The sequence below is a fragment of the Geotrypetes seraphini genome, chromosome 3, assembly GCF_902459505.1.
Source record: "Geotrypetes seraphini chromosome 3, aGeoSer1.1, whole genome shotgun sequence".
In the NCBI taxonomy this organism is placed as follows: Eukaryota; Metazoa; Chordata; class Amphibia; order Gymnophiona; family Dermophiidae; genus Geotrypetes; species Geotrypetes seraphini.
In genome coordinates this window covers 217217662-217361840 of record NC_047086.1, presented here as the reverse complement: position 1 = coordinate 217361840, position 144179 = coordinate 217217662, and the positions used below count along the sequence as shown (strand labels likewise).

At 44.3% G+C, this 144179-nt stretch overlaps 3 protein-coding genes across 15 annotated transcripts in view; 2 read left to right on the top strand and 1 right to left on the bottom strand.

Annotated features, from left to right (window-relative positions):
• Positions 1-6893, top strand: part of CNPY2 (canopy FGF signaling regulator 2) — a 23091-nt gene extending 16198 nt beyond the window's left edge. For all 6 annotated transcript variants that reach the window (XM_033938721.1, XM_033938719.1, XM_033938717.1 and 3 more), the window contains exon 6: positions 6321-6893. In XM_033938721.1, coding sequence (XP_033794612.1) covers positions 6321-6364 — 44 coding nt within the window. In that variant the 3' untranslated portion in view covers positions 6365-6893. The remainder of the gene's footprint in view (positions 1-6320) is intronic.
• Positions 6894-17982: 11089 nt separating this feature from the next.
• On the top strand, positions 17983-45645 carry RNF146 (ring finger protein 146). Its single transcript, XM_033939638.1, has 2 exons — positions 17983-18330; positions 43933-45645. Exon 2 carries the CDS (start codon positions 43934-43936, stop codon positions 44999-45001), a length of 1068 nt encoding a protein of 355 aa, XP_033795529.1. The 5' UTR covers positions 17983-18330; position 43933; the 3' UTR covers positions 45002-45645.
• A 22099-nt stretch (positions 45646-67744) lies between these two features.
• ECHDC1 (ethylmalonyl-CoA decarboxylase 1) lies at positions 67745-142985 on the bottom strand. Of its 8 annotated transcripts, none has more exons than XM_033937420.1 (7): positions 136005-136222; positions 135633-135750; positions 112559-112783; positions 110050-110192; positions 94334-94386; positions 89568-89648; positions 67745-69847 (listed from the first exon to the last, which is right to left on the bottom strand). In XM_033937420.1, exons 3-7 carry the CDS (start codon positions 112779-112781, stop codon positions 69445-69447), a joined length of 903 nt encoding a protein of 300 aa, XP_033793311.1. In that variant the 5' UTR covers positions 112782-112783; positions 135633-135750; positions 136005-136222; the 3' UTR covers positions 67745-69444. The 8 variants fall into 8 exon arrangements, with proteins under 8 accessions (XP_033793311.1, XP_033793312.1, XP_033793316.1 ...); XM_033937421.1 differs by lacking the exon at positions 136005-136222 and adding an exon at positions 135908-135926; XM_033937425.1 differs by lacking the exons at positions 135633-135750; positions 136005-136222 and adding an exon at positions 142841-142985.
• Between the last annotated feature and the right edge of the window lie 1194 nt (positions 142986-144179).

Here is a 144179-nt window from a genome sequence, read left to right as displayed (position 1 = left end):
GCTTTGAGGAAGGTGTTGTGGCGAATCGCCCAATCCCAAACTTTCAGAGCTTCCTGACAGAGGGAGGCTGATCCCGTGCCTCCCTGTTTGTTGACATAATACATGGCGCTTTGGTTGTCCGTGCGAATGAGGACTACACGGTCATGAAGCAGATGTTGAAAAGCATTGAGAGCATTGAAGATCGCCCTGAGTTCCAGGAGATTGATGTGACACGGTCGATCCGTACTGGTCCAATAGCCTTGAGTACGGAGACCATCCAGATGAGCCCCCCCAAGCGTAAGTCGAAGAGTCTGTCGTGAGCACCTTCTGATGGGGAGGCGTGTGAAAAAGTAAGCCTCTGGATAGATTGGAAGAGAGCATCCACCAGCGAAGAGACTGTGTCAGAGCAGGAGTGACCTGAATGTGTCGAGTCAGAGGGTCTGAAACCTGCGTCCATTGAGAGGCCAGGGTCCACTGAGGAATTCTGAGGTGAAGTCTGGCAAAAGGAGTCACGTGTACTGTAAAAGCCATGTGGCCCAGAAGAACCATCATGTGTCTCGCCGAGATGGATGGACGAGACGACACCGAATGACAAAGATGGAGAAGAGCTTTCAGACGCTGCTGAGGGAGGAACACTGAGTTGTACAGTATCCAGAACTGCTCCGATGAAGGGAAGAGTCTGGGAGGGTTGTAGATGGGATTTTGGAAAGTTGATCTCGAACCCCAGACTCTGCAGGAACCAGACAGTGCGCTGAGTCGCTAGGACGACTCCCTGAGACGTGGAATCCTTTATGAGCCATTCGTCCAGGTAGGGGAACACCTGAAGACCATGGTTCCTGAGCGCTGCGGCCACCACAACCAGACACTTGGTGAAGACTCTGGGTGACGATGCCAGGCCGAAAGGGAGCACTCGGTATTGAAGATGAAGATGTCCTACTTGAAATCTGAGGTATTGACGGGAGGCCGGATGAATGGGAATGTGAGTGTAGGCCTCCTTGAGATCCAGAGAGCATAACCAGTCGTTCTGCTCGAGGAGGGGATACAGAGATGCCAAGGTCAGCATGCAAAATTTTTCTTTGACCAGAAATTTGTTGAGCACTCTGAGATCCAAAATAGGGCGCAGATCGCCTGTCTTCTTCGGAACAAGGAAGTACCGGGAGTAGAAACCCTTGTTCTGTTGAGCCAAAGGAACCGGCTCGACAGCCCAGAGCTGCAGTAAAGCTTGAGCTTCCTGAAGAAGAAGGGCGGTCTGGGCCGAGGAGGAAGGATACTCTCTTGGAGGATGTTCCGGAGGAACTTGATGGAAAGGACCCAGAGGTCGGAGGTGAAAGTCGTCCAGCGGTGGTAAAAATGCTGGATACGACCTCCGATAGGGGGAAAAACGGGGAAAGGCAGAACGACTGACGTTATGCTTTGAGAGAAACAGTCAAAAAGGCTGAGGAGCCTTGGGGACAGCAGACGGCTGAGGCTTCTGTTGATGCCCTTAACAGGCTGACCGATGGCAGGAGCCTGTTTAGGTGGGAAACGCCGCTGGTAAATCAAGGGTGGGCGTGAAAGATGAGGAGGAGCTGGCTTGGGCTTCGGACGGAGGATAGATTGGAAAGACTTCTCATGGTCCGAAAGCTTCTTGGTTGCCGCCTCAATGGACTCATCGAAGAGGTCAGTACCAGCGCACGGGACATTAGCCAGCCTGTCCTGCAGATAGGGGTCCATGTCGATGGTCCGAAGCCACGCCAGGCGTCACATGGCCACTGAGCAAGCCGTAGCCCGAGCAGACAACTCAAAGGCATCGTATGACGACTGCATCAGTTGCAACCGGAGTTGGGACAAAGAAGCCAGGACCTCCTGGTATTCGAAATGTGCTCTAGAATCCAAGTAGGGCATGAATTTCGGAAGGACAGACAGGAAAAACTCAAAATATGTAATAAAATGAAAATTATAATTGAGAACTCTGGATGTCATCATAGAGTTATGATAAATGCGCCTGCCAAACCTGTCCATCGTCTTGCCCTCCCTGCCAGGTGGAACAGTGGCATATACCTGGGAGGGGTGAGACCGCTTCAGTGAAGATTCCACCAGCAGGGATTGATGGGATCGCTGGGCACCATCAAACTCCTTATGATGAACCGTGCAGTACCTGGCATCCAACTTTCCCGGAACAGCGGGGGATGGAATATGAGGTCTCCAGACAGTAGTCAAAGGTCTGATCCAGAAGCTTATGAAGAGGAAGCTTGAGGGATTCAGCAGGAGGTTGAGGCTAGATGCATGGTCTCGAGATATTCTTTTGAAAATTTGGACCCAGTGTCTAGCTGGATGTCCAAATCAGCTGCCATCTGACGGAGAAAGGAAGAGAACGACAGCTGGTCAGCCAAAGCAGGGCCTCGAGAGGGGCTCGAGGACGTCGAGGCTTCTTGATCCAATGAGGACGGGGATCTAGACAGAGACCCCATCGTGTCCTCGAGATCCGGCAGTGGAGGAGGCGAAGTAGCCGGTGGGGAATACTGCAGAAATGGCTGCTCCCGATGAGGCGAGGCATACCTGGATGAGTGCTTCGAAGAATGCCTCGATCGATGATGCGAGCTGTGCCTCGAAGCAGGCCTTGACAAACGAGGTGAATGTGTCTTCGTTGAAGCCCCCAGAGAGTGGATAGGGCTGGAAGCAGTGGATCGAAGCAGAGGTGGTTGACTGGAAGAACCACGAGGCACTCGCAAAGACTCAAGCCCTTGCACCGAGTGAATAGGTTCCAATGGAGGCACTCGCAAAGAATCTACTCCTTGCATCGAGTGAATCGGTTCCACTGGAGGCATGGGCAAAGACTGCTCCTTGCGATGCATGCATCGATGCCAGACCAGACACTCGCAGAGACTCTGCTCCCTGTAGAGAGTGTGCGTACTGCTGAGGCACCGGAGGCGGCTCGACCTCGCGGGAGACCTCCGCATGCCCAGGCTGGATTTGAGAGAGAAGCTTCGGCCCAAATTGTAGTAAAGAGCTGAATGAACTGCTTCTCAAGTAAGGTCTGGAATGAAGCCGGCAAGGATGGATCCGCGTCTCCAACGGGACCACCTGCACGGGCTTCGTGCTCCCTCGAGGCAGTGTGAGAGTGCTTGGACTTAGAAGGCTTGGGCACTTTGAGCTCCACCGGGGGAATGGGCTGCTGCGCTATCTGACCTGAAGAGACAGAGGAAGGCACCACAGCCTGCGTCGAAGACGGAGCCGGCACAAACGAGGCAGGTGTGATGAGGCTAGGAGCAGAAGATGTGGAAGCCTGGAGAGCCTCGGGAGAGGCTGATGGTGAAGCACCCTTCGATGCCGAAAGCTCAATCGAAGACTCCATGCAGTATAGCTGCTCCCACAAGATGCAACAACGCTTGAAAGCACGGGCTGTAAGTGTTGAACAAGGCCGGCACGATTTTGGGAGGTGTTGAGGCCCGAGACACCGAAGAAAGCGTCGATGAGGGTCTGTCAGTGAAATCGTGCGCTGGCACTTGGAACACTTTTCAAAACCGGTAGCAGGCCGGGACATAGGCCGGAAAAGCTCCGCCGCAAGATCGAAGCCGCGGGGCTGCGGCCATGTGGCCTGCCCGGTCGAACGGATGGAAGAAATTTTTTTTTTTTTTGAAAAACAATAAAACACGACAAAAATCAGTGATTATGAGACTATAAACCCCAAACCACGGACTTAGAAGGCACAAGTGAAGGAACTTCGCGCAGAGAGTCGAATACAGACTTCTCGGCTCCGCAGAAAAGTAAGAACTGAGGAGACGCGCCCTGCGCTGGGCGGGAAGGCACTAGCGCATGCACGGTACGGGCGACTCGAAACTTCAAGTTTTCCTTCAAGCAAGTCTGCTTATGAGGCGTCCGCATCGGGGCTCCGTTGGATCACGTCACCCACTAGTGAGAATACCTGCCTGCTTGTCCTGGGATAAAAATTGTATTACAGATGGCATTATACTCCATGTAAATTGAAAAAAAACGTACTGCCTTGTGTTGGAGACACTTGGACAGGATGGGAACTTTTATAATTTCTGGTGGTATTGTCCCCTTCTACAAGCTTTTTCAGCAAGAGATGGGGATGTCTTTTGGTGCGACTTAACACGCAAGTACTGTCCTCTGTCTATGGGCTGTTGCTTAATGTGCCGATCCCTGGCTATGAGTCTGATGAACAAAAATTTGCAGCTTGTTTATTTACTTCAGCTCAGCTGGCACTTGTTAAGTGTTTGTGCTCTGATATTGTTCCTGATCTACACTGAATATTGAGCAGATTGGATTTTCTTCAATTGAAAGCATTGCGACAATACAATGCAGTCATATAAAATCTGAGACTGTTATGTAACTTGGAGAGAATCTCTGTTAAATTTATTTATTTATATCAACTTTTTTCTGTCTTGATCTCCCTGTAGGTTGTTGATCTATAGGGGATGGGGAGAAGGTTTGAGACGTGTTTCGTATATTATTACACTTCTGCATTCAGCTGGCTGCCTAAGTCTTGGTTTTTGGTTGGATGCTTCCTTTTTTCCTGTATCTGGCTTGCAGGATATTTGTATGTTGGTTGTTTCTATTCTTTAATAAAAATAGAATATGGAAAAGATCATCACATACTTTCACACCCAAATTCTGCTCCTCTTTCATGCACAAAAGTTCTTCACCCCCTAAACTGTACCGTTTCCCTTGGGTTTTTGCAGCCCAAATGTATGATCTTAAATTTCTTAGCTGCCAAATTTCAGACCATTCTTCAAGCTTCGCTAGGTCCTTCCTCATGTTATTCACACCATTGGAGTGTCTGCTCTATTGCAGATTTTGACATCATCCGCAAAGCGGCAAATGGTACCCGACAGACCCGTTTTTCCTTACCTTTTCAGCTACTACTTTTGAGAACCAAAGCGGCCTTCTTTTCCTCTTACTGTTACTCACTTTCCTTACAAAATAGTTTGTTGCTCTATGGAGTACAGCATTCCAGATCTATCACTGCGTTCAGGCCACAAAGCTGTGTAATAATCTAAATGGCTACCAAAAATGCTTTGGCAGTCTGGATGGGTGGTTGGTCGGTCTTTTCTGCTGTCTTCTACAATATTATTAATCCGTTTACAACGTGTTGATTGACTTACTCTTATGCACATGGTTTATACCAGGAAAGGATTCTAATAATTTAGTAGGGCCTGATCTCTTTGTAAACCCATACTGGCTCGTCCACATTGTCATGTTATACATAGCCCTTGGAGTGGAGGGCTCAGCTTCATGCCTTGGCTCTTTGGGAGGTGCGGGAGGTGGAGGGATTTAATAAAGGTAACACAGTTTTTTGCTTCTCTGGGGTTTTTATTTGGACTCACTACCTCCGATTGGGCGTAGTCTTCTTTTGAATATCCTGGTCTGATGACGGGGGGGGGGGGGGGGTCGGCCTTACGTCTTCTTAGATTAGGATATTGGCATCTGTGCTCTGTAGTAGAATGGGGGGATCTTATTCTTGGAGGGACAGCTAGGGATGTTTAGGTGCCCCAGGGTCATAAAACACAAGGCCCTTGGATTTCTACCCCCTGTTGGGATTTGCTTGGCTGTTCCTGTATTATTGTGGTCTGTTGGTTGGGTAGGGATGAGGGGAGATCCTATTACTGTATTACTCTCTGTTAGTTTATCTCTTGTAGTATGGCAGAGCTTGATGTACTTCTCGCTGAGCTGTTCTTTTTGGTGTTTGTTGTTGCTCTGTGTTTTATATTTTCAATAAAAACTGTTTGAACATACATAGCCCTTGGAACTCTGTTCTCCACAATGGTTTTCATCGTTTTGTCTGGCTTAGACATCGTGTTCAGCATTGCCCTGAATCTCTTTTTAAAAACTGTTACACTATCTTTCATCCAAGGGCTGGCAGGTAGAAGATTTATCAGTTCATAGAAGTGAGTGCCTTTGTGAATCACTTGTATGGCGTCGGATGTGGTGGTTTTAGGTCATTGCTTTCTAAACTGTGAGGGCTCAGTTGAATTGCCGCAGTTAGTAGCTGCCTTCATTCCTACAGAACGGTTGCCCCTACCATCAGACCAACTTGCCTTCAGAAGGTAGGAGGTAGTGGTTTAAGGCTGTAAATCTGCTGCTGTGTCCGTATCACATGATGAATTTTAATAATAGGCTACAGTACACATTTTGTGCAGAAATCTGAGGTGACATGCCATCAGGTCTTGGTTATTTGCTACTGTTTACATTACCATTTCCAGGTTCACACCAAACAATGGTCTGCTTTGGGTGAAGTTGCCATTTATCTCTCTCACACACTCTCTCGCTCTCTCTCTCTTACTTTCTCTCAAAGCTTGCCTTGGCTCTGCATCCTCATTGGTTTTATTTCATCTTTGCAGACCTATGTGATTATGCTCTTCATATACCTCACGACGAGCTGTGATGGAAGATGATGTGCATCCATTAACGGACTGTTCTTCATCCTTCCCTGGAACTTCGAGAAGGATTCCACAACCAGGACCAGCTACTTAACATTTGGTTTCAGGAGCAGAAATATTTTTGGCTTTTTTTATATATATATGCCTCTTTTCAACAAAAAAAAAGACAGTTGCTTTTTATCCCAGAATTTTATTTATTGGATTTGTATGTGTGCTGCCTTTTCTGGAGCTGTACCCTGAGAAGGCTGTGGTGACTAAATGCAAGCTCCCTCCCCCTCTTTTCATCTCATAAACTGTTACTTTGGCATTAGACCCTTTCTGTAAAGGAACAAGGTTTTTACAGTGATGGCTCTCCTACTGAGAATCCATGAAGACCTCCTTATAGGGTGCAGTAAGCTCTATTCAGGAGCTGGAGTTTTTAAAATATTTTTAGTAAGTAGGTAGATAATATTCTTTCTCTCATGCTGTGCTTCCCACTTCTTTTTTTGTATAATTTTGAAAGTACCATATGTAATAAAAATTATCAAAGTTCCACCCTATGGAAGTAATTTTAGAAAAGCTTTCCCCTTGTAAAACTCAACTTTTTCCATCAAAAAGCTTTTTTCCAGGTAATATATTAGAAAGAAGTGTAAAAGTACACAGTGGTAGCCATCCTACACATGTGTGAGGCAGCTTTAGAAAGAAAAGTATTTGTATAATTTTCCTTTTGAAAATTGCCACTATTTATATGGAGGTTGGCTGCTGCCATTGCTGTAGTAGTTTTTAAAATGAAATCTATATGGTTATACTTCTATAACAAGGTGCCTGTGTGAGGAGTGTCAAAAGGCACTTATGTAAGCCTCGCTGACCTCGTAACATAGTCTTCTGCCATCATCTTAAGTAGCAAGTAGATGTCAATGCACAGATCTTGACACCTGTTCAGAAATTGATAGGCCTTGCCTATAGGCATGTTTTATAACATACAAGTGTCTTGAAACTGGGCCTGCGGTGCACAGATCATGTAAAAGTAGGTCTTACAGTAGGCCTGGTAGATGCCTGCAAGGCAGTGGGAGGGAGGGAGAGGGCACAGGGCAGGGAGGAGGTCCATGATGCAGAGGTTGGTAGAGGAGGGAGGGCACTTGATTATTAATTCCCCCCCCCCCCGGGTTTATATTCGAGCCAACTTTTTTTTGGAGGGGGTTACCTCAGTTTATATGCGGGTCAGCGTATATTAAGGTATATAAGGTAACTGTCCAAGTTTCACACATGGAAAAAGTTTATAAAATTACACCTATCCATCTGACTCTAGGAGTCATCTGTTTGTACCTACACCACCAACGTAAGGCCATAAATCTGATGTCATGATTTTGGGTTTATTACAATTTTCTATACTACTACGCTTTAACCAGATGCACAGAAACAGCAGCAGTTAGCTTCAGTCGCTCTGAATGCAAAAGAATTGTTAAAAAAAGAAACAGAAATAATCCTTTTTTACATGTACCTCTTAAATAATATACATACCCTCTCTGAGGGTGATTTTGAAACTCTGCAGGTATGACTGCACCAAAGGGGAAGTACCTTGTACACTTTTGCTTTTGAAAATTTAGGCCTGTACATAGCCAGAATACAAAGCACACCTTTGAAAGTATGTCTTTGGACCAAATTCTATAAATGGCGTTCCGATTCTAGGTGGCAGTAGGTGTCCTACCACTGTCTAACCAGCCAATCAGGATACATGTTTTCTAAAAAAAAAACAAAACCACCCGAGGTAGGCCTTCTATGCTGCATGTATCTGTCGCGGGTGCAGGGAGGTGCCTATAGACGCTTAAGTTTGCCCAAGGCTGGGAGTGGGTATGGTTTCGCTCGGAAGTGGCCTTAAGCAATCTTAAGCAACCCTAGAGGTCTCCCTAGGGCTGCGATAGGCGCCTGAAATGTAGGCCAGCAAAATGCTGACCTACATTTCAAATAGACGTGGCTGCTAAACTGATTGCAGCAAGGAGATCTCCCCGCTGTGATCAGCTTAGTGGCCGTGGCAAGGAACTCCCGAACCCCACTGCAAGACTTCCAGCAGGAGGGATGCCCACTCCCTCCTGCTGCCACCATCCCTGAATCCCCCACGTACACTGTGGCAGGAGGGATGCCCAATCCCTCCTGCTGGCACCCCCCTCCGAACACATGGCACCCCTCCAAAGCCCACCCGGACACCCCTTTCCTTGTACCTTATCTGCAAGGCCAGCTGGAGGGATGCCTACTCCCTCTGGCTGGCAGGCCTGCCTCTTCAGAATGGTGGACCTTCCCCTCCGGGGCCTAAAGTTCTGATTGGCCCAGGTGCCTAAGGCTCCTCTAATAGGCACCTGGGCCAACCGGAGTCGTAGACCTCCTTCCCAGACATGCAAAATTGTCATTTCCTTAATAAAACATTAACTAATTTTTCTGAGGCCCTCCAAGTACCTACAATGAGACCACTGGTTTAAACCTTCTTAAGCACTGCACTGCTTTACCACATAAACATTCATCCCTTTGCCTTTCACACTCACTGGGGAAATCTTTATAACCACTACCTGGTTTGGCTATAAAGCAATGTTACTTACCGTAACAGTTGTTATCCAGAGACAGCAGGCAGCTATTCTCACTAGTGGGTGATGTCATCCGACGGAGCCCCGATGCGGACGCCTCACAAGTATACTTGCTTGTAGAAACTTTAGAAGTTTCAAGTCACCCACACTGCGCATGCGCGAGTGCCTTCCCGCCCGATGCACTGGGCGTGTCTCCTCAGTTCAGATAGCTAGCAGAGAAGCCAACCCAGGGGACGTGAGAATAGCTGCCTGCTATCCCTGGATAACAACTGTTACGGTAAGTAACTGTGCTTTATCCCAGGACAAGCAGGCAGGTATTCTCACTAGTGGGTGACCTCCAAGCTAACCCAAGTGGAATGGTGGGAGAGTTGGCAACTTAGGAGAATAAATTTTGCAATACTGTTTGGCCAAACTGTCCATTTCGTCTGGAGAAAGTATCCAGACAATAATGAGAAGTGAAGGTATGAACCGAGGACCAAGTAGCAGCCTTAAAAATCTCCTCAATCGGTGTAGATCTGAGGAAGGCTACAGAGGCTGCCATTGCTCTGACCTTATGGGCTGTGACTTTCCTGCGAAGGGGTAATCCAGCCTGGGCATAGCAGAAAGAGATACAAGCCGCCATCCAGTTGGAGATGGTGCGCTTACAGATAGCACGTCCCAACTTGTTCGGGTCAAAGGAGATGAAAAGTTGAGGAGCAGTTCTGTGTGGCTTGGTGCGTTCTAGGTAGAAAGCCAAAGCACGTTTACAGTCCAGAGTATGAAGAGCTGATTCTCCAGGGTGAGAATGAGGCTTTGGAAAAAACACTGGAAGAACAATGGATTGATTCAGATGAAAATCCGGGACCACTTTGGGGAGGAATTTGGGATGAGTGCGAAGAACCACCTTGTCATGATGAAACACTGTAAAAAGGGGATCCGCAACTAAAGCCTGAAGCTCACTGACTCGCCGAGCAGAAGTGAGGCCAATGAGAAACACCACTTTCCAAGTGAGATACTTCAGAGGAGCCTTGTTAAGAGGTTCAAATGGAGGCTTCATAAGCTGAGAAAGGACAACATTGAGGTCCCAAACCACTGGAGGCGGTTTGAGAGGAGGATTGACATGGAAAAGTCCTTTCATGAATCTGGCAACCACAGGATGAGCAGAGAGGTTTTCCTTGAAGAGGCTGATGGAAAGCAGCAATCGCACTTAAATGGACTCGGATCGAAGTAGACTTGAGGCCAGAATGAGATAAGTGTAAAAGATAGTCCAAAACAGAGGCTAAAGAGGCGTGTTGAGGCTCCTTATGATGAGAAAAACACCATACAGAAAATCTAGTCCATTTTTGGGAATAGCATTGTCTGGTAGCAGGCTTCCGTGAAGCTTCTAAAACACCCCTCACAGCTTGGGAAAACTGAAGGGAGGTTACGTTGAAAGGAACCAAGCTGTCAGGTGTAGCGACTGGGATTGGGATGAAGTAGAGATCCCTGATGCTGCATAAGCAGAGATGGAAACACTGGTAGAAGGAAGGGCTTCCTGCTGCTCAGCTGAAGTAGAAGGTAGTACCAGGGTTGTCTGGGCCACCGAGGAGCAATCAGAATCATGGTGGCCCGGTCGGACTTGAGCTTGACCAGAGTCTTTTGAATGAGAGGAAACGGAGGAAACGCATACAGAAAGAGATTCCTCCAGTCCAGAAGAAAAGCATCTGCCTCGAGGCGGTGAGGAGTGTAGATCCTGGAGCAGAACTGAGGCAGTTTGAAGTTGTGGGGGGCTGCAAATAGATCTATCTGAGGCGTTCCCCACAGAGAGAAGATGTGATGAAGGGGCGTGGAATGGAGAGTCCATTCGTGAGGCTGGAGAAGACAACTCAAGTTGTCCGCCAAGGCATTGTCCGCCCCCTGAATGTAGACAGCTTTGAGGAAGGTATTGTGGCAAATTGCCCAATCCCAGCCTTTCAGAGCTTCCTGACAGGGAGGCCGATCCCGTTCCTCCCTGTTTGTTGACATAATACATGGCGATTTGGTTGTCCGTGCGAATGAGAACCACCATGTCGTGAAGGAGATGCTGAAAAGCATTGAGAGCATTGAAAATTGCTCTGAGTTCCAGTAGATTGATGTGACACAGGCGGTCCACACTGGTCCAATAGCCTTGAGTGCGCAGACCATCCAGATGGGCCCCCCAAGCATATGTCGAGGAGTCGGTCGTGAGAACCTTTTGATGGGGAGGCATGTGAAACAGCAAACCTCTGGAGAGATTGGAAGAGAGCATCCACCAGCGAAGAGACTATGTCAGAGCAGGAGTGATCTGAATGGCAAGTCAGAGGGTTGGAGACCTGTGTCCATTGAGATGCCAGTGTCCACTGAGGAATCCATAGGTGAAGTCTGGCAAAAGGAGTCACGTGTACTGTAGAGGCCTTGTGGCCCTGAAGAACCATCATGTGTCTCGCCGAGATGGATGGGCGAGAGGACACTGAATGACAAAGACGAAGAAGGGCATCCAGGCGTTGCGGAGGCAGGAAAGCCCTGAGTTGAATGGTATTCAGAACAGCTCCAATGAAGGGAAGAGTCTGGGAAGGTTGCAGATGGGATTTTGGAAAGTTGATCTCGAACCCCAGACTCTGCAGGAACCAGATCGTCCTTTGGGTCGCCTGGACCATCCCTGAGACGTGGAATCCTTGATGAGCCAGTCGTCGAGGTAGGGAAACACCTGAAGACCGTGGTTCCTGAGTGCTGCGGCCACCACAACCAGGCACTTGGTGAAGACTCTGGGAGACGAAGCCAGGCCGAAAGGAAGCACTCGGTATTGAAGATGAAGATGTCCCACCCGAAATCTGAGGTATTGTCTGGAGGCCGGATGGATGGGAATGTGAGTGTAGTCCTTCTTGAGATCCAGAGAGCATAACCAGTCGTTCTGCTCAAGGAGGGGATAGAGAGAAGCCAAACTTAACATGCGAAACCTCTCTTTCACCAGAAACTTGTTGAGTACCCTGAGGTCCAAAATAGGACGCAGATCGCCCGTCTTTTTTGGAACAAGAAAGTACCGGGAGTAAAACCCTTGTTCCGTTGGTCCAAAGGGACCGGCTCGACAGCCCGAAGCCGGAGCAAAGCCTGAGCTTCTTGAAGAAGAAGGTCGGTCTGGGTTAAGTTGGAAGGATACTCTCTTGGAGGATGTTCCGGAGGAACTTGATAGAACTGAAAAGAGTATCCCTCCCTTACAATGGAAAGGACCCAGAGGTCGGTGGTGATAGTCGTCCATCGATGGTAAAAATGATGGAGACGACCTCCGATGGGAAAAACAGGGGAGGGCAGAACGATGGTAGTTATGCTCTCTACGAGACAGTCAAAAAGGCTGAGGAGTCTTGGGTACAGCAGACGTGGAAGGTTTTTGCTGCTGCTTCGGCGTGTGCTGTCTCTTAACAGGCTGACGGATGGTAGGTGCCTGTTTCGGTGGGTAACGCCGCTGATAGATCAAAGGCGGGCGTGATGGACGAGGAGGAGCAGGCTTGGGCTTCGGACGGAGAATGGACTGGAAAGACTTCTCATGGTCCAACAGCTTCTTGGGCGCCGCCTCGATGGACTCATTGAAGAGGTCGGCTCCAGCACACGGGACGTTAGCCAGTCTGTCCTGAAGATTCAGGTCCATTTCGATGGTTCGAAGCCACGCCAGGCGTCGCATGGCCACCGAACAAGCAGCAGCCCTTGCCAAGAGCTCAAAAGCATCGTAAGAAGACTGCATCATCTGGAGCCTCAGTTGGGATAACAAAGCCAGAACCTCCGAGTACTCGAAGCGAGCTTGGGAGTCCAAATATGGCAGAAACTTCTGCAGAACTGAGAGAAAAAACTCGAAGTAGGTGGCAAAATGAAAACTGTAATTCAGGACTCGAGAGGCCATCATCGAGTTCTGGTAGATGCGCCTGCCAAATCTGTCCATGGTCTTGCCCTCCCGGCCAGGTGGAACGGTGACATAGACCTGGGAAGGGTGAGATCGCTTCAGGGAAGATTCCACCAGCAGAGACTGATGAGAGAGCTGAGCCCCATCGAATCCCTTGTGGTGAACCGTGCGGTACCTGGCATCCAATTTACCCGGAACAGCTGGCATGGAGTAAGGAGTCTCGAAGCAGCGCATGAAGGTCTGGTCCAGCAGCTTATGCAAAGGAAGCCGGAGGGACTCCGCAGGTGGTTGAGGGAGATGCATCGTCTCCAAATATTTCTTCGAAAATTTGGACCCCGTGTCCAAGGTAATGTCCAAATCTACAGCCATCTGTCGCAGGAAAGAGGAAAACGACAGCTGGTCAGCCAGCGTCGGGCCTCGAGAAGAACTCGAGGACGATGAGGCCTCCAGGTCCAACGAGGCTGGAGATCGGCAGGGAGAAAAAGATCCCAAAGTGTCTTTGAGTTCTGGCATAGGAGGAGGTGAAGACTCTTGAGGCAAATATTTGATGAAAGGCTGCTTCTGTCGAGGCGAGTCACGGCTCGATGAATGCCTCGAGCGACGACTCGAACTGTGCCTGGAAGTTGGCCTCGACCATCGAGGCGAGCGAGGCACCGACGAGGCTTCCAGTGAATGAATGGGACTGGAGGCGGTGGATCGAAGCAGAGGTGGCTGAGTAGATGCACCTCGAGGCACTCGCCAAGCCTCGAGGCTCGGCATCGAGGGCATCGGGTCCGGGAGAGGCCCTCGCAGAGACTCGGCTCCCAGCATCAAGGGAATCTGTTCCAACGGAGGCATCTGCAAAGACTCTTCTCATTGCATCAAGGGAATCGGTTCCAAGGGAGGCATGGGCAAAGACTCTGCTCCTTGCGATGCATGCATCGATGCCAGACCAGACACTCGCAGAGACTCGGCTCCCTGCAGCGAGAATGTACGACAAGGAGGCACCGGAGGCGGCTCGACCTCGCGGGAGGCCCCCACGTGCCCAGGCTGGATTTGGGAAAGAAGCTTTGGCCCCATGGTAGTAAAGAGCTCGATGAACTGCTTCTCCAGCAAGGTCTGGAACGACGCCGGCAAGGAGGGATCCGCATCCGAGATAGGACCTCCTGCACGGACATCGGGATCCCAGGTGCTTGGACTTAGAAGCCTTGGGCATCTTGAGCACCACAGGGGGAATGGGCTGCTTAGCTACCTGACCTGAGGAGGCAGAGGAAGGCCCCGTAGCCGGCGGCGAAGTCGAAGCCGGCACAAACGAAGCAGGCTTGAGGAGACTTGGGGCCGCGGAGGTGGAAGATGGGAGAGTCGAGGCAGAAGTCGAAGACTTGGCGCTCTTCGATGAGGTCAGCTCCGACGAAGCTTCCATGCTGAACAGCGATTCCCACAAGAAACAGCGACGCTTAAACGCAAGTGCTGTAAGTGTGGAGCAAGGCTGGCACGATTTCGGAAGGTGTTGAGGCCCGAGAGACTGCAGACAGCGTCGATGAGGGTCCGTCAGCGAAATCGCGCGCTGGCACTTGACACACTTCTTAAAACCGGTGATAGGCCGGGACATAGGCCGAAAAAGCTCTGCCGCTAGGTCTAAGCCGCGGGGCTGCGGCCACGTGGCCTGCCCGGTCGAAGAGAAGGAAAAAAAAATTTTTTTTTTGGAAAAACAATAAAATACGACGAAAATCAACAATTCTGAGGAAAAGAACCCAAAACCGCGGACTTAGAAGGCACAAGGGAAGTTACTTCGCGCAGAGAGTCGAAGACGGACTTCTCGGCTCCGCGGAAAAGTAAGAATTGAGACATGCCCGGTGCATTGGGCGAGAAGGCATTCGCGCATGCGCGGTGTGGGCGACTCGAAACGTCTAAAGTTTCTACAAGCAAGTATGCTTGTGAGGCGTCCGCATCGGGGCTCCATCGGATGACGTCACCCACTAGTGAGAATACCTGCCTGCTTGTCCTGGGATAATGGCTCCTATGAGCCCTGTTCTGATTCCCACAGCATATCAGCTTCAGAGCTACAATCCTCAAAGTCAAGGCCGGATTAATGGATAGGCCCAGTAGGCACGTGCCTAGGGCCCGAAACTGAGGGGGTCCTGCTGAAGGAGGACGAATCACCTTACCATTTTTTTAAACAGCAAGAGGCCCCCCTCCCCCAATCGATGGCAATGCAGCCGGTTCTGTTACAGGAAGGTCCCACGATGACTGCGTTTGCCAGTCCATCCCCCTCCAATGTCATTTACTTGCTCCGGAAGAAGTGACGTTGGATGGGGGATGGACTGGCAGACACAGTCATCGCAGAACCTTCCTGTAACGGAGCTGGCTGCATTGCCATTGATGCCGGAGGTGCCGTTACCGTTGATGCTGCTAGAGCTTGCAGCTGCAATGTTTGGAGGGGAGAGAGAAAGGAGCATGGAAGTGTAGTGAGGGAGAAAAAGGGGGCAGGGTGGTTTGGAATGGTGGTGGAGGGAGAGAAAGGGGGCAGGGTGGTATAGAAGGGTGGTGGAGGGAGAGAAAGGGGGCAGGGTGGTGGAGGGAGAGAAAGGGGGCAGGGTGGTAGAGGAGGGTGGTGGAGGGAGAAAAGGGGCGTGGTGGAGGGAGAGAAGGGACAGGGTGGTATGGAAGGGTAGTGGAGGGAGAGAAAGGGGGCAGGGTGGTATGGAAGGGTGGTGGAGGGAGAGAAAGGGGGCAGATGCTGATGGAATTGGTGTGCAAGGAAAGGGAAGAGAGACATAAGGGGAAGGATACTGGATGCAATTGGGTTGAAGGGAAAGAAAGGGCACATGCTGATGGAAGTGGGATGCGAGATGAGAGAGTGAAATGCCAGCCCAAGGGGGTGTGGGAGAGGGAAGGGAATGAGAGGAGATAGATGCCAGATCATTGGAGAAGGGAAGACTATGGATGCCACACCAATGGGGGGGAGGGAGAGATGGAAGGGAGAGGCAGACAATTTCTGGAAGAGGCATAGAAAGAGAGCAGATGCCATATGGAAGAGGCAGAGAGAGGGTAGACAGTGGATGGAAGGAAGAGAAAGATGAGAAGATGAGGAAAGCAGAAACTAGACAACAAAGGTAGAAAAAAATTTCTATTTATTTAGTTTTGCTGTAGGATAAGGTATTATTGTAGCTGTGTTGATAATCGTTTATTAATAGAAAATGGAAATAAGAACATAAGAATGGCCGCTGCTGAGTCAGACCAGTGGTCCAATGTGCCCAGCAGTCCGCTCACACGGCAGCCCTTAGGTCAAAGACCAATGCCCTAACTGAGACTAGCCTTACCTGTGTACGTTCTGGTTCAGCAGAAACTTTTCTAACTTTGTCCTGAATCCCTGGAGGGTGTTTTCCCCTGTAACAGCCTCAGTAAGAGTGTTCCAGCTTTCCACCATTCTCTGGGTGAAGAAGAACTTCCTTACGTTTGTATGGAATCTATCCCCTTTAAACTTTAGAGAGTGTCCTCTCGTTTTCTCTACCTTGGAGAGGGTGAACCAACCTGTCTTTATCTACTGTCTATTCCCTTTATTATCTTGAATGTTTCAATCATGTCCTCTCTCAGTCTCCTCTTTTCAATGGAGAAGAGGTCCAGTTTTTCTAATCTCTCATTGTATGGCAACTCCTCCAGCCCCTTAACCATTTTAGTTGCTCTTCTCTGGACCCTTTCTAGTAGTACCATGTCCTTCATGTACGGCGACCAGTGCTGGCTGGCTCTGGGGAAGGTAGTCAGGCAGACTGGCTGACTTTGGGGGAGGCAGGCAGGCAGGCTCTGGAGGAGGTAGGCAGGCAGGGTGGCTGGCTCTGGGGGAGGTAGGCCGGCAGGCTTTGTGGGAGGGGGTGGGACAAAGGCTAGAAGGCAGTGAGGGGACATAGGAAGGAGGGATGAAGGAAGGAGAGAAAACGGCAGAGAAGGGGGGGGGTCGTAAGTAGAAGAAAGACTAGAGAGATAAAGGCCTGGACTAAAGGGGAAAGACAGGAGGCAGGACTTTGGGAGGTACAGACAGGGGGAGAGCCCCTGAGGAAGAGCAGAGAGAGGCAAGATCATAACAGAGGAGGGAGACCTGGAATAAAGGTACAAAGGAGAACTGACACTGGTTCTGGGGGCACTAAGGACATAGGAAGGAGGCACTGGGGACACTAAGGACATAGGAAGGCGGCACTGGGGACACTAAGGACATAGGAAGGCACTGGGGGCACTAAGGACATAGGAAGGAAGGAGGGAGGGAGGGAATAGAAAGGGACAATTGTTGGGCCTGAGTGCAGAAAGAAATGAAAGATATGATGCACAGTCAGAAGGAAAAGCAACCAGAGACTCATGAAATCACCAGACAGCAAAGGTAGAAAAAAATGATTTTATGTGTCAGTTCTGAGAATTTATATCTGCTGTCTATGTTTTGCACTATATTTGTCTATTTTCTATAGTTACTGAGGTGATATCGTTGAAAACCCCCCAAATATAAATGATAATTAACATTTTCTCTGCATATAGGGTGCTTTGTGTTTATTTAAATTTTATGGTTACCATTATAAAATAAGGTATTGTGTGTACATGAAAAATGAATGGAAGAAATTGGGGGCAGGACTGAATATTAATAGATGTCCCCTTTTGATGAAAAAATAAATGGTCACGTTATTCATAGTGAGAAATACAGACTGTACAGCATTTACAGTATAAACAAGGTGGTTTAGGTTACAGAACTTACAGTAAAGACAATGGAAAATTACAACAAAAAATGATCTTTCCCAGTTAAAGAAATGTCCAGCTCTCATAAAGAGAATAGTATGGAGTGAAAGCACAAAAGTTTTCTGAGTAACGATTGTAAACCAAAGCAGCACACGGGAGTGAAGGCAGTTGGCTACAAATGCACAGATCTAAAGGAAAACTGCAGAAATGCCCTTTTTGAGCCAGAGAATAAGCTTTCACCAGATCCCATACCAGAGGAAAGGGAGCTCGGGTTTGAGAAATTAGAACTGGTGCAGCGCCTACTAGCAGCTGTCAAGCCTAGACTTTTTCTCACTGAAAGCAAGAGAAACAAACTTAACGACCCTAAGAGAATGGTGGGGGTGGGGTCACGGGTCCTCTTTTTTTTTTTTGACTTCACAAATATGGCAACCCCACCGCCTTGTTCCTTATTGGTGTTTAGGTCATGCGCTTCAAATGGGTACTGCTTTGACAAGAGTAACTTCCTGTCTCTGCTTTCGACATCCTACTTAGGAGCGCTTCAAGACTCTTAAACCCAGCTGCCTCAGGACGGTTTCAATTACGCGCTCCAACGTCCACGCGCAGTCAACTCCCCCCCCCCCCTAGCGCTAGCCGACAGTGAGGGCGCGTGCGTGTTCTGGCTGCGACGCGCTTCTCAACCCGTGCGGAGTGACGTAGCGACGGTTGTGTCGTCGTCGTCGGCCGATCCCCGAGTAGCAGCAGCAACAGCTGCCTTCGTTGTGGTTGAGAAGAGAGCGAGGCGTAACAGAACGGCGGAGATTAAAGGACGTCAGCCGCCGTCGGGAAAAGGAGGCTCAAGACGTCCAGTCTGGTGAGTGGGCAGCGCGCGGCCCTTGGTGTCTGAGGCAAGGGGGGGGGGGAGGGGAGAGAGCGCTGTGTGTGTTTGTCTGTCTGGGTATCTTCTGTGGGGGAGGGGTTGAGGCCTTGGGCAGAGGTGACCCCACCCTTTTTCTCTCCTTCCGCCTAGTGGAGAGGATAGAGAGTAGAGATGTCATAAGAGAGGTAGAAAGAAAAGGGGTGGTGGTCTCTCTGCCACAGGTGGGGAGCGAAAGCTGGTTGTTTAGAAGGAGGACTCGTGAGGTGGTGGACGTAGTACATGGATTTGCATGAAATCTCTTCACATACTGAAGAGTATATATAAAAATATACCTGGTAGCAACGTTCTGTTTAGGGAAGAAGGGGTGTCTGGCCCCCGACATTGTTTGCAGTGGCGCACATAGGAGAAGCAAATAATAGGCCTGCGCTCCTTCCCGAAACGACTGTTCCCTGGATGAGCACTCGGCCTACATACCGTGTTTCCCCGAAAATAAGACACTGTCTTATATTATTTTGGGCCCCCAAAAAAGGCACTAGGTCTTTATATTCGGGGATGTCTTATTTTTTTTATGTACAATGATCATCTCTCCCTTCCTCTCCTCCACCCCAATTTTTCCTATTTCTTTCTCTCCCCTCCTCTCCTCCACCCCAATTTTTCCTATTTCTTTCTCTCCCCCACATATGCAGCATCTTTCCTCCCCTCTCATCCATCCTCTTGTGCAGTATTTTCCTATCACTCCCCCCTCCCGTAGCATCTTTCTATCCCCTTCCTGCTGCCGCACACCCCCTCCCCTCCGCCGACCCATCTCTCCCTCTCCTCTGAACCGCGAGACAGAAATAAATGTACCTTAAAACAAACCGAAAATAAGCCGGCGGCAGCAGCAGCACCGACACAACTCTCCCTCCCATCCGAACCGTAAGACAGAAACAATGTACCTTAAAACAAACCGGCAGCGTCGGCAACAATCTAGACATACTGCTTCGTGGCCTGGGCCATTCCTCTGCCGCATCACTGATGATGTCATCAGCAAGGCGGCAGAGGAACGGCCCAGGCCGCGAATCAGCCTCTCCAGATTGCTGCCGACGCTGCCGGTTTATTTTAAGGTACATTGTTTCTGTCTTACGGTTCGGTGCTGCTGCCGCCGGCAACTAGGGCTTATTTTCGGTGGTAGGGTTTATATTAAGACCTACCCTGAAAATCATGCTAGGGCTTATTTTTGGGGTAGGTCTTATTTTCAGGGAAACACAGTATATATGTTTGTTAAGAATTTCATATACCGCTCCCGTATTTTATTGACCTAAGCAATTTACAGTGTAACAATTGAATACTGAAAGGAACTCCACTGATCATATTCAGATAGGAAAGGTAGAGATAGAGAAAGATACAAGATATCCTAACAAGTATTCATTACAGGTGAAAACAAAAAAATTACTTTAAAAATAAAGTACATTTTACTGTGCACCCATGGGGTGCCCTGGCATTGTTTTTGTTGTTTGCATCAATAAAAATTGTTTGCACCTAAAATAAAGTAAATTTAAGAAAATTTGAGATTTAAAAAATAGAAATTAAACTGAAGTGAAATAAAGATCCAATTGGGCTCAGTCCAGTGCAAGGCAACAGCAGGACACAATGGCTGAGATAATTCTTTGATGTCAATCCATCATTGGCCAAAGATTATCTCAGGATCCCCACCGCAGGAGCCGGTCCAACAGCCGAAGATTGTAGGTAGAAAAGAAGGAGCAGTCAGTTCTTTCTAGACTGGGTCTGATTTCTAGGGGGGAGGGGGGGCTGGCTTTGGGAGGGTGGGGGGGGTTGTATTTTTGTAGTTCTGTATAAAAACACAAACTTTGAACTTTTCATGAGTTCTTTGCATGCTTGTTTGATTTTTGCCTAGCGGCACTGTTCATCTGTATTGCTGGTTCTTAAGTGCTGTATTCAGCTTGGCTGCTGTTTGTTTCTCTTGTGATTTGTTCACCCAATAAACATACCATTAAAAAAAAAAAGAAAAGAAGGAGCAGTAGAAAATCGGAGCAAATATCGGTTCTATCAAAGTCAAGGTAGAAGAGGAAGCAGGTCCCAATGGCCGAAGGCATCATGCTGAGGAGAGCTGGAAGATCAGACAGGCCACAGGTCTTCCGCTGTCAGACCACACAGGCTTCATCAACCCAGCTCCCAGTGATTCCCTGTAAGCAGATCCCCAGGAGCAGCAGATCGCAGAAGCAAAAGACAGGCAAGAAAGAAGAAGATCCCGGAGGCAGGCAGCAGGATGAGGAGAAGGTGAGGAGGGGAACCCAGCGATCAGCTGTAACTCCCGTCTTCAGTTCATCAGCCACAGTTGACGGCCGATCGTCCTCCCTGATCTCCGCAGCAAAACAGGATGACTGCGCCCCCGCATCACGTAGGACGCGCCCACAGGCATCGCTTTTGTCATGGGCAAACTCCAATCTCCCCATCATCTCGGTAAACTCCCCACACCACTGCAAAGTGAGAAGAATGTTTACAGCTGTCATATACTAACACTTGCTGTGGGTGCCTCCCCTCCCTAATGTTCCATTGCTAAAGAGGCATACAAATATCTCGAGGTTGATTATATGCTGTGAAGTTTGCCTGAAAGACCAGCTGGATCATTAATAGCTTGGTAATTTTTGGAAACAGTACTGAATCCCACCTGTGTGAATTTGTAATATATTTGACCATGCTCGTCCTAGGTTTACCTATTTTTATTTTTATGCCATTTTTAAATTTTTATTTCAATTCTAAAACGGTAATACAAATGATGTAGCTTACCTAAAAAAAAAACACAAAAAGTGGTATAGTCTCTAAGGGAAAATAACTGAAGCAGGTAAAATTAAAAAATGCTTTTTTCATTATAAACTCGCACTTTTTCTTGTGAGAATTGGAATACTCTTTTGCTAGCATAAATGGGTTGGGGGGTTTTCCTAGTGCGACAGACACTCCATTCCTGAACCTGTGGGTAGTCATCCCCTTCCCCCAAGAATTCTTGTAGGGAGCTTCATTAGCATTCTTGCGAGGCTGTCCGCTATGGGGCTACGTGGATGACGTCACCCACATGTAGAGAATATCTGCCTGCTGTCTCTGGATAACACTTGTTACAGTAAGTAACTGTGTTTTCTCTGCTCTCTCAACTTAAGGGAAGGCAAGATGGAACAACCAGGTTTCAACTGTCTTTTTCAACGTAGGGAAGTTTTCTTGCTAAATGGGCAGAAGGAGAGAGTTCAAAGTAGTAAAAGAAGGCTGTATCCCATGAGAAATTGAGATGGCTGGGGGTGAGGGAAGGAGGAAAGAGTGCAGAGAAAGCGGGGGGGGGGGGTTGGGGGGTGATTAGGGCTAGATTTATTAAACTTACTTTTCCCATCTGAGCTGTGAGCGATCTGTGGCTGGCAACCGATTCTCTACCAGTTTTCATGCAAATTAACCCAATCGTTGGCATGCCCCACACCAACCCCATGGATCGCTGCAGAGCGATCCTGACGCATGTGCAGACCATTTTCTTGCCTGTATATGCTTGCTCTCTACACAAGAGAACTCTTCCCCCCCTGCAATCCGCTAAGAAGATCGACTGTCGGCTCCGGGCGGCTTTCCCGCAGAGGAGAGAATCCTGCATTCACCGTGGACCTCATCTGGGGCAGCCTCCTTGGAGCGGCTGGGGCACGGGCAGTGTGTCTGGGAGGGAATGCATGGATGGGAGAACATCGCAGGGGAGGAGACATAGGCATCCTGGGACTGTCGGCCAGAAGAAGCCCTTTCTGGATACGTCAATCGCTCCTCCTAAACTTACTTGCTCCACTTCATCACTGACGCTGACCCATTCTGCTTCTATTCCTTTCTCTCCTCTCTTCTACCTTCCAAAGTATTTAGATCAATGCTGTCTTTTTAAAATGTTTATTTTATTTTTATTTTTCCTCTAACTCTACTTTTCACTTCACTATTACCCTCCAGGTACTTTAGTTAGATTGTGAGCCTTCGGGACAGTAAAGGAATTTTCCAAGTACCTTTCTTATTTCTAATCTTAATGTATATTTTCTGTAAACCGCTTAGAACCTAACGGATGTAGCGGTATATAAGAAATAAATTACATTACATTACAAGGGAGGGCTTTAATGAAACGGAACACGCTGCAATGGGGGGCTTGGCCAGAGGTAAAGTGAGCAATGAATCCTATGCCTGGTTGCAAGGATTTCGGGGCAGCAATGTTAGTGGAGCCCTGCTTTTAACCTATGGGTTAAAAACACAGCCTCGCAGAGAGGCAGGACAGCAGAGAGCAGGGCACTTTTTTGATGGTTTCAGAGCTGCAAGGCTGGGATTTCAGGGTGAGGACAGTCGGCAAGGATGTGAGCGATTAGTCCTAAGCAGTCGCTTTTTTTTTGATCAGCCAGCCCAGTCAGTGTTCCTGAATTTGTTTTGTTAATAGCTACCTTCCTACTTTTGGATGCCCTTCCCCCTCATTTGCATGTGCGGATCGGGTTCGGATTGGGAGGAAGGTTAGTGAATCTGGTCAGGATCGCAAACTGGTCGGGACACAATCGGTGGGCTTAGTGAATCTAGTCCTTAGTTAAAGACTACAACTGGGTACAAGATTATAACAGCAAGATAGGAAGGCAAAGAGCACAATGAACCAGGAGAATGATTTTCAATTTAACATTGGCAGAAACAGGAATTCAGTGCAAAGAAGGTTTTTTTTTTTTGCTGTTTTATTAATCAGTGCTGACTTTGTACACTCGTCATGATGCCAGGTAAATGGCAGTATTACTACACTTCCCCCCTCTGTATTCGGGGGGGTTAGGGGCAGAGCAGGCCTGTGAATATTGAATATTCGCAAATAACTTTGGGCCGGCTCTGACCCACCCCTCCTCCCTCCCACCATCACAGACCTTACCAGGTGGTCTAGTGGGCTTTCGGGGCAGGAGCGATCATCCTACACTCCTGCCCCATGCAGATCACTCATAGCAAATGGCTGCTGTGAGTTCCCGTTGTCTCTCGAGACTATGACGGGAACTCCCTGCAGCCATTTGCTATGAGTGATCTGCATGGGGCCAGGAGCGTAGGAAGATCGCTCCTGCCCCGAAAGCCCGCTAGACCACCAGGTAAGGTCTGGGAAGCTGGGAGGGAGGCTGGGCAGGTCTGGAATGCAGCTTTATTTAAAATTTTTAAAAAATCGTGAATAACCAAATCCGCGGATACTGATTCGGAGGGCTCACTGTACTCATAAATAAATAACCATACATGATTTTCCCTTTCATTCTACTATATCAGTCTAGATCAGGGGTGTCAAACTCAATCACATAAGGGGCCGAAATCTAAAACTTAGGCTAAGTCATGGGCCAAATTTTTAATTAAGATATTTAGGGGTCCTTTTATTAAGGTATGCTAACCGATTTAGCACGCACTAAATGCGCACCTTAATAAAAGTACCCCTTAGTCTTAGTAGAAGTATAGGGTTACAATCTCTCCAACCCCACGCCGGCTCTGTGATGTAAACAAAATAAATTAAAAAGACTTTTCTTCTCTCTTTTAGGTCCTGGTAGGATACACATTTCAAATCTGACATATTGTAATCACAAAACAGAAAATAAAATTATTTTTTCTACCATTTGTTGTCTGGTCATTATTCCAAGCCTTAGTGTGGTGGGCCCAAGAGGAGCACAGCATTACTCTCATAGCACAGTGCACAAACTGAGAAGGTGGTACTCTTAGACACAGCAGGGTGCTTTATTACATAGTTCAAATCGACTCTATTTAATAGAGGAAAAGACCACAAGCGACCAGCTCCCTGATAAGGACCAAGTGGATGTACACATGAAAGCGAATCAATAAGACTTGCCACTAGCGGCCAAAGCCAGTTTCTCGCTATCCAGCAAAATCCTTCGCAGCTACATCCATCCCACGCCCAAACTATCAATCCTCCCCTTTCTTTGCCAGACATAAGACCTTCTACTCTTACCCTTTCTGGGACCTAGGTCATGATTCACTTACCGGTGATGCTCACGTTTCTCCTTCTTACTCTTTAACACAAGAATTTTCAATTTTTTGCACAAACGTCAATGAGGCAACGGCCCGACGTCAGACTGGATGCCACACCTTGGGGGCAGACCAGGAAATGTAGGTAGACTTGGTATGTCTATGTTGCTGCACCTACCATAGTTTTATTGTAATACGACGAATTTTGGTCTGATTCGATATAGGTTTTTTGTTGGTTTTTTTTAAACAAAGCTTTGTCCGTTATGTATGCTTCTGCCAGTGGGCCAGTTTTCAATGCAAATTGATAATCCTTTGGCGGGCCAAATATTACTACACCGCGGGCTAGAGTTTGACATGTCTGATCTAGATCAACAGGTTATGACACCTTAGCAGATGGAGGCAGAGATACTGAACTCTTCCAGTGACATCATCAGCAGTCTTCAACTAGTCAGTATTTTTCTGCTTCCAGAAGATAGTAGAGGTTGGACTGGTGCAATAGAATTCTTCTGACCTATCTCTTTGAGGCATAGTCCATGGCTTGGTGACTTAATGGTAGAGTGCTTTTGGGTACTGTGATCTCCTAGGGATCAGCCCACAGACCTTGTCCTGATTGAGCCTGGAGAAGTTTCACCCTCTCGTGCCCTGAGCCTTACATTACAAGCTCTTGATCTATGAGGTTGGCTGACAGGGGTAAGTATATATTTGATTTTATTGCCCTATCCTTGCATGCCCCCTCCCCATGAGCCAGCTCAGGGCAGTGATCACAGTTCTCAGAGATCCTCTCTGCAGAGCCATCAAGATAGCAAGAATACCAGTGGTTTGGTGTGTCTGCCTAATAAAGTTGTTAAAGAAAAAAAAAATTCCTTAGCGCTGGCAGCAGATGAATTCAGACACTAGTGGGATAGTACACATCTACCAGCAGGTGGAGATAGAAAACAAGACTCGTATATCTTGGATGGAATCCCTCCTGGCCAGTTAGTATGCTCTATCTCCAGCAGGTTGGATGGCTGCTATTCCTCTGGCTTCTTGCTTCAGCAACTGGCTCCTGACTCTTGTTGCTTAGGCTTCAGTTGATTTTAGGGGTGTTGGCAAAAAAGGTACCAACTTTGGGGGCAACATTTGGGCCTCCCCATGTCCCTTCTCCACCATCACCACCCATGGAGAACAGGAAGTCTTTGGTTCAGAGGTTTTCTTTCCCATAAGAGAAAAAAAAATTGCCCAAACCAGGTTTTGCCCGCACAAGATTTGTACTGTGGTTATAGGACTCTGCCTTTCAGGAGCAGGAGGTACGTGAGTAACGCTGATATTTTCTTTGCACTGTTTGTGCGGGTGAGAGGGGCCATGGGAGGCATAGCAGCAAAAATGGTTAAGCGCTGTTCGTGGTGCGAGAAAAGCCGTTTGCCATCGGGAGTTTTATAGAACAATGGTCCGACTGCACTTAGAATACTGTGTCCAACACTGGTCTCCATACCTTAAAAAAGATATAACTCTGCTGGAAAAAGTGCAGAGGCGAGCCACAAAACTTATCAAAGGAATGGAAAATTTGACCTGGGGCTGTTTACCCTTGAGAAGAGAAGACTAAGAGGGGATTTGATAGAGACTTTTAAAATATTAAAAGGATTTGATAAAATAGACCAAAAAGAAGCATTACTGAAATATTCTGATGTGACGAGGACAAGAGGACATAGACTGAAACTGAATGGCAGCAGGTTTAGGACAAATGTCAGGAAATTCTGTTTTACACAGCGCATGGTGGGTGCTTGGAATGCACTCCCGGAGGAGGTTGTGGAGGAGACTACTGTTCTGGGATTCAAACACAAGTTGGATGCACACCTTCTTGCATATCATATTGAGGGATACGGTAAATCCGGGTCTCCAAAAAGGAGTACCTAAATGGGCCGCCGCGTGTGCGGATCACCGGACTAGATGGACCTCGGTCTGATCCGGTGAGGGCGTTTCTTATGAGTATGCTCTGCCGTGTGTGGAGGGGACACCACGGTGGCAGCACCAGAGGGTGCGCTTGCTTCCCTCGTGAAAGAAGCGCTTGTGGATAAGAAGGCGGTGCTTTCGCAGGAGTGGGCCTCAGCAGCGGTAGAGGTGCATCTGGGTACTTCAGTGGCGGCTGTTGGGGAGATAAAGACATAGGGAGAGGCAGATTGGAATATGCTGGCAGGCTCTCTGCATTTCTCTCCGGAGTTTGTCCTTTTACTACATAAGGCTTTTTTGCTACAGAAGGCAAACCTGGACAGAGAGGGGGGAGAGCTCAGGGGGTGGCTTGGCCCAAGTTTCGCTGGCCCAGCCACAGTTTGGTGTGTGTGTGTGGGGGGCGGGGGAGGGTTGAGAAATGGGCCAAATGGCGCAGGGTGATACCTAATGCAGATGAGTTAGACTTCCAGCCCTGAGGATCCTCAGGACAGGAAGCTTGAGTCTATCTTTTTTTTGTATTTTATTTCTTTATTAATTTTCAATTTAAATCAAGCTAAACACTTGTACAGAAAGCAATAGTCATAATAATAAAATAATCATAAGGCAATTTAACATCCAATAAGAAAACGTTATTTAACTATTTAAGCTCAAGTCCTCCTAAGGGATCCAAGATTTTAAATTAGCGAAAAATTAAAATTAAAGAAATTATTTTGCAAGATGTTCAAAGCAGAAGCACTGAAAAATGAGGTTTCTTAATTATATTAGGGTTCAAGATAATCCTCCATCCAAACGAGACATAGCTACAAAAGTTGTCAATTGAGATGGTTCAAAGAAAACATATTTAACAGAACGGTAACACACTATACATTTACATGGATGTCTCAAATAGAAAGTTGCCCCCAGAGAAGTAACCCCCAGGTTTCAAAAGAAGAAATTCACGGCAACGCTTCTGTGTCTCCCTTGTAAGGTCAGGGAACATCTGTACTTTACAACCAAGAAAAATTTTTTGTCTATTTTTAAAGTAAAGTCTTAATAACCATGTTTTATCTAACGGAAGCGCCACAGTTAGAATCAAAGTTGCTGGTGATGCCAAGTCTTTATCAGATGTCTCCAATAATTCTGAAACATTTAAAGTTTGTTGGCCCAATTCTTTTTGTTGATTTATAGAAACTTTCATAGGCAAATAATAGACACGTGAGAATGGTGGTAACATTTCTTCTGATACTTCTAAAGTTTCCATCAAATATCTCTTAAGCATTTCTCTTGGATTTACCATTTCTAATTTAGGAAAGTTAATTAGCCTTAAGTTATTATTACGAGAATTATTCTCAAGCATTTCAACTTTCCTTCTCAAGTTGGTATTGTCTTTAATTAAAGTCTCTTGAAGTTGTTTTGATGTAATTATTTCCTTTTCAATTTTCTGAATGGTTTTATCTGAGTCAGACAGTTCTTTTCTTAAGTCTTTAAGTTCTTTTGTATGTTCTGTAATTTTTCCTTCCAAATATTGAAATTTAGGCGTAGTGAGCTTTACAAAACCAGCAATTAGGTCCCATAGTGAATCTAAGGTTACAACTTCAGGTTTTACCAAAGAAATTGAAGCTTGTAAAATAGTAGAGTGCTCACCATTCTGTAGAAAGTCTTCATGGCCTGTCTCTTGGATTTCACCCCCTTGTGAAGCTGGATTCTCCTCAGGTATGTTTGTTAGGGCTCCTTGAGCATGAGCCCCAACCTCCAAACCTTCTCCCAGATTGACACTTGCCTCTGAGGGAGAGAACACCTCCAACTCCGGGGTTTCCCCACCCCTGGGAGAACTGATAACCTGAAGGCGTGGAGGCGGCTCCCTTACATCGGGGCTTCCGTGCCCTGGAGGAACAGCTACGGGTTCGCCTCCCTGTGTCCTCAGCGGGCTGCCTTCCAACGCTCGAGAAACCTGCACTTGCCTCAAAAGCCGCTCAATATTGCCCAGAGAGGGAACCTCCGGACGCCGCGAGACAGCAGCAGCGCTCCGTCCTCTTCTCTTGGGCATAATTGTAAGTAGACACAAACCCTTTCCAGGGTTCAATTATGAAGGAATTCTTGATTTGTAAGCAAGCCCGACGCGAGCAGCTCAGCGCGTCTGACTTGAAGCAGCCATCTTGGATCAGTCTCCACTTGAGTCTTTCTTGAGGTCTTCCTTTGATGTGACAACCTTGACTCTGCAGGTGGCTGTGTGCAGTTCTTATGCGGCATGGGCTGGTCTTCGGTGGGTCCAACAGATTACGAATGGGTTGGTAGAGTCGGGGGGGGGGGGGGGCTCTACCCCTGGATATTCTGAATGTGGGCTGGCATATCTGGTGGATGCCTTATATGATGTAGTTCGGGCCTCAGCGAAGCAGATGGCTCTATCTGTGCTGTCCAGACGGCACTTGTGGCTGCGGCATTGGGTGGTGGACGCTGCCTCTAAATTGCATTTGGTGCGGCTTCCTTTAAAGGGCTGTTTTTTGTTTGGGGAGGACCTGGATAGGTTGGTGAAGGATTTTGGGGACTCTTTAGTCTCAGCGGTTACCGGAAGATAGGCTGAGAGGTTCGCCTCCGTCACCATCATTTAGGCCATGTTTTTGGGATACCAGGAGATATAGCCCAGGGAAGTTGGCGAATAGGGCTTCCTATAACATGTCATACAGTGCCAGGTCCAGGATTTTGCAGTAGTCCTTTCGCCCTGCCAAGCCTTCTTCCTCACTGCCAGATTGTCCCCAGACCTCATGATCTGCACAATGACAGGGTATTGGCCCCTTCCGCCGGTCAGATAGGGAGGCGGCTGTCTTCATTATTGGCAGAATGGGCCAAAATTACATCAAGCCAGGAGGTCCTCAATATAGTTCACAAAGGTTATAAATTAGAGTTCTCTCCTGTCGCAGATTCTCTCTTGGCATCCCTGTGTTCAGGGGCTGAAGAAGAGGTGATGGGGAGTTTGCTCCAGGGCCTGTGAAACTTGGGGGCAGTAGTTCCAGTCCCTTTGGATCAGAGGGACCAGGGGTGCAATTCCATTTAATTGGTGTACCTCAAGAGGGTCAATCGATTCCTTACAGCGCTAGACCTCAAGGATGTCTGTCGTTTTGTTCCCTGGCCGAAAGTTCCTTGGTTCTCCAGCATGCACAGGGAACGGACTTCAGAGGGAGTGGATGCGTTTGTTCTTCCATGGTCTATACGAAAGCTGCTGAGGGTGTTTCCTCCCTGGCTGAGGATAGGACGGGTATTGCATCGGATGGCTCGCTTCCCGGGCTTAGCGATATGTGTAGCTCCAGATTGGCTGCGCCGTCCATGGTCTGCAACTTGGATGAGGTGGTTGCAGGATGCTTGTCTTGTTTCCGGGGACACCCGACTTCCTCGCACAAGGTCTGGTACAGGTGGAAAATCCCTCCCTCCTGTGGCCTGGCTATTGAAAGGTCACAGCTGAAGCATAGGAGATATTCCTAGCAGGTTATCGCTACTCTTCTGCAGGCAAAGAAGAGGTCTACCTTTACTGCTTATGTCGAGTGTTTGAGTCTTGGTGCGCTTAGTTAGGGACTTCTCCCTTTCGTGCTTCTTTGCCGTACATTCTTTCCTTCTTGCAAGCTGGGGTCACCAAAGGGTTAGCCTACAATTCCCTTCGGGTTCAAGTTGCAACTATTGCCTGTTACAGAGGTAAGGTGTCGAAGGCGTCCTTAGCAGGGCTGTGGAGTCGGAGTCGAGGAGTCGGAGGAAATTTCGGGTACCTGGAGTCGGAGTAAGAAGTGACAAAGAATCTGCATTAACTGTTTGGCCCCTTGGAAGATAGGACGGTGTAAGAAGCTGTTGTAATGACTAATCCCAAAACACTGTGGCCATGACCTTTCCTGCTGCTCTTTAGAACAGTACAGTTCTTGACTGATGGGTAATAGCTCACTATGACCAGCAGGTGGCGATGGAGACCAAACTTTGGTTATAATATATTATCTGAAGCTTCCTCTTAGAAACCAGTCTTGCTCAGTCTCCAAGCAGGTGGTAAGCTGTACTGTTAGGCTTCCATTGTTAGAGCTGATTGAATTTGTTTAGGACCTTTGGCCCCCTTTTTGGTGCTGGACGGAGCTTAGACGGGTCCTGTTTGGGAGTCCGTCCAACCTTGCGGATGTCAAACCTGATGGGTCTCGAGTTGGGTCCCTCCTCCACCTCCCCAGGTTTTTGTAGCGGTGCCTCAGCTGGCTGCTTGGCCACCGATACCAGTCAAGCTTCGGCTTAAAGAGCCAGTGGAGTCTGTTCGAAACCCCCCCCCAAAATCCTATTCCTCTCTCATTCAAACTGCAATCTTATCTCCCTCTAAATCCTACCCCTCTCTTGCACCCTGAATTCCTTCCCTAGCCCCCATGATCTGGTCTCTATCTCTATCTAGAATATTTTCCTCCCTTCCAACCCCTTTCTGGTCTGGGTCACTCTTTCTATCTCTCTACCATCCCCCCCACTTGCAGTTCAGCATCCATATCCCCTCACCTCACCCAACCACTTTTCTCACTTGCACCCTGAATCCCTTCCCTGCTCCCCATGGTCTGGCTTTCATGCAGCATCTGCTCCCCTCTCTCCTCCCCACTTCCATGCAGCATCTGCTTCCCTCTCCTCCCCACTTCCATGCAACGTCTGCTCCCCTCTCACCTCCATGCAGGACCCCATCAAACCTACCACCCTTCCTCTCCACCCAACAAAATAATTCATAGTGAACTTGGATACGTACTAATAGACCCGTAATCCCCCCTTGCATTCAAATGTAATATCCCAAAATAACCAAAACAGTAGATTTAGTATACATTTTCAAATTTATCATTAATTGCCCTGTTGTTATCCCATATAAAGAGAATAAAACTATATATTAATATAATACTAAACAAATCCAATATGAATGGATGGACACTATATACTCATGCAATGAAATGAAGGAATATATTTCCATTCCCTCCAAAAAGTTAATGAAAGAAAATAATTTATAACTGTATGGTAACGTTAACAAAGAAAACTGAATGAAGCTTAATTGATTGAACCAGTATAATACTTTTATGTCCCTGTATATACTAGTATATTATTTTATCTTCAAGAAGAAAAAAAAATTAAGTCAAAACCATATTAATTCCCCATAAAGGGAATGAAATTATGAACTAACTCAATAATATACTGAACAAATTGATCCAGTAATACCTATTATTATCAGAAGAAAACAGAAGTAAAAAAATAAAATGAAAATTATAATACTTATACAGGGAATAGGATACAAGTTCAAGTTTCAAGTTTAGGTTTTTTTTATATACCGCCTATCAAGGTTATCTAAGCGGTTTTACAGTCAGGTACTCAAGCATTTTCCCTATCTGTCCTGGTGGGCTCACAATCTATCTAACGTACCTGGGGCTATGGAGGACTGAGTGACTTGCCCAGGGTAACAAGGTGCAGCGCAGGGTTTGAACCCACAACCCCAGGGTGCTGAGGCTGTAGCTCCAACCACTGCGCCACACACTCATCCTGATGTGCTATACTATTGAAACAAATCAAATATAGCTAAGACATTAAATTGCTTAATTCATCCCCGAAAGAAAGCGATACAATGAAATATCAGATACATACTGACATGACAATATAATAAATCAAATATAGCGAAATACATTGATTTGTTTAATGTAAGTATCTCAATTCCCCCCTCCCCCCCCCCCCAAAAAAAAGAAATAAAATAAATTACTATAATGTAGCAATGCAAAGGAAGTATATTGGACCAAATAGAGCTAAATACAGTGGTGCCTCGCACAGCGAACGCCTCGCACAGCGAACGCTGCGCACAACGAACTTTATGTCTTGATTCGTACAACGGACTTCGTTTCACACAACGAAGTCCGGGGTTCCTGCGGGGTTGGATCGCAGCGGGGTTGGTCGAGCCGCGAGGGTAGTCTCCTTCTCCTTACCTGCCCTGTCGCAGCACACAGCCGAACGGAAATCTTCCCGATGTCAGCGCTGACGTCGGAGGGAGGGCTTAAGCAAAGCCCTCCCTTCCTCCGACGTCAGCGCTGACATCAGGAAGACTTCCGTTCGGCTGTGTGCGGCTGCGGCAGGGCAGGTAGGAAGAAGGCAATGGCGAACGAAAGAGGGGGGAGGGGGCGGTCCGCCCCGAAGAATGTGCACAGCTGGTCAGGTCCCCCGATCGACCGACAACAGGCCCGGCCGACAAACCTCCCTGCCCTGTAGCCGCGAATCTAAATTACCTCTTACAGCAGCTTCAATAATCCAGCTGCTGTAAGAAGGTAATTTAGATTCGCGGCTACAGGACAGGGAGATTTGTCCGACCGGGCCTGTTCTGTTGTCGGTCGGGTGCAAAAGCGCCACAAAGGTGGAGGCAGGGAGGGAGGAAAGGTGGAGTGGAGAAGAAAAGACGCTTAAGGGGGGAGAAGGCCGCTGAAAGCACATGTTGGAGCAGGGGATGAGAGGGAGGGAGAGAAGGGGAAATATTGGACAAGGGCAGAAGGGATGCTAAATCATAGGGTGACAGGCAGAGAGAACAACAGGAAAAAGAGTGGAAGCAATCTTGAACCCTGAGGGTGAGGGCAGAGAGAGGTGGTGAGATGATTGATCATGGGGAGAGGGACAAAAGGGAATAGAGATGGGATAGGAAGATAGTGGAAGTAAAAGGACAGGGAGATGTATGTTTTTAGATGTATCTAAATAAAAATAATAACAAAAAATTTATCTTTTTTATGTCATCTTAGCATATTTTATGCTGCAGAACGAATTATTTTTTTTTACATGTATTCCTATGGGAAAACGCGTTTCACATAACGAACGTTTCACATAACAAACTTGCTCCTGGAACCAATTAAGTTCGTTGTGTGAGGCACCACTGTACATTAATCCTATATCATCCTAGGATGACTATGATGACTTCATTACCACATGACTGAAAACCTAAAAATAAAAATACTGATACATCATATCTTCCATGTAAATTAAGTAGCAAACCAAATAAAACTAAAGATGTAATTCACCATAGTTCTATCTAATATAATAAAATGATAGGCCGCGTATGCGCACTAAAAAAACGTTCCCTGATCCGTCGCGAAAACACGAGTGCGCATGCGTGGGTTTTACGTCACCACCTTCTCGCTTAATACGTCACAGCCTCCATGCTCTACACAAGCCCGACCGCAGCCAGACGACGATCTCTGTTCCTCCTGCCGCCGCCGATCTCCGTTCCTCCTTTGACACCCACCCCTTCTCTTCCCCACAGCCTCCCTGCTTTCCACAAGCCGGACCGCAGCCAGACGACGATCTCTGTTCCTCCTTTGACACCCACCCCTTCTCTTCCCGCGGGCCCGAATGGCGATCCCAATTTCCTTTCCATTGCCTACCTACAGCTTGCCACCTCTTTCCCTCGTGCTTTCCAGTATCTCACTAACGCTGTCCTCTTCCCCCAATCATGTGCTCTCACCTCTCTCCTCCCCAGTTCCATGCAGCGTCTGTTGCCCCCTCTCTTCTCCCCCTCAGCGCCACTCAACCTCTTCACCTCATCGGGTCATTTCCCTCCCTTCCCGTCACCTACGTGGGAGATTTTCAGAGTTTTCTCTCCGAGCGGCCTGGACGCCACAGCCTTTTCAAGTCACGCGTGGCTGCCCCAAAACTTCTCCTCTGATGCAACTTCCTGTTTCTGCCAGGCCAGCTCACGTCAGAGAAGTTTTGACACAGTTGCGTGCTACTTGTGAGAAGGCTGTGGTGTCCAAGCCGCTCAGAGAGAAAACTCTGAAAAGCGCAAGGGAGGGAGATGGCCCGAAGAGAAGAGATGAGATGCCTGAACAGCAGCGATTGGGAGTGGGCTGCTGGACCGTGACGATTGCGAAGAAGGCTGCTGATTGAGAGGGGTGGGAAAGGAGGCAACACACAACAGATACTTTACTGCGGAGACAAGGACATTCACTGCTCCAAGCTTCAAATTTTGATGATGCATAATGCGTTAATCTCACCCTGCCCTTGATGTAGGAACAGTTGTAGGAGAGATGCATCTCTCCTACAACTGTTCCTACATCAAGGGCAGGGTGAGATTAACGCATTATGCATCATCAAAATTTGAAGCTTGGAGCAGTGAATGTCCTTGTCTCCGCAGTAAAGTATCTGTTGTGTGTTGCCTCCTTTCCCACCCCTCTCAATCAGCAGCCTTCTTCGCAATCGTCACGGTCCAGCAGCCCACTCCCAATCACTGCTGTTCAGGCATCTCATCTCTTCTCTTCGGGCATTTTGCAGAGTTGTATGGCAAATATGTGGAGCTAGTTTTTGAGCTGCGAGAGCCATCTGGGAGGATGGGGAATTATGAGGGTCAACTGAAAAACGTTTCCAGCCTGCCCAAGAAAGAGCAAGATTAGCATCACAATTCTATAGCTGTCTGGCAGATGGTGACAAATATCTACGGCTAGATTTCAAGTCAGTCTGATGTCTATTTTTGTCATGTCAGCCTTTTAAAAAGGGAACTGATCCAATTTATAAAAAAAAATGTACAAAATATAGTATTACGCTATGATAAAATCCCTTTGTTTGACATGGCTCTCGTTACTTTGAGAGCCCCCTCCAAAGAATCCCACGGCTCCAGGATCAAGATGTTAATATCAGGATGCCAAGGAAATGCTGAGGACTAAGCTGTCACTCCACACATAAGGAAGGAGGAAGTACCGTGTTTCCCCTAAATAAGACAATGTCATATTAATTTTGGGCCCAAAAAAATGCACTAGGTCTTATTTTTGGGGTAGGGCTTATTTTTATCATGATCATCTCTCCCTTCCTCTCCTTCACCCCAATTCTTCCTCTTTTCTTTCTCTCCTCCAGCCCCTTGTGCCTTCCCCTCTGCAGCATCTTTCTATTCCTCCCTCCCATCCCCTTGTGCAGCAGAACCCTTGCCCAGCTTCTATTCTTACCTCCCTCCCATCCCTTGTGCAGCAGAACCCTTAGCCAGCTTCTATCCTTCCCTCCCTCCCCTCCCTTGTGCAGCAGAACCTTTGAGCACCCTCCTCCCCACCGACCCATACTTCCATCCCATCTGAACCTGCTGACCGTGAGCCCTACATACCTCACTCCAGAGCAGTGTAGGGCCAGCAGCACTCTAAACAGGCTGCTTCGCAGCCTTCTCCTGCTGGGACGTCATCAGTAATGCGGCAGAGGGAATTCCCCAGCAGGAAAAGGCCACGAAGCGAGTGCTGCCGGCCCAACGCTGCTCCGGAGGGAGGTATGTAGGACTCGCAGTCGGCGGGGTTCAGAGGGAAGAATGGAGGGTTAGCAGGGGTTCAGCTGCACGGTGGTGGAGGGAAGCACTGCTGCCAGCAAATCCGTGGACTAGGGCTTATTTTTGGGGTAGAGCTTATATTAAGCCCTACCCCAAAAATAAAATCATGCTAGGGCTTATTTTCAGGGTAGGTCTTATTTTCAGGAAACATGGTAGAAGAACTGGCTGAGTGACTAAATCCAATTCATGCAGAGACTCTAAAATAAGATCCGGCAAGGCAGAAGACAAAAAGAGAATCATGGGATTGTCCCCTGGTTCTAAAGCCAAAGCATGATCTAAAGAGCTGCTGTGTCGCGGCGTGTTAGTGGTGTGCCGGGTAGGGTCAGTGGCGGGGGAGGAGGGGGAGTCGCGGTGTTACCTACCAGTCCTTAGAAGCACGCATGTGCACTCTTACCGCCACAGCCCAACAGATCAAGGATCAGGGAAGCACACAGTAAGAGTGTGCATGCACGCTTAGCATTTTATTATTATAGATATGGTAATAGGAGAAAGGATAGAACTATGGTTAACTAATGTTTAAGCTATATTTGGTTTGCTACCATAAGCAATATTGCCATATATCATATATCATTTAGTATTTTTATTTTTAGGTTTGCAGTTGTGTGGTAATGAAGTCGTTACAGTCATCCTAGGATTTAATTGACTAATGTATTTAGCTCTATTTGGTCTGATATACTTCCATTGCATTGCTCCATAACGGTAATTCATTTAAATACTTTATTTTTTTGGTATTGAGATACTTACATTAAACAAATCAATGTTTTTAGTTCTATTTGTTTATTATAGTCTCACATCAGTAAATATCTGATATATCATTATATGGGTTTTTTAATGGGGAATGTTAGGTGTTTGAAGATTATAAATCAATAATAAAGTTCACTCCCCTTATAGTTTATTATTATTAGAGGTTTTTCAGACCGGTCTTTCTGTAATTTAACTTTTTCTTTGGAGTATGTTATATTTTTATATGGTAACTAGTCTTTAAGCCCGTTACATTAACGGGTGCTAGAACATATGTGTGTGTGTCTGTCTTTATTTCTTTCTCTCTCTCTCCTTAGCCGCTTTCTTTCTTTCTGCCTTTATTTTTCCTTGGCTGTCCTCTGTTCCTTTTTCTTCACCCCCCCCTGTCCATCAGCATCTCTTTCCTTCTCCCCCCTGTCCAGCAGTATGCATCCATTCCTTTTTTATCCCCCTCCTCCTTCTTATCCCTATGATACTCTTACCTTGCTCTGTCCCTGATCAGAGGTTCCCGACAGCCGCCCAGTTGCACCCATTGGAAAAGTTCCCACTGCCGCATCCCGCACCCCTCCTGACGCGGCTCCCGCTGTCCTTTCTATCTGTCTGTGTCCCTGGCCCCCTTTGCCTGTCTGTCTTTCTGTGTATCTCCCTGCCCCTGTGTCTTTCTTCTTTCTCCCTCTGTCTGTCTGTCCAAAGCAGCATTCCATCCCCCTCCATTTCCCTCCCCCCACACCAGTTCCCTGTGCACCTGCCCCTGTGTCTTTCTTATTTTCTTTGTGCTTCCCTTCCTCTCTCTGTCTGTCTGTCCAAAGCAGCATTCCCTCCCCCTCCATTTCCCTCCCCCCCACCAGTTCCCTGTGCAGCAGCATTAGCGTTTCCTCTACCCCCCCTTTCCCTTTCCGCGGTCCGGACTACAAACGTGGTGATTACAGCAGCGCTTGCATCAGTCTCCACACGCTGCTTCGGGTTCTTCTACTGCCCTGATTTACTCTGGCACGTCCCTGATGACATCATCAGAGACGCGGCAGAGCAAATCAGGGCAGTAGAAGGGCCCGAAGCAGCGTGTGAAGACTGATGCAAGCGCTGCTGTAATCACCACGTTTGTAGTCCGGACCGCGGGAAGGGAAAGGGGGGGGTAGAGGAAACGCTAATGCTGCTGCACAGGGAACTGGTGGGGGGGGAGGGAAATGGAGGGGGAGGGAATGCTGCTTTGGACAGACAGACAGAGGGAGAAAGAAGAAAGACACAGGGGCAGGGAGATACACAGAAAGACAGACAGGCAAAGGGGGCCAGGGACACAGACAGACAGAAAGGACAGCGGGAGCCGCGTCAGGAGGGGTGCGGGATGCGGCAGTGGGAACTTTTCCAATGGGTGCAACTGGGCGGCTGTCGGGAACCTCTGATCAGGGACAGAGCAAGGTAAGAGTATCATAGGGATAAGAAGGAGGAGGGGGATAAAAAAGGAATGGATGCATACTGCTGGACAGGGGGGAGAAGGAAAGAGATGCTGATGGACAGGGGGGGGTGAAGAAAAAGGAACAGAGGACAGCCAAGGAAAAATAAAGGCAGAAAGAAAGAAAGCGGCTAAGGAGAGAGAGAGAAAGAAATAAAGACAGACACACACACATATGTTCTAGCACCCGTTAATGTAACGGGCTTAAAGACTAGTTACCATATAAAAATATAACATACTCCAAAGAAAAAGTTAAATTACAGAAAGACCGGTCTGAAAAACCTCTAATAATAATAAACTATAAGGGGAGTGAACTTTATTATTGATTTATAATCTTCAAACACCTAACATTCCCCATTAAAAAACCCATATAATGATTTATCAGATATTTACTGATGTGAGACTATAATAAACAAATAGAACTAAAAACATTGATTTGTTTAATGTAAGTATCTCAATACCAAAAAAATAAAGTATTTAAATGAATTACCGTTATGGAGCAATGCAATGGAAGTATATCAGACCAAATAGAGCTAAATACATTAGTCAATTAAATCCTAGGATGACTGTAACGACTTCATTACCACACAACTGCAAACCTAAAAATAAAAATACTAAATGATATATGATATATGGCAATATTGCTTATGGTAGCAAACCAAATATAGCTTAAACATTAGTTAACCATAGTTCTATCCTTTCTCCTATTACCATATCTATAATAATAAAATGCTAAGCGTGCATGCACACTCTTACTGTGTGCTTCCCTGATCCTTGATCTGTTGGGCTGTGGCGGTAAGAGTGCACATGCGTGCTTCTAAGGACTGGTAGGTAACACCGCGACTCCCCCTCCTCCCCCGCCACTGACCCTACCCGGCACACCACTAACACGCCGCGACACAGCAGCTCTTTAGATCATGCTTTGGCTTTAGAACCAGGGGACAATCCCATGATTCTCTTTTTGTCTTCTGCCTTGCCGGATCTTATTTTAGAGTCTCTGCATGAATTGGATTTAGTCATTCAGCCAGTTCTTCTACCATGTTTCCCGAAAATAAGACCTACCCTGAAAATAAGCCCTAGCATGATTTTATTTTTGGGGTAGGGCTTAATATAAGCTCTACCCCAAAAATAAGCCCTAGTCCACGGATTTGCTGGCAGCAGTGCTTCCCTCCACCACCGTGCAGCTGAACCCCTGCTAACCCTCCATTCTTCCCTCCGAACGCCGCCGACTGCGAGTCCTACATACCTCCCTCCGGAGCAGCGTTGGGCCGGCAGCACTCGCTTCGTGGCCTTTTCCTGCTGGGGAATTCCCTCTGCCGCATTACTGATGACGTCCCAGCAGGAGAAGGCTGCTGGCCCTACACTGCTCTGGAGTGAGGTATGTAGGGCTCGCGGTCAGCAGGTTCAGATGGGATGGAAGTATGGGTCGGTGGGGAGGAGGGTGCTCAAAGGTTCTGCTGCACAAGGGAGGGGAGGGAGGGAAGGATAGAAGCTGGCTAAGGGTTCTGCTGCACAAGGGATGGGAGGGAGGTAAGAATAGAAGCTGGGCAAGGGTTCTGCTGCACAAGGGGATGGGAGGGAGGAATAGAAAGATGCTGCAGAGGGGAAGGCACAAGGGGATGGAGGAGAGAAAGAAAAGAGGAAGAATTGGGGTGAAGGAGAGGAAGGGAGAGATGATCATGATAAAAATAAGCCCTACCCCAAAAATAAGACCTAGTGCATTTTTTGGGCCCAAAATTAATATGACATTGTCTTATTTAGGGGAAACACGGTACTTCCTCCTTCCTTATGTGTGGAGTGACAGCTTAGTCCTCAGCATTTCCTTGGCATCCTGATATTAACATCTTGATCCCGGAGCGGTGGGATACATTGGAGGGGGCTCTCAAAGTAACGAGAGCCATGTCAAACGAAGGGATTTTATCATAGCGTAATACTATATTTTGTACATTTTTTTTTATAAATTGGATCAGTTCCCTTTTTAAAAGGCTGACATGACAAAAATAGACATCAGACTGACTTGAAATCTAGCCGTAGATATTTGTCACCATCTGCCAGACAGCTATAGAATTGTGATGCTAGTCTTGCTCTTTCTTGGGCAGGCTGAAAGTTTCCAAGTTTATTAAATAGTTTGATTAAACGCCTACTCTACATTCTAGGCGATGTACAAAATAGTACAAATGTTTATAAACATAGAGAATTACATATACAAACAATAGTTTAAAAACGAACCACGTTTTTCAGTTGACCCTCATAATTCCCCATCCTCCCAGATGGCTCTCGCAGTTCAAAAACTAGCTCCCCATATTTGCCATACAACTCTGCAAAATGCCCATCCTCAACTAGCCCATGCATCTCTCCTACAACTGTTCCTACATCAAGGGCAGGGTGAGATTAACGCATTATGCATCATCAAAATTTGAAGCTTGGAGCAGTGAATGTCCTTGTCTCCGCAGTAAAGTATCTGTTGTGTGTTGCCTCCTTTCCCACCCCTCTTAATCAGCAGCCTTCTTCGCAATCGTCACGGTCCAGCAGCCCACTCCCAATCGCTGCTGTTCAGGCATCTCTTCTCTTCGGGCCATCTCCCTCCCTTGCGCTTTTCAGAGTTTTCTCTCTGAGCGGCTTGGACACCACAGTCTTCTCACAAGTAGCACGCAACTGTGTCAAAACTTCTCTGACGTGAGCTGGCCAGGCAGAAACAGGAAGTTGCATCAGAGGAGAAGTTTTGGGGCAGCCATGCGTGACTTGAAAAGGCTGTGGCGTCCAGGCCGCTCGGAGAGAAAACTCTGAAAACCTCCCACGTAGGTGACGGGAAGGGAGGGAAATGGCCCGATGAGGTGAAGAGGTTGAGTGGCGCTGAGGGGGAGAAGAGAGGGGGCAACAGACGCTGCATGGAACTATGGAGGTGAGAGCACATGATTGGGGGAAGAGGACAGCGTTAGTGAGATACTGGAAAGCACGAGGGAAAGAGGTGGCAAGCTGTAGGTAGGCAATGGAAAGGAAATTGGGGTGCACTGGCCGTTTTGGCGCACGTACTAAACACTAGCGCCTCCATTATAGTCTATGGACGTGCTGGTGTTTGGCGCGCACTGGGGCAGCTTGCGCACCTTAGTAAAAGGACCCCTATGTATCACTGATTCTAAGATTCAAAGAAGTAATAATCAAAAAATGCATGAACAACTTAGTAAATAGTTAGGATATACATCTGTTATATTGTTCTTATTACCTGGTATGTCAATTGGACTATATATTTGAGATTGGTATCCAAATCTTATTGATGGTACAATAAACCCCCGTGAATTTGCAATTCACAAATTGCGGACTCAGTAATTTGTGGTATTTTCCGACTGCCACTTCCTTGTACTAAAATCATAGTTATACCAATCGGGAGCTGTTTATTTTAAAAAATGGCTGTCTTACATTCATATGTATGAATCATTAGAACTGTCATCCACCAGAAGGTGTTATTTAGTAGATGAGCAGATTTCCAATTGTTTAGTATAATTTGTAAGAGTTAAAGCTATCAAAATATTTAGTAATTTCCTGGAGGAAAAGTCTATAGGGTCATTCCTTGTCAAGTGGACCAGAAGCCCACATTCGACCCCCCCCCCTCCCTCTTGAAATCCAACCAAATTTTACAGGGGTGTTGTCTAGGGTCTGCAGAATTTTTTTGGATCTATCTCAATTTGGCATAAAGCCATATTTTTTTTGGATGGCCATATCTTCAGCTTCACTTGACTGTAAAATTTCATATTGCAAATCTTGGAAGTACCTCATGGTACATGTCTGCTGGTAAAGTTGTACCCTCAGCTGACTTACCTACCAGCAGCAGTATGGAGCCAAACTGCCAAAAATTTTCATTCGTGATTTTTTTTGCCTACTTTGCTGACCTGTAGAAATGGAAGCACGTTCGTAAAAGATTTCAAACTTGGCACAGAAACTTGCTCCAAGGGTAGTGCCATACTGCAAAATTTCAGACTCCTAGGTAGTTTCCTTCTGCCACAGTGCTTAAGCAAAGTTGGCGTTTTAGGTCATATGAGGCATGATAGTGGATCGATTGCTTTTGTTCAACCACCCCTAGCTCCTAACCAAATTGAGATAGATCCAAAAAATTTTGCAGTTTCATTTCAGACCCTAGACAACACCCCTGTAAAATTTGGTTGAATTTCAAGGGGTTCGAGCGAGGGCAGTTTTCACTATGGAATGACCCTATAGTCTCCTATTGAGACAGATATGGGGGGAAGCCGTTGCTTGCCCTGGATCAGTAGCATGGATTGTTGCTACTATTTGGTTTTTTGTCAGGTACCGTACTACTGACCTGGATTGGCCACCGTGAGAACAGGCTACTGGGCTAGATGGACTATTGGTCTGACCCAGTAAGGCTATGCTTATTTTATAATTTCTTATGAGTTAGTGAGATACTGGAAGGGGTGAGGGAAAGAGGTGGCAAGCTGTAGGTAGACACAATGAAAGGGAAATTGATTGAAAAGTAAGAAAATAGACAAAAGGTAGAAAACAAATGAGAAGGAAGAGAATAAAATGAAGGGAGATGGGAGAGAGAGATACCAGAGCATGGGGGGGGGGGGAGACTGATACCAGATCTGAAGGGAGGAATGGAAGGGGAGAAGATGGGTGCCAGACCAATGGGGGGGGAAGATATGGGAGAGGCAGGCAGTTTCTGGTAGAGGTATAGAAATAGAGCAGAGGCCATATGGAAGAGGCAGAGAGAAAGCAGACGGTGGGTAGAAGGTAGAGATTGACAAGAAGACGAGGAAAGCAGAACCCAGACAACAAAAATAGAAAAATTATATTTCTTTTCTTTTTTTTGCTTTAGGATAAAGTAGTATTGTAGCTGTGTTGATAAACGTTTATAAACAAAGCCCTGCTAGTTGAAGAACTCTTCCTCTACTTCGGCAGCCAGAACTCAGATTTATAAAATGAAAATTGTACAGAATATTGTTTCTTTTTATACCTTATTAAAGTAAGTTCAGTATAAAACTATTTGAGGCTTGTGCGAATGGGATCAGATGGTTTGCGGGGACGGGGTGGGGGACCTAGCTGGCAGGGACAGGGACCGAGTTCGTGGAGACGGGGACACATTTTTCCCCTGTGTCATTTTCTATGTAGAAGTGAAATTGCACAAATGAAGAGGGTTGGAAAAGAAATGAAACCCCTCCAGAAATTCCCCAGTACATTACTGTGGGAGAAGCGGTTTCAACAGCGGCAGTATGTGTAACACTAGTTCATGGTAATGAGAGGCCAAGCAAATTTCAGATTAGGATTTGGCATAGAAATTGGACCAAAATCTCCTGTGCATTTTTGGCTGAAACACAACTCATTCCCACTCCACATCCCAACCATCCACTCTTAGGCCCTTCTGGGCATAAGGAAGTCTTTGTGGTCTGGTGGCTTCTTCAAGGGCAGGAATGAATCCCACTCACTCCTGCCTCATGCTGCTGTTCCAACGCAATGGCTGCCAAGACTTCCTGCTGGTGGTCCTGTCAGCCATTTTGAGATTGGAACTAGCATAGACAGGAGACTTACTCTTATCCATGCTGGTTCCAGTTTCAAAATGACTGTCTGGACATCACAAAGCAGTCTTGGCAGCATTGGGTGGAGCAATGACATGGGGCAGGAGTGAGTGGGATTCATTCTTACCCTCAAAAAGATCATCAGACCACAAGGATTTCCTAAGGTGGGCCCTAGGAAAGCCTGTGGGTGGTTGAGAAAGGGGGTTGGAGAGTGATTCTGGAGAGGCTGTCACGGGTGGGGGCTTAGGAGGGCAGCTTTTTGATGTGTGTGTGTGTGGAAGGAGATACAGCTTTGTTTATAGTTTTGGTTTCTGTCAAAACTGAGCAGCCAATTTTGGGCATGAATTTTTTTTTTTGGCAGAAATCAAAGATCTTGAGTTTGGTCAGGCTCTAACTTTAATATAGTGATTAAGGAACTGCACCTTTCAAACTGCCTTCCCCTCCTCTGATCAGACAGTAATGGAAGCATGCATACAAACACGTGCATATACACACACACATATTTACATGTAGAGGAGTTGGAAAAAATTCCATGAACCATGTTCTGCATGTTTTCCCACACTTGTGTTATCAGAAAATAGGAGTTTAGCTTTAATCTACATTGTACCTGCCAAGACATTTCAATGATCTAAGTTTATTTACAAAATGGAGTAACTGATATTTTCCTTTTTAATGATTTCTTATAGGATGGCTGGTTGTGAAGTTAATCATTCACTAAATATGCTTCCCGCGAACCGGAAAATCACAGAGCCATGTTCTAACACAGCACCATGCTTGGTGGTGCCTGAATGTGCCATCTGCCTGCAAACATGTGTGCATCCTGTGAGCCTGCCATGCAAACATGTCTTTTGTTACCTATGTGTGAAGGGTGCCTCCTGGCTAGGAAAACGATGTGCGCTCTGCCGTCAGGAGATCCCTGAGGATTTCCTTGATAAGCCCACTTTGCTGTCACCAGAGGAGCTGAAGGCAGCAAGTCGAGGAAGTGGCGAATATGCTTGGTATTATGAGGGCCGAAATGGATGGTGGCAGTATGATGAGCGCACCAGCAAAGAACTGGAGGAGGCCTTCTCCAAGGGGAAAAAGAGCACAGAGATGCTAATTGCTGGCTTCTTATATGTGGCTGACCTTGAAAACATGATCCAGTATAGGCGAAATGAACATGGTCGTCGCCGTAAAATAAAACGGGACATTATTGACATACCAAAGAAGGGCGTGGCTGGCCTGAGGTTTGACTGGGAAGCTTCTGTTAGTTCAGCGCGTGAGAATTCTGCTGATGGAGCAGATAGCATGACAGCAGCTCCAGGGGCCATGTCTGGGCTGCTTTCGATACCCACTTCTACCCGACCTCTCATCTCCCTAGGTGGCCAGCCAACAAGCCCTGTCTCACAGTATCCAGATACTTCAGTCTCTCTAGAGAACACTTTTGCCCAAATGCAGCTGAATGGAGATGGCACAAATGAACGAAGCCATAGGGGAGAAGGAGAAGAGGACCATGAAGGGGTAGTTGCTGGTGCTCTGGCAGCTGCAGCAGCCCCCGATACTGTTGAAGAAACAGAATCAGACACCAGTAGCAACAGTGATGAAGTGCCTGCCTATCCTCTGCTGCATACATTACCTGTACAGCAAAGACTATTGTTGCCTTCTGCAAATCAGAGAGTAGCAGATAGAACAGCTTCAGGTGCTGGGGCAGTGAGCAGCAGCAATGGTGTGCGATCTAGGAGGCCTGATGGACAGTGCACAGTTACTGAGGTCTAGATCCCAATCCATCTGTTACATACCTTGTGCTATCTGTTACAAGTAGAAAAAAAGTGTACATTTCTCTATAAATTAGTATTGCACTGGGAATTAGCTGTCTATTGGAAACCAGCCAGCTAGTCCAGACTCTTACCTAAACCGTCTCTCTGCTGGAAGTTATTTAAATGTGAGATGCTGGGACTAATTTTGTTAATGATGAAAATCCTGTAACTAATAGCCAGCCTTCTGTAAAATTGTTTCTTTTTCAAACATTTTACTCTAACCCTGAGATCTCATTTCTTTTTGTCACCAAATAAGCTTGCATGCATCTTCAGTTGTCCATTTGTCTGTTTGCATTAAGTGTGTCATTTCACTGTGCATGAGGAAGAACACTAAACGTGTGTTCAGTGACAGCAGGCAAAAGGAGGGTTACAAGCAAATGAACACAAAGGTGAGATGTTTTTTTAGATAAACCCATCAATATATGTTTGCTAAAAGAGAAATTGAAAATGAAAATTTCTATAGGCTTTACAGTCAGTCCTTGTGTGAATTAGTTTTCAAAGTTCCCATTTTGATGTCTGCTGATTTTGTTATTTTTTAATTTAATAAAACATGTTGGTAACAACTTTTTAAGTTTGAAGAAAGAAATAAACTATACAAACAGACTTTTGTTTATTTACTTCTTTTTCTTTGGCAGAGTTAGCTTTCCCTTCTTACCAGACAGCAAATGTGCCCCATGTACCCTTTGCCAGCCTGGGGGACTACTAGTTACTTTATCCCCTTACTGTGAATATACTTTTAAATTTGTTAAGACATGTTTCCTATTCTTTTCCTCATTCAAACACTATCCTTACAAAACTTTTTTTTACAGAAACAGGTAAATAACATTTAAGGCACAAACCTGTCAGAAGGTTACTGTGCCTCAAATAATTAGTAAATAAACCCGTCACTTTTTTCAAGGAAGAAACTATCTTTAAGTTCTAAGAAAGTTGATTAGGCAAAAATAAAGCAATCATATAATTTAAAAAAATGTCTGATTGTTGCATTGAGAAGCATTCCCGATTCAAACCCAGCACCCAAAATGAGGGAGAAAAAAGCCTCAGATTAACATAGCAGCGATATGCTCAAAGGCACAAGAAAAAAACCGCTTTCAATACATTCATAGGCAAAAAAACTCCCTTGTTTTACAGCATAGGTTTAGAATAGGGCAAAGCCACCCAAAGGCACGTTCAAAGACGACTTAAGCTCTCATGCTGTCATGTCTCATACACCTCCCAGCGACCTTGTTTCACCAATTCCTTGGTCTTCAGGGGATCAATGCACAAGCCTTGAATAGTGCAGCCACGATGTGACCAGCCCCGGCTGCACTATTCAAGGCTTGTGCATTGATCCCCAGAAAAGCCAAGGAATTGGTGAAACAAGGTCGCTGGGAGGTGTACGAGACATGCAGGCTTTATTATGACAAGTAAATTTAGGTTAAAAACCTTTTACCAGGTGAGGGACCCAACACGGTCCGTGTTTCGGACTAACCTTCGTCAGGGGTCCTAATAGGTACAAATACAATATTTAAAACAAACATATTTAAAAATACAGTATATTTAAAAATTTTTTTAAAAAAAACAATATATTAATTACAATAATGGTCCAATTTATTCAATTAAAAAAATAGATTATATTAAAAAATAAAAAGAAGAGAAAGAAGGAAAAATATTCCATAAAAAGAATAAATGATATGATGGATAATTTAATTTTTAATTAATCTATATATATCTAATGAGAAACACATAAAATATACCGAGGAAATAAAAAAAGGAAAGTGAAGAAAGAAGAACCAATAAAAACAAATTGAATAATGTAAATATATGATACATACCAATTTTGGTAAAGCAGAAAATTATCAAAAGAAAAAAAAAAAAAAAAAAAAAAAAAAAAAGCCTTGGGTGATTAGCTATCAAGGGACATAAAAAAAGGCATATCAACAATAAAAATCATCATAAACATATAACTTAGTCAAAATTAAAATGAATAATATAATTTGGGATGAAATGTAACACTAGCCAAATAAAAGTCATAAAACACTATGATATACAGCAATGATAACAATGGTAATTAAAAATAAAGACAATTAACAACAATTAGAAACAATTAGAATATTAGCACTAGCCAAATAAAACACTAGCCAAATAAATGTCATAAGTCACTATGATATACAGCAATGAAACAACAATGATGATTAGAAATAAGGAAATTGACACCAGTTGAGAGCAATTAGAAACAATACAACCATTAGGTAATTACTAATCGTATACTATTGAATGTGAAAGGAAGCCAATTACCAACAATTAAAAGTAATTAAAAACAGTACAACCATAGGATAGTTACTGATCATATGCTATTAAAATGAGAAGACAACCCAGATAATGAGAGGTATACTCATGTTAAAAAATCATCATTTTTTATGAAAAACCTTAACCCTGCAGTGATTATGAAATCAATAAAGAGATATATATGTATATATGCCAAACCACTATATATTTACTCATTTGCAGAGGCACCCCAACCAAATATTATATTGTATTCTATTATAACAAGAGAAACCCCATATAGAAATACTTGTGGCTTACAAAAGAAAGTAGGATTCAGAGCAGATGTCACAGATTGTATGCTTTAAAGACAGATATTACAAAATAAAGAATATGCAGAAAAAATGTGAAACATAATGGATGAAATTGAACAGCAGAGCGTTTGAAAACGATAAACAGCAGAACTAAGAGAAAAGCAGGCATATACAAAAGAGAGGAGAGAAGTAAAAGTCACAACAACAAATAAAGATGAAAATAGAGACTTACCCGATAGGTGACATGCTGAAAAAACCGCCCGAGTGAAACTGAAGTTTGATTCCAGTGAAGCTATATATGGAAAGAGGCCGTAAAGTGCAATCGCAAATTTGCCGAAAAATTGTAGTAAAATGCCAGATCAATTGTGAAAAAATGAAAGATACTAAGAATTAAAAAAACAACAAACAAACATGCTGAAGAAGGAAGGGATTAATTGTAAAATATGTGTCTGTGTGTGTAGAGGATTGTAATTAGTATAAATAAAGGATAAATAAAGAGTAAATAGGCAGAACAAAACTAGCCAATCATCTTGTTTATAGGCGTGTCCATTCATGAGAAAGGAAGGGACTCAGACTAAAAGAATATATTAAGCAACAATTATGTCAGATGTCTAGATAAGTTATTGTGTGATAAAATAATAAAAGATATAAATATGAATAGTGGGTATTATGGAAGATATAGAGAAAATAGTATAAAGATAGCTTTTTGTTTAATGAATAATGAATTAAGAAAAAGAAAAAAGGAGAAAAAAAGGGGAACTCAACAATCTATATTTTGTATAAATAATATCTAAGCAACATGATAAAACAATGGAATCATGAAATATATGACATAAAATTAAAAACATGTAGCAATAATAATAAGTATTTAAATAACATATACTAAAGAAGTAAAAAATTATTATTATTAAAACAATAAGAAAATTATATATATGTAAATGGTTGTTTAAGTCTCAAATATAAATACAACAAAAAACATATGTTGAAAACATGTGGCAGTTATTATATAAAAAAAACTAAAAGACATAAAAATTGAAGAACAAAAGTTAAAGAAAAGGACGGTAATCTATTTCTGCATTAAGACCTGCAGGTATAATTGTATTAAGTTCAAAAATCGTCCTTTGTTCTGTCCGTAGCAGGACATTATCAATATCACCACCTCTCCAGTTCTTTTTATAAGTTTTGAATATCAAAAAGCGTAATTCATCAATAGTGTGTGAAAAGTCTCTCCAATGTTGAGCCAAGGGCGCTGTTAATATTTCTCTTAAGATACAGCTTCTATGTTCTATAATCCTTGTCTTTATCTTCCTCTTGGTCTTGCCCACATATAATAAATTGCAAGGACATCTGATGATGTAAATGACACATTCAGTGTTACAGTTACTGCTGAAGTTTAACTTATATGATTTTCCAGTCCGTGGATGTATAAAAGTAGTGACATGCATAGAATGCTTGCAAACTGAGCATTTCATGCATGGTTGATGTCCAGTGTGAACATGCTGGATCGTATTCTCTACAGGAAGTGCAGATGGCACAAGTTGATCTCTTAAGTTGGTATTACGAGAAAGTGCAATCAAAGGCTTCTTACCATTAAAACATGGATGTAACTCCAAAATATGCCAATGAGATTTGATAATATGCTGAACCTTCCCAGAGAGGTACGAATGTTTCAGGACACAAGTAAAATCTGGCACTTTGCGTTTCTTATTTCCTGTTTGAAGTAAATTTTCTCGGTGTTGGCATAGTGATCGTTGGTAGCATTGAGCAATCTCTGTGGTGGGATACCCTCTTTGAATGAATCTTTGAGCCATAGAAGGAGCTTGTCGTTCAAATTCATTTTGTGTTGTACACAATCTCTTAAGTCTCAAAAATTGACTGTATGGAAGATTCTTTTTAAGTGCATGCTGATGAAAGCTTGTATAATGTAAATAATTATTCTTATCTGTTGGTTTCTTATAAATAGTAGTATGGAATCCATAACGGGTTTTGGAGATCATAATGTCCAAAAAGGGAATGTGGTCTTCATGGAATTCCATTTTGAACTTCTGATTATGATCACATGTGTTGATCCATTCTAAAAAAGTCTTGAGTTTGGGAACACTGCCTTTCCATAGAATAAAAATATCATCTATATATCTCTTATAGAGTCTTACTTCATTTTGATATTCATGATTAGATAGAAATTTATCTTCAAAATTTGCTACATATAGGTTGGCTATGTCAGGAGCCATAGAAGCTCCCATGGCTGTCCCTTTAATTTGTAAGAAGAAGTGACCTAAAAAGCTGAAGTAGTTTTGTGTCAATGCTATAGTTGCGGCTGTAATGATAAGTCTATTAGGTATACGTTCAGAAGTGGTTCTATTGTTCAATGTTTTTTTGATAATATTGATTGCTTCCATTTGGGGAATATTAGTGTAAAGGGACTCAATATCAAGTGTTACCAGGATGATGTCTTCTAAGTCTCCATCAAATTTATCTAGAATATTGATCATATGTGCTGAGTCTCGAATATAGGAAGGTATGAGGGGTACATATGGTCGAAGAAAAAAGTCAACAAAATCTGAAAGGGGTTCTAAAACTGAACCAATTGCTGAGATTATAGGCCTTCCAGGTGGATCTGTCATGGATTTATGAATTTTTGGAAGTATATATATTGTCGGTATTACAGGGTATTCATTAACCAGGAATTGTTTTTCTTTTTGAGTAATATAACCTGCACTATATGCTATGTCGACTAGTTCTTTAATATCGTCCATTAATGAAGATGTAGGATCATGGTCAAGAGAAGTATAAAAAGTGGTGTCTGTAATTTGTCGATGAATCTCGTTGACATATTTATCCCTGTCCATGACCACTATGCCACCACCTTTGTCTGCAGGTTTGATGACCAAATTATAGTTTTTCTTAAGTTCATCAATGGCCTTAAATTCCAAAGAATCCATGTTTGGATTATATTTTATGAATCTTTGTTTCTTCTCTATCTTCTCTATATCTTTTAGAACACACTCATAAAATGTATTAATGATTGGATCGCACGTTCCTGGAGGAATCCATTTGGACTTTTTTCTTAAAATGGATGTGTCCGTATATGTATTTATTATTTGATCTTTATTAAAAAAATGATGAATGTTTAGTTTTCTTTTAAACTTATAGAGATCTACACGGGTTTGAAATGCATCATATTTAGTTGAAGGAACAAAGGACAAGCCCTTTTGAAGAACGTTAATTTGAGTTGCCGTTAATGGATGAGATGATAAGTTAATAACTGGTATTTCATTGGTTAGGCTTTGTAATGGGGATTGAAGGGGGCCCTGCCTCTGCGTGTGCCTCGATATCCTCCCCTGTATGGAGGCCTGTATTGATCCAGATACCCTTGGAATTTCCTGTTCCGACCACCCTGATTGTATATGTTGTTCGGATTCTTGTAGTTCATTGTGTTCCATAGTGATTCTAAAAAATGAGAACTATTATTCTGTGACTGTCTTGGTAATGGTATATCGGCTTGTGGGCTAGAGACTATAGGAATATTGGCATTTGTAGGACTAGTGACTGTTGATGTGTATTCTTCATCAGAACAACTCCTAATACGTTTTCTGCCACGGTCTCCACCCTGTGTGTAATTGGTGGAATTAAAGTGGATTCTATTATCCCTATTGTCTCTATTATATCTAGTACGAGATCTAGAATTGCGGGAATTAGATCTATGTATTGATCTCCTTCTGGGGTGAACTTTAGATTTCCCCCATGGGTATATATCTCCATTTTGGTAATCTAAGATGTCCCTTTTCAATTTTTCTTTTTTATTAACCTTAATATCTTTTTTGTATTCACTCATTTTATTGTCCACATCCTGTATTATGTGGTCAAAATTTGAGTCTTCTTTCTTAGCATACTCTAATTTGGCTTCAATTTTGGACCTAATTGATTCAGATTTCTGTTTAGAGGTTTCTATCAAAAGAATCATCAAATCTAATGAACATTTATTTAGAATACAGCACCATTTGTCTAAGAATGCCTGGTCATCAGTGTACATAGTGGGACCTTTCATTATTCTCAAACCTCTGGGAATCATCTGTTTCCGGCAATATTCTAAAAGATAGGCAAAATGAAGATCTGCTCTGATAATTTCTCTGTTCATAATAATAATTTCTTTCCAAGTGTCAAAGATGGATTGTGAATTATCTTCTTCTTCCTCAAGAGGAGGTTGTTCTTCCAAGAGATTATTGAGTCTTTCTTCCGGAAAACTAAAGATATGATCCCAGGCGGGAAAGGCCATGGTGTGAACCACAATGAATGCAAAGCAAAAAACCAAATCCAAGGAGGAAAACAAGGTTCAACTGTCTGCAGTGAAAAACAATCCAGAACAAACAAAGCAAAAAACTGCAGACCTGGTACACGATGCAGGCAGGCTTTATTATGACAAGTAAATTTAGGTTAAAAACCTTTTACCAGGTGAGGGACCCAACACGGTCCGTGTTTCGGACTAACCTTCGTCAGGGGTCCTAATAGGTACAAATACAATATTTAAAACAAACATATTTAAAAATACAGTATATTTAAAAATTTTTTTAAAAAAAACAATATATTAATTACAATAATGGTCCAATTTATTCAATTAAAAAAATAGATTATATTAAAAAATAAAAAGAAGAGAAAGAAGGAAAAATATTCCATAAAAAGAATAAATGATATGATGGATAATTTAATTTTTAATTAATCTATATATATCTAATGAGAAACACATAAAATATACCGAGGAAATAAAAAAAGGAAAGTGAAGAAAGAAGAACCAATAAAAACAAATTGAATAATGTAAATATATGATACATACCAATTTTGGTAAAGCAGAAAATTATCAAAAGAAAAAAAAAAAAAAAAAAAAAAAAAAGCCTTGGGTGATTAGCTATCAAGGGACATAAAAAAAGGCATATCAACAATAAAAATCATCATAAACATATAACTTAGTCAAAATTAAAATGAATAATATAATTTGGGATGAAATGTAACACTAGCCAAATAAAAGTCATAAAACACTATGATATACAGCAATGATAACAATGGTAATTAAAAATAAAGACAATTAACAACAATTAGAAACAATTAGAATATTAGCACTAGCCAAATAAAACACTAGCCAAATAAATGTCATAAGTCACTATGATATACAGCAATGAAACAACAATGATGATTAGAAATAAGGAAATTGACACCAGTTGAGAGCAATTAGAAACAATACAACCATTAGGTAATTACTAATCGTATACTATTGAATGTGAAAGGAAGCCAATTACCAACAATTAAAAGTAATTAAAAACAGTACAACCATAGGATAGTTACTGATCATATGCTATTAAAATGAGAAGACAACCCAGATAATGAGAGGTATACTCATGTTAAAAAATCATCATTTTTTATGAAAAACCTTAACCCTGCAGTGATTATGAAATCAATAAAGAGATATATATGTATATATGCCAAACCACTATATATTTACTCATTTGCAGAGGCACCCCAACCAAATATTATATTGTATTCTATTATAACAAGAGAAACCCCATATAGAAATACTTGTGGCTTACAAAAGAAAGTAGGATTCAGAGCAGATGTCACAGATTGTATGCTTTAAAGACAGATATTACAAAATAAAGAATATGCAGAAAAAATGTGAAACATAATGGATGAAATTGAACAGCAGAGCGTTTGAAAACGATAAACAGCAGAACTAAGAGAAAAGCAGGCATATACAAAAGAGAGGAGAGAAGTAAAAGTCACAACAACAAATAAAGATGAAAATAGAGACTTACCCGATAGGTGACATGCTGAAAAAACCGCCCGAGTGAAACTGAAGTTTGATTCCAGTGAAGCTATATATGGAAAGAGGCCGTAAAGTGCAATCGCAAATTTGCCGAAAAATTGTAGTAAAATGCCAGATCAATTGTGAAAAAATGAAAGATACTAAGAATTAAAAAAACAACAAACAAACATGCTGAAGAAGGAAGGGATTAATTGTAAAATATGTGTCTGTGTGTGTAGAGGATTGTAATTAGTATAAATAAAGGATAAATAAAGAGTAAATAGGCAGAACAAAACTAGCCAATCATCTTGTTTATAGGCGTGTCCATTCATGAGAAAGGAAGGGACTCAGACTAAAAGAATATATTAAGCAACAATTATGTCAGATGTCTAGATAAGTTATTGTGTGATAAAATAATAAAAGATATAAATATGAATAGTGGGTATTATGGAAGATATAGAGAAAATAGTATAAAGATAGCTTTTTGTTTAATGAATAATGAATTAAGAAAAAGAAAAAAGGAGAAAAAAAGGGGAACTCAACAATCTATATTTTGTATAAATAATATCTAAGCAACATGATAAAACAATGGAATCATGAAATATATGACATAAAATTAAAAACATGTAGCAATAATAATAAGTATTTAAATAACATATACTAAAGAAGTAAAAAATTATTATTATTAAAACAATAAGAAAATTATATATATGTAAATGGTTGTTTAAGTCTCAAATATAAATACAACAAAAAACATATGTTGAAAACATGTGGCAGTTATTATATAAAAAAAAACTAAAAGACATAAAAATTGAAGAACAAAAGTTAAAGAAAAGGACGGTAATCTATTTCTGCATTAAGACCTGCAGGTATAATTGTATTAAGTTCAAAAATCGTCCTTTGTTCTGTCCGTAGCAGGACATTATCAATATCACCACCTCTCCAGTTCTTTTTATAAGTTTTGAATATCAAAAAGCGTAATTCATCAATAGTGTGTGAAAAGTCTCTCCAATGTTGAGCCAAGGGCGCTGTTAATATTTCTCTTAAGATACAGCTTCTATGTTCTATAATCCTTGTCTTTATCTTCCTCTTGGTCTTGCCCACATATAATAAATTGCAAGGACATCTGATGATGTAAATGACACATTCAGTGTTACAGTTACTGCTGAAGTTTAACTTATATGATTTTCCAGTCCGTGGATGTATAAAAGTAGTGACATGCATAGAATGCTTGCAAACTGAGCATTTCATGCATGGTTGATGTCCAGTGTGAACATGCTGGATCGTATTCTCTACAGGAAGTGCAGATGGCACAAGTTGATCTCTTAAGTTGGTATTACGAGAAAGTGCAATCAAAGGCTTCTTACCATTAAAACATGGATGTAACTCCAAAATATGCCAATGAGATTTGATAATATGCTGAACCTTCCCAGAGAGGTACGAATGTTTCAGGACACAAGTAAAATCTGGCACTTTGCGTTTCTTATTTCCTGTTTGAAGTAAATTTTCTCGGTGTTGGCATAGTGATCGTTGGTAGCATTGAGCAATCTCTGTGGTGGGATACCCTCTTTGAATGAATCTTTGAGCCATAGAAGGAGCTTGTCGTTCAAATTCATTTTGTGTTGTACACAATCTCTTAAGTCTCAAAAATTGACTGTATGGAAGATTCTTTTTAAGTGCATGCTGATGAAAGCTTGTATAATGTAAATAATTATTCTTATCTGTTGGTTTCTTATAAATAGTAGTATGGAATCCATAACGGGTTTTGGAGATCATAATGTCCAAAAAGGGAATGTGGTCTTCATGGAATTCCATTTTGAACTTCAGATTATGATCACATGTGTTGATCCATTCTAAAAAAGTCTTGAGTTTGGGAACACTGCCTTTCCATAGAATAAAAATATCATCTATATATCTCTTATAGAGTCTTACTTCATTTTGATATTCATGATTAGATAGAAATTTATCTTCAAAATTTGCTACATATAGGTTGGCTATGTCAGGAGCCATAGAAGCTCCCATGGCTGTCCCTTTAATTTGTAAGAAGAAGTGACCTAAAAAGCTGAAGTAGTTTTGTGTCAATGCTATAGTTGCGGCTGTAATGATAAGTCTATTAGGTATACGTTCAGAAGTGGTTCTATTGTTCAATGTTTTTTTGATAATATTGATTGCTTCCATTTGGGGAATATTAGTGTAAAGGGACTCAATATCAAGTGTTACCAGGATGATGTCTTCTAAGTCTCCATCAAATTTATCTAGAATATTGATCATATGTGCTGAGTCTCGAATATAGGAAGGTATGAGGGGTACATATGGTCGAAGAAAAAAGTCAACAAAATCTGAAAGGGGTTCTAAAACTGAACCAATTGCTGAGATTATAGGCCTTCCAGGTGGATCTGTCATGGATTTATGAATTTTTGGAAGTATATATATTGTCGGTATTACAGGGTATTCATTAACCAGGAATTGTTTTTCTTTTTGAGTAATATAACCTGCACTATATGCTATGTCGACTAGTTCTTTAATATCGTCCATTAATGAAGATGTAGGATCATGGTCAAGAGAAGTATAAAAAGTGGTGTCTGTAATTTGTCGATGAATCTCGTTGACATATTTATCCCTGTCCATGACCACTATGCCACCACCTTTGTCTGCAGGTTTGATGACCAAATTATAGTTTTTCTTAAGTTCATCAATGGCCTTAAATTCCAAAGAATCCATGTTTGGATTATATTTTATGAATCTTTGTTTCTTCTCTATCTTCTCTATATCTTTTAGAACACACTCATAAAATGTATTAATGATTGGATCGCACGTTCCTGGAGGAATCCATTTGGACTTTTTTCTTAAAATGGATGTGTCCGTATATGTATTTATTATTTGATCTTTATTAAAAAAATGATGAATGTTTAGTTTTCTTTTAAACTTATAGAGATCTACACGGGTTTGAAATGCATCATATTTAGTTGAAGGAACAAAGGACAAGCCCTTTTGAAGAACGTTAATTTGAGTTGCCGTTAATGGATGAGATGATAAGTTAATAACTGGTATTTCATTGGTTAGGCTTTGTAATGGGGATTGAAGGGGGCCCTGCCTCTGCGTGTGCCTCGATATCCTCCCCTGTATGGAGGCCTGTATTGATCCAGATACCCTTGGAATTTCCTGTTCCGACCACCCTGATTGTATATGTTGTTCGGATTCTTGTAGTTCATTGTGTTCCATAGTGATTCTAAAAAATGAGAACTATTATTCTGTGACTGTCTTGGTAATGGTATATCGGCTTGTGGGCTAGAGACTATAGGAATATTGGCATTTGTAGGACTAGTGACTGTTGATGTGTATTCTTCATCAGAACAACTCCTAATACGTTTTCTGCCACGGTCTCCACCCTGTGTGTAATTGGTGGAATTAAAGTGGATTCTATTATCCCTATTGTCTCTATTATATCTAGTACGAGATCTAGAATTGCGGGAATTAGATCTATGTATTGATCTCCTTCTGGGGTGAACTTTAGATTTCCCCCATGGGTATATATCTCCATTTTGGTAATCTAAGATGTCCCTTTTCAATTTTTCTTTTTTATTAACCTTAATATCTTTTTTGTATTCACTCATTTTATTGTCCACATCCTGTATTATGTGGTCAAAATTTGAGTCTTCTTTCTTAGCATACTCTAATTTGGCTTCAATTTTGGACCTAATTGATTCAGATTTCTGTTTAGAGGTTTCTATCAAAAGAATCATCAAATCTAATGAACATTTATTTAGAATACAGCACCATTTGTCTAAGAATGCCTGGTCATCAGTGTACATAGTGGGACCTTTCATTATTCTCAAACCTCTGGGAATCATCTGTTTCCGGCAATATTCTAAAAGATAGGCAAAATGAAGATCTGCTCTGATAATTTCTCTGTTCATAATAATAATTTCTTTCCAAGTGTCAAAGATGGATTGTGAATTATCTTCTTCTTCCTCAAGAGGAGGTTGTTCTTCCAAATGAAGTAAGACTCTATAAGAGATATATAGATGATATTTTTATTCTATGGAAAGGCAGTGTTCCCAAACTCAAGACTTTTTTAGAATGGATCAACACATGTGATCATAATCTGAAGTTCAAAATGGAATTCCATGAAGACCACATTCCCTTTTTGGACATTATGATCTCCAAAACCCGTTATGGATTCCATACTACTATTTATAAGAAACCAACAGATAAGAATAATTATTTACATTATACAAGCTTTCATCAGCATGCACTTAAAAAGAATCTTCCATACAGTCAATTTTTGAGACTTAAGAGATTGTGTACAACACAAAATGAATTTGAACGACAAGCTCCTTCTATGGCTCAAAGATTCATTCAAAGAGGGTATCCCACCACAGAGATTGCTCAATGCTACCAACGATCACTATGCCAACACCGAGAAAATTTACTTCAAACAGGAAATAAGAAACGCAAAGTGCCAGATTTTACTTGTGTCCTGAAACATTCGTACCTCTCTGGGAAGGTTCAGCATATTATCAAATCTCATTGGCATATTTTGGAGTTACATCCATGTTTTAATGGTAAGAAGCCTTTGATTGCACTTTCTCGTAATACCAACTTAAGAGATCAACTTGTGCCATCTGCACTTCCTGTAGAGAATACGATCCAGCATGTTCACACTGGACATCAACCATGCATGAAATGCTCAGTTTGCAAGCATTCTATGCATGTCACTACTTTTATACATCCACGGACTGGAAAATCATATAAGTTAAACTTCAGCAGTAACTGTAACACTGAATGTGTCATTTACATCATCAGATGTCCTTGCAATTTATTATATGTGGGCAAGACCAAGAGGAAGATAAAGACAAGGATTATAGAACATAGAAGCTGTATCTTAAGAGAAATATTAACAGCGCCCTTGGCTCAACATTGGAGAGACTTTTCACACACTATTGATGAATTACGCTTTTTGATATTCAAAACTTATAAAAAGAACTGGAGAGGTGGTGATATTGATAATGTCCTGCTACGGACAGAACAAAGGACGATTTTTGAACTTAATACAATTATACCTGCAGGTCTTAATGCAGAAATAGATTACCGTCCTTTTCTTTAACTTTTGTTCTTCAATTTTTATGTCTTTTAGTTTTTTTTATATAATAACTGCCACATGTTTTCAACATATGTTTTTTGTTGTATTTATATTTGAGACTTAAACAACCATTTACATATATATAATTTTCTTATTGTTTTAATAATAATAATTTTTTACTTCTTTAGTATATGTTATTTAAATACTTATTATTATTGCTACATGTTTTTAATTTTATGTCATATATTTCATGATTCCATTGTTTTATCATGTTGCTTAGATATTATTTATACAAAATATAGATTGTTGAGTTCCCCTTTTTTTCTCCTTTTTTCTTTTTCTTAATTCATTATTCATTAAACAAAAAGCTATCTTTATACTATTTTCTCTATATCTTCCATAATACCCACTATTCATATTTATATCTTTTATTATTTTATCACACAATAACTTATCTAGACATCTGACATAATTGTTGCTTAATATATTCTTTTAGTCTGAGTCCCTTCCTTTCTCATGAATGGACACGCCTATAAACAAGATGATTGGCTAGTTTTGTTCTGCCTATTTACTCTTTATTTATCCTTTATTTATACTAATTACAATCCTCTACACACACAGACACATATTTTACAATTAATCCCTTCCTTCTTCAGCATGTTTGTTTGTTGTTTTTTTAATTCTTAGTATCTTTCATTTTTTCACAATTGATCTGGCATTTTACTACAATTTTTCGGCAAATTTGCGATTGCACTTTACGGCCTCTTTCCATATATAGCTTCACTGGAATCAAACTTCAGTTTCACTCGGGCGGTTTTTTCAGCATGTCACCTATCGGGTAAGTCTCTATTTTCATCTTTATTTGTTGTTGTGACTTTTACTTCTCTCCTCTCTTTTGTATATGCCTGCTTTTCTCTTAGTTCTGCTGTTTATCGTTTTCAAACGCTCTGCTGTTCAATTTCATCCATTATGTTTCACATTTTTTCTGCATATTCTTTATTTTGTAATATCTGTCTTTAAAGCATACAATCTGTGACATCTGCTCTGAATCCTACTTTCTTTTGTAAGCCACAAGTATTTCTATATGGGGTTTCTCTTGTTATAATAGAATACAATATAATATTTGGTTGGGGTGCCTCTGCAAATGAGTAAATATATAGTGGTTTGGCATATATACATATATATCTCTTTATTGATTTCATAATCACTGCAGGGTTAAGGTTTTTCATAAAAAATGATGATTTTTTAACATGAGTATACCTCTCATTATCTGGGTTGTCTTCTCATTTTAATAGCATATGATCAGTAACTATCCTATGGTTGTACTGTTTTTAATTACTTTTAATTGTTGGTAATTGGCTTCCTTTCACATTCAATAGTATACGATTAGTAATTACCTAATGGTTGTATTGTTTCTAATTGCTCTCAACTGGTGTCAATTTCCTTATTTCTAATCATCATTGTTGTTTCATTGCTGTATATCATAGTGACTTATGACATTTATTTGGCTAGTGTTTTATTTGGCTAGTGCTAATATTCTAATTGTTTCTAATTGTTGTTAATTGTCTTTATTTTTAATTACCATTGTTATCATTGCTGTATATCATAGTGTTTTATGACTTTTATTTGGCTAGTGTTACATTTCATCCCAAATTATATTATTCATTTTAATTTTGACTAAGTTATATGTTTATGATGATTTTTATTGTTGATATGCCTTTTTTTATGTCCCTTGATAGCTAATCACCCAAGGCTTTTTTTTTTTTTTTTTTTTTTTTTTCTTTTGATAATTTTCTGCTTTACCAAAATTGGTATGTATCATATATTTACATTATTCAATTTGTTTTTATTGGTTCTTCTTTCTTCACTTTCCTTTTTTTATTTCCTCGGTATATTTTATGTGTTTCTCATTAGATATATATAGATTAATTAAAAATTAAATTATCCATCATATCATTTATTCTTTTTATGGAATATTTTTCCTTCTTTCTCTTCTTTTTATTTTTTAATATAATCTATTTTTTTAATTGAATAAATTGGACCATTATTGTAATTAATATATTGTTTTTTTTAAAAAAATTTTTAAATATACTGTATTTTTAAATATGTTTGTTTTAAATATTGTATTTGTACCTATTAGGACCCCTGACGAAGGTTAGTCCGAAACACGGACCGTGTTGGGTCCCTCACCTGGTAAAAGGTTTTTAACCTAAATTTACTTGTCATAATAAAGCCTGCCTGCATCGTGTACCAGGTCTGCAGTTTTTTGCTTTGTTTGTTCTGGATTGTTTTTCACTGCAGACAGTTGAACCTTGTTTTCCTCCTTGGATTTGGTTTTAGGTGTACGAGACATGACAGCGTGAGAGCTCAAGTTGTCTTTTCCAGCTAAATCCTTGAACGTGGCTTTGTCCTGTTCTAAACCTATGCTGTAAAATGAGGTTTTTTGCCTATGAACGTATTGAAAGTGGGGGTTTTTCTTGTGCCTCTGAGCATCTCTCACTGCTATGTTAATCTGAGGCTTCTTCTCCCTTTTATTTTGGGTGCATGCTGGGTTTGAATCGGGAGTGTTTCTCAGTGCCACAGTCAGACAACATTTTTTAATTATATGAATATATTTTGTTGTTTTGTCCTCATAATATTTATTAAAAAAATAAAACAATAGAATATGTGGAACCACAAGAAAACCTGGGTATTAATTATATTCTAAAGTTAAACAATTAGAAATTCAACATTTCTTAGAAGAGCTATTGTCAGTAATGTGATCCTGAGTCCCATTTCCTGTCTTTAATAAACAGGATGCAAACACTGTCTTTCAACAGGACGCAAGACTTAGTTTCCATTGTAACTTTTTATTTAAAGCTGAGGTGAAATCACAGTATTGGAACATATTTCAAAGATTTAACATCTAAGCCAAAATTATTCAAATCCAGAATATTCCTGATCACTAATAAGGTAGTAACCAGTATTACAAATAAACTCGGGCATAAATGGCACAAACCATATACATTTGCTGGAGTTCCACACAGACACAACCACATCTATATTCGGAATTCTGACATACCATTCAGCTACAGCAAAAACAGGAAATATCACTGAACAAAGGATTTATGTCCATAGCTGAACAATTCATTAGACATTGAAAGCAGTTTTTCCATTTTATCCCAGGACAAGCAGGCATGATATTCTCACATGTGGGTGACGTCATCTACGGAGCCCCAGCGCGGACAGCTTTTCAAGCAAACTTGATTGAAGTTTCAAGTTTGCACACTGCACCACGCATGTGCTAGCCTTCCTGCCCACTAGAGGGCGCATCTCCACCTCGTGGTCCTCAGTTCAATTTCATCCGCGGAGTCAGAAGCCCTGTGGAAAATTGTGCTCTTCAATTTGCCTTCTGTCGCCGCGGCTGTGTCCTGTTTTCGACGCGGTCGCTGCGTTTTTCTTTGTTCTTTTGTTGATTTCTTTCAGTTTTCGTCGAAAAAAAAAAAAAAAAAAAAAATTTTGTTTTTCTTCTGTCGCTCCGGGGGCTCCCGGTAGCCGCGGCCGTGGGACCTCGTCTGTTCCCGGCCACTTTTTGGGCCCATGTCCCGTCCTGTGACGGGCTTTAAAAAGTGCAGTCGGTGCGACCGACTCTTGTCCATCACAGACCCTCACCGGTGCTGTTTGCGGTGCTTGGGCCCTCAGCACCCGACTGACTCTTGTTCCCGGTGTGCCACTTTTCAGAAAAGGGCTCTCAAATGCCGCCGGGCCCGCATGGCGGAACTTTTCGCCGTTGATTCCCCGGCCGGGAAGGCCTCGAGTTCGGCCTCGGCTTCGGCCTTGACCTCGGCCTCGGGCCCCTCGACTTTGCCACTTCCTTCGGTCCCATCGAAGCCTGTTGCCTCGTCCAAGCCTGCCTCGGGTAAGTCTTCACTTCCCTCCTCAGCTCCGGGATCGACCAAGAAGCCATCCTCGGGCTCCTCGACGGCGGGAGGGTCTTCCTCCAGGGAGCATCGACCGGACTCGGTGCTGCCGCCTACGATGGGGATCCCGGCTTTCCAGGACTTGCTCCGGGCTTTGATCGCCTCGGAGCTGTCCGGGGCCAATGAGCACCTGCAGCAGGCTTCGGCCTCGACTGCATCGGTCTCGGCTGCCCCGCAGTTGGCGACCTCGGTCTCGGGTACTGTGGCTTCGGGCCCCGAGACTCGTACTACCTCGACCCCGGCTTTGCCCTCGGACCCGGCATCGGTGGCCCAGCCTGAGTGTAGCGTGCGGCCCTGTGACAAGATGCGCCGGGTGCAGAGGATCTCGTCCACTTCTTCCTCGAGGTCCTCGTGAGGCTTCTCGCCTTCGGGCGGGCCTCGGGCGAGGCGCCGTCCGAGGAAGACCAAGCGATCTCGGGCCTCGCCTCGGAGGCGCGGTCGCTCGTCGCCGCTCGGGGGCGAGACCTTACAGGTCTCGGAGCTCCGCCTGGATAACCCTAGTCTTTTTCGCTCCCCTGTCAGAGAGAGTTCCCGTGCCTCCTCGCCGGGGCGGAAGGGACGGGCCTCGGTACCTCGTACCCCGGGGGGTTCCCCCAAGGGTTCCTACAGGCATGACCGGTCCCCGACCCCCTCGAGGTCCCGGGAGCGAGCCTCGTGGGGATCGGGGTCGGGTAGAGAGCCGAGGTACTCCCGCGAGGCCTCTCCCTTCTGCTCGGCGGGGAGATCTCGGACCCCTTCTCCGCCTGCCAGACCTTCGTCATTCTCCAGGTTTGTGCAGGATATGGCGGGTGCTTTGGGCTTGGACTTGTTGGCAGGTTCCCATTACACCAAAGAGTTTTTGGAGGAGCAGGATCTTCCTACTCCCCCAAGGGAATCCCCTCGCCTTCCACTGAATAAGGTCCTTCATCAGACCTTCCTCAGAAATTTGGAAGCCCCTCTTACGGTCACGGTGGTGCCGTCTAAGATGGAGTCGAAATACCGGACCATTCCTCCTAAGGGGTTCGAGAGGGCACAACTCTCTCACCAATCGCTCCTGGTGGAGTCGGCGCTCAAGAGGACGCAACCTTCCAGGGTGTCTGCAGCGGTCCCACCTGGGAGGGAAGGGCGGACCCTCGACAAATTTGGTCGTCGCCTCTACGCTAACTCTCTGATGGCGACGAGGGTCCTAAATTACGCCTTTGCATTTTCTTCGTACTTGCGTAACATGGTGAAGGACCTCCCCAGTTATCGGGACGTCCTACCTGATTCCCATAGGGAAAGGTTCGTCACCTTTATGTCAAATCTCTCTCAACTACGCCTGTACCTATTCCATGCTGTGTACGACGCCTTTGAACTCGCCTCGAGGGTATCGGCCTGTGCGGTGGCTATGCGCCGGCTGGCGTGGCTCCGTACCCTCGAGATGGACCCCAACCTGCAGGAGCGTTTGGCGAATTTGCCCTGCGTGGGTTCTGAGTTGTTTGACGACTCCTTGGAGGCGGCGACCAAACGTCTGTCGGAGCAGGAGTGCTCTCTTGCCTCCCTGGTCCGCCCTAAACCTAGGGCCCTGCCGCAAAAACCTTTTCGGCAACCCCCGAGAAGATACCCGCAGAAATCTACGCCGGCCTTCTCGAGACCTCCGGCCCGACGCCCACCCCAACAGGGTAGGGGAGGTCAGTCAAAACCCCCAGCGCAGGGAGCGTACAAGCCGTCGCCGTCCTTTTGAAGGGATGTGCGGTTGGGGGCGGGCCCCCTCCGCAGTATCGCCGGACCCCCTCCCCATTGGGGGTCGACTCAGGTCCTTTTACGGGGCTTGGACCGAGATTACATCCGACGCATGGGTGCTCCGGACCATCTCCGAGGGCTATTCGCTCAACTTCTTAGCGCAGCCTCCAGACATGCCACCCAGCGCTTGTCCGTCCAGTCGGACCCAGTTGGCCCTTCTGGCCGAGGCCAGGGCCTTGTTGAGCCTACGGGCAGTGGAGCTTGTCCCTCTCGACCAGCGGGGTCGGGGTTTTTACTCCCGTTACTTTTTGGTCCCGAAAAAGACCGGGGATTTGCGCCCCATTTTGGACCTCCGGAAGCTCAACAGGTTCCTGGTCCGGGAGAAGTTCCGTATGTTATCGCTTCCGGTTTTGTACCCCCTGTTGGAGGAAGGGGATTGGATGTGCTCCCTGGACTTGAAGGAAGCATATACCCATGTTCCGGTGCATCCCGCTTTCCGCAAGTTCTTACGGTTCCAAGTGGGAGATTTGCACCTTCAGTATCGGGTCCTTCCCTTTGGTCTGGCGTCGTCCCCTCGGGTATTCACGAAGTGTATGGTGGTAGTCGCGGCGGCCCTGCGCTCTCGGGGGCTACAGGTCTTTCCCTACCTGGACGATTGGCTGATCAAGGCCCCGACCAAGGAGGGAGTTATCTTAGCGACCCAACAGACTATCATCTTACTTCAACGTCTAGGGTTCGAAGTGAACTTTCCCAAGTCTCAGTTGTGCCCGGCTCAGTTTCTCCAGTTTACAGGAGCCGTGCTGGACACGGTTCGCCTCCGCTCTTTCCTCCCCCCTCCTCGGCGGGAGGCCTTGCTGCGGTTAAGTCGCCAAGTTTTGAGGCGATCCGTGGTGTCGGCTCAGCGGATGATGATCCTTCTGGGCCACATGGCATCGACGGTCCACGTCACTCCCTTTGCCCGCTTGCATCTGAGGCTTCCTCAGTGGACTCTGGCCTCTCAATGGCGGCAGGATCGAGACCCAGTCTCTTGTCCGATAACAGTGACTCCTTCTTTGAGACACTCGCTCCGTTGGTGGACCAACTCTTCCAGTCTTTCAGGGGGTTTGCTGTTTCTCGTGCCTCCGTGTCGCAAGGTCCTGACCACGGATTCCTCGGAGTACGCGTGGGGGGCACATCTCGACGGTCTGCGAACGCAGGGTCTATGGTCGGCCGAGGACCGTCTTTGTCACATCAATGTGTTGGAGCTTCGTGCCATTTTTCTGGCTGCTCGAGCTTTCTGCCATCAAGTAGTGCTCGTGCGGACGGACAACCAGGTGGCGATGTATTATGTAAACAAGCAAGGGGGGACGGGCTCTTGATCCCTATGTCAGGAAGCACTGCGCCTTTGGGAATGGGCGGTCTCCCAGAACTTCTTCCTGCGGGCGGTTTATATTCAGGGGAAGGACAATTGTCTGGCCGACAAACTCAGTCGTCTCCTTCAGCCGCACGAGTGGTCGCTCAACTCCCGAGTGCTGCGCGAGGTCTTCGACCGCTGGGGGACTCCTCAGGTGGATCTGTTTGCTTCTCCGGAGACTCACAAACTGCCCCTTTTTTGTTCGCGGATGTACTCCCCGGACCGTCTCGAGGCCGATGCCTTTCTTCTCGACTGGGGAGAGAGGTTTCTCTATGCGTTTCCTCCTTTCCCTCTGATCTTGAGGACCCTGGTTCATCTGAAATCGTCCAGGGCCACTATGATTCTCATTGCGCCTCGTTGGCCTCGTCAGCACTGGTTTTCCCTGCTCCTTCAACTCAGTGTCAGGGAACCTCTACTTCTGCCTGTTTTTCCCTCTTTGCTGTCTCAGAGTCGGGGTTCGCTGCTGCATCCCAATCTTCAGTCCTTACATCTGACGGCTTGGTTCCTTTCCCCTTGACTTCGGCGGTCAGGGAGGTGTTGGAAGCCTCGCGCAAGGTCTCGACTCGGCTTTGTTACTCCCAGAAGTGGACCAGATTTTCATCCTGGTGTTCCTCGCACAGTCTGGATCCGAGTTCGGTTCAGGTGTCCTCGGTTCTGGAATATTTGTTGCATTTGTCCAAGTCTGGGCTGAAGACGTCTTCTATTAGGGTGCATCTTAGTGCGATTGCTGCTTTCCACCGGCGACTAGAGGGGCGATCCCTCTCTCTTCATCCTCTGGTGGTTCGGTTCATGAGGGGCCTAATGAATGTTAATCCTCCTCTGAAGCCCCCTCCTGTGGTTTGGGATCTTAATGTGGTCTTGGCTCAGCTGATGAAACCTCCTTTTGAGCCTATTGACAAGTCCCTTCTTAAGTTTCTCACTTGGAAGGTGCTCTTTTTGATTGCGCTCACGTCCGCTCGTAGGATTAGTGAGCTGCAGGCTCTGGTTGCAGACCCGCCTTTTACTGTGTTTCATCATGACAAGGTGGTTCTACGCACCCATCCTAAATTTTTACCTAAGATTGTTTCTGATTTCCACCTCAATCAGTCTATTGTTCTTCCGGTGTTCTTCCCGAAGCCCCACTCTCATCCAGGTGAGGCGGCACTTCACACGCTTGACTGTAAGAGGGCGTTGGCCTTTTATCTCCAACGCACCAAATCTCACCGGAAGGTTGCTCAATTGTTTTTGTCCTTTGATCCTAATCGTCTGGGACACCCTGATTCCAAGCGCACCTTGTCAAACTGGCTGGCTGCTTGTATTTCTTTTTGCTACGCTCAGGCTGGTCTTACGCTTCCGGGTCGAGTCACCGGGCATAAGGTCCGGGCGATGGCAGCTTCTGTTGCGTTCCTCCGTTCTACTCCTGTGGAGGACATATGTAAAGCTGCCACTTGATCTTCGGTTCATACGTTCACCTCCCACTACTGTCTGGATACTTTGTCCAGAAGCGACGGCCGGTTTGGCCAGTCGGTGTTACGTAATCTGTTTTCCTAAATTGCCATCCTCCCACCTGCCCTTTTTTGGTTGGCTTGGAGGTCACCCACATGTGAGAATATCATGCCTGCTTGTCCTGGGATAAAGCACAGTTACTTACCGTAACAGGTGTTATCCAGGGACAGCAGGCATATATTCTCACAACCCGCCCACCTCCCCGGGGATGGCTTCTTTGCTTGATATGGAACTGAGGACCACGAGGTGGAGATGCGCCCTCTAGTGGGCAGGAAGGCTAGCACATGCGTGGTGCAGTGTGCAAACTTAAAACTTCAATCAAGTTTGCTTGAAAAGCTGTCCGCGCTGGGGCTCCGTAGATGACGTCACCCACATGTGAGAATATATGCCTGCTGTCCCTGGATAACACCTGTTACGGTAAGTAATTGTGCTTTTTCTAAGCACTTGCGAGCAAAACATTAGTAAACTAAAGCCATAGCCATTTGCTTGTTCATGCTGCTCTGAGAAAAATCAGGGAAGTGACAGAAGTGGAAAAAAAAGGAGACAACATTTTTACAACCTTAAAAGTTTTAAGTAATCAGAGGGAATTTTTCTTTTTCTAAGCTCATGAGCTATCTGCCTGTGGATAGAACTTAATTTTAGAATCCAATAAGATTACTTTAAAACAGGCACTAATTTCATTATTACTTCTGGCCAGAAATATGCAATATTTCTTTTTTTGTATTTCCTACATATTTTTTTATTTTTCCAAGAAAGATTTTTCATTTTTTTCTATTTTGTGCTTTTTTTTTTTTTTTTGTATATACAAAATACATTGCTTTACCCTTCTCTGGAGGTTGTCAGGACCTGTGGCAGTTGCACAATATTTGCTTCAACCTCTCGCCCCTCTCATACCTTTTTCAAACTTACTTTGGAGCACTTTGCCAATTCAGCTCCACAATCTAATCTCTGGAGTGAATTACTGCACACAATAGGGCTAGTCAATTCAACTTCCAGGGGGGGGGGGACAGAATCCCTTCTGCACATCAGCAGTCACCAAAGTTCAAGCCAGGCTGAGAGACTTGAATAACGGGGCCAAAAGATTTACCAGAATGGGCTTCCTCTCCCAATATGACTAGGCAAGGGAATCCATTCTGTGAATTCAAATCAACAGACATGGAAAAAAGCCATGTAATAATCAAATTCATCTTTATTAATGCCTTTCATGTCTGGGGAGAGCCATACATGTTATCAAATTTTCTGCTCTCCAAAGGAGGGTTAAAAACAGACTTTTTATACCTAATCTGACATTTTGTAATAATTATCATGTTAGAATACAATGGCACAGTTGATCACATGACTTCCTTCCCAGGAATACATCACATCATTTTACATTTAAATCCTAAATTTGCCAATGCTAAGCCCAATTTCTAAACCCAGCAGGTGTCAGTATTTTACTTTTTTCTTATGTACTTTACTTTTTTACCTTTTATAGCTTTTTCATAACCTTCCTCAAATGTAATGTGCATCCTAATCTATGGAAAGCAGACATCTGTTTTTTGTTCTCTTTGTAAAGCCTACTTCCTATTTTTCTGCTACCCGACAATGGGATCTTCCTGACAGTTCTTAATATAAGCTTTTCCTTTGTTTTAACTTTGTACATATCAGCTTTTTTTTCCCTCTCTAACTCGGGACTATTTTTTCTTTCCAAGAACTCCAGCTTAGAATCATTCAGTTTGATTCTATCATAGCCAATTTAAAATAACCTTTTACAGACAGTTCCACAATTCACCTGATTCATTTATCCCAAATAATTTCAAAATTAATCTTATATCATCTTGCATGCTTTTATTTTCCAGTTTTAATTCTTAATAACAACTGGGCATGCCCATGGTGTCTTACATATCATCAATAGAAGCCACTGCTTTCCCTGCATCGTTGGCATGGAATGCTACTATTTGGGTTTTTACTAGGTACTTGTTACTTGGATTGGCCTCCGTGAAGACGTGATACTGGGCTAGATGGACTACTGGTCTGACCCAGTAAGGCTATTCTTATGCTCTTATGATAGCACCTGGAGGTGATGTTCTGCCCAGTGAAAGAGCAGACGAGCTTCCAGAGTCAGGGACACTTTCTTTGTTCCATTGTCAGAAAAGACCCTGACTGCATGGCTCTCCAAAGTCTTCTGTAATTTCACCAAAGCCAAACTATTGGCCCTCAGTTCCGATTGACCTATTATTTCCTTTGGGAGAGTGTCCAATGCCCCTGAATGGGATGACGATTGCACAGAGCAGCCCAGCCCCGAATATGGCGTCAGTTGTCACAATCACCCAGGAAGCAATCCACAGCGGCTTGCCTTTGGACAGGGTTTGTGGAAGTGAACATACTCAGTACAATACATTAATACCTTTGGGAGGTTTTGCTTCCAAAAAGTCAATCTTAATGGTTCTCAATTATTTGTGTTTAGATCCTCGAGCCAATGCCTGTAAATTGGCAGGCCCACCCCATAGTGTTCCAAAAATTTCCTTCTCACTCTTCAAGGCGTCCTCCAGTGGTAATTCTCTTCCTGCTGTCACTACCTTTTTCAAACCTTGGATTACTTCAACTGGGGCCCCTGTATATTGGGATAACCAACGCTGTGCCTCTTCTAAAGCTTTCCCTTCATCTGATGGTAAAATATCATCTATCAGTCCTGCATTTAATGCTTTCGCAGGATCCATTCTGAGAGCACCATTTAGCAGTTTAAGGGATTGCTGGCCACCAACGATTTGAACTAGCCTTGCACCTCCTCCCCAGCCAGGGACCAAGCCCATGTGCTTTTGCACAAAACAGATCTCGCTTCCTGGTGTCATTAACCTGTGGGATAAAAGCAATAATAGAATGAACAAATATATTAGCACTGACAAATGTGATAGTTTCAACAGAAAATATATCTGCTAATATGTTTATTAGTACTTATGGACTGCCCTTCGCAGTAACAGCAGATCAGTTTACAAATTTAAAAGCAAAAGAAAGGAACTTCATTAAAAGGAACAATAAATATAATCTAAAAAAAAGGACTACAAAAGCTGCAGTCTGGAATCCCTCCCTAAGTTCCAATTCAAAAAGGTCTAATTACAGTAGATAATAATAACCTTCTAAGAGTATGCTAAATTGAAAAGATTTTCAAAAGGCTTCTAAATTTAGTATAAGAAAGTTCAGTACATAATTCGATAGGAAGAGAATTCAATAAATATGGTGCAGAAGCAAAAAAGGCAGAATTTCGTATTGAAGTCAGTCTTGCCAGGTCCACTGAGGGTAGATAAGAGACAACTGCTGAGTGTTGGAAGAACGTAAATTTCTAATTGGTCTGTATGGTACCAAAATCTTTGATAACTAATCAGGTGTACCTAAATGTAAATCTTTGAAAGTGAAGATTAATGTTTTGTGCACTAATCAAAATTTTGCAGGCAGTGGTGCTCCTTCAAAAGCAGAGTCGCGTGCTTTCATAACTACTGTGAAAAGGTTGCCAACTGTCAAAAAAGCTACTGATAATTAGGGGGATGAGAGACAAAAAAAGGGACTCTGATACTCTAGCCTAAAACTGCCTCATTTTTGTAACATTGTACAGTGGTGATAAAAATTCAGGTACAATACATTCCTGTCCCAAACAGCATACAATGGAAGGTAAAGTGACATGACTAATGTTTCAAGAGTGTCAATGGCAGAATCAGAATTTGAATCTTGGTATTCCCTGTTCTCAGCCCATTGCTTTAACTACCAAGCCACTTTCTCTCCTAGTGCAGTTTCTCTTGGAGACTTGTTCTGATTAAACTGGACTTCTGCAGAAGTATAGAGAACTGCTGGGTTAACAACAACAACAAATTCCTCAGGTTTTACTTGACTTTTTATGCTACTGGAAGAAGTGAAACTAGCTATTGCCTTAAAGGCGAAAAAGGTCAAGAGTTCAGGAGGAGTGTCATGACTCTTGTCTCATTCCACTGCAAAGGTCAATCAGCATTCAAATAAATGAACACAAACTGCAAAGGACCAGTGAGGACAAAAGACCAGTAAAAGCAAGGAGAAATTAGGTTCTTACCTGCTAATTTACTTTTGTAGCTTCTCCAGACCAGCATAGGTATCTTACAAGTGGGTATATATCTCATCATGACCAGCAGGTGGAGACTGAAACAAAACTCTGGAATAGTGTTCAGTTTTGGACGCCACATTATCAAAAAGATGTGAAGAGAATAGAATCAGTCCAGCGAATGGCCACCAAGATGGTCTCAGGACTCAAGGATCTCCCATATGAAGAGCGACTAAGCAGGCTGCATCTATATTCTCTCGAAGAACGCAGAGAGAGGGGAGACATGATAGAGATGTTCAAATATCTTACAGGCCGTATTGAGGTGGAGGAAGATATCCTTTTTCTTATGGATCCCATGGCAACAAGAGGGCATCCGCTCAAACTCAAGGGTGGGAGATTTCATGGTGACATCAGGAAGTATTTCTTCACCAAAAGGGTGGTTGATCGTTGGAATGGCCTTCCAAGTCAGGTAGTTGAGGCCAGCAACGTGCTTGACTTCAAGAAACGATGGGATAAACATGTGGGTTCACTTCGGGGAATTGCTTAGGGGAGTGTTCTTTTAAGGGGAGGGTTCTTTTGTGTGGGCAGACGTGTTGGGCCGATGGCCCTTTTCTGCCGTCATATTCTATGTTTCTATGTTTAATAGGTACCTTTTCCTATTCTGATCAGTCTGCCAAATAGCCAAGCAGAACAAAGAACTTGAAACAGAAATAAGCAAGACTCCAAACAAGAGTAATAACTAATATATCTGAAGGCTGTTGGAAATCACAAGGGAGAGATCCCAGCAAGAAAATGTCCCCACAGCTCGCCAGCTACACCAGCCAAGCCACAGCTGCTGTTCTTCAATTCTCCCCAGCCCTAGAAAAATACTAGAACCACAGAAAAAAAACCCCAAAATCTGCATGTGCAACAACCACAAAAACAAAATGACAATAGACAGGGTGGGGTCCTATGCCGGTCTGGAAAGGCTAAAAGAAAGTAAATTACTGTATTTCTCCAAAAATAAGACATTGTCTTATATTAATTTAAGGCCCAAAAAAGGTACTAGGTCTTTTTTTTTTTTTCTTTTCATGTACAATGATCATCTCTCCCTTCCTCTCTTCTACCCCAATACTTCCTATTTCCTTTCTCTCCCCCCACATGTGCATCATCTTTCCTCCCCTCTCACCCATCCCCTTGTGCAGTATCTTTCTATCCCTTCCTCCCATCCCCCCTGCCACCGCACCTCCCCCTGCTGTCCCTTTCATCTCTCCCATCCGAACCCCAACCATGAGCCGAAATACCTGGAATCGGCAGTATCGGCAGAACAGATTGCATTGCGGCCTGCCCTTCTCATGCCGCATCACTGATGATGTCATCAGCAACGCTGCACAGAATGGCTGGGCATGAGAAGGGCAGGCCGCAATGCAGACTGTGCTGCCGACGCTGATATTTGTTACCAGGTATTTCGGTCTCACGGTCAGGGTTCAGATAGGAGGAGGGGGAGGGAGCACTGCTGCCAGTGACTAGGGCTTATTTTTGGGGGTAGGGCTTATATTAAGACATACCCCGAAAATCATGCTAGGGCTTATTTTCAGGGTAGGTCTTATTTTTGGGGAAACATGGTAGCAGGTAACCTACTTTCTCCTTTAGCAACTCTCCAGACCGACATAGGTAATTTTACAAGCAGGACACACCAAAGCAGTCCCCATCAAGGGTGGGACCCCCACAGGGCCAACACCAGAACACACTCACCGAACACTATGTCCCGACACGCCTGAATGTTCACACGGTTATTAGAGAATGACACGGTGAAAAAATTGGTCCCCGTCACCGCCCCGTCCCCGTCTCACCATCCTCTGCACCGCCCCGTCACCGCCATTCCCTTCACCGCCCCGTCACCGCCACTGCCACCCCATTCACCGCCCCGTCACCGCCACTGCAACCCCATTCACCGCCCCGTCACCGTCACCGCTGCATATATAAAAGCCTCAAACGGGTACGATTTTAAATACTTTTCTTTATTTACGTATAAAGGAAACATTCTTTAAAACTTTAAAACTTAGTTAAATATTAGTTAATAACTATACAAAAACAAACACGACATGTACTTTTAATGCTTACAATGTTAGCCTACATGGTAAGTAGACGCGGCCGCTGTACCTAATCGCGGCAAAGATCTCCCTGCCGTGATTAGCATAGTGACTGCGGCTACGGCTGCAAGTCTCCCCTCCCCCAGCGATCACGGCAGGAGGGCACCCAACCCCTCCTGTAGACCCCCCCCCAACGGCCCTCCCGACAATCGCAGCAGAAGGGTACCCAACCCCTCCTGCCGGTCCTCCCAATGGCCTCCCCTAAGATCGCCAGCAGGAGGGTACCCAACCCCTCCTGCTGGAGACCCCCGACGATCGCAGCAGGAGGATATCCAACCCCTCCTGCCAGCTCCCCAACAGCCCCCCTATGATCACTGGTAGGAGGGTGCCCAACCCCTCCTGCCGGCCCCCCCAACGGCCCCCTATATCGCCAATAGGAGGGTACCCAACCCCTCCTGCTGGACCCCCCCCCAACGAACCCTCCCACCCCAGAACCCCCTTAGTCTTACTTTCCAAGTTGGACCGGACGGCTCCTCACACGTATGGCCAGCAGGCTTGCCTCCGTCCAAATGAGGCGGGCCCGCCCCTACCCTGCCCAACCCACAGGATCCTAGGGCCTGATTGGTCTAGGCACCTAAAGCCACTCCCGCTATAGGAGGGACAAAGATCTCCCTGCCGTGATTAGCATAGTGACCGCGGCTACGGCTGCAAGTCTACCCTCCCCCCAGCGATCACGGCAGGAGGGCACCCAACCCCTCCTGTAGACCCCCTCCAACGGCCCTCCCGACAATCGCAGCAGAAGGGTACCCAACCCCTCCTGCCGGTCCTCCCAATGGCCTCCCCTAAGATCGCCGGCAGGAGGGTACCCAACCCCTCCTGCTGGACCCCCCCCCAACGAACCCTCCCACCCCGGAACCCCCTTAGTCTTACTTTCCAAGTTGGACCGGACGGCTCCTCACACGTATGGCCAGCAGGCTTGCCTCCGTCCAAATGAGGCGGGCCCGCCCCTACCCTGCCCAACCCACAGGATCCTAGGGCCTGATTGGTCTAGGCACCTAAAGCCACTCCCGCTATAGGAGGGGCCTTAGGTGCTTTGGCTAATCAGGCCCTAGGATCCTGTGGGTTAGGCAGGGGAGGGGAGGGGCGGGCCCGCCTCATTTGGACGGAGGCAGGCCTGCTGGCCAGACGAGCGAGGAGCTGTCCGGTCCAACTTGGAAAGTAAGACTAAGGGGGTTCCGGGGTGGGAGGGTTCGTTGGGGAGGGGTCCAGCAGGAGGGGTTGGGCACCCTCCTATTGGCGATATAGGGGGCCGTTGGGGGGGCCGGCAGGAGGGGTTGGGCACCCTCCTACCAGTGATCATAGGGGGGCTGTTGGGGAGCTGGCAGGAGGGGTTGGATATCCTGCTGCGATAGTCGGGGGGGGGGCTGTTGGGGTAGGCAGGAGGGGATGGGTACCTTCCTGCCGCGATCGTTGGGGAGGGCTGGTTCTGTCGGCATGAAGGGCGGAGTCAATGCGGCAACGTGCAAGTTGGATCGAGAGTTGGAGGAGACAGACAACATGGCGGAGACATCGAACACCCGGTCACGAACACGGTGAAACACAGGTAAATAGCGGTTCCTAGAAGGGGGAACATTGGCCTGCGGGGACAAATCTTTTCACCGTTTTTGCGGGCGGTGAAAACTTTTGTCCCCGTGTCTGTGGTGATTTGGCTTTGGAGTCTCCATAACCCGCAGCCAAACCGCAGCCACGCCGCAGCTGCCTGCGGGGATCGCTCCCCATGTCATTCTCTAACGGTTATGTCTGACAAAGGAATGCAAGGAAGACCAAACAGCCTCCAGTCCACTGGAGGCACTAGCAAAGACAGCCCAAGAAGCTGCCTAACCACGAGTGGAATGAGCTTTGAGAAATTCTGGAACAGGCTTTTTCTGAAGAAGATATTCAGACACAATAGTCTCCTTGATCCAACGCATAATGGTAACCTTGGAAGCACCATCCCCCTTACAAGAACCCGCAAGAAGGACAAAGATGATCTAATTTCCTAAACTCCTGGGTCCTTTGCACATAAAAGCGAAGAACCCAACAGACATCTAGCTTGTGCAACTGTTTCTGCTCTGAAGATCCCTCCTGACTACCCAACACCGGGAGGACCACTGCCTGATTGACATGAAAAGGAGAAACTACCTTTGGCAGAAAGGAAGGAACAGGCCGCAATACGACCCGCTCCCTAGAAAACTCCAGGAAGGGAGTCCTACAAGAGAGAGCCTGCAGCTCCGAAACACATCTAGCAGAAGTAATAGCCACCAAGAAGACTGCCTTAAGAGTAAGGTCCTTCAATGAGCAGGCACCCAAAGGCTCCAAAAGGTTGGGGGGGGGTGGGGGCGCACCAGCCCGGACAAGACCAGATTCAAATACCAAGAGGGAACAGACTGTTGCACGGGAGGCTTGAGCAATTTGGCCGCCTGCAAGAAGCAAACGACATCAGGAATGGCAGTTAGCTGCTGACCTTGTAACAACCCACGAAAAGCTGACAAGGCCACAAGCTGAACCCGGAGAGAAGACCAAGCTAGGCCCCTGTCCAGGCCATCCTGCAAGAACTCTAAGATGTGAGGCAGGGAAGCGCAAAAAGAGACCGCTCCACGTGCAGCACACCACTCAAATATGTTTAAATCATTTTTATTAGATCACAAACATAGCAATGAACAGAAACACATCATAGTTTTCAAACATTACACAAATCCAATCCCCACCCACCCAACCGACCACCCTCCCTCCCACCCTGGCAGCAGCGGTAACAAGGTCTATTGAGGATAAAGCAAAAAGAGGAAATAAAATCAATTAAGTACCCCAAAGTTGGTTTTGGACGTAAGGTGTAAAAGTCAAACTAAAAGGGTACCAACATTGAGAATACAATCGTCCAGCCTTGGTCGACATGTCCACCACTTCACGACGTTCCAATAACATTTGATGTAGCATTAATGCTCTCCATTGGGGGACGGTTGGAGATTGTGGCGAGAGCCATTGTAACAAGATACACTTCCGTCCCAGCAACACAGTTTTTCGGAAGAAGGCTGCACAGCCCGGTTTGGGCGGGTGAAATCGAATCTGCATAGTGAAAAGGAAATTGGGGTGAAGTCTCCAAGAGCAATTCCAGAGTCGTGCCACCAAAGACACCAACTGTATCCAAAAGGAAGATACCAGGGGGCAAGACCAAAACATGTGTCCAAACGATGCCAGAGGACAAGCACATTTCCGGCAGCAGTGGTCCACACTTATCCCCATCACATGTGCCCTCTTTGGCGTATAAAAGGCTTTCAGTATGAACTTATAATTTCGTTCTCTCTCAACCGAGGACATAGTAGTGGCCCTTCCCAAGCGAATGCCTCTACGAATCGCATCAGCAGAGATGGGCAATTGGAGGTCAACAGACCACCTCTGAGCCAAGGTGGAAAAGTCCCAAGTCACCCGCCTGTTCCTGTAGCCACTTGTGATAAAATCGTAGTGGTGTGGACTCTTGAGCTGTAAGTGCAATCGCTTCTTGCAGTCTGTCTTGAACATCTTCCTGTAGCCTCGTCGAAGTCAAGGACTGTAAATAGTGTTTAAGCTGTTGATAAGCAAACCAGTCTGTAGGCGATAAATGAAACTTCATTTGTAAATCACTGAAGGAGATCGGAGAGCCATTATCTTGTACGGTCTGTGACACATATTGAAGGCCCCCGCGGGACCAACGTCCGAACACTGGGGAATCCATGCCAGGTAAGAAGTCTCCATTGCCGACTATTGGAAGGCAAGGCGTATGGTGCGGAGAGATCTGCAATCCCTTACACAACAACTTCCATGCTGTGCGCATCGCTGGTAAGAATGGATGAGACTGCAGTTGAGGTAAGTCCAGCAACTGGGGAGCATGGAGGAGATAGCTGAAATGATAAGGCTGAAAGGAAAAACATTCAATCACAGGTAAAGAAAAATCAGAAGTGTTACAGAACCAGTCATGAATATGACGTACTTGACATGCAAGGTTAAACCGAGATATACATAATAATCCTAATCCCCCTCGAGCGATTGGAAGCATTAACTTGGCCAAAGAAATCCTCGCTCGTTTACTCTGCCATAAGTACTTTGATAGATGGGATCTGTAAAGTGCAATATGTGGTGCAGTTAACATGATAGGGAGCATTTGCAGGATATACGTCCATTGGGGCACTATCATCATGTTATAAAGAGCTATCCGGCCGGATAGTGAAATAGGGAATTTCCGCCAGCCATTCAATGTATTAGAGGTTCGATGAAGCAAGGGCGATACATTGGCTGAATATAGTCTATTTAAATTTTGGGGAATAACTACTCCTAAATATGTCAAGGAAGAAGATGCCCACTGTAAAGGGAATTCTCCCGGCCAAGTCTGTCATACCTCTGGAAGTGTGGGGAGTGCCAATGACTTCTGCTTATTTAGCACCAGACCAGAGTAAATGTGAAACTCATCTAATATTTCTAACGCTCGTGGTAAGGAGCTATGGGGGTTGTCCAATGCCAGCAAGAGATCATCCGCAAAGGCTAGCACCCGTAATTGCGACGCACCCTCTGGTAAACCCATAAGTACATCATCTTTTTGGAGGGTGCGTAGCAATGGGTCCAAATATAACAGAAAAAGTAAGGGAGACAATGGGCAGCCCTGCCTCGTCCCCCTACCTATAGCAAAGGGGGAAGATCTCACTCCATTAACCAACACTGAGGCCGTCGGACCAGTGTATAATGCTTGCACAGCAGATAAAAAGCTAGCGGGAATCCCTATATATTGTAAAACCTGAAACAGGTAATGCCAATTAACCTTGTCAAAGGCCTTCGCCGCGTCTAACCCGACAAGCAATCCAGGGCGATGTTCTCGTTGTGCGCGAGAGAGAGCTAAAAGTATCCGCCTGACATTAACTGTGGATTGTCGATTCCGAACAAATCCCACCTGCTCGGGTATAATGATGGACGACAGAATAAGGGCTAGCCTATCGGCCAGTATTCTAGCAAGTATTTTAACATCAACATTCAATAAAGATATTGGTTGATATGATCCTATGTCTTCCGGTGGTTTAGATGGTTTTGGGATTAATGTAATCAGGGCTTCATTACTGTGACGGGGGAAAACCCCTCGTTCTTGAATAGTTAAATAATAATCCAAAAGAGAATCACCTATAGAGGGGGATAAAATCTTATAAAACTCAGGTGAGTAACCATCAGGTCCCGGTGCAGTACAAGGCCTCAATTTTTGTATTGCCTGGGTCACCTCATGCACATGTAATGGTTTATCTAATCTGGATATCTGGGTTGACGTCAGGCGAGGCAATCCAGCATCTGCCAGATAGTCACACACATCAGGACCCATGTAAGGACCAGGTGACGCATAAAAGGCCTCAAAATATTTCTGAAAGCCAGCCGAGATATCCACCGACGAAGTTAAAAACCTCCCCGAGCTCTCCTGTATCATGGGTATGTATCTAGATCCCTTCCAGCTCTTTGTTATAGATGCTAGCAATTTCCCGGCCTTATTACCATATTTATGAAACTGAAATTTACGGTAAAACAATAACTTCTTGGTACGTTCGTGAATTAGGGAATTGAGCGCCACCAACACCGCCCTATACGCCTCATTGTTAGTCTCCGATGGATCTCGCAGTAGGTCCTGTTTCAACAATACTAATTGTCGTTCAAGGTCTACTATGCGCTGTGCTATACGACGGGTTCTAGTAGTGACATAAGCAATAATATCTCCACGCAATACCGCTTTGGCTGTATCCCAAAATAAGGTTGGTTGGTCAACATGTTGGGCATTGTTTGTGTAATAATCCTCCCACTTTTCATTTAAGAATTTCTGAAATGGAGCATCTTTGTGCAAGTAGGAGGGAAATCTCCATCCAGACCCCGTACCCTGCCGACCACCCAGTGCCACATCAATCCAGATCATATTGTGATCCGATATTTCGAGGGGGCCTATCGTGGCCTCCGAGACCTTAGCAAACAATGTCTCAGAGAGTAATGTGTAGTCGAGTCTAGAAAAAGTGCCGTGTGCTCTAGACTGGTGTGTATAATCTCATTCAGTGGGATGCAGTAGTCTCCAGGGATCCACCAACCCCAAAGCTCTACACAAATAAGGAATACCCTTAGTCTGCTTCCCCATGGTCGTTCTCGTCGACCCAGAGCGATCCATAGTGGGGTTGTGTACTTGATTCAGGTCGCCCACCAAAATTAATGGGCAGCCCGGATCCTGCACGCAAATATTCACCAAATTCTGAAAAAATGCATGGTGATATCCATTTGGACCATATCCCACCAATAGTCTGAATGTCCCGCTAGGTCCCTCCACTCTCACTAAAAGGTACCGGCCCTGCGGATCTCGCCGCAAGACCTGTACTTTACCCAAGAAGCCCTTGCGAATCAATATGGCCACTCCGGCTTTCCTCCCCGGGGAGGAAGCAAAGTGTATCTCTCCGACCCAACCTCTCTGAAGTTTCAGATGTTCGCGATCAGTAAGCCTAGTCTCCTGCAAGCAGGCTACATCCGCAGAATGATGTTTCAATTGGGAAAGTATTTTAGTGCGTTTTATAGGGGACGTTATGCCTGAAACATTCCAAGAAAGTATACGTAGTTTACGATCACCCATAGGGATCCCCACCCCTCCCGATAATGCCGCTGCGCCATCCAAAATTAAGTGTCCCAGGGTGCCCAGCCTCGCCCCGAGACCCCACAGTCAACTCCCAGCCAGACCATCCACACAGCTGTAAAGAAATCATCAGAAAATAAAAAACATTATACATGAAAACACCACCATGCCATACCGCTGCTGCCCCCAAAGAATCCCCAATCCCAACATCCCCTTTAACTAATCCATATGGGAGAATTAGAGTCACAGAATTTGTCATCTCCAGGGCCACCCTGACCTTCAAATATCTGTCCTCAACCTTAACATTTATAAGACACTCTCTCTTCAAATGTAAGTAGACACAGACCCTTCCAGGCCTGTATCCAAACAAGGTTCAATCTGCTCCAGTGCTCGGGGCCACCAGTTGTTTTATGTAGTCATCTGCAGCCTCCAGGGTCTGAAAAGATTTCCAGACGTCATTGCATTGAATCCTCAGCATAGCTGGATAATTAAATTGAAAACGCTGTTTCAAGTCAGCCAGGCATACACATAAGGGGTAGTAAGGTCTCCGCCGTTCTTGCAAAGCTACTGAGAAGTCCTGACTCAGGCGGACTGGATGACCATCATATTTCAGTTCTCCCTTCTTGGTTCTATATTGGCTTAGCAGTTCCACTTTGTGTTGAAAATTCAGTAGCTTCAGGATCACAACACGCGGGCGTGTTTCCAAGCCGGGTCGGGGGCCTAAACGATGCGCCCGTTCTATGCGTAAGGGCCCCATCGAAGGTCGCAGAGTAAACTCATCCCGAAGCCAGTTCTCCAATTGTTCAGGTAATGATCTCTCCGACAACGTTTCAGGGATGCCCATCAGGCGCAGGTTAGAGCGACGAGATCTGTTCTCTAGATCATCAAGTTTGTCAGCCTGAGCTCTAACCTGTGCCTGCAGCGCGCCAAGGTCTGTGTCTCGCGTCGCCGAGGAGTCCTCCAGGTCAGATACTCGTTTTTCCAGCTCCGACGTACGGGCCACGGCTGCAGCCAACAGTGTCTCAATATTTGTAATTTGGGCAGTAAGCGTCTCCATTTGGGGCCCCAAGACCTGTGATAATGCCAGTTTGATGTCACTCAGGGCCGATTCAGTAAGGCTGGAGACCCGCCGCCGCGGGACTCGCCGCCATTTTGGAGTCCACCGGTTGTGCACGTGTTCGGTCTTTTTTCACTGATTTCGGCTGCATCAATTCCTGGGACCTAGTGAGATAGCGGTCCATATAAGTAGAGATCGTACCGGGCGCCCCTCGTGTTGATAAGGTCGGTGAAGTATCTTTAATTTTGCAAAGTTCGGCAGGGCAACCCCGGAGTGAACGAGGAAACGTCTTCACTCGTTCATGACATCACGTGACTCCCACACCACTCAAATATACGTCAAGCTCGCACATAAGCCCGAGATGTGGAAAGTCTCCAGCACCCCAAGAGGGTGGAGATCACTTTATCTAAATACCCCTTCTTACCTAAGCGTTCCTTTCAAGAACCAAGCTGTAAGACAAAAGGGACCCTGATCAAACACGGAATTGGGGCTCAGAGTCAGAAGATTGGGAGAAAGAGGCAGAGGAAGAGGATCCGACACCAGATGCCGCACCAGATCCGCATACCATGGATGTCGGGGCCAATCCGGAGCCACGAGGCCCGGGTGACAAACAATGCGGAGTAGAACTCTGTCCACTAATGGCCACGGAGGGAACACATACAACAGGCTCTCCGCTGGCCATGGTTGAACCAGAGCATCCTGGCCCTCGGCCTGACCGTCTCTGCAACAACTGAAGAAGCAGGGTGTTTTGGCATTGACACTTGTGGCCATCAGGTCCATGAGAGGCTGCCCCCAAGACTGCACTATCAACTGAAAGGCCACGTGGCTTAGACACCACTCTCCGGCATCTAGCATGTGACGACTGAGGAAGTCCACTTGAACATTCACCATTCCAGCTATGTGGGAGGCCGAGATGTCTTGAAGATGAGACTCTGCCCAGACCATGAGCAGAGCTGCCTCCTGCACCTCCTGAGTGCTCTTGGTGTCCCCCTGACAATTGACATAGGCCACTGCCGTGGCATTGTCTGACAGAACCCGGACTGACTTGCCCATCAAGAAGGACCGGAAGGCTAACAGTGCCAGACAAACAGCTCTGGTCTCCAGAACATTGACCAGGACGCCTCCTCCATGGACCAGGTGCCCTGAGCTGAGTGACCTAGACACTAAGCTCCCCAACTGAAGAGACTGGCATCCGTGAGAAGCACCGTCCACTGAGGCTGATCCAGACTCGTCATTTGAACAAGATGGGAAGTCTGGAGCCACCAACGAAGACTGCAGCGCGCCAAGCTCCTTAGAGTAACAGGAAGATCCAGACTGTGCCTCTGGGGTGACCACCTCTGAAGCAGAGCATACTGGAGAGGACATGTGTGGGCCCGAGCCCACCTCACTAAGTCTAGAGAGGCCGCTATCAACCCAAGACTTGAAGGAAATCCTGCGCCCGAGGACACCGGGACACCATAAGCTGGCGAATCTGAGATTGCAATTTGCTTACCCGGACCTCTGGGAGGAAGACCTTCCCCAAAGAGGTGTTGAACAGAACCCCAAGATACTCCAGGCGCTGAGATGGGGCCAACTGACTTTCGGAAAGGTTGACCCCATCCCAGCAACTGCAGAAACTACCACCTGATCCGTGATTCGGCTGCTCTCCTGAAACGACTTCGCCTAAATGTAATGTAATTTATTTCTTATATACCGCTACATCCGTTAAGTTCTAAGCGGTTTACAGAAAATATACATTAAAATTATAAGAAAGAAAGGTACTTAGAAATTCCCTTACTGTCCCGAAGGCTCACAATCTAACTAAAGTACCTAGAGAGTAATAAAGAAGTGAAATGTATAGATAGAGGAAAAATAAACAAATAAACATTCTAACTAGACTGTATTGAACTAAGTACTTTTGAAGGTAGAAAAGAGGAGAGAAAGGAATATATGCAGAAGGAGGAACCGTTGGACAAAAGAATTCTGGAGAATTTTAAATGGTAGAAATAGAACAAAACAAAAAACAAGTGGCAAAACAATGAATAAGATTAAAAATAATTCATAAACTGGAAAAAAATAAAACATTATTTTCAATCCACTGTTTCAGCTTCGGTGATGAAGTGGAGCAAGTAAGTTTTGTAGGAATGTCCACGTCTCTTCCTCTGCGATGGTTTCCTCCATGCAATCCTCTCCATGTCACATTGCCCGTGCTCCAGCCGCCACCCTGAACGGCTGCTCCAAGAAGACTGCCCTAGATGAGGCCTGTGGTGGTTGCCAAAGTTCCTCTTCTGTGGAAAAGCCACCCGGTGCTGATCTCGGTGTGCGTTAGTGCCGCAGGAGCTGGGGCTGACAGGGAACCCACTGCCTTGTAGCTGCGTTCCCCACTGCGCACGGACTGTGCGACACCGGCAAGAAATTCTGGTGAAATTTGGAGACGCTGGGATTTCGGGGTAGAAGTCCTCAAACTCCGGGCTGGGTAATCGCCAAACAGTCCGCCGCCGCTGGAACCAGGTGCGCAGGAGACAAGCGGAGTCAGCGAAGAGGACCGCAACGATCTTGGGGCGCCGAAGCTGGACACCAGGAAACATGTGGGAAACTCCCTCCAGCTCCTCCAATTGCAGGCTGTCGATCGCAGTGCGACATCTGCGCTGCTCTCGCCCCAGGAGTCTGGCTCGATCGTTGCCTCCGGCCGCCCGCCTGAAACCTGCCATCTCCCTTTCCACTCTCAAACAGGGGCAAACCACAACACACAGCAACCAGTCGTCCATGTAGGGATGCACCAGAATGCCCTCTATCCACAAGACCGCAACGACAACCACTACCACCTTGGTGAACATCCGAGGAGCCGTGGCCAGGCCAAAAGGAAGTGCACAGAACTGATAGTGCTGACCCAAGATTGCAAAGCGAAGGAAGCACTGATGGGAGGCCTGAATTGGAACATGCAAGTATGCCTCCATCACATTGAGAGAAGTCAGATACTCCCCCGGCTGAACCACTAGAATGACAGACCACAGTGTCTCCATACAAAAGATGGAATTTTGAGAGCTCTGTTGACTCCTTTTAAATCTAAAATGGGCCAAAAGGTCCCCTCCATGGGCACCACAAAGTAAATTGAGTACCTGCCAGTGCCACACTCCTGAGGGGGTACTGGAACTACTGCTTTGAGATCTAGCAAGCGTTGAAGGTTCTGGTGAAAGGCCTTCGTCTTCCATGCCGCCTGACATGGAGAAGCTAGAAAATGATCTGGCAGGGAGTGGGTAAATTCCAGAGCATATTCGTCCTGCCCCACTTCCAGGACCCACTGATCAGACATGATCTCAGCCCACTTTGGAAAAACCTCACGCAGCCAGACACCTACTGGAACCAGAGGGAGCACTGGCAAGGAGTCATTGAGCAGGATGGGCAGTGGGGGAACCGGCGTAGAGATCCCAGCCCCCTGACGGGCCCCCCCAAAGGACTGCCTGCACTGATAAAAATGACCTCAGAAAAACCCTGAAGCTGGGAAGGGAGCAGCCCCACGCCCACAGCGGTATCTGCTAAACTCCCATAAATGCCCACAGGCGGGGCACTTTAGAGTCCATCATAGTCTGAACCAACTTATCCAAATCCTCTCAAAATAAAAATACCTGTGAAAGGGAAATTTAGTGAGTTTAGTTTTGGATGCTGCATCCGCCGACCAAGCCTGAAGCCACAATGTACGGCCACTCCAAAAGCCATAGACTGCAGACGTCCGCACCAAGTCATAAAGGACATCCAAGGAAAACGAGGCAGCCATCTCAATCTTTGCCTTCTCCTGATCCACCAAGGACCAGTCATCAGACTCACGATCCAGGACATGCTCGACCCACCGAAAAATGGCCCTATCCACCAGCCCCCCACAAATAGCTGCCTGGACCCCCAAGGCAGACATCAAAATTCTGTTTAAGAATGGTCTCCAACTTATGCTCATCAGAGTCCCGTAAGGCAGAACCGCCCTCTACAGCCACGGTATGCAGCTTAGCAATCGCTGAGACCACCGCATCCACCACTGGCGACTTCAAGGTAGCCCTATCCCTCTCGGGATGGGATACAAACGAGCCATGGAATGTGCAAACTGAAATGGTGCCTCCGGCGTATTCCACTGCGCCAGGACGAGATCCAGAATATCCTGATGCATAGGAAAACAGCGGGAAGTAGTGCGGATCCCTCTAAGAAGAGGGTCGCCCACACGTGGGGCCTCCGGTGGCACCTCTTCTAAATGTAGCACCAAGGAAACCTGCTGGTAGCTCATCCCTCTGAAAAAGGCGCACCATGGACGCCTCCTCGCCAGAAAGCGGGAAACCCGACGCCCTGCCACCATCGGCCGTCCCCTTGAGAGGATCCTGGAATTCCTCAAAAGGGTCCAGGTCCTCATCCAGGCCACCACGCTCCTCCGACCACAAATCCTAATCCCAAACCACCCTTGGGCGCTTGGATGAGGGAGGAGGAAGAGGGGACGCCAAAGGCGTAGAGGGAGGCAAAGCCACAGGGGGTGCGGAGGGAACCCCCCAAAACCCCCTGGGCATACGTGAGACCCCCAACCGCCTGAAAAAAGGCTCTGCACAAAGCAAAAATTAAATCGGGAAAAAACCCCCGGGGGGTGCCATGGGACTCCCTGCCACAGCAGGGGACCCAGCAGAAACCTGCCCCTGTTGCAGACAAAATGGAGGGGCCTGCTGTAAAAAATGGCGAAGTTACCACCAAAAAATCCCCTCCAGGGCCTGTAGCGGCTGGGAAGCCTGAACTATCCCAGCCGCTAAAGCAGGCAAGCTGGCATCAGCAGTTAAAGAAACAGCTGAGAGAAAATCCTCAGCCGAACCAGCGGTAAGGGAATCTTTTTTATCCTTACCGTTGGTGGCTGAGGAAATCCCTCCGTGTGCGGTGAAGGAAGACTGGACTTCCCCACTGCTCCCGAACGACTCGCGAGGCACTAGCAGCGGGGAGCCCTGGATGCTGGCACCTGCTGCTAACGAGGTTCCTCCACCGCACTGTACAGGCTGGCCACAAGTGCCTCGCATCTGCAGCACAATGAACACTTTTTTCCTTGTAAAGTGCTCATTGCTCCATCCGTGACCTAGCTGGAAGAAAAGTGCCGGTTAGTTGAAAAATACAGTAAAATACAGCAAATTTAAAGGGAAAACAGCCCTTCAGACCGGCACTATCTCAGGAATTTTTTTTTTTACAGAACAGACTCCACTGGCTCTTAAAGGAGTATGCCTTGCCTGCACTAGGCACCTCTACAAAAATGTTAGGGAGGTGGAGGAAAAAGGGGGCAGGGACCGAGCACGAGACCCACCGGCGGGGGGCGGTCCACCCCAGGTACACAGCCTGCCAGATCCGGAACCTCCCGCGATGCAGGTGCCCATCATCCAGGGTTCCCCGCTGCTAGTGCCTTGCGAGTCGTCAGGGAGCAGTGGGAAAGCCTGGTCTTCCTTCACTCTGAGGTTGTGGTTTCAAACCCACACTGCTCCTTGTGATCCTGGGCAAGTCACTTTATTCCCCCCCCCCCATTGCCCCAGGCACATTAGATAGATTGTGAGCCCACCAGGGCAGACAGGGAAAAATGCTTGAATACCTGAATAAATTCATGTAAACTGTTCTGAGCTCCCCTGGGAGAATGGTATAGAAAACTGAATGAAAGATCCAGGGTGGTCAGGAACTTGTCTGGAGATCACATCCACAAGTCCTGAATCTTGAAGCAGGTGTCTACCCTTTTGATGTTGTGCATGGGCCAAATGGAGCCTCCTTTCTTAGGGACCACAAAATAATTAGAGTAACAACCCTACTCCTATTCTGTGGTTCTGGTTCCACTACTCCCAGATACAGAAGTGGTCAAAACTTTGGCCTGTCACTTTACCACTGAGCCAGAGGGTAAAACCTTTAAGGCATCAGGCACTGGAGTAATTCTAGGGCACAGCCCCACTTGATTACCTCTAGTCCAAGGTGATATGGACCCACTTGTGGCTGAAGAGGACCAATCTGGCTCCTATCTGAGCTGTTGAGGGGCCCAGCACATCCTCCTTAGGAGTTTCTGGAGTCTCCGGCAGTGCTGGAAGACTCCAGGTTGCCTGATCTTTTCAGACTGAAAAAGGGTTCCTGCTTGAAGGGCTGACTAGGCTTTGGATCTGCACCATACTTCCACTTATCTGAGTGAAAGCAACTACTACCCCAAGAATGAGATTTGACCAAAGGGGTATTCTGTGTTCCCTTCTAGTGCAACTCCAGGAGCCAGAGAACACAAGCCGCCCCTATGTCCTTGATTAACTTCTCCAAATCCTCCCCAAAGAGTAATTGGCCCTGAAGGACAACTGACCAAAAAGCTTCTGGGAAGGCTGCATCCAGAGTCCACTGACAGCCTCTGGGCAAACATTATGAAGGCTACCAAACATGAGGTGATGTCCACCAAATTATAAAAGGTAATCAGTCAGAAAATCAAACCCTTTGACTTCAAGTGGGCCACCTTTGCTCACATTTAAGTTGGAGTCGGATGACGGCGGCAACCTTGGGAGACCCTTGATAAAGCACCTTCCCATGCGAAACATGTCGGGTCTGACACCCAGGTTTGGCTGAGATAAGTATTTATTATACTTCAAATTTTATAATATTGAAGACACGAAGCATTTATTTATAATATTTAAGAAAACACTTTAATAAGAAACAAATTGAAGAAATGACAACAAATTGACAGCCAATGATGAAGCACCACAGTAATCTTCCCGCAGTTCAAATTATTACAGCGGAGGAGTGGTGGGGCTAAGGCGTTTTTTTGAATTCAGGCAAGATGTATTAATATCTATTATATCCAGATCCTATTGCAATTTGTGTATGATTGGAGAGTATCAGGCTGGATAAAAGAATTTCTACAATTACTTGCCAATTTGTACTAGGTTATAAAATCAATGAGCATGAAAATTATTGCCATGTTCAAATTGCAGCAGTACTCCACAACTCATTGCTAAATGTCATGTTATGTGTAGGCTTATATCCCACCAAATCCTCACAGACTCAGGCAATGACAAGAAAGGTGACACTGAGGGGCAATTTCAATAAGATGTCTAAGTCTGACTTTGGATGCTTTCCACAAGATGGGTGGGGAAATATCTATTTTCAAAACCAATTTTTATTTTTTATTAAATGACCTTCCTTAGGACGCCTACCTTTGTTCGCCATTTCAACCGCAAAAACATCCAAGTTCAAAACTCCCAAATCCAGACCATTTGGATGTGGGAGGGACCAGCATTGTAATGGACTGGCCACACAGACATGCCAACAGAGCAGTGGGGAAACTGAGGGCATTGCTGTGAATTTCACATAAAGGGTACCAGATGTACATCTCACCATAACCCCCTTATAATTTATGGTGAGTCCTCCTAAAAGTTCCCAAAATCTAGTATACCTACCTATCTACCACCCCAATAGCCCTTATGGCTGGAGGTGACACCTAAATGGGTTTTGGTGGTCTCACATTTTCCACTATAAATGAAGTGGTTAGAGTGGCTTATGAGCCTGAGTCCTTCTCTCTATGATTCACTAGTCACCCACCAAGCTATTTAAGACACCTGTGTGCTGTTCTACTAGGCTTTCCCATACCAGATTCTGCTGTTTTAAAGACAGGTATGTGGGGTGGGAGGGGGGTCAGTGACTACAGGGGGAGTGTGTGTGTGGGGGGTCATTATTTAATCCCTCTAGTGCTCATCCGGTCAATTTGGGTACCTTTTTTGGCACTTAAGACGCTTTTAAAACAGGTCTAGCTCCGGATGTCTACGTTCTGTCCTGGACATCTTGGGAAATGTTCAATTCTCACCGTAAGATGTCCAAGTGCTAAGCATGCTCAAAGCCCACCCATAACATCCCTCCAACATGCCCCCTTGAACTCTGAATGCACAACGGCTAAGAAGCCTAGCAAGACATTCAGAAAGTTGGCTTTGAAAATTGGCACTTGAACGTTTTGGCGAGAAAAATGTCCAAGTGTCAATTTATGCCATTCATTAGACATCTTAAGAGTTTTGAAAATGCCCCTAATTGGATAAAATAAACAAAACTAATGCTGGCACCCCAACCCAACTTTCTGCATGGCTCCTATCCCTGCTGGTCTAGCAGTCTCCTTGCTTCCTTTCTCTCCCTGACTCAATTTCCTGTCTTCCAACAGTAAAATAATTCTCAGCCCCTGCCCCCAACATCAACAAAACTTTCTGGTAGTCTAGGAGAGCCCCCCCCACCCTGAATTGTAAAATAAACCTACTTAGTTTCTAGTGGTAACCTCTAACCCCTGATTCAAGATCTCAGATATCCTTTCCTCAATTATCTGGAGGCAGAAATGATGCCCACTTGCTCCTGCCTCCAGTACCATCATTTTCTAAATGGAGGTGCATCCTGGGGTACAGTAGGCGGGGCCAATTTACCATATAAGGGAGAAGTTCTGAAGCAAGATTTTCACCAAAGTTATTGTTCATGGGCAATGAATTGGAGTCAATCAAGTCTAATATGTGAACCGAGCAAGGCTGTTGGGCTCAACCAAGCAGTGTGGCCTTGACTTGCACAGTTGGAACTACACCAGGGACCAGGAGCACCAGACTGAACAACCAATCATCTGCAGGAGGTAGAGAAAATACTGGAATTTTCCCACAAAGCATGTCACTGGAAAAAGTCAGGTTCTCTACCTACACCTGCTGGTAGATGGAGAATACAACCTACTATTCAGAATGATGTAGCCTGGATGCTAAGGAATGTGCTCTTACCTGAAATCACAGGCAGTGCTGAGCTCTGCTCCTCCTCCTAGAGCCTTTCCTTGCACTAATGCCACACTGATTAAAGGCAGCCTACACAGAAGAGCAACAAATTAGAGTCTGTTTTGATGGCTTTTGGGTTTACAAACATGGCAATAGTCAGTGCTACACATATATTAGAAAATAGTCTTGCAGCTGGGGTGCCACATCATCCTTATCCCATTCCCTCTGGATGGCAGGCACGTGCGGTCACTTAATGTTACATCTGTCTCCTCCACCAGCTGAGTTCACCTTGAAGTCCAAACTCACAAGGCCCTGTAATTTTGTGGGTTCTGCTTGCACAACACAGTAAAATCTCAAAGATGTTTGCTGGCGGAGGAAGCAGACGCAGGTAGGAAATGCTCCCTCTCCTATGTCTAGAGGGACGGAGGGAAGGAAAGAGGATCCTGCCAATGGCAGTGAAATGGAAAGAGAAAAGTACCCATGGAAAGGGTATTTGTGAGAGACATGCTCTGTTATAGTATTCATGATTTGTAATGAAAATACATCGTTGCAAAATGTATTTGATGTTTGAAGATAGAGAAAACTCCTAACATGAACCCTTTTGCCTCACCCTGGTCTGCTCACTTATTTAAACATCTATCCCACCAAATTTTCCCTCTGTTTCTAGCAGTTCTTCAAGCCAGTCTCACTCACATTCACACGCTGAGCTTCTGGAAGCATGAGCTCATTACCCCTCTCTTAAAGAAACCTTCATCTGACCCTTTAGACCAGGGGTGTCAAACTCAAATACACAGTGGACCATAATTAAAAACTTGAACAAAGTCGCGGGCCAACCAAATAATAATTGTACAACTCCAAAAGGAAACTGTAGACAATATGTTTATAAAACAATGACGCAAGGTACAACTAGCTCATGATTGATGCAAAATAGCTGAGCCAAACTTAAAACAGAAAAACTATAAAGGGATTAAAACCAAAAAGGGATAAAATAAAATACCATATGAATTAGCAACATATGTTTGAAAAAGTGTAAAAATATAATCATAATAAAAACCATTACGTGAAGCAGAGAAAACGAATAGGAATACAGAAAAACACTAGCACCAGAAAAGAATGAGTACCAGAAAACAAATCGCCAAAATTAGAACGTGATTAAAAGGGATTCGAAAGAAGAAAAAATGATGAAAAAAATCAATACTTACTAAAAAAGCAATTGCAGAAGAGCCCAATGCTACTGCGACACAGTGTGAGACTGTGAAGAGAGCCGGAGAACGCCCCAGGAACTTGTAAAAACATCAAACGTGATGATGTGCCTAATGGGGACGTGAGCCGATTGGGTCAATAAACTGTCTACCGGCGGCCCAGCTCTAGTAGATATTTGGTATGTTCTCGCGGGCCAAATATAATTACACTGCAGGCCAGATTTGTCTCTCGGGCCTGAGTTTGACACCCCGGCTTTAGACCCAGATAACTTTAATCTAATCTAATCAGGATTTCTTAAATCGCTCTTTTCCAGTGCAGGTTCAAGACGATTTATAGGATAAGAGGCCCATGTACCAGCATGGGGAAATTTACAATATAAGGATGAAGAAGGTTATATTCATAAGTGTGTATGGTGATTTGCTATAAGAACATAAGCATCGCCTCTGCCGAGTCAGACTATAGGTCCATCGTGCTCAGCAGTCCGCACTCGCGGCGGCCCCCCAGGTCCGTGACCTGTAGTGATCCTTTACTTAAGACATTTTATCCTTTATAGTACCCCTCTAACTATACCCCTCAATCCCCTTTTCCTTCAAGAACATGTCCAACCCCTTTTTGAAACCCAAAATCGTACTCTGCTCTACCACCTCCTCCGGAAGCGCATTCCAGGTATCCACCACCCTCTGAGTGAAGAAGAACTTCCTAGCATTTGTTCTGAATCTGTCTCCCTTCAATATAAGTATTTTAAATGTTCAGTGGTCATTGCAATTGATACCATATTTTGTTATTCTTTTGATTTGTAGTTTGCTAGTTAATCACTACTCCTCCTGAAAAAGCTTTCTGGCGAAACTCAGGTCTTAGTAGGAGAGAGCTATCATAATAGCATGGCACTAAATGATCACATTGTAAATCATTGGATGGCACGTTAATGGGTATTTACTAGCCTGCTGAGCCATATTTGGGGGCTTCCATGATCTCTTCAAACGACAGGTAAGTGCCTTTATAATATTCATCTAAGTGCATAATCATATAAACACATTTGCAAATCTGATGAGCTTAGTTATAAACTTTGTGGTTATAAGGCACCATGGCAGATCAGGACAGTAGTAGTGCAATGATGGTCCTTAGATGTTCACTCTTGCGACTCAATGCAGGTGGTGAGGGTACTGAGCACGTTACATAGTTAAATTTAATTCATCGGGAGAAAAATACTTTTTCATTTCAAAGATTTGTATGATAGTGCAGTATTCTGATATCAGCATGATATGACCCTTTAAAGTCGGCCAAGCCTGAGCATAAGTATGTGATAATCTTAAGGTGGCCAAACAGGTTGAAAAGGTGATTGTGAAAGCTAGAAGGATGCTACGGTGCATAGGGAGAGGTATGGCTAGTAGGAAAAAGGAGGACTGTATAGGACTCTGGTGAGATCTCATTTAGAATATTGTGTACAATTCTGGAGACCGCACCTTCAAAAAGATATAAACAGGATGGCGTCAGTCCAGAGGAAGGCTACTAAAATGGTTGGTAGGGAAAGAGGACATACGATAAAGATATTTAAATACGTACGTGACAAATGCACATGAGGCAAGTTTCTTTCATTTGAAAGGGAGTTCCGGAATGAGATGGCATAGGATGAGGTTAAGAGGTGATAGGCTCAGGTGTAATCTAAGGAAACACATTTTTACAAAAGGGTGGTAGATGCATGGAATAGTTTCCCAGTAGAAGTGATGGAGACAAAGACTGTGGCTGAGATCTCTTAGAGAGGGGAGGCAATAGTGAATGCTGTGGATGGGCTGACTTGATGGGCTATTTGGCCTTTATCTGCCATCATGGATCTATGTTACTATACATTAAAGGATCTTGCTCAATATTGGAGGTGCTCATCATCCACTGGTACCCAGAGAGCTGGCTCGAATGACTAGCAAGATCTTTTGCAAATACTGTAAAACCTTGGATTGCAAGTAACTTGGTTCGCAAGTATATTGCAAGACAAGCAAAACATTTGATTAAATTTTAACTTGATACACAAGCAATGTCTTGCAATACAAGTATATACAGTATACACACATCACAATTGAGCCGATGGTTCTTCCCTCTCTTGACGCTGCAAGAGTGTAGTGACTGTTCTAAATGAGCGAGGTCTTGCACACAGTACTCCAGGTGAGACCTCATCTGGAGTACTGTGTGCAATTCTGGAGGCCGCACTACCGTAAGGATGTGCTGAGAGTTGAGTCGATTCAGCGAATGGCCACCAGGATGATCCTGGGGCTCAAGGATCTCTCCTATGAAGACAGGCTGCACAAGTTGCTGCTATACTCTCTCGAGGAACGTAGGGAGAGGGGATATATGATAGAGACATTTAAGTACATCACTGGTCGCATTGAGGTGGAAGACGACGTTTTCCTTCTAAAAGGACCCTCGTCCACAAGGGTATATCCGCTGAAAATCAGGGGGGGGGAAATTCCATGGGGATACCAGGATGTACTTCTTCACTGAAAGAATGGTGGACCATTGGAACGAGCTCCTGGAGCAGGTGATCGTAGCCAGCAGCATACAAGATTTTAAGAATAAATGGGATGCCCACATCGGATCCCTACGAGGGTAGCATAGAGGAGGGCAGCTTGGGGACGAGTGATAGAGTGTAGATTAGGGGAGGGTTGTTGGAGTGGGCAGACTTGATGGGCTATGGCCCTTTTCTGCCGTCATTTTCTATGTTTCTATGTTAAATACGTATAGTATTTTGTATTAAAGTTTTTGAGTTGTGGAACGAATCGTTTGAATTTCCATTATTTCCTATGGGGAAATTCGCTTTGATATATAAGTGCTTTGGATTATAAGCATTTGGAACGAATTATGCTCGCAAACCAAGGTTTTACTGTATTACGCTTCTAGTGAAATTTGATACCTCTAAGGGAAGAGAGACAGAAGTGACTTGCTAAACCCATGTGCAAAGTGAGTTAATTACTGGTTCTGCTATCATGTTTTGGCTGTTTATGCAGAATTCAAGTGAAAATGCATATTGGGAGCCATATATTTAAATGTACTGGATTTTTAAAAGGGGATCTTTAAAATGCATACATTTGATAAAGCCTGTATATTTTTTTTTTTTATTGCTGTTGGCTCATGGATTTTTATTAAGCTAGAGGAAAAACTCTTCTTAGGTTAAAAAAAGGCTATGAAAGTTATGTAAAAAAAAGAAATTAAAATAATACAGTAAACGAAGAAGCTAAAATAATACAGTAAACGATGCTGTGTCATTGCCCTAGGCGGGGACACATTATCACAAACAAGTGTGTAACACAATGAATAAATATTTAACTGAATAGAAGAAACAGAGAAGTTAAAATTAGCAGTTTAATACAAAACAGCCAAGCAAATAAAGACAAATGTTAAGTTTAGGAGTGGATTGGCAAAATGGTACAAATTTACTTCACCTCCAACAACTTATGTTGAAGCAAGAGGTGGTAAAAGCAAAATACCTATTGAGACTGAACATTGACCTGAAATGTCAGCTGCTGTTTACACCATGCACACACATCATGGCTTTCCTAGGATGGGAGAAAGGCTAACAGTACCTCTTGAGTCTTGTTAAGGTGTTTTGCATGAACATGCATATCTTCAACCCCTCCTACACATGCCAAGGAAAGAAAGGACAACCTTTATCATTCACATTTTGAACAAGGAGGCTATATGGAATAGCTTCTGTTTGACAAATGTTACTCTTCAACAAGCTTTACTGTTTACCAGGAAAAACAGGGGTCTTAAGTAGTATCCTTCAATATCAGTTGATTCTGACATGGAATATACCAGTGATTCCCAACCCTGTCCTGGAGGAACACCAGGCCAATCGGGTTTTCAGGCTAGCCCTAATGAATATGCATGAGAGAGATTTGCATATGATGGAAGTGATAGGCATGCAAATTTGCTTCATGCATATTCATTAGGGCTAGCCTGAAAACCCAATTGGCCTGGTGTTCCTCCAGGACAGGGTTGGGAACCACTGGAATATACGAACAAGTTACCAAGAAGCATTCCCTCTCTCACAGGCCCAATGCGAAAGGACTGATTAGCACAAAGAGCCTCCATACCTCCTCAACAAGAAAGTGGTCTTTAGACCAAAGTCTTACTTCCCCAACCCTGAGGACAGTGGAAGCCTCCAGGCCCTTATTTACCCTCCTCCTCAAGATATTGCTAGCCCCTTCTCTCTGAAGCTGGCAGCAGAGCTATTTCTTTCTTTCTGACTTGGTCTCTCTTATCTCAGAATGAGAACATAAAGAGTTGCCATACTGGCTGAAGGTCCATCAAGCCCAGTATCCTTTTTCCAACAATGGCTAATCCGATATCAGGTCAAAAGCGCGCCGGAACAAAGGCGCGCGTAGACAATTTAGCGCAGCTTGGAGGTGCGCGCCGCAGAAAATTACTGTTTTTACGGCTCCGACGGGGGGGATCGCGCCGCGTTGTGGGGGGTTGTAACCCCCCACAATTTACTGAAAACTTCACTTTTTCCCTCTTTTTAGGGAAAAAGTTAAGTTTACAGTAAATTGTGGAGGGTTACAACCCCCCAGACCCCCCACAATGCCGGCGCGATCTCTATTAAGTAAACTGGGGGGGCTCCCCAACAAAACCCCCCAACGAAGCCCCTAAAAACTGTAATTTTCTTCGGTGCGCGCCTTTGTCTTTCGCCGAGTTGTCTATGAACCGCTAATCCAGGTCACAAGTACCTGGCAATATCCCAAAAGAGCAAAACAGATTTTATGCTGCTGCTTATTTTAGAAATAAACAGTGGATTTTCCCAAGTCCATCTTAATAATGGCTTATGAACTTTTCTTTTAGGAAATGATCCAAACCTTTTTAAAATCCTGCTTCTACTACATTCTCCAGCAACGAATTCCAGAATTTAATTACACATTAAGTGAAGAAATATTTTCTCCAGTTTGTTTTAAACCTACTACTTAGTAGCTTCATTGCATACCCCCTCGTCCTAGTATTTTTGGAAAAAGCAAATAGCGTTCCACTCTGCTCCACTCAGTATTTTAGCCATCTATCATATCTGCCCTCAGCCATCTTCTTTGCCAAACTTAAGAGTCCTAGCTGCTTAGCCTTTCCTCATAGGGAAGTCCTCCCATCCCCTTTATAATTTTCATTGCCCTTCTCTGTACCTTTTCTAATTCCACTGTATTTGAGGAATAGTCGCACCATGCAGTGATGCAAAGGCACAATAATATTCTCATTTTTGTATTCCATTCCTGTCCCGATAATTACTAACTTGTTTGCTTTGTTAGCTGCCACTGCACACTGAGGTTTCAACGTATAATCAACAATGGCATCTAGATACTTTTCATGGGCAGTGACTCCTAATGTGGAAACCTGCATCACATAGCTATAGTTCAGGATAACATGGTGATTGCAACGTGAGGTTCAAAATCCGACGTCATTATGCAGAGCCATTTGGAAGGAGGGACCAACAGTCCAAGATGAGAGGCTTGCCTCTTAGCACTTGAAGCTGAGTGGTGATGCAATTGTAAGACCAGATGCCATTTCTTTTTTGGCAGGGGGGAAGGAAAGGGACAAGGTGTTTGCAGCCTTAAAGCTAGATGCACTAATGTCAGCGATCATTACTAAACCAGTTTTGACTGCTTTAGTGACAATCACATTTGCCGATCCAATGTACAAAATGGCTCACCGCGTGTTTTTCCTCTTGATCACCAATTTTCCAAACCGGCCATGCAAATTAGCCATTTAATATTGAAACCCCATGCAAACTACCCAAGCGATTGATGCACTAACATCGCTTGGTGAAGCACAAAAAAAAGTGATTAGTCAAGACCAGTCGATTACCTGTCTTACCGGCAGTTTTTTAATGGGCATAGATACTGTGCATTTGTTACACATGCACAATATCTGCCCCATAAAAAAAAAAGAAAAAATCACCTCCCCCTAATGCCAATGACAGCTCTCCCAGACGAACTGGCACCGGGGACCAAACCCCCTCTTCAGTGAAAATCGGCCTCCTGCCTTGCCAACCCGACCCGCTCCAGTGCGAGAAACAAATTGTCAGGAGGGATTCCCACTCCCTCCTGCCTTGCCGAAACCCCCCAGCATGAGAAAAAAAAAACAACCAACCAACCAGCAGAAGGGATGCCCACTCCCTCCTGCCAACAGAGGGCCCCCCACACCAGGCGCCACCCCCAAACCAGGTACTGGGGTGGATATGGAGGGGTTCAGAGGAGCATCCACAGGCAGGAGGGAGGGGGCATCCCTCCTGCAAATTTTTACTCATGGGGGTGGGAGAGGGGAGGGTCAGCATGGCCAGAGAGAGTGGGCATCCCTCCTGCTAATTTTTGCAGGCCCCGGGGGGGGGGGGTGTTGGTTGGTCCCTGGTGCCATTTCATCGGGGACGGCCATCATCGGTGGGGGGTGCTTTTTTCTTTTAATGGGGCAGATATTGAGTGTGTTACACACACACAGCACCTGTGCCCCTTAAAAAAAAAGAAAAAGACAAAAAAAGATTTCATGTCCTGAACAGCTGAATGGCAGAACGCTTTTCCTGCCAGCTCTGTGCATGTGTGAGTTGCTTTCACAGCGATCAATCGGACGGGAGAGACAAGGATTAGGATGAACCTCTGCACAAATTATTTGCATGCAAAATTTTTAGTGCATCAATAGCTCTTTTAGAATCGTCCAAAAACAGATCGGAGCAGACTCACATAGTCTTATCAATCCTGTTTAGTGCATCTAGCTCTCAGTGGGTACATTAAGCCTCTTAGGTTTTAATGCATACAATATCCCTCACTGAGTTTACACTCAGCATGCTTCCATTCTCATGTATAAAGTACAAAGCTTTCTATTAATCTAAATAGTTATTAATTCAAGCATAGATACTGTCCTAACATCCAGTCTCCAAGGTGACAAATGTATAAATGCAAGTGCTGCTGCAGATATCTGCTTAACAGGAACTAGGAGGCCTCCAAAGTAATATGCATAGCCTGCTATACCTAGCTACATAAAAGTCTGCGTTTTTCACTAGCACTTCTGGTTACAACTATACTTGCAGTATGCCCAGCAGACCTAAGTGTCGGTCCGTATATATTCAAATATAAGCTGTGATTTTTGGGCCAAAACTGGCCCCAAAATGGAAGTCGGCTTATATTCAGGTCAGTGCCCATCCGCTCCCCCCCCCCCCCCAACTCGTACCTGTTACCAGGTCTCCGCTGGGCCTGCCGTAACACCTGGTGGCCCAGTGGTGGGCCGGGACAGGAGGGATTCCTTCCACCTCCTGTCCCAGCAGACTGTAATGACTTAATTCCCTCCTGCCTCCCCCGCATTCGCTTGAAATCTCTGGTGGTCGAGCAGTGGGCCAGAGCAGGAGTGGTCTTCCTGCGCTCCTGCCCCATGCTGAGCCTCTAGTTGTATAGACCCTGAAAGGGGCTATGTGAGTTTTATACCCCCCTCCCCACTGAAAACCTATATAATGAAATATAGGTATAAAGATATAGCAGCTAAGACTTGCTATGGTAGAAAACTTGCACTCTGCCCTAGAAAACATCCTTGCTTGAAGATAAAGGGTTTTTAGGATGTTATGACCTTATGATTTACGACACGTGTAATGTATCTTTTGTCCATTGACCATATGACCTATGGCTTGCATCTTGTGACATAAGTAATCATTACCAATAATTTGACCTTTGCTTTTTATTCTGCCTCCAATCTTTTCTATAAAAGGAGTCAGTGCTGAATGCTTTGGGGTCATTTCTTGATGCTGCTGCTTTAAGCATCAGATAGAAATCTCCCTGAAGCTTCAGTTACTGTTTAGTTAATTGTCCCCCCCCCCAATATGTTTGTTAACTTGAATGTTTTTATTGATTAATGTACATCACCTAGAAGCCTGATTAGGTGATTTAACAAATTTTTTAAATAAACTTGAAACTTGATTCTAATTGTGTGTGTGCCTGGTGCGTTTCTCCTCTCTCTCTTAGCAACTCAGTGAGAATTCCCCTACTAAGTCCGGGGGGGGGGGAGTTGACTATCTGGGTAAGTGATAGTCACTCTCCAACAGCTGAATGGCTGCTCGCGGCGACAGTTATGGTTATTTAAGGTCGTTCTCATTGTTGGTCTAAATCCGATATTTTCTTGTACAGTAATTTGCTTTTGGATTTTACCCTCTCGAGGGTTTGGTGGGATACATGACGACTGGACATCCTGCTTTGGGTGGTAGATTATTTGATCCTAACTTTTGTTTTATGTCTGGCTCCGATGGTGCCATAGCATTTTGGTCTTTTTGACATCCAAGTATTGTACCTTCAGTTAGAGAGGGGATTTATAGGAGTGGATTGGCAAAATGGTTCAAATTTACTTCACCCCCAACAACTTATGTTGAAGCAAGAGGTGGTAAAAGCAAAATACCTAATGAGACTGAACACTGACCTGAAATGTCAGCTGCTGTTTACACCATGCACACACATCCTGGCTTTCCTAGGCTGGGAGAAAGGCTAATATTACCTCTTGAATCTTGGGATAGGGTGGGGGTGGGGGAGTTGGAATGGGGTCTGGGTAAGTTTAGTGCTGTTCTATATGCTAAGCCTGTCGACTTTCTAATGAGCATGGTTGTTTCCAAAAAATTTTTCAATACACAGATTTAAACCTAAGAGTAAAGGGGGGAGAAAGGCTGTTATAGGGTTTTAATCTTTAAAATTTTTTTACAAACTGTACAATAGTTACGCTCTAGATCTCTACTATTCCTTCCCTATTGTTTTTCCCATATATGGTTCTCTTCTCTACTTTAAAACAACAAATTGTAACTTTCTCCCTCCATTCCTTGTGTATCAATAAGTCTGTAAATTTGTCAATCTAACCCACTAATTTTAAATTATAAATATTATGTCCAGTTGTATGTTTATTATTATTTTATTGTAACTCGCTTAGTAAATTTGAATAAGCGATTTATCAAATCAAAAATAAACTTGAAACTTTTGAATGTATAAGGTTCTGAGATTTTGGCTAAGTAGAGAGGGAGATCAAAAGAGTCTTTTCTGTTTGGTGATGTGAGTAAAGAATTATGGAAACCTATCATCATTTCCCAATATAGCAGGTTTCTATATGTGTTCTTATAATTCATTGGGCGGGAAATAGACAAATGTTGGAGGGGAGGGAGGAGGAGGGGAGTTTAGAGGGTTTCTGTGACTTTGTCCACAATAGCACTGTTTCGATTTGTTTGATGATTTGTAACATGAGTTATTGGAAAATTCAATAAAAACAGATAAAGGCCCTGCAGGATGTTCATCACCTTTGGTACCTCACCTCTCTAGGCCTTGCAGGCAGCAGGTAGACCAGGGAGGCGATTGACAAGGCATTCCTCAATCCCTGGACCCTCGACTTGAGTTAGATGACTGGTTGCTATGAGAAGACATGTTCTTATAAGCCTCACAGTCCCGTTTTTTTGGGACTCATATATATAGCTAGAGATTTCAAGGAGACATTTTTATCTGTCTTCCTTTTGGACAACTTATGAACAAATCCAAGGTCCAAACTCTCCTAAAGAGTTTGAATCATATTGGGGAAAATACTAGTTTAACAATTTTTTTAGTAAGGGTACCAGTGCTCTAATTTTGCAACTGGACTTAAGCAGTGCGTTCGACCTTGTGGACCACGATAAACTATTGGAATGTCTGGATGCTATAGGCATATATGGCCAAGTTTTGAAATGGTTTGAGGGTTTTCTTAAATTTAGAACTTAATCAAGTAAAGCTCAACAATGAGCTTTCAAACAATTGGAGTAAACCCTTCGGAGTACACCACCGGTGAGACCTGCGGGTTGCCTCCTCAAGGAAGGTTTCTTCTTGCCTAAGCTCCTGAAGAAGGGTGGTTTACCTGAAACTGGACCAGTTGAGCTTTCACTGGGCCTTCGGGCCTTGTTTGGAAACAGTGATATTATTCTGAGAAGCTGAAAATGTTGAATATGAATCTTACTGGCAGTCACTGCAGATAAGTTCTATTTTTCGCTGGTTTGAGTCCTAACTTTGAAATGTTGACAGCACTGCATTTTTACTACGACTGTTTGATTTTTCTATTTATTCATTCATTATTGCACTTTTTTTTTTTTTTTCCATTATTTTTTATTTTCTAATTTTTCATAAAGTGTACATAATAATAAAATACAATTGATAAATGCATATTATCACTTTTATATCTAATACATTATATATCTGAATTTGATTTTCCCCCTCACCCTCCCCCCTCCCTTTCATTACTTTAATATAATATTTTAATTTTCAAATTTTTATAAACAGTATACAACATAATAGAATACAATTGATAAATATTCTATAACTTTTTTATATCTAATACAATATAATCTAAACAAATTTTGTCCCATTTCCCTCCCCCCACCCTTTTATTACCTTTTATTCATACGTTACATTTTGTATAATATATTATAACATACTATGTATAAATTAATTTTTCTTACCCCCCCTCTATGTGTGTCATAAAAAGATCCTTAAAAGAAGAAAAGAAGAAGAAAACATCATATTATTTATTCATTACAGTATTTTGTCAATGGCCCCCATATTTTTATAAATTTAGTATATGTCCCTTTTTGTATTGCTATTGTTCTTTCCATTTTAAAAATATGACATATTGTATTCCACCAAAATGTGTAATTTAGGTTGTTGTAATTTTTCCAATTGTTAGTTATATGTTGAATGGCAACCCCTGTCATAATTAATAAAAGCTTATTATTTTCTGGTGAAATTTGACTTTTTATTCTCATCATTGTTCCAAATAAAATTGTATCATATGATATTGCAATATGATTTTCCATTAATTTATTAATTTGTGGCCAAATTGAATTCCAAAAAATTTTAATATAAGGACAATGATATAATAAATGATCTAATGTCCCTGGTTCTAGATTACAGTGCCAGCATCTATTAGACTTAGAACTGTCTAATTTTTGTAAACGAGTAGGGGTCCAAAAAGCTCTATGTAATAAAAAGAACCATGTTTGTCTCATAGATGCTGACACTGTACATCCCATTCTCCAAGACCAAATTAGTGGCCATTGAGATGCATTAATTTGATGTCCAATCTCAATGCTCCAAATGTCTCTTAGACCATTTTTTGGTTTTTTATTTAAATATCCAGATATTAATTTATACCACAATGCGGCTTGATGTCCTAGGAAGTCTGCTTTAAAGCATAAGAACTTTAAACTATATTGGTTGTTTAATGATTTCCATTCAGGGAACCCAACCTGAATGGCCTGCTTCAATTGCAACCATTTAAAACTTTGTGTTTTATTGAGACCAAATCTATGTTGCAATTGTGGAAAATCCAGCAGTTTACCTTCTGAAATAATATCATCTAGAGATCTAATGCCTGCATTAATCCAGTTCTTCCAAAGGATTTGAGCTCCGCCAATTTTGATCTTGGAGTTTATCCATATGGATTGATTAGTTGATTTGTATATTGGGATGGGTGTTAATTTATCAGTAAATCTCAATGTTTTCCAAGTATCCATTATTATTTTATTTTCTTTGTATCTTTTAGGTATATTAATACTTGGTAGATGAACTAAATTTAGGGGAAACATAAGGCGCCATTCCAAATATAACCAATCTGGTGCATTATCTATAAGTTCTGGGAGGATCCAATACATACCCTGACGTAGAATATAGGCTTGATGGTACCTATAAAAATTTGGAAAATTTACCCCTCCCTCCTTAATTGATTTTTGTAAGGTTACTAAAGCTATTCTAGATGTTTTACCAAGCCAAAGAAATTTTGTTAAAATTCTATTAAGCTTTTTATAAAAGGACCCCTGAAAATAAATAGGTATCATACTCATTTGGTAGCAAACTACAGGCAACATCATCATTTTAATAGTTTGAACTCTTCCCCACCAAGAAATATGTAATGGGTTCCATTGCTCACATAACTCCGTAACTTTTTTTAATACATATTTTTCATTTTCTTTTACAGTATCTTCAATTGTTTTTTTAACTTGAATGCCTAGATATTTAAATCCTTCTTCTTTCCATATGAATGGAAAAGTATCAAATAATCCTTTTACACAGTGAACATTCAAGGGTATAATTTCAGATTTATTCCAATTAATTTTATAACCTGAAAATTTGCCAAACTTATCAATTAATTCCAATAAAGAAGATAAGGTAGACTCTGGATTTCTCAAATAAAGCAAAATATCATCAGCATAAGCCGAAATTTTATATTCCATATCTGAATATGGAATACCTTGTATCTCCCTCGTTTGTTGTATTGCTAACAATAAGGGTTCTAATACAACATCAAATAACAAAGGAGATAAAGGACAGCCTTGTCTAACTCCCCTCTGCAATTGAAAACCATCAGATATCATATTATTAATATTTAATCTTGCAATCGGGAAGCTATACAATGTTTTTACCATTTGTATAAATCCAGAACCTATACCAAACCATTCTAAAGCCTGATACATAAAATTCCATTCTACCCTATCAAATGCTTTCTCAGCATCTAATGAAACTGTGAAAGCCGGTTCATCCATTTTTTTTGACAAGTTAAGCATGTGAAATAATAGTCTAGAGTTATTGGAGGAATGTCTTTTAGCAACGAAACCCGTTTGGTGCATATCTATAATATGTGGGAGAGCTTTGGCTAATCTCAAAGCCAAAATTTTTGCCAAAAGTTTATTATCAACATTTATCAAAGATATAGGCCTGTAGTTTGAAACCAAAGTAGGATCTTTATTTGGCTTAGGCAAAACAATTATTATTGATTCAGCCATAGTACCTTTTATATTACCTTTTATAAGTTGTGTCTGATATAATTTTAATAAATGTGGGGAGAGGATATTTTGAAATGTTTTATAAAATTCTACTGTGTAACCATCACCACCTGGAGCGGATCCAACTCTAAGAGATCTCAATGCTGTTTCTAATTCTTTTAATGATATAGGTTCTTCTAAACTTCGTTTTATATGATCAGGAATCTTAGGTCCATTAATTAAATCTAAAAATTTTTTTCCATCTTTTTGTTTCTCCAAATAAGGTTCGGAGGAATATAGATCCTTATAAAAGTTTAAAAATTGTTTTAATATTATATTTGTTTGATTTGTTATTATACCTTTATCATCTCTTATTCCATTAATATTAGTTCTCCTTTTTTTTGCCTTAAGATAATTTGCCAATAATTTTCCCGCCTTATTAGAACTTCCATAATACACTGTTTGCTTGGAAAACAAATCTTTTCTTATCATTTTTGAAGTTAATTCATTATATTTACCTTTTGCTTTCAAAAGAGCTTGCAAAACTTCATATTCCCATTTACTTATCAATTTAGCTTCTAATATTTTTATTTCTTTTTCTAATTCTATATATTGTTTTTTAATTTGTTTCCTAATAAAAGCTGAATATGATATAATATTACCCCTCATAGTTGCTTTAAATGCATCCCATACATTCTCTATAGATGTATCTTCCACTAAATTTGTTTGAAAAAATTCATTAATTTGTGTTTTAAAATTTTCCAAAAATTTGTCATCCACAAGTAATGCATTATCAAATCTCCAAAGAGGTCTATTATTTTCTAATTGATCTAATTGTAATTCTATCCATATTCCCGCATGATCCGAAATAATAATAGGATCAATGGAGGCTTTAATCACTTGTTGCACTTTATTTGTTGAAACAAAAATATAATCTATTCTTGAAAATGATTTATGAACCTGTGAACAAAATGAATATTCCTGATCATTAAAATGAAGAATACGCCATATATCCTTCAAATCGCATGATCGAACTAAATTATCTAGACCTAAAGATTTAATATTTTTACCTGGTTTTTTATCCAATAATGGATCCATTACAGCATTAAAATCTCCAGCTACCACTAAATTAGAGGCAGCCAGTGGTAATAACATATTTTGTAGCTTTTTGAAAAATTCTGATTGATTCGAATTAGGGGCATATATATTAAATAACGTCAGGGTATCATTTCCCATACCTATATCGATATGTATCCATCTTCCATGTGGATCTGAACTTTTTACCTTTATATTGGCCATACATTTTTTATTTATAAGAATTGCAACCCCTGCTTTTTTACCCACTGCTGGAGCAAAAAAACATTCCTTTATCCATCCACCTGTTAATTTCTGTGATTCCTTCATATTAAGATGTGTCTCTTGCAGACAGTAAATATCCGCATTTTGCTTTTTTAAAAATGTTAATATTTTTTTCCTTTTAATTACATGATTCAGGCCATTGACATTAATAGAATAAATTTTAAAAGACATTATACATTTTAATACTTTTCATTATCTTATTCTTCCTCTCCTCTTTCATATTTAATATCCAAAAAATTTTCTTCATGACACACATATTTAACCCTAATGTATCTCCCTTAATTATTCTAATAAATATTCTCCTTGTCCCTCCCTTTCCCACCCAGTACATTGGCTGCTTAAGGATACACATTGGAACTGTAATCCAAACATTCTCCCCATTCCAGGCAATCAATATTCAATATTTAAACAAATTTCCCTTCTATCTATCTATATTGATCTTTTATATCTTTAATCATTTTCCATAACATTTCATTAATGTATCATTATCCATTTAACAATATGTTAATTTGTATTTCCTTAGTATTATAAATTCAACATATAATTATTTTTATCATATATGTAGTGTATTATTTAATAATTTTCCTATATATTTTGTTCTTTCTTTCTTATAATTATTATTGTCTTTTCTTTATATTGTTTTCCTCCTTTTCTTCAGATATTTCGATATGTCATATTTTCTAATTTTTCATAGAGTCTTCAAAACCATCTTAATGTTCTATGTTAAAATATCATAGGTTCTGGTTTAGAGAGAAAATCTTTTAGTTTTTCGGGATCCTCAAAATATAAGGATTTGTCTCCAGATGATACTCTCATTTTCGCCGGGTAGTATAGACCATATTTAAATCCTTTTTCTTTTAGTAGAGGTCTCATGTCTAGTAGTCTCTTTCTTTTATTTGCAGTGTTTTTGGCAAAGTCTGGTAAAAACCATAATCTTGATCCTTTATAATTTAGGTTTTTATCTTTTTTTGCAGCATTTAGTATCTCTAGAGCTTGTTGGTATCTCAACATTTTGAAAATTATTGGTCTTGGTCTGTTTTTGTTTTCTAAATTTTTAATTGGGATTCTATGCGCCCTTTCAATTTCAATTGGTTGTTTCAAGTCTAACTGTAGTATTTTTGGAATTAAATTCTCAAGGAAAAGGATAGTATTTTTTCCCTCTAAATTTTCTTGTATTCCAAAAAGTTTGATGTTTTTCCTTCTTCCTCTATTCTCGTAGTCCTCCAGTTGATCTTTTAATTTATTTAATTCCAGGCTGTCGTTTTTACATCTTTTTGATTCACATTCTATAGTTTCCATTTTTGATTCTAGTTCAGTTGTTCTTTTGTTGTTAACTTCCATTTGTCTATGAATATTTAAAATTTCTTCTTTCATTTCCGACATATTAGTTATAGTTTCCTTAAGCATTTGTTTGATTTGTCTTAATTCTTCCATAACTTCTGTTTTGCTTAATATGTCTGATTCTTCTATAGGAAGTGGTATTTTGCTTGGTGTTATTTGGTCTTGTTTCTGTCTTTTTGCAGATGTACCAGCCTCATTTTTGTTTTGTCTGGTACTTGCCATGTTGTTATTTTCTTTTTCTTGGTTATTCTTCTTTCTTAAATTTAATCTCTTAGGTTTAGGTTGGGTGTTCTTAAGTTTTTAATTCCTTTTCTTCTAGGATTTGGTTCTATCTTTTGAAGTAGATTTTTTTTTTTATATTTCTTCTCCCTTAAGCCCCTTCACTATCTCAATGAGAAGGGAAACACTCAGTCTGATAATTTTTCCTTCTCTTAGATCTCTCTCAGACTAGTTAGGTCTTTCATAGATTTAATTCATTATATCCTGAAGTCACTCTCCCTTAATGACACTCCGCTTCAGCGCTGATCAAATAAAATATTTTTGGTAGTCCTTTCTTCTAGCTCTCCTCTCACGAGCCCAATCGCAGCCCCGACTGAGGAAAGCAACACCTTTTCCAATTATTTTCTTATTTTGGCAATTTTGAAGCAACTGTAATCTATTTATTCACAGCGTCTCTCAATTGCCTCGATGTCTTGTTGCTTCAGTTTTAAAAAGTTCCGTTAATCCTTTCCTCTGTCTCTTCTCTCATAAGCCCAATCGCAGCTTTATTGGAGGAAAGCAACATTCAATTCAGTACTTCTTTATTATAGCAAGCTGATATTTATTTGTTTATTTATTTATTTGTTTACTGAGAGAAAGTGCCAATATTCTTCTTCCTCAGTTACTCAGTCTCCCTTCCATCAATGTTAAAGGAGGATAATTTTCAATTCTATATTTTCTTTTCTGCCTTCAGACTTTTACTTTTTTTTTTATATCACAAAAAGAAGCCAGTAATTAATCGATCTCCTTAACTTCAGGCTCCGACTCAGCTCCGGCTAGAGAAGGCTATAACAAACCGTCTCAGTTCCATAAATCAACTGTCAGCAGCCTTACTAACGAGATCAGTCTCTCTCTAATTTTTTCCCTTCAATGTTAGTCAGTTTAAACATTCAGCACATAGAAATAACAACGCTCTTGATATTTCTAACTTTTCTTTTCCCAGTGCCTTACCTAGATCTGGCAAGGCAGGCTGGTGTAATTCACGCTGTGAGCTTTTTTTTAAAATACCTCGTCGCTACAGCAACTGTCATCTGTCATTAAAAAACCGGCAAAGAGAAACAGACCTTTTCTCTTAATTTTCTCACCCAGACTTCACCCAACTCTCAGCAGTACCTCTTTTTTCACTCTTTAATAACAGCGTTGTTATCCGATTGTTTCTGTTAATAGATTTCTTTTCTGTCAGTTATCTGCCGCGTCAAACCAGCGCTGAGAGAAAAACCGGCAATCTTTCTTTCAGTTTTCCTCTCTCAGTATCTATCTCGATTTTATCGGAGGAGCTCAATATTAGTTTGTAATAGTTTTAAGTTTAATTTAAACTTGTTTTTTCATCTCAAAATCAACAATAAGAGAATTATAATTTTAAAATTTTGCCCAGATATAGAGGAGCGTCTCGATCACACCTCCATCCTGTGTTCGCGTTAAGCCACGCCCTCATTATTGCACTTTAATATTCACTTTAAGTTGTGCACAGGTGAGGCCTATGAGGGTGCACAGTGTGGCTTGAAAAAGAGCCCCACTCTCAAATGGTAAGCCAGGAGCACTGGTAATCAGAGCACTATAGCTTTTACAATAGTACTGAGGCCTTACCTTTAATATTTAATTATATATATATATTCATAGTTATATTGCCCTTATTTGGGATCATGGCTGGTTGATGTGCAGTGCCATCTACCTTTCTTAGTTTATATTTGAGGATTCTAGCCTTTTATTACTTGAATTTGGGGCAAGGCTTACTGCTGAGGCACTTCTAAAAAATGTTGGGGAGGTGGAGGAAAGGGGGGGGGACCCAGCACGAGACCTGCTCAGGTTTGACACCCCCAAAGTTGAAAGGATCCCCAAACAGGGCCCACCCAAGCTCAATCTGATACCAAAGCAGGGACTAGGAGCCCTAAACAAATTCCAACAGCCCCAACCAAGGGAAATGGGTACAACTCACTCACACCTGCTGGAGATTGAGAGAAGACTCATGGAATAAGGGAGAGTCACCTATTATGTACTATTCCAAAGTTTTGTCTCAGTCTCTATCTGCTGGTCATGATGAGATATAACCTATCTGTAAGATCTATAGCTATACCAGTCTGGAGAGTTGCTAAAGAAACTGGCATTCAGAAAGGCTGCCAGATAACAAATATTTAATGATGTGGCCTGGAGACCAAGATCACACCATTCCTTTCCTACACCTTGAGAGGTTTGTTGGGCTTTGCTTAGGGAAGGGGGATGGTGGGGAAGGGGAGGGAGGCTGGGGGTAAGGGGAGGAGGATAATAGAGAGAGAAACTTGTTTCTTTGTAATAGAGGTTTGCAGTATAGAGGGGGGAAGAGAATGTTCAGTGTTCTTAGTACAAACTGTTACTGAAGATATAAGAATAGGAGGTTTAAAGCATGTTTGATAACAATTTAGGAACCTTTAGATTAAAATTTTTTTCTTTTTGTTTTTTCTCTTTGCTTGGTTTTCTGTTTATGCTACTGTTCAGCGATGTCTTAGCTATCTGATGGGAGGACACTCTTTATATCGCTGGAAATTGAGTCTAAGCATTTCTGTATCAGATGAGAATATCTACCTTTATGTTGAGGTCGTTCTGAAACATGAAAATTTTCAATAAAAATAAGAGAGATTAATAAGGATCAACAAAAAAGCAAAAAAAAAGCTGTGGATACTTTAACAGCCAGTACAATAAAAAGTTTCACCCACAGCTTTATTCCTTGATATGAAATCAGTCATAAAAACCTAACAAATAACTGTACTGTAGTTGTGCTTACCATACTATCAACTATACGCATTCCAACCGAAATCTTATTTGATACTATGAAAAAATGACACAGTTTAGCCTCTCTTAGCTAAAATGGAATCAGCTAAATGTAAAATACCATCTTTTCAAATGACATGAGCAGAACAAAAAAAATGAAGTTCTCACACACTGAAAAACCAAGTGGACCACCATACTGCTTAATGAAATAATCAACTATTTTTTAGTTACTTCAATGTTGGGACAGGATCACAGAGACGGTTCTGGTGGCTTATATTCTGGCAAAACCTGTTTCAAGGTGCTTTAAGCCTAAGGGCTCCTTTTACAAAGGTGCATTAGGGCCTTAACGCGTGGAATAGCGCACGCTAAAATGCCACGCGTGCTAGCTGCTACCGCCTCCTCTTGAGCAGGCGGTAGTTTTTCAGGTAGCACACGCTAATCCGGTGCGTGCGCTAAAAACGCTAGCGCACCTTTGTAAAAGGAGCCCTAAGTGATAGCACCTACTGGGGATGCTCCATCTGTCTGTCTATCTGAATGCATACACACAAAGACAGAGTGTGTTTTTGTGCATAAACACAGAGATAGATACATATGCCTTATATAGCTCCTGTCAACCTAATGAGGCATTCTTTACCGTGTCTTTTCATACCCAGTCCCTTAACAGACATGCTTGAGTTTACAAATGGAGGAAAGGCAAACATGCCATTTGGTCACACTAAGTGTGTATTTTTCAACTAAAATTTGACATGCATATCAGAGTGAAATTAAGGATGCAGCAATGAGGCTATCTTCTCTGCCTTCTCACTAAAGCAATGCAGCACTTGCCTCTGAGCCGTGCATAGCTTTGATGGCTTTCAGATCAGAGCCAGAGCAGAAAGTGTTTCTGGCACCATGAACAACAAGGCCTCTTCCCTCTGTCCAGTCTTCCAGCTCTTTCACCCGGTCCTGAAGCTCTATCATCATTGTACCTACCAAACAGCCCAAAAGAGCTAGTCAATCTCACGTGGACTATCCAAATCTTTTATGTTCTCTTACTTTGTTTGGAAGGCACAGCTCCTTGAGGGGAAAAAGTCTGTGATGCAATACTCGTAGCATGTGCTCTTAAGAGTTTTATAGTGGGCTTTCTGAAGGTAGAATATGTGTATTAGAAGGAGGTGGAAGAGGAGTTAAATTTAAGCCCTAATACATGATTATGAGAAATGAGCTTCAAGTCAATAAGCCTTGATATAAAGAGATTTTTCAACAGCAGAAAGAGTAAATAGTATATATGAATTACTGTGAGAGCAAAATTCTATTGCTATAACCACATTTTGCTATAAAGAGAAAAATTCTATCCTGCTCTTACTTAAAAAGAAGGTTGTTTTAAAGCTAGTTTATTATTTGTTTAGATTTCTTAGTGGGAGATAGGACTTAACATGTATGGCCTCCTGAGAGAGGTGATGGAGATAAAAACGTTGAAGGAATTTAAAAAAAAGCATGGGATGAACGCAGAAGATATACACAATAAAGATGGTAAGTGAGACCCACTGGAACAACTCCAAAATAACAAAAAGATTCCACTGTTCAAATCATAAGGTGTAAAAAAGGGGGAGGAAAAGGATCTCAGAAACCTGCTTGGTGAAAGGGAATAAACCTCAGCCAAGTCTGACAAGGTTCCAGGCGCCAGTGATTCAGAGGAACGTTGTCCTCAGCATGAAGTCTAGTGACTGAAAGCTGCTGAATAAACATGCAGCAGCCTATGTGAACCCTTGAGAAAGCCAGTAATTCTGATGAAATGGGTCCCATCGGGCTGTGGCTGCCTGCAACATCTGAGATAAGTAAATTTTGAAGATACATTGAATAGTAATTCAAATGAACATAGTTTTAAGAGAAGACTCAGTGGAGATTTTATAAAAATGTATATTAAAAGGAAGAAAGAATCATAATAAATATAAAAGAAATAGAATAAAAAAATGAGGGGAGGTTTTTCATGATCAATGAATGAAATGAGGAACCTTGTCAGACTGGCTGAGGTTTATTCCCTGTCACCAAGCAGGTTTCTGAGATCCTTTTCCTCCCCTTTTTTTTACACCTTATGCTTGGGATCTTTTTGTTATTTTGGAGATGAACACAGAAGATCTCCAATTAGAAAATGAATGATATAAAACAAACTAACGTCTGTACTGGGCAATCCTGCACGGTTTGTGTCCCATATATGGCGATTTAGTTTAGAATGAGCTGGGGAGGGCTTTGATAGAAGTTCCAGTGACAGGATGGTTAGGATAGGCTGGAGTGGGCTTCAATGGCAACTCCAGCAGTGGGAATCTAAAGACAGTACTAGGCGGACTTCTATGGTCTAGTGCCCAGAAATAATAAAGAAAAGACAATTTAACCATGAATATATGTGTGTGACTACTGGGCAGACTGGATGGACTGTTCAGGTCTTTATCTGCTATCATCTACTATGGTACTACATTATTTGTTTAGAGGATTAATTAACGTTGAGCCTTGGTTGTGTGATCATGAGGAAATAGTGAAGTTGGAAGTGGGTTCCAATTGTTTAACCCTAGAAGTAACCTGGCTCCTAGTCATCTAAAGGTAAATAGGGCAGCTCAGTTATTACATCTCTCTCAACCACCTGTAGCAGAGAATAGTTAAGCTCTGGAACGCATTGCCAGAGGTTGTGGTAAGAGCGGATAGCGTAGCTGGTTTTAAGAAAGGTTTGAACAAGTTGCTGGAGGAAAAGTCCATAGTCTGTTTTTGAGAAAGACATGGAGGAAGCCACTGCTTGCCCTGGATCGGTAGCATGGAATGTTGCTACTTTTGGGGTGTTTGCCAGGTACTAGTTACCTGGATTGGCCACTGTGAAAACGGTCTAATGGGTTTGATGGGCCATTGGTCTGACCCAGTAAGGCTATTCTTATGTCTAAAAACTCACCTGTTCCTAAAGTATCTAGACAACTGACCCACTCATCTTCTTTCTCCTCCATAGTGATTCCTCTGTCCTATTAATCATTTTCTCCTCAACAACACATTTCCGGTCCTATTAACTCTTTCTTCTCCCCTCTTAAGTTCAATCAATTTGTACCTCGCTTAATCTTTTGTAAACTGCATAGAACTTAAACGGTATTGCGGTATATAAACTGTTATTATTATTATTCTCTCTCTGAAATTCCCTGTTTGTTAAATGCTTTATTGATATATCATAAAGCAGTGCATTATATTTTAATAAACTAAATTAAGCTACCTCTTCTTCTGGCATTACTTAATGTGCTGTCTCCTGTTATGATTTTGAAACTGTGAAAGCAGTGATCCAACTGTGTAAGAGAAAAGTACAGAGATATATAGGCCATACCTGTTAATGCATTCTTATGAACAGAATTGTTCAAGGTAAGAACTCCAATGCCATCATTTCCCTTGGAAAGGTCAATGGATCCACCAGAAAAATGTTGAAGCTTCTCTTTAATTTCATTTTCATCAAATCCATGGGTTCTGTTATAAATTGATTCAATGCGTTGGCAGGTTATTCTGCATTTTACAGGTTGCAACAACAGACGCCTCCAAATACAAGTTGCCATTTCTGGAAAGAAGCAAATGGCATGACAAATCTATCAGATCTGACACTGAAAGTTCATGAGCAAGAGCAGGCAAAGAACAAACTCAGAGCCACACATACTGGGAATTTGGCACAAAACAAGAGACACCTTCTTAGTGAAGCTATATAGGGGGTAGCTCTCTACAGGTCACCTGAAAAAAGGCACTGGGATAATGCAAGATATGTGTGACTTATATATCTGCAATTACAGGTATAATTACTGTTATAGAATACTAGCATAAGTTTGCAGTTGCAAGCACTTATGCTAGTTCAAATGCTGATGCAAATGCTCACGTCTAACTGCTGTCAGTTAATTGCATAACTGAGAATCCACATTACTTCTTGGAGGAGTCGTACTATGGTATCCCTTTTCACTACAGAAGCATAAATTCTCACCCGATAGTATTCTATAACTTGTGCGCATAAGTACCAGGCATGACCCTGCCAGGTCCATGCCCCCTTGCAGTTGTGCGTTATGGATTTTGTGGGTTCAGTTTGTAGAATACCAACCGAAGGCAGTTTTGTGTGACTAAATTAGCAACAATTAACAAATCATAATGAAATTTTGGCTCTCTTAAAATGCTAATTAGCAGCTAATTTAACAATTAAGTTATGTGCAAATTTGCATGCCATGTATCAAATTTTGCATGCAAGCTTATATAAAAAGGGAATATTGTCTTCCATAATCAATAGAAGTATGCCAAATAAACAAAAACCCAGTTATGCAGGTTTTAGTTGTTATCATGGGAAAGTGACATGTGTGAATACATCCATGAGTGAAATGCATTCTAGAAGAGACTGTTACCTCTTTAGCTTGTGTGATAGAGGAAAACCTTGGGGTGATAGAATCTGGGGATCTAAAGGGGGCAGAACAACATAACATGGTGATGGCCAAGGCCAGGTTGATACTAGTCTTCCTTGAGGGGCATAATCAGCAGAACGGAGGAGGTGATAATTCTCCTATACAGTTCTTTGGTGAGCCCTCACTTGGAGCATTCTCCAGTTTTTAGGCCATTATTTCACTAAGGATATAAAAAGATTAAGTGGTTCAAAGGAATGCAACCAAAATATAATGGAGTATGTTCAAATCCTAGAGGAAAGAGGTTCAGGGAATATAAGTTTAAATACTTGAAATGTGTTAATGAACAATATCTTTTACAAAAATGGGAAAGATATAAAATCAAGAAAACCCAAATAAAATGAAACCAAAAGCAACATCGGGAAATATTTCTTCACGGAAAAGGTGGTTGATACAGGAACAAAAATGGTGAAGCAATTCAAAAAAGCATGGGATAAAACACAGAGGATATCTATTTCCAATACAAAAGCAAATTTAAATGATTTTTCACACTTAAAAAAAAGCATAGAGAAATAACCTATATGGCATGGCAGTTACAATCCTAATAAGCTTAGTGGGCAGATTGGATAGGCCATGTTGGTCTTAATTGCCAATGTTTTCTATGTTTCTAATGTCTACATTCTCCACACTATTCCATCCATAGCACTTTGAACAGTCCGATTTTGACTGTCCATGGATTCAGAGGAGAATCCACATAACTTCTCAGAGGAATCGTTCCTCTCTCCACCATAGGAGAACCATAAATCCCCACCTGAGGGTGTCTCTCTCACCAGATTTGTTAAGGAGATAGCTTCTCCAATACCATTTAAATTGGAAACAATGAAGGAGCCCAGGGCTGAGATGCTATTGGTCTTGGATTATGAATTTCCTCCCAGACTCTGGGGAAGCTTCCTCTCCTGATGCTGAGTGGTACCTCATGGGTTGATGATGTCACATCAAAAACCACTCCATAGGCAGAACCTGGGCCTCATGAAGGAGCTGATGCTGAGCTGCAGCTGGCACAAGTGACCTCAATATCTGTGCAGTGCGCAGCTGAAACATATGTGCTAGCTCCTCCATGAATATAGCCCGGTACTGTTCATTGAAGCTAACCATCGGCAAAGACTGTGGGGGGGGGGGGGGGCTGGTTCAGGGACAGCCTTGGGAACAGTCTGTGCTGAACCAGAAGCTGAGACCTGGCTATCTGGAGACTGTTGCACTGGCACCACCAACAGAGAGGGGGGCGCAGTCCTCTCAGCACCAATGCTTCTTGAGTGATGCCAATGCCCTGGAGCTCCAAGCTAGAGAATGACATGGGGACAAATTTTTCCACATCCCTACGGTAACTAATTTTCCCCATCCTGTTCCAAGTTCTTTTCTTGTCCCTGCCCAATTCCTGCAGGCTCCATCCTCATCTGCACAAGCCTCAAACACTTTAAAATCATAAGTGTTCAAGACTTGTGCATTAAGGCAGAGCTTAAAGAAACGGGGCTGGGGCAGTGACAAAATTACGGGGACAGGGAAATTGAGTTCCTGCAGGGACGGGGGTCAAATTTGTCCCCGTGTCATTGAATGGAACTGATGTTTCTTGGATTTTTTTTTTTTTAATTCTTTATTTATTCAATTTTAATTGAACTTATTTACACATTACATGTTTCAGGAAACAGAAACCAGCCATTATAAACACTTATTGCAACAAAAGGAAAAATAGGATTATTCATTCCTATATAGGCAAATTTATATGGCTATAATCCCCTATAAGCCCACAAAATTAAAAAATTAAAAGGAGTGAGAAAATTATTAGGAAAAAGAGGCACTACAGTTTAGGAAACAATACTAATAATTAATGACGTCTCAGCTAATTTCACTCAATCTTCCTCATTAGACTATTCTCCAATCTCTTCCCTTGGGCCCACAGCTTGGACCTATATCTTACACTTATTTTCCAGAAAAGCCTTTAATTGTTTGGGATCAAAGAAAAGATATCTATTAGATTCATATAGGATTAAGCATTTACAGGGAAAACGTAAAATGAAATGGGCTCCTATGGATAAAACCTGGGGGCGCAACATCGAAAACTGCTTCCTTTTTTTCTGTGTATCCACACAGACATCAGGAAATATCCATACTTTCCCTCCCCAAAACAATTTATCACTATTTTTAAAAAACAGTCTCATCACCCAGTCTTTATCAGACTCAAAAACGAATGTCACCAGGAGTGTTGCTCTTATACACTTTTCCTCCAAAGATGTTTCCAATAACTGCGTGACATTCAAGCTGTCCATGGGTAATTCTCCTTGGACTTGGGCTTGTCATTTTTCCCTGGCACAAAGTAAACTCTGGAGAGTGGAGATACAGCTTCTTTTGGAACCCCCAGAACTTCCATCAGATATCTCTTAAGTAGTTCAATGGGGGCTATGTTCTTGGATTGAGGAAAGTTAACAAAATGTAGATTTAACAGTCTGGTATAATTTTCCATTTTCTCCACATTACTTCTCAGTCCCACTAACCCCTGACTATAAGTCAGCATGTTAGATTTATTTTCTTTCAGGTCTTTCTGAGCTTCCTCCATTTTCCTCTCTAATTCCAAATTTTTAGCTTCTTGTGTGACAATTCTGGTCTTAACGTCTTGCAAGGAATTATCCATTAACAGTTTATTTCCAATTACTATCTTCTCCAAGCGTGCAACAGCGTCCCAGATGGAATCCAGAGTGACATGTGTAGGTTTAACCATAGGAATAACATTGTGCTCACCATTATTCTGCTGCAGTTAGTCATATTCCACAGACCTGGAGCTTCCTTGGGGCCATGAACCTCCCACAGCTCCTTCAGTCTCCAAGGGGAGCTCTAACTCTGCTCCCATACTGGTGTCCCACATACCAGTGTCTCCTCCTGCGCTCCGAAGCCTCCCCTCTGACGACGAGAAATCCGCAGGACTACTCTCTCCCTGCAGGGTCATCAATTGCTCGGTGCGCAACTCCATGCCTGGATCCAAGGGCAGAAGTCTCACCTCCAGGCTCAAAGTGATATTGAGCGCGGGTAATGGCACCTCTTTGCCTGCACCCGATCCGGGGGGACGCACCGTGCAGATCAGAAATCTATCGATGGAGGAAAGGGGAATTGGCGAGGACTCAGAGGGGTAAGTCCTAACCTTCCCCTTCCTCTTATCCATCTCAGTGGCAATAATTAAAGCGTTGCTTTGTAGGAAAGTTTTCAAAAGTCGAAGCCTCACGGCGTCTGACCAGCTAAGACACCATCTTGAATTTTCTCCCCCATGTTTCTTGGATTTGACGTTTGGCAATGGGATCCCTCAGTGTTAATGAGGAAGACGTTGAATCTGTGTGTGTCCTCAGTGGCAGGTCTGATGCTGACCAGTTCCAATGCTTACTAACAGCACCCAATGTCAAAGGAGGCGGAGGCCTCCTTGATGCCAGTGCATTCCCAGTGGTAGACAGTTTCAGCAGCAATCAAGGTTGATGCTTCCTGTGCTGATGTCAATCGACTGATCTTCAAGGAACCAAAACGTTTCTACTGCTGAACCTGCACGCTCTGTGTTCTTAGCTGCATTTGCAGAGAGAACAAGAATCAGCTTCATGGTCAGTTCCTAGGCAACCGATGCACCAATTATGTGGATCTGTGATAGAAATCACGATTACAGTGGGTGTACCTTTTGAAGCCATTGGGGGGTCTTGACATTGAAAAAAAGGAATTGCAGCCAATCTCCTCAATGTTGCAATAAAAAGGGGGCTAGACATAGGCCTGAAAAGCCAAGAGAAAAAGAAAGAAAAGAACATAAGATTTGCCGCTGCTGGGTCAGACCAGTGGTCCACTGTGCCTAGCAGTTTGCTCACCGGCAGCCCTTAGGTCAAAGACCAGTGCCCTATTTGAGTCTATCCTTACTTGCATATAAGAACATAAGATTTATCGCTGCCAAAAAAACACCTCAGAAAATTACAGGGAAGGGAACTAAGAAAACTATGAGGTAAATAAAAAAAAAAAAAAAAAAAAAAAAGTGTTATACCTGCATTGGAAGGCACTCGAAAAATTCAAGAAACAGCACTGAGAGGAGATGAGAAAAATGACCTCCTTGCTCTGTAGAAAAGGGGCCCACACTCACATGTTGGGCATGAAGGCATCTGTGCGTGCATGTGGGATGCTGCTAGAACTTTCTTAAAGCAAAATACACTTAGCAGTATACGCACCGGGCTCTGTCAGATGACATCGCTCACATGTGAGAATACTTCTGGCCTGCTTGTCCCTTGTAGAAGAATATATTATCCTGTTTGTCCTCAGAGAATGCAAAGTTATTTTCCTGTAGCAGTTCTTCAAGGACAGCAGGACAAATATTCTTACATACTCATCCTCCTCCCCTTAAAGTTTAATTCTATGCACTGGAGATTAGACTTGCTGGTTCCCATGTGACAGTGGCAGGTGGGAAGATGTACATATACACAATGCATTGCTCTAATGAGTCTTCACATAAAAGAACTTTGTTACCTACAACTAATCCAAAATACAGCACTATGGGTTGTTTTTTGTTAAATATAGGAAAATATGATCATAACACACCTCATATGGAAACAGCTAAAACATACTTAATACATCTTTTAATAGTGTGCAAAATCATATTTCCTTCTCTATCACTGAAGTAATTACAGTTTAGTATATTTCAAAACTCCCATTAATAAATTAATAGTTTATACAATTTTGCTGTATCACCAATATTTGTTTTATTCTTTAAATTTCATCAAATGCAAAGATTTTCCAATAAAAAACTATTGCTGTACTGCAGTCCTTCAAAGTATTCAATAATCCAATCCCCTTCTTCTCTGTTTCCCTATTTCTGAGCCCCGTTTATTTTCTTTTTCCAGGGTTTCTGCTCCATTTGACATTTCTTCTCTGTCTGCATCCACCGTCATTTCCTCTGTGCCCCAGTTCCTATCCCTCCATGTTTAACATCTGCATTCTTTGCCCCATGACCCATGTGTCCCTTGTCCCTCCTCATAGCCCCCTCTCTTCTGGACCAGGGCCAGCATCTCTTCCTTGGCCCCTGCCCGCAGTCCAGCATATCTCTTTGACCCTTTTTCCACCTTCCCAGCATCTCTCTTCCTCTCCTCATGCCCTCATCCAATCTCTTCGTTCTCTCAACTCCATCCTCCCACCCAATCTCCATGTCAGCTGCCATGCATGTATTAACAAATCTAGGCATCCCTCCTGCTGTCATCTAATTTTGAGGTACCAGGTTTGAGGGGGTTCAGAGGTGGCATCCGGTGGCAGGAGGGAGTAGACATACCTCCTGCTGATTATTTTTTTTTTAGGAAGGGGAGTGGGGAAAAGGCAGCCCCCCTAAACCAAGAACAATCCTTCTCCAACAAAATCTCAGCCCAAGAACTTGCAGATTTCTTCCTCAACAAAGTCAAATCGGTCCAATCGGAAGTTGCCAAGACAGCCTCATCAAACTCGTCCCAGCACAATTATACGGAATACACTGAACCCATAAATGCAGACCAGATCTGGTCTTCATTCACTAACCTTTCCTTCCCCGAAACCAATAGACTAATATCAAAACTAGCCTTATGAAGCAGTCCCATTGACAACTGTCCTCCTTACCTTCTTTCAGTAGTTCCGCATCATATCAACATGCTCACTAACCTGCTAAATAGTTCCTTGAACCAAGGGCACCTACCCAAAGAAATGGGTAAAATAGCCTTAACCCCTATACCGAAAACAGCACAAACAGACCTCTCCATAGCATCCAACTACAGACTGATTGCTGGCATTCCAATCCTCACTAAAATCCTCGAGTCCCACGTCAGCAAGCAGCTAGCCTCATACATAGAGCAACACTCATGCCTTCACACATCCCAATACAGCTTCCGAAAAAAGCACAGCACCAAGCTCCTCATCATTACTCTAATCACTAAAATCAATCAGTTGCTAAGCTCCGGTCATCAGGCAATACTGCTCCAATTTAATATCTCCGCAGTCTTCGACTCAGTGGATCACCAATTACTCCTAACCAAACTCTCAGAAATCAGAATAACAGAGACTGTACTGAAATGGTTTGCCAACTTCCTACAAAATCGTGAATACTTGGTCAAAAAGCAAGAATGATACTCCAACCCCTGGAAGGCATTCTGTGGCGTCCCAAAAGGCTCACCATTATCCCCATTCCTATTCAATTTATTCATGAGCTCACTGGGCCACATCAAAATGTAAGATGAAACTATACTATCGAATGCTGACGACAACCTCCTCCTCATCCCCATAACCAATAACCATCCCAATACTGCCGAAAAAAATCTCAAACAATATAGATAAAATTCAAACCTGGGCAACGAACAAGTTGAAACTGAACGCCACTAAGACCAAAGCCATTGCTTTCCACACCACACAACAGAATGTCATACCTAACCTCACTCTTTCATCAGATATCACTCTCATAATGGAAAAATCCACCAAGGTACTAGCCTGCATCTTAGACGACACTCTCACAATGGAACCACAAATATCTAACCTTCAGAAAAAGACCATCTACACTATGCATCAACTACGACACACAAGACAATACTTCCACCCATACCAGTTTGCTCTGATCATTCAGATGATGGTCCTACCCCAACTGGACTATTGCAACTCCGCTTACCTTGGCATCAACATTGCTCTTATCCACAAACTACAACTCATCCAGAGCACAGCCGTTAGACTAATCTACAAATTAAAGAAATTTGACTCAATTACAACCTTCATCAGGCAACTACGTTGGCTTCCAATATCATCCCGAATAATCTTCAAATTGTCATGTATCCTACACCAGATCCTATACTGAAGCTCAGCAGCCCCTCTCATCCAATTATTCTCTAATGTTTGGTCAACATCAAAAAGAATCCTTTTAGAGTCCAACTAAACCTTTTAGAGTCCAACTAAACCTACCATCCACAAAATACCTCCACTACAAACAAATTTTCCACTCTATGCTAACCTATCTGGGTGTAAAAATCTGGAATGACCTACTGGATTCTATCAGGAAAGAGACAAACTAGCACTAGATTCAGAAAAAACCTGAAGACTCACCTTTTTGACAACTATCTTAGTTCCTGTATAGCATCCCGTACGTCTAAGTCCCTCCTCCTATCTCTCCACGTCCTCTTCCCCTTCCTCTTTGATCTGTCACCTTGAGCCTGTATAGGTATGTTGCAACTCACAAATGGAAGATTAGATTAGAGAGGTCGGTTCAGGGGTCCTTGCCAGGGGTGGGGATCATGATGGCAGGAGGGAGTGGGCATTCCTCCTCAGTTTTGGGAAACTAGGGAAGAAGAGGGGTCAGTCGGAAGATTCTGGCAGGGGAGGGGGGTCAGTACAGCCGGCAGGATGGAGTAGGAATCCCTCCTGCCAATTTTTTGGTGGGGGGTCATCGCAGGAGGCCGACACAGCCCAAACAGAAAAAGAAAAAACAGGCAGACCTGTCAGGTTTTCCGGGTCGGTTATACTGATCCAATTTTGGCATGCAAGGTTAGGGCATCGATCGGATACCTGATTATATTAATGACCTCATTTGCATGCCAGAATCGGAAAATGTACAACTGCACAGAAAACTATGCGGTGAGCCGTTTTGTGCATAAGGTCAGCAAATTTGATCAGTCGCTAAACCAGTCAAACTGGTTTAGCGACAACCATTAAGATGATTGGACACTTTAGTGCATCTAACCCATAATCTCTTTTTCCAGTGCAATAGGATGGTTTGCTGAACCATAGGGACATGCCTAAGCAATCCTAAACTCTAGGGTGGGATAGATGAGACTGCTCGCCGAACTGAAGACCTGAAACTGGCATCCTCCTGTCCTGCTACGTCCACCCTGTAAAATTTGGTGAAGGTATGAAGGGAGGACCAGGTTGCTGATTTACAAATCTCTTCGGGTGGAGCTGTCCAAGATTCAGCCCAAAAGGAGGCCACTCCTGTTGTCGAGTGCACCTTCAATGAGACAGGCAGTTGTTTGCCACAACCGATGTAGGCAGAGAAGATCGCTCTATGAATTCATCTAGAGATGGTGGCCTTGAAAGCGGGTCTGCCTCATTTTGCCTGATTGGTTAACAAGAAAAAGGTGATCTGAGAGACGAAACTCCAGATAATGCAAGAGAACTCTTCAGACATCCAAAACCTTTAAGACCTTATCTTTTTTCTTGGACCCTGTGGTATGAAATGTTGGCAGTCTAACCTCTTGGTTGACATGAAACGCCAAGATGACTTTCAGTAAGGAGGGGGGAACCATACACAAGGTCACTCCCGTTTCTGTGATCCTGAGGAATGGCTCTATGCACAATAGTGTCTGCAAAAGACTCTTCTGGCAGAAGTAATGAGATTCCAGGATGGAAATGGATCTTGGAATGGCAGCTTTAGTCTCAGGGCACATTTCAAGAATCTATATCCGGATGGGCTGCTAGCAAAGCTCTCTTCTCTCAGCCCCAGAAACATGACAGCCCTGCTACTTGAACCTTAAGGGATGCCATTGCCAATCCCTTGTCAAGGCCCTCTTGGAGGAACGCCAGAACCAATGAGATTGGTGCTTTGCTCGGCTCTAACCTTTCTCTGCTGCACCAGCACTGAAACGTCTCCCATGCCTTAGCATATGCTGAAATCATTGTTGGCTTTTTGGCTCTAAGAATAGTAATGAATACTTCTGAATATCCTTTCTGTATTAGTGCTGCATGCTCAAGAGCCGTAAGACCAAAGCATCCTGATCTTCTAGGGCAATTGGCCCCTGTGAGACTTTGCTCTTTCTGTAGGCATACAAGATCTACATACTAATCTGGTGCTACTAGAACTACCATTCCCAGGTGATTTGCTATTTGGTAGATCATCAGGCCTATCATGGGCCAGGGTGGGAACACATACAGCAGGCTGGTCTCTGGCCATAATTGAACTGGGGCATCTAGCCCCACACTTCCGGGTTCACATCTTTGGCTGAAGACCTAAGTTGCCCTTTTGTTCTTTGCAGTCACCATGAGGTTAATGTTGGATGACCCCATCATCTCACAATGGTCTAGCCACATGCACCACAGAGATCACCTGCAGGAGAGTTTCTGCCCAAAACAACAATGCTTTTGCCTCCTGCTGGAGCGGAGCATTCCTGGTGCCTCCCTTCCTGTTGACATAGACCACTGCAGTGCCACTGTCGGAGAAGACTCTGACTGATTTGCCCTCCAGTAAACACTGCAGTTGTTGCAGCACCAGGCGAATGGCTTGCAGTTCCAGCCTGTTGACAGACCATTTCTGCTGAGATGGAGTCCATTTGTCCTTGAACTGGGTGACTGCTGCAATGAGTCCCCCAGTCAAATAAGCTGGCATCCATCATTAGGATGACCCAGGAATCAATCCAGAACAGGTTCCCTTCAATAGAGACTGTGGGCAGAACCACCTGCTCAAGCTGCTTCTGGCTTCTCTTGTCCAAGTGAGTGGAACTTTCAGAAGTCTCTCTGAGGCAACCAGCGAGACAACATATTCTGGAGGGGCTGCATGTGTGTCTTTGTTCAGGACACCAACTCTGTCATGGCCACCATTGACCCAAAGACCTGAAGGTAATGCCATGCAGTAGGCACTGGCTTGGCCAAGAGGTTTGTAATCTAACCACAAAGTCTCTGTGTGCTTCTGGAAAAAAGACTTGGCCTTTTGCTGTGTCAAATAAGACCCTCAGATATTCCAGGGATTGTGCCAAGGCTAGGTAGTTCTTTTGAAAGTTCACAATCCAGCCCAGACTCTAGCATCTCCACAACTGCCACTACCACCTTTTCTCTTTTCATTCAGGACAATGGTTCTGATGAGCCAATCGTCCAAGTACAGGTGCACTTGCCAACCCACTCTGCAGAGATGAGCAGCCCCTATCACCATAACTTTGGTAAAAGTTGAGGGTGCCATTGCCACGTCCATTAAGATGATTTCTTGGTGGAGGGTTTTCTAGAGCCAAGAAAGATGCTACATACAAGCATGTTGTAACAACATTAGGTGAAATAGCCTGTGTTTGCCATCAGCAAAAGGGAAGAGGATGGAGTGTAAGACATTTTCTTATTATTATTTTAGATTTATTATCCGCCTTTTCATGAAAAGATTCACCCAAAGCAGTTTACAATTCATTGAATAGTAATAGGTACTCTTAAGTATTTTCCCTATTTGTCTCAGCAGGCTCATAATTGTACCTTCCTATTTCAGCAGAATGGATTCCCAGGGGTACCAATTGACCTTGTAGGAGGACGATAAGCCACAGGAACATTTGGCAAGGCAAATAAGACATTACTGGAATGATGTGAGCTTTGTACTGGAAGACTTTTTAATTTTTTGATAGAGTAGGAACTCAAGAGAATGCTTACTGGAGACTGATTCCAGTTAATGGTGAAGGCTTTGTGAACCAATCCACCCTCAGTAGGCCTGTGAGGAAAGCATTGAATATCAGCTTAACTAATTAATTTTTTAGCAGCCAAAAAAAAAAATATGGATATTCCATGCCAGAAGCTAGATATGACCTGGCCTTCAATATCTGGGTTTAATACCAGCAGCAGACAGTAAAAGCGCTGCCTGCCACCGGCTAAATATCAAGCACTCTGTTTTGTGGATTAAAAATTCAAATCTTCCTGGATTTGGCCTGAGCTACTAAAAAGATAGCAGTTGTTGCTCTAATGCCCTAGGTGCAGGGCTATTCAATTCCAGTCCTTGAGGTCCACAGGCAGGCCAGGTTTTCAGGATATCCACAATGAATATGTATGAGAAACTTGCATACACTGCTTCCTTGGTATGCAAATCTCTCATGTGTATTCAAGCATGGATATCCTGAAAAACTAGCCCGCCTATAGACCTTGAGGACTGGAACCAAGTAGCCCTGCCCTAGGGTTTTGCAGACTGAGGCTACAATTTTCTTGAAATGCTTCTGTAAGTGCATTGTGATATACAAAGACATTAAATATGAGGTCTATTCATAAAGTTCCAGGCCAGTTTGAATTGTGTGCCAACAGGAAATTCTTTTGAGACACGCTAGGTGGCGTTGAGAAGCTTGAAACCTCACAAGTAACCTCATTTCTGTTTTTTGATATCTGTGTTTGTCTCTGAGCTACAGCAGTTTTTGTGAAAGTGTACTTTCGTGATCAGCTATTTTTCATTATGTGTGTCCATGATGAGCAGCACTACAGCATTAAGTTCTGTTTTAAATTGGGTAAGACTGCTACAGAATCTTATGAAATGTTGAAAATGGCTTATGGGGAACATGTCTTGAGTTGTGGAAGGTGTTTTGAATGGTATTCACGTTTCAAAAGTGGTCATGAATCAGTGAAAGACAATTCATGAACTAGAAGACCATCAACTGATGATGATCATGTTGCTCAAGTGAGGGTTCTTGTGCGCACTAATTGGCAATTAACTGTTAGAGAATTGGCAGAGGAATGCAACATCTCTATTGAAATGACTCCGTGAGGGAATCAGGAGGAAGCAGCCTGAACTTTGGAGGAGGCAATCGTGGTTCCTGCATAATGACAACATGCCTGCTCATGCCGCCATCAAAATTCACAAATTTTGCACAAAAATCACGATAGTTCTTCACCAGCCTCCTTACTCTCCTGTTGACTTCTTCTTGTTTCCTAAATTTAAATCCATGCTGAAAGGAAAGCAATTCGACATTGAAGACATAAAGCAAAATTTGACGCAGCAACTTTTGGCAATTCCTGAAGATGTGTTTAAGGACTGTTTCCAGAAGTGGAAACAACATTGTAGAGAAGGGGAGTACTTTGAAGATGACCCAATGGAATAAGTTGTAAGATTGTTTAATAAATTTTTATAAAAATCAGTCCTGGAACGTTTTGAACAGATCTCATGTTTTCTTCTAGTCATTGCAATTATACTCAATGAAGCCCTTTTGCTAAAGCTTAATGTGAGCTAATGGACATTATGTATGCTAAGGTGTCATATGGCCCATAGGTATAAAATAGGATGCAAAGCATATAGAATGTGCTGTTCTTTAGTGTGCTAAGGTTTAGTAAAAAGGCCTTTTTTCTTAGTGATAACCTGTATTTGAAATTTCTATCCTTCTGTGGTAATGTACCTCTGAGGTCAGGGCTGGAATTCCCACAAATACAGCCACACACAGGGGTTGCAGTACAACAATCACTTTATTAAATTCAAACCAAGTACTTCCCCAATATATTCTCTCCCTAGGCTGGTTACACACACACAAAAAAAAATTAATCACTTCTTATTCTACAGTCTTTCCTCAACACAGGCTTAGTCCACAACTCTCTTACTCAAAGTTCTAAAGAAGCTTGTCCTGTCTTACTCAAGCATCTGCTTCTGGTAACAATCTTTGCTGAGGGCCTTCTTTCTTCTCCAGTCCCCAAGTACTATAGCCAACAGGAACACCCTGGAGACCCTCTTGCCTCAGGGCCTCTTTGACCTGCCTTGCTAGAATGTTTCTACTTCCTACTCCCTTTTTTTTTGCTTGAATATTTTTATTGAGCAAAAGGAAAAAAACGAGACAGTATTACAGAACATGACATGTCAAAAAACAATAATCTTATGCAAATATGTAGATACTGCTTACCAGCAAAGAACCTTAAACTAATTTTTTACAGTAATAAGTATTCACCCCTCAACCCTCCCTATCCCTTCCCTCCCCACCTCTTAAGCACATTCACCTCAGAGGAAAAATTAAAAATGAACAAAGGTATAACCATTAGACAACATTTTTATGCTGCCATAATTTCCAGTATAGTCTTTTTGCCTCTATAATCTTCAGATTGACTGTGTAGTTCCCACTGAGCCATTTCCTTCATATTGGCCTTCCAAGCCATCAAGGGAGGGGGATAACTTGTCCATCCAGTGTTGAAGGATTCCTTTCTTAGCCAGCAGAAGTGCAAAGAAGATAAATTTACAATGGAGAAGACAAACCTATAATCATGTGTGTTGGTGTGGCCCAAAAGCATAATCTCATGACTACTGTATTATCTGATATAGAATAGCAACTAGAAAGTTCAAAATCCCACTCCAGTAAGACCCTAAGATCACACATTCAACCAGCATACGTAGCAAAGTACCAGGGGCACACTCCCCAAGCCAGAGACCTGCTCAGGCCCCCTGGCATTTGGTGAAATAAACCCTGTGGATTATATTATACTGCATTTTTTGAAGTTCTGTGTTCCTTGAACTTTTGACTATATGAGCAAAACATTCCTAGATAGTCTTACTGGTAAGTGGAACCCCAATGTCCCTTGACCTTTGTTAAGCCAGGGAATCTAGGTATAGCACTTAACGATCTTCTCTCCCCACTTTATACCATATAGAAACAGAATTTAAATGAATAGGGAAGGGCAAGAAAACAGTGTCCAATCTTTTAAAAATTTCCCTCCAGCTGACATTTACTTTTTGTTGAAAAAAAATGCCAGAGCTGGAAATAGGTAAAAAACGGCAGATGCTGTATGTTCCATTCACTCTGAAGTATCTTGTATGGGGAGAAAGTATCCTGCCCTAACATCTCACATTGTCGTAAGTAAAGGCCCTGCCCAAAATGCACAGGTTTCCAATGTTTTCCCCCCATTCTGGGATAAAATCAGGGAGTGGGAGGAGAGCCCAGTTGTTACAATTACCCCCTATTGAACCCCTCCACCATCTCAAAGCCTTTATTAAAGTGATAAAATAGGGATTGGATACCCTAGTATGTTTTGCCTGCCAGGTTTTCATATTCAAACAGGCCATTAGGTTATAGGGAGAGATTTAATGTGTAAACAAGCCCTGTGGGGCATATCTCAAACCTCCTGTGTGAATCTCATGAATCCATTTCATGCGTGTGTCTATGTTACATAAGCAGTGAGGTTGGGTAAACCCAACTCTCCAAATACATTGCCTTGAACCAGTTTCCAGAGATTGATCCTGGCCCATCTGGAGGCCCATATACAAAAGAGCCCACCATGGAGGGATAGGCTTTCTTATCACCATTGCGTATCTGCAATGGTATCATTTGTAGGGGATACAATATTTTTGGAAATACCATCTTAATCAAAGCCACCCTTCCCAACAATGATAGAAGTAGATCAATCCATTTTGTGCAAAACATTTTAAAGTGTTCTCCGAGTTTCCGCAGCTGGCATTGTGCTTGTTGTAAGTTTCTGGGTCTCGCTGCATCTTTGTCAGGTAGAAACCGATGTTTCAGCTAGTATGCTATGGCTTTCTTCAGGGTATACTCTGAAGTCTGCAGTGTGACTTTGGAAATAGTGGGTTCACTGGCCTGATTGGAACAAACCTTAGGGTTTCAAGCTGGTGTTGCGCATCCAACAACACTATCCCCGACAGGCCACAGTGCCAAAAGCTTAAGTAGAAAAAGCACAGTTACTTACCGTAACAGGTGTTATCCAGGGACAGCAGGCAGATATTCTCACATGTGGGTGACGTCATCCACGGAGCCCCGATGCGGACAGCTTTTCAAGCAAACTTGATTGAAGATTTCAAGTTTGCTAGTGCTGCACCACGCATGTGTGTGCCTTCCTGATCCACTAGAGGGCGCATCCCCTCCTCATGGTCTTCAGTTTAGATAGCTAGCAAAGAAGCCAACCTTGGGGAGGCGGGCGGGTTGTGAGAATATATGCCTGCTGTCCCTGGATAACATCTGTTACGGTAAGTAACTGTGCTTTATCCCAGGACAAGCAGGCAGCATATTCTCACATGTGGGTGACCTCCAAGCTAACCAAAAAGGGACGGAGGGAAGTTGGCAATTCAAAAAAACAGATTACGCAAAACTGACTGGTCAAACCGGCCGTCGCTCCTGGACAGAGTATCCAGACAGTAGTGGGAGGTGAAAGAATGAACCGAAGACCAAGTGGCAGCCTTGCAAATCTCCTCGATAGGCGTTGACCTGAGGAAAGCTACAGAAGCCGCCATCGCTCAGACTCTATGTCCCGGGACTCGACCATGCAGCGCGAGACCAGCCTGAGCGTAGCAAACCAGCAGCCAACCAGTTGGACGAGGTGCGCTGGGAAACAGGGCGTCCCACCCGAGTAGGGTCGAAGGACAAAAACAATTGAGGAACCGTCCGATGAGATTGAGTGCGTTGAAGATAAAAAGCCAACGCCCTCTTACAGTCAATCGTATGAAGCGCCACCACGCCAGGATGAGAGTGGGGCTTCGGAAAAAAGACCGGAAGAACAATGGAACGATTGAGATGAAAGTCCGAAACCTTCTTGGGCAAGAACTTGTAATGAGTACGTAGGACCACTGCGTCCTGATAAAATACAGAAGACGGGTTCGCAACCAGAGGTTGCAGCTCACGGACTCTACGAACAGACGTGAGACCAACCAGGAATACCACCCGCCAGGTGAAACAGATCAAAAGAGCGTTATCAATGGGTTCAAACGGAGGTTTCACCAATTGAGCCAGGACCACCCTAAGATCCCAAACCACCGGAGGGGGCTTGAGCGGAGGATGAACATTGAAGAGACCCTTCAGAAAGCGGGAAACCGTCGGATGGACGGAAAGCAGCTTCCCATCCAGCGGCCAAGGAAAGGCAGCAATCGCACAGAGGTGGACTCGGATAGATGTCGATTTGAGACCAGACCGAGACAAGTAGAACAGAAAATCCAGCACTGAAGGGAAGGAGGCAGAGAGTGGATCCATGCAGTGCTCAGCACACCACGCAGCAAATCAGGAGCATTTCTGGGAAAAGTATTGCCGAGTGGAGCCCATACGAGAAGTCTCAAGAATATCCCCACCGACTGAGAGAAACAGAAGGAGGGAGGCACGTTGCGAGGAACCAAGCTGATAAGTGTAGAGATTGCAGATTGGGAGGCAACAGAAACCTCAACACTGAGACAGCAGAGAAGGGAACATAGGTAGAAGCAGAGGCTCCCTGACACGCTGAAGGAGCAGGGAGAACCACAGCTGTCAGGGCCACAGAGAAGCCAGCAAGATCATGGTGGCGCAGCCCGACAGGAGGTGCATCAAAGATCTGAGAATCAGAGTAAAGGGAGGGAACGCATAGAGGAACCTGCCCATCCAATCGAGAAGGAAAGCATCCACCTCGATGCGAACCCGGGAGAACATCCTCGAGCAATATCGAAGCAACCAGTGAGTGAGGGGCGAAGCGAACAGAACTACCTGTGGGGTTCCCCACCGAACAACCACATGCCGCAGAGTCTGAGAATGGAGCGACCATTCATGCGGCCGAGAAGGGCGACTCAACGTGTCCACCAGACAATGCTGCTCGCCCCGGAAATACACCGCCCAAAGAAATAAGTAGTGGTGTAACGCCCCCTGCCAATGACGAAGGGCTCCCCTGCAAAGTAACAGGGAACCTGTACACCCTGGCTTGGTCACAGAATACATCGCCACCGGGATGTCGGGACGCACCAGGACCCCGCAATCTTGCAACCAATAACGAAAATCCAACCCGGCATTATAAATGGCCCGGAGCTCCAGCAGATTGATGCGGCTGCGACGGCCCGCACCCGACCAAAGACCCTGAGTCCGAAGGCCGTCGAGGTGCACCCCTAAGCCTATGCCGAGGAGTCCATCGGCAGAACCTTCTGATGCGGGGATACGAAGAGGTGGCACACCAACGAAACAAGCGTGTCAAGGAGGGAGGCACCACAATGTGCTTGGAAGCGGGATCCCGATCCTGCCACCACTGAGATGCTCGGGTCCAGCGGGGAACACGAAGATGAAACCAGGCGAACATCGGGACATGAACTGTGGAGACCCATGATCCCAAAAGGATCAGCATCAGCTCGGCCGAGGCCGAAGACTGCGGAGACACCAACTGACTCAAGCGCAGACAGGCGGCCTGCCAAGGCAGAAAAGACCGGAGGCGGACCGAGGACAGAGGGGCCACCTTCCGGCATAAACAAACAAGGGCCACCCCCTGAGGCCGAGACAAGAAGGAGCGCAGACAAACTGGGTCCAGGTCCGCCCCGACGGACTCCCGAGACTGGGGCGGGCAGAGTCTGAACCACTCCCGGACTAGAACTAGTGCAGGTCACGAAGGGCCTGGACCAGACGCAGATGGGAGGATGGGAATGCCCAACCGACAGAAGCAAGGCTATACTCCCGGTGCGTAGACACGGAGACACCCCTCCCAAAGGGAGGGGAGGAATCCCAGAAGGAGAGCAGCCCGGAGGCTATGCGAGAATAGTCAAAAAGACGACCAGGAGTCGCCGAAGCCGGCGACTGGACCATAACCCGGCGCTGCTGCAGCTACTGCGGCTGCTGCGAAGGAGGCCGAGAATACAAGAAAGGTATCCGGAGGGCCCCTCCGGAGAAGGAGTCCAAACCACCAAGGCAGACGGGATTCAGCTGAAGGCGTCCCGATAGGCGAAGGACCGGTCGCGTTCTGAGAGGCGGTTAGTGGCCACCGTAAGAGAGGCCTCAAGAAGCGCAGAACTCACGCAAGTAAAAGTGGCGAGACGATCCTGGAGGTTCAGATCCTCAGCCACACTCTGCGCCAAGCGAGATAACGCATGGCAGGAGCAATAGAGCCGGAGCAGGGAGAGAGTCTCCTCCAGGCATCCAAACTCCATACTACAAGATTCCGTCACGGCTGCCCGGAATGAACCGAAGAGAAAGCGGGGAATCCTTTCGAACAGGAGCCGGAGACGCCGAGGCACAGAGCCCCAGACGACGTCGAGACACTAAGCCCCCATCGATAACGGGGCGCAAACCCGCAGTTGACGCCGAGGCCCAAAGCCTCAGCCGCTGCCGAGATATAAAGCCCCCAGCGACGTTGCGGCACCAAGCCACAGTCGACATCGAGACACAAGGCCACCGCCAACCAAAGGGCAAAGCCCCAAGCGACGTCAAGTCACAAAGCTCCAGTCGACGGCGAGACACGAAGCCTCGGCAACGACGAGGCACAGATCTCCAGCCGACAATGAGGCCCCCAGCCTCAGTTGACGTCGCGGCACAAGCCTCAGGCGCCGCCAAAGCACAAGCGTCAAGTGACGTGGAGCACACGGCCGCAGCCGACGTCGAAGGTACAAAGGATCCGTCGACGTCGAGACACCAAGCCCCTGTCGACATCGAGGCAGAAAGTCGAAGCACAAAGCCTTAGACGACGTCAAGGCACCAAGCCGCCTCCAGGCGGTGGCCTTAGGCAGTGGTGAGGCACCAAGCCCCAGTCGACGTCGAGGCACAAAGCCCCAGTCGACGTCGAGGCACATCGAGGTTCAGAAGTCGGCACCGTACCAATGAAACTGGTAATAAAGGTGCAGCAGTGCGCTCCATAAAGGGCAACCTCGAGATGAGTATTCCCATGAAAGGAGGCACGCTTCGAAGGTCTCGTAGAGGCGGGCACGACTGCACTCAATGCCTGGAATGCCTGAGACTCAGCCGGTGGCATTACCGAGGTAACGCAGCTAGAAGAACAGAAAGAAAGAAAGACTTACCGGGGATCGAAGCTACTCAGTCCGATTCCAACGAAGGAAAAATGGTCCTGGCCATCCTGCTCACACGAGGTGAGCCCAGAGAGAGGCCAGGGAAGAAGAAAATACAGCTGCAGTCAAATGAGGCCTAGCCGCATGGCTGAGGCCCAAGAAGGGCCTGCCGGTGGAACCATCAGAAACACAATAAAAAGTCCTTTTTTTTTTTTTTTTTTTTTGAAACAAAGAAATACACGATCAATCAACAAACGCACAGTGACTCCCTAACAAAATAAAGAAGCCGCGGTGCTAGAAAGGTACTTATAAGAACGCAGAGAAGAGAGACAGGGCTTTCTGGCTCCGCGGAAAACTAAGAACTGAAGACCATGAGGAGGGGATGCGCCCTCTAGTGGATCAGGAAGGCACACACATGCGTGGTGCAGCACTAGCAAACTTGAAATCTTCAATCAAGTTTGCTTGAAAAGCTGTCCGCATCGGGGCTCCGTGGATGACGTCACCCACATGTGAGAATATGCTGCCTGCTTGTCCTGGGATAAAACTGAATATGAAAAGAGCTGGTTGAGTATCTACTGTTGTACACAGATTAAGGTCTGGGAAAATTGTGAACATATCTTCGCAATGCTTCTAATGAGTCAAAAGACTTGCCCCATCAGTAGCAAACATTCAGTCCTTCACAGGAAAATTCACTGCAAATTTAATTCCTCTATTCTTCAACTCTGTAGAATATGGTTCCAGCGCTTTACAATTTGTAGTCACCACCGCAGAATAGTTATTAAAGAGAAGAGATTTAGTACCGTTATGGTCCAAGGTACGCACTTTTCGATACACCATAAGTTTTTCTCTCAACAAAATTCAAGATCTGAGCAATAGCTAGTGGAGGGTTGTCGTTCCCTTCTCTCCTCAGGCCACCTTGTTAAAGGTGGGCTATAAATAAACTATAAACCCTCCTTAATGCACATGCCCAGTCCTAGCATCTCCGAGAGCCAGGCTTCCACTAGTGGCCACAACTCTGCATTGGACACCGACTCAGGAATACCAATAATCTGAAGATTATTTCATTGGCCCATTTTCCTGGTCCTCCAATCTAGTGGAGATGTTGGCATTTATTCTCCAATTCACAGAGTTGCACTGTCATGGCTCCCGCAAGATCTTCCTGCCTGTACACGAGTTGTTCCGCTTGCTGGTCCCGCTGTGATTGCCTCTACAAGCTGTCTCGAATATCATCTATTGAGACCTGGAGCTTAGACAGCTTGTCATCTAAGACTACAGAGAGGTGTTTGGTCAGTTCCCGAATGACCTCTTCTTGGAATATAATCATCAGCGGCACTGAGGACTCCACGGTCACCATCTTTGAAGCAGGTTCTTGTTTCTCTCTTGCAGACCTCTGGGTTTTTATCGGCATAACTCTCCACCCGCTGGGTAAAAACTGTGGTGTTTATGTAGAAGACTGAGGTGCCCTGGTAGTTAAGTGCTATCATCCTCTTTGGACCCTCACTCGATCAAAATGATGTGGGTATTTAAAAGATATTGCTCTCTATGGATCGGAGCAGAGGCTGTGAGCCACTGCTCAGCCCTGCATCATCACGTGATTCCCCCTCCTGCTTCCTATTGAACTCTGCCCCTCTGGCCAAAGAACCTAATATTCTTATGCTTACACTGGCCCTGCTTCAGCCTTGGATTCCTCAAGTTAGTACCACCTGTTGGAAGGTAGCTTAAATTGCTACATCAATGAAGGAATATTTCTAGGGATACCTTCTACTATGCCACTCACTCCCTCACATAGCCTCCCTCCTCAGCTGAACCCTACTAGGTTGAACGCCTGTTACGACCAAGGCCACCCCCTCCCCAAAAGTTGAGGGTCACCAACTGATAGGGCACCCAGAACTCCCACAACCACTAGGAATCCACAGGATCAACATCAATTCACCACACTGCACACTCCATACCTCAAACATACCCATGTAAACTGGGCAAAGTTATGGAGCCCCATCACACCAACGACGACAGACTGTCCAAGATTCCATTACAGGGACATCCAAAGACTGTATCACAAGCATCTTCTCCACTGGTTGCCAACGCCCCCCCTCCCAAAGTTCTCTCCTTTTACTGCCTACCTCTGATATTAGAGGGGATAGACTTTTCAAATTGACTTTTGTCTTTCATACTGCTAACTTTTCTAAAATTTCTTGCAAGGTTTATTTTCCATTGCTAGTCCTATGTAAGAAAGTAGTTTTAAGTCTTACAGATTGTTTAATGTGCAGATTATAGTGCAGAAACTGCTATATTTATTAGGGATATTTGTATATACAAGAGAAAAAATAGATTGCAGCAGAATTTGATTGTGTCACAGTGTCCCGTTGCTAGCCCCTCACACAGAACTGTTTGAAAGGGAACTTGGTGATTCACTGGGACTTACAATCCCACCACACCTGGGCTTGCTACAATCAAGAATACTCCTCAATTCATTCCCATTCCAACCAAGATGACTTTTATTCCGTGCAATCATTGTGGTACTTTAATTCCAAAGCACACCATCTGGAGTCTTAAGGCTTGCTCCATCTGTCTTCAGCTTGCCAGTATTAAAGAGGAGCTCTGTAAACTTAAGCAGGAATTGGATGAAATTAAAACAGCTTTCATCACACCACAGAATCATGCCAATTTACCACTACTGCCTCAAAGAATAAAACAACCCAGGAATAAATGGGTCAAAATAGGCTCAGGTAAACTGCAACATATGACACAAACATCCACCATCACATCAATTCCTACCCCTACAGAATTCCTTTGTTCCATGATTGAGCATTGTGATGCTCAAGAAAAACAAAACAAAACCTGAGATAGAACTAGAACCAATTAAGGTAACTCAAGAAGAAAAGTATCCCAAAAGCACAAATAAAAAAGCTCAAACCAGAAAATTATTGCTGCTAGAGGATCCCACCATCAGAGGCATTAACCTTGGAACACAGGTCAAGGGAGCCCAAAAAATACTGGAATGCCTTCCAGTATCTTTGGCTACCAGGAGTACCAGGCAGATACTGACTATAATTAGAGAAGAAACTAAGAATTCTAACACTATTGTTGTTATCTACCTGGGAACAAATGACATGGCCAACATTTCCTGTAGTACTGTGAGAGGTTGCAGCTGCCATTTTAGAAAGCAACCGTGAGGAAACAGGAGCAAGAGAGACATACATGCTCCTGCTACAAAGACCCCCATGGAACTACTAGGTAGGCCTGGGCTGGGGGAGAGGAAAATTAATGTGTCAGGGCCTGGAGAGGGGAGATAACCTTGGCTATGGGTTGGGGTTGGGATGAGAGGTGCACAGATCTACAAGGGGTTGGCTCTTTGTAAATCATGCATGTTGGATAAATTGGCTCTCTGCTGTAAAAAGGCTGCCAACCCCTGGTCTAATCTGATGCAATGCTAGTTAACCTCTGTCACACAGTGTGCTATATTTGGGAAATATTGGTATTTCTCTTATCTTTAGAGAGCTCACACTCAAAGTCTATTTTGGAGACAATGAAGGGTTAAGTGACTTTGCCCAGGGTCACAAGGACAACCGATGGTATTTGAGCCCTTGCTTTCCTGGTGTTCTGCCTACCTCAACCACTAGGCTACTCCTCCACGACTTCCTAGGTAAGGATTCTCTTCACCTCAGTCTTTCTTCGTGGGTTCTCTCACTGTTTTTCCCTCCACCACCTCCCGTGAAAGGCTGGTCACTGTGCCAGGAAAAAATATTATCAGCCAGTCGCACGCATTTGACAACCTTTACACGCTGAGCTCTTCAAAAGTATTCAGAAAACGGGTCCTGCATTCTCTCCCTTTCGGTTTTGTCTCCCCACCCCCCTCCCGTGTCAAGTCCCCCTCTCAGCCTACCGTCAAACTCAGGTCGCCCACCACCAATCCCGCAGCTTTCCTTCTTCGGTAGCCCGCCCCCCTCTAACACAACCTCTTCCCCTCAAATGCGTCTCACCTTGACGGAAACAGGAAGATGCGTCAGAGACCAGAACCGCCTCCTAATCCTGTCCTAAATTAGCGCAGCCGCATTCGCTATCTACCTCGGCAGATGCACCTACAACTCTCTCTTAACAAGTGTACGGGTCACCTGATCTACTGGCGCATGCGTCTGGTGTCGTTGGTGCGCGTGCAGCTAGATCGATGGATGTGAACGTCACCACCCGCAGGCTCTATCTAGTAGATCGGGGGATAACCTTAGCTGTCTGATTGAAGCGCAGTGCTAGTGAAGCGTGATTATCACTAAAGTGATAAGTGTTAATGAATGCACCGGGAGTTATACGATTGGCAAAGATGCTCCCTTTTGTAGTAAGGAGGGCGATCCAACACGGGTGCTGGAGCCACTCCTCTCTGTTCCTCCTCCCCAGGTGCCTCCTTAAATATTTGCCGGCACAAGCAGCCTCTTCCATTTGCTGGTGTTGGCCTCAGCTTCCTTCTGATGTCACTTCCTGGTCATGGGACATAATTATTATTACTACTACTACTATTATTTATCACTTCTGTAGTGCTGAAAAGCATACTCAGTGCTGTACGTTTTGATATTTAATAGGCAGTCCCTGCTCGGAAGAGCTTACAGTCTAACTTAGACAGACAGACATGACATATAGAGTTGGGGATGCAGAGTTAAGGTTACCATATGACTCCAGAAAAAGGAGGAGGGATTGAGACTTCCAGGTTTTTCTTCCATTGCTTTCAGTGGAAGTAAAACCTGGATATCTTAATCTGTTCTTTTTCTGGAGCCATATGGTACCCTGTGCAGAACCCAAGGTGAGAGCAGTGGCGTACCTAGGGTATGTGGCACCCGGGGCCCATCATTTTTTGACACCCCCCCCCCCCCATGTAAAAAAATATTTTTTTGTAATGACCATGAAACGGAATAAATGGTCAGAATAGAAACAGGCAGTGAAAATTTTCTTATATTCCAAACATAACATAAATTATGTCTGAATTGTCATGACATCAGAAGTACATATGGAGTAGTTGCAGGTGATGCTTGGGACAGTTCTGATTGTGTTAGTTCGGTTTTATGTGTTTTTTGAATAGAAGGGTTTTTATTTCTTTTTGAAGGTTTTGCAGTCTGTGGTCGATGTCAATTGGTTGTAGAGTTGGGGGTCGAGTGTTGCAGCTCGAATGGCTAGGAGGTTGTCGAACAGTTTTTTTCTTTTGACGTTTTTGGTTGGAGGGTGTGTGAATGGTGCGTGAGTTCTCCTATGTCTGGTTGAGGTGGATTGAATTATTTAGCTGAAGAAATTAGTTACCCCCTCATCCCACACACATTAATTCTCTTCCATTTTTGTTCCCATTATAAAAAACACTGATAAGTTCCCAGAAAAAAAATACATTAAAATAAGAAGTGAAAACAAAGGCCCCTACAGATGAGAACATAACATAAGAATAGCCTAACTGGGTCAGACCAATGGTCCATCATGCCCAGTAGCCCATTCTCATGGTAGCCAATCCAGGACACTAATACCTGGTCAAAACCCAAAGAGTAGCAACATTCCATGCTACCGATCCAGGGCAAGCAGACACTTCCCCCATGTCTTAATAACAGATTATGGACTTTTCCTCCAGGAATTTGTCCAAATCTTTCTTAAAACCAGCTACACTATCTGCTTTTACCATAACTTCTGGCCACTTCATTTTTAAGTTTAGATCTTTCCTTTCAAACAGAGACCTTGCTAGATGTCAAATACAGCACAAGGTAACTTCACATGGACTTAGCTGTGCAGGAAATGTGAATCTCCTCATACACCCACATATAGTGCAAAAATGTGCAAAGGTCTGTTTTTTTCTTTCGATCACTACATAGCCTAATGCCACACAAGCAGCGCTGTTACAAACATATTCTGTAGGTCAATGCTAAGGATAACAAAGTTTCCTTCCTTGGACCAGAAGGAGATACTGATAAACCACTGGAAGAGATCCCAAAACAACACCCAAAGACCCACTCAGTGTGTGAACCAGTTGAGTGGAGTGGACTAACTGGGGGGTGGAAATGGGCCCGGAGTTTGCTCAGCAGAATTTCCCAGACCACCTCTTCCTCTCAACACATTAACACGCTGCCACCACCACCACTAGGAACACCTCACTGGGTAGGCCAGCTATGCTATAAACTTTATAAAACACATTATTATATTTTCTTATAAAGCACATATTTTAACTGAACTCTCTGACATCCTCAGCCTTTCCATTTACAAAAATAGAAGGAAGAAAAGTTCCCATTTCCTGCTGTCTCATGTCCCCGGCCTATACAATATTTTTTTTCTGCAGACCCTTCAAAAGTCTGACCAAATCCTCGTTTCACTTGCATTATAAAGTACTGAGGATGCCATCTCTCCCCAATCCCAGGTCCTAAAGTCTAAGACAGTAGCGCAAACTAATGCTGCCAGATTCAGGAAAAAAAATTTTGATTCGATTCAGCCTATTGAATTGGTTTTTCAATTCGATTTTCCTGCCCAGTTGGGTGATTTTTTTCAAAACTTCTGGTGGGTTTTATAGCTTTTTCACCCCCTTTGGCTTCTCCTAATCACACTGGCGCTGTGGTGTAAATAAAATAAAGAAACAAAAAGGACTTTTCCTCTCTCTGTTAAATCCTAGCTCACGTTTGCAGTCCAACACCAGCTCTGGCAGGATACACATTTCAAATCTGACATATTATAATCACAAAACAGAAAATAAAATTAATTTTTCTACCTTTTGTTGTCTGGTTATATTTCAAATCTTGTTGGTCCAAGGCTCTGGTTTTCTTCTGATAACTTGGGGTCTCCTTCTTTCTTCTTTCTGCATGCTAACCATCCATCTGCCAACTCTGTCCTTCCTTTCCATTTCCCTTCCCTCCCCAGGAAGTCTGGTATCTTTCCTTTTTTTCATCTCCCTCCACATATCCACCTTTTCTTAACTACCCTTTCATCCGGCATCTCTCCCTCCTTCCCCACTACCCGAGTCCACCATCTCTCCCTTTCTTTTCCCAATTACCCTCCTACCCAGTATCTCTATCCCTCCTCCATACCATCCCTTGTGTCCAATTTCTCTCCCTTTCTGTTCCTTCCCTCCCTAAATCCCATGGTCCATAAAGTTTGGCATATGCACGTCTCTTTGAACACCCCCTTCCCTCCGTGTACTTCTAAACCAGGGTCCCCCCCAAAGGCCTGTCCCCCCTTAAAGGTCTGCCTGTCCCCCCTTGAAGGCCTGCACCCCCCTTGAAGGCCTGTCCCACCTCCTTGAAGGCCTGTCCCCCCCCTTGTAGGCCTGTCCCCCCCTTGAAGGCCTGTCCCCCCTCTTGAAGGTCTGCACCCCCCCCGAAGGCCTGTCCTCCCCCCCTTGTAGGCCTGTCCCCCCCTTGTAGGCCTGCCTTCCTGTCCCCCCCTTGAAGGCCTGTCCCCCCCCTTGAAGGTCTGCACCCCCCCGAAGGCCTGTCCCCCCCTTGAAGGCCTGTCCCTCCCTTGAAGGCCTGCACCCCCCCGAAGGCCTGCACCCCCCCAAGGCCTGTTCCCCCCTTGAAGGCCTGTCCCACCCCCTTGTAGGCTTGTCCCACCCCCTTGTAGACCTGTCCACCCCTTGAAGGCCTGCCTGCCCCCCCTTGAAGGCCTGTCCCTCCCCCTTAAAGGTCTGCACACCCCCCCAAAGGCCTGTCCCCCCCTTGTAGGCCTGTCCCTCCCTTGAAGGCCTGCACCCCCCGAAGGCCTGCACCCCCCCAAGGCCTGTTCCCCCCTTGAAGGCCTGTCCCACCCCCTTGTAGGCTTGTCCCACCCCCTTGTAGACCTGTCCACCCCTTGAAGGCCTGCCTGCCCCCCCTTGAAGGCCTGTCCCTCCCCCTTAAAGGTCTGCACACACCCCCCAAAGGCCTGTCCCCCCCTGAAGGCCTGCCTGTCCCCCCTTGAAGGCCTTCCTGCCTGTCTGTCACCCCCCTCCTCCTTGAAAGCCTGCCTGCCCGCCCCACCCCGAAGGACCGCTCGCCCCTGGCCTCCCCGCACCACTATGAAGCAGCACTACCTATGCTCCCGGCCTTGCCGTTCAGTCCCCCCCCACCACCCCCGAAGGACCACTCGCCCCACTGACCTTCCTGCACCACCTATGAAGCAGCCGCAGCAGGATTCCGACGTCAGCGATCTCTGCGCTGCTTAGGCGCTGCTTCCTGCACCGCGTTCCCGCCCCTCCTCTGACGTCAGAGGAGGGGCGGGACCGCGGCGCAGGAAGCAGCGCCCAAGCAGCTCAGGTATCGCTGAAGTCGCGATCCTGCTGCGGGCTGCTTCACAGGTGGTGCAGGAAGGTCAGTGGGGCGAGCGGTCCTTCGGGGGTGGTGGGGGGGGAATGAACGGCAAGGCCGGGAACACCCCCTCATGGCTGGCACCCAGGGCGGACCGCCCCTCCCGCCCCCCCCTTAGTACGCCACTGGGTGAGAGGAGTTAGGAGTTGAAAGCAGTCTCAAAGAGGTGGGCTTTTTTCTTTTCTTTCTTTTTTTATTATTTTATAATTATTGAAATAATATACAAGCAATACAACTTGTCCAGGCAAATCGAAAGGAAACAAATATAAATCACAAAATATCAATATAATAAGAATCCATTATTTCTCCTTAGACCTCAACAGTATTAAGAGGGGAGAAAGCTTAATATTGGGGACCAAATTATTACTTAAGTAAAAAGATTAATGAATGAAAAAGGCATTAACGGCTGATACCCTTAGCAATCCAATTACTTCCCATGTTTACCCCCTGGTGATTTTCTTCAGGTCTAGGAAGGCTCGCAAATGGTCTGGAACAAAGAAAGTGTATTTAGTCCCTGCATATTTAATAAGGCATTTGCATGGGTACATCAATTGAAAGATTGCACCAATTTCCTTAACCTCTAGCTAGGAACCCGGCCCATGTGCCTAAGGCTCCGCCCATTCCGGCCTATTCCGGTTGGCCCAGGCGCTTCAGGCCCCACCTGTGGGCGGAGTTTGAGCCACCTGGGCCAATCAGGCCCTAATGCCAGCCATTCAATGGATGGCTGGCTTGCCGGACGGACGGGCTTGGCACCCATCTGTCCGTCCACCGATTTAAAGGTATTGGGGGTGGGGGGAATCGAAGGGTCAGGGTGGGGGTGCGTTGAGGGCAGGAGGGCCTGGGATCCCTCCTGCCCGTGTTTTAGTGGAGGGTGGGGGGTAGGGGGTGTTGCCGGGCCAGGAGGGCTTGGGCTCCCTCCTGGCCCCATCGTAATCGGCAAGGGGGGGAGATCTCTCGTTCCTCTCCTCTCCCTTGTCTTCCTTCTCCCTCCTTCCCCATGCAGCAGCAACAGCATTTTTCTTTCTCTTCCCCCCGTCCCCATGTGCAGCAGCAGCGTTTCTTTTCCTCTTCCCTCCTTCCCTGGACACGATGATCGAGAGTCAGCTCCCTCCTTTTTTCTATTTAATGCCACGGGTGGTGGCTCCTCGCACAATGCACGCCTGTGTCAGAAGCCTTCTCTCTGACGTTGAGACGTCAGAGAGGCTTCCGAAGCAGGTGCGGATCGCATGAGGAGCCGCCACCCACAGCTTTGAATGGAAAAAAGACCGCAGCAAGGGAGCCGACTTTCGATCATCGCATCCAGAATGCTGGCTGCAGAATAGTACCTAGGGGGCTGCATGTGGCCCGTGGGCCGCGAGTTTGAGACCGCTGATTTAGAGGGTGAAGAACTTTTCAGCATGAAAGAGGAGAGGGACTTGGGTGTGATCGTATGTGACGTACAATTTATGACAGAAAGAGGGCAGATGCCATATGTAAAGGAGAGAGGATAGAATGGGGAGAGGGCTGTGTTCCACGCTAATATCCTGGACTGCATTGCTATAGTGCTTATTTACCTACACTATCACGACTGTAGGCTGTGTGTCCCGGTGTGCTATGTAACATCACTCTGCAGGCTAACATAGTGCTTTTTTCTATTTTTTCTATATTTTGGAGTGCAGGGCCTGTCTGAAAGATGGAGTTTTTTGCCAGATGAAGCAGAACTGAGGCTTTTTCTCCACCTTTCTTTTTTTCTTTTTTCCCTGCCACTACATGCTGTGTGATTGGCTTGGGTATGTGTGATTAAGGCCTGGTAGTGTTGCAGAGGGGGTGTTTGTGTCCTTATGGGGTTCTGATTTAGAGTAATTACTGGATGCTCAAGCACCCATAGAGCTGGCTTTTATGGTGGTGATAGTTTTCAGTGTTTTTTTTCCATATCTACATATTGTGGAACAGGATCCTGGCTATGCCTAGTTGCTTCGCTGAATCCCAGTCCCAAAGTGTAAATAAAGGTGGTGGAATACAGCACTCAGTGCATCCCAAGAATTGCACACTGAGATTTCCTGGTTGATCAAAACAAAACACTTTAATGGAAAACAAAACTCCAAACACAATTTCAGAAATGGTACGAGCAAAATGGACAGGATTCCATGAATGCTCTTAGGAAGCAAGTAAGTCTCACTTTAGCACAAGCCATGCTTTCAGAGTCAGTCTAGTCCATCAACAAAAAAGTCCTTAACTTTTCCTTCTGGCCTTACTCAGGACCTAACCAAACAGTACATGCACCAAACCACTTGTTCTCTGAAAACGCTCTCTCTGGCTCTGGCTGTAGCCCTGATGGGTCGAGCCGGATCCCCAACAGGCTGGGAGGAGATGAGCCTGTACACCACAGGTGTTGCCGCCCTCCCAAGAGACAGGCTTAGGTTTTCCTTCTTCAACTCCCGAGCACAAGTCAGAGCAGTGCACAAACTGCTCCAAAAAAAAAAAAAGCACAAACTCAAAACTCCCATGAGGAAAAAGAAAACTGTTTGGCTTAACAGCCTACTCACAGTCCATTGCATGTTCTTCCCAGTTAGGCAAAACACAATCCATAGTCCTTAGGCTGGGCTTCTGCAACTGGTTTGGACTGGCTGGCTTCCAGTTCCTTCATCTCCCAATCCTGAGGGAAACTTCCTTGTGCTGGCCATGGTTCAGCTGGAAGGACTGACTTCCTTCCCAGCTTCTGTTCAGCTCCTTGCCCCAGCTGTCTCTCCTCTCTATCTGACAAGGAAAGCTCAGTAAATGGGAGCCTCGGCAACAAGCCATGCCCCCTCCTAGCAGGGTTAGACAAACTCTTAAAGGGCCCTGCCTTCCCAATATCAGCCTGAGCTCTGGACACTCTTAAAGGGACGGGCTCCTTCCTAAAGTTGTACACAGGATTTTTACACTGTTCAGGATGTTTCCTATACCTGGTAACAGGGTTTTTAATGAGGCTTACTAAACTAAACTAAACCTTAAGTTTATATACCGCATCATCTCCACGGATGTGGAGCTCGGCACGGTTTACAAGAACTTAAAATATAGGAAGAGAAGGGGAAAAAAAAGGTTTACATGAACTTATATATAGAAGAGAAGAGTAAGGGGGGATAGAATTACATTTTAGTGAAAAGCCAGGTTTTCAGTTGCTTGCGGAATAATTGGAGGGAGCCCAGGTTCCGCAGCGGGGTAGTAAGGTTGTTCCAAAGACCTGTGATTCTGAAGAGAAGGGATTTTCCCAGTTTGCCTGCATAGCGAATACCGTGTAGAGAGGGGAAGGATAGTTTATACCTTTGGGTGGGTCTGGTAGAGTCAGGACTCGAGGAGTTATAAGATAGTGGGATTAAGGGAGGAAGGATGCCGTGAATTATCTTAAAAGCCAGGCAGGAGCATTTGAAATTTCTCCTTGTTTCTAGTAGGGCTAGCCAGATCCCTGTCACAATATGCTGTCTTTATATTTTGTACAGTACTAGGTATTATGTATCACTGATTCTGCTTCTATGGTGTTGTATTAGAGTCTGACTTCTTGACGGGTCAGTTTAACTTTTGTCTACATATTTTTATTTTTAGTTTGTGATTACTTATTCCAAACTGGGCAAGGGCGTATCTGTGTTCTGTGTGTATGAAAAAGACATGGTTTTCTGTTAGTATTACTATGAAGGATCGATCTGGATTAATCTGGCTTGTTTAGTTTTACAATGGGTATATTGATATTCTAGTGTTCACTGGAATGATTAAAATGCTGCCTTTTCCTAGGTACACCCTTGTGTGACTCGTGAATTATTATTGCAAACACTTTTTTCCTATAGAGCAGTGGTCCAACCTCGCGGCCCGGGGGCCACATGCGGCCCGCCAGGTACTGTTTTGAGGCCC

Bases quoted from the DNA above. Each gene is read 5' to 3' on its own strand.
- ECHDC1 (XM_033937425.1), bottom strand. From the start codon at position 112,781: ATGGCAACTTGTATTTGGAGGCGTCTGTTGTTGCAACCTGTAAAATGC. The intron at 94,387-110,049 runs GCAAGTGCTGCA...TGGCATGTGTAG, and splicing joins AAGCTATGCACGGCTCAGAG to GAGGGGTTGAAGATATGCAT. The intron at 89,649-94,333 runs GTACTGTTAGCC...TCTTCTGTGTAG, and splicing joins ACCTTAACAAGACTCAAGAG to GCTGCCTTTAATCAGTGTGG.
- RNF146 (XM_033939638.1), top strand. From the start codon at position 43,934: ATGGCTGGTTGTGAAGTTAATCATTCACTAAATATGCTTCCCGCGAAC.